Raw genomic sequence first — 121,896 nt, 5'->3', positions numbered from 1 at the left:
GGTTTGTTTCCCTTCTTGCCATCCTGCAGACTTTGCCCATTGGTCACAAGTGGATCCAAACACAGCATACACTCCTAAGGGAGAAGCAGGACTATATTTGTTGATATAATAGGGATATGCTGTAGTGATTTAACAGTGACACAGCAGGATCGGAGGTGGCTGGATACACTTGGTTATTTACTGCATGGAGGGTAGGGTTACGCACACACCTACAGGAGGCCCTCCCATTGAGTCACGAGGCTCAGAGTAGTTCCCCTTTTTTTCTCATGTCTTCAGACCACAGAGGTAAGGAGCTAGGATGTGGCTGGATCCTCTCCTAGTCCCAAGCTTGGTCAAGGCTTTGTGTGGAAGGAATCATACGTGCACAGTCCCTCTAAGACAGAACCTTAGAGAATACATGAAAGCTCCAAAGTAACCATGGGTGTCTTACAGAAGATCTGTATTGAGAAGGAGTCTTGATGTCAAGCTGCAAGGGATCTCTGTGCAGGTGTGAGCTGCAGAAACAGCCCTGCTCGAGGGCAGGTCCTGTGGTGCAGCCCGCTGCTGTGCAGCAGAGCTGGAGGGGCACTTGGGCTGCTCCCTCTTTTGGGGTAAGATGACTGCCTCCTTGCCGTGCTTTGTCTTAAGTCCCCTCTCAGTCTCAGCTGTTGAACTAAGTGTCAGCTACCAGTTGTTTCAGCCTCCCAGTCTGAGACAGCTTTGTGACGGTTCATCTCTTTGAGCCAGACTGTTTCCTGTGCTGCAGCTCATTGTCTTCCTCTGCAAGGCTGGGCAGTGCCCTGCAGAAGGGCTGAGCTGGAACTGGACTGCTGCATTCCCTCACAGCTCCCCTGCCATTTCTCTTCTCCCTGCAGGCTCCAGTTCAACTTCTGCCTTCCAGCCGTGATCATCCCAGCCTGCAGGAGAGCAGCAAATGGCCGCAGCACATCCAGTTGAGGTAGGGGTTGGGGAAGCAGGCAGGAGAGGCCAAGGGGCCAGGGATGTGAATGCAGGGGTAGAGGGAGGTGCCCTCAGCCAGCGTGTGTGTGCTGGGGACAGAAAAGCAGCTGGGGTGTGAGGTTCTGTCCTGTGCGAGCTGCTTGCCTGGGCCTTGGCTGTTCCCAGCAAGGAGCCTCTTTGCTTGCAGGAGCCCGTGAGCTTTGAGGAGGTGGCCGTGTATTTCAGCAGGGAGGAGTGGGCGCTGCTGGACCCTGTGCAACGAGAGCTCTACCGGGATGTGATGTTGGAGACATACCAGTGTGTGGCCTCGCTGGGTGAGAGCTTGTCTGCCTTTCCTCCTCGTTAGGGCACCTTTGGCTGTGCAGAATGAGCCTCTGCAAGCCGGGCCTTGAATAAACACCATGCAGCTACATATTGACTCACACCACAGTGCCAGCAAGAAAGGAGATACTGAAAAGCATGAGTTTCAGAAGGGATTAGTATGCACGGCACTCTGATCAAAGCCACAGAGTCAGTGCTGGCAAGCAGGCATCAGCCAGGAGGGAGAAAACCAGCCCTTGTGTTGTGTGTTGCTTAGTGCCACCAGCTCCAACTCACAGATGAATCCCTGGTTACTGCTATGGAATTGAGGATTTTCCATGCAATTGCCATCAACATTTTGATGCCTTGACCACTGGTAGACTGTAAGAAAACAAATAAGCTGTTGTAAAGTTAATTTGAAAGAAAAAATATCCCTTCACAATGTTCAGAGATGTCAAAACATTCTTTGCTCCAAGGGAAGCTGTAGGCACGGTGTCATTTAGACCTAAATGGTGGTTTCTCCTTGGGGAGGGGCACAGAGTGGAACTGTTGAACAGGCACTGTGCCAGCATGAGGGAAATGCTCTCTTGTTCCCTGTTTCTCTCCCTGAAGCTCCACTTCCAGCCCCCAAGCCCATGCTGATCTCCCTGCTTGAAGGAGGGGAAGACCCCTGGATCCCAGATGTGCGTAGCCCTGAGGCCATGCCAGGAGACCTCAGCCCAGGTGAGGTGGTGGAGGGAAGGGGAATGTTGGGGCTGTAAGAGCCTTCTCTGCCTGTGTTTTATTTTGGGCACCGTGTGCTATTGCTGCATTTCCTCTGTCATCCAGCAGCTGATGGGATCAAAAATACAAAGGAGGTTCCGCAGAGAAATTGTGTAGCGGAAATGCAGCAGAATCGCATCTCTGTGGAAGAAATCAGAAGGGATGTCCAGGAAGTCCTGCAGCAAGGTCAGGGTGAGCACATCAAGAAGCCCCTGGGAAAGCGTCTGGGAATGACACTGAGGAACCCAGTGGACTCCAACATAGGTCCAAAGCAGCCTGAGGAAACCAGGAGCAAGGATGTGTGCCAGATGAAAAAGCAGAATCCATGCACTGAGTGTGAGAAAAGCTTTAAACTGGATTCCAGCATCACTAGCCACCAGTGCACGCACTCAGCAAAGAGGCATTATGAGATCTGTGATTCTGCAGAGAGCATGAAATGGAGACTCCACCCCACTGGCCAGCAGTGCATGTACACAGGAGAGAGAACATCTGAGTGCTCTGACTGTGGAAAGACTTTTAGGGACAGTGGGAGCCTCACTTCCCACCAGTGTATCCACAGAAGAGAGAGACTGTACAAGTGCCTTGAGTGTGGGAAGAGCTTCAAAGAGAGAACCCACCTCACCATCCACCAGCGTGTCCACACAGGAGAGAGACCATATAAGTGCTCTGAGTGTGAGAAGAGCTTCATAAGCAGTTCTGATTTGAAGCTCCACCAGCGCATCCATACAGGAGAGAAACCCTATAAGTGTCCTGAGTGTGGGAAGAGCTTCAAAAGCAGCTCTGAAATGAAGATGCACCAGCGTGTCCACACAGGAGAGAGACCATATAAGTGCTCTGAGTGTGAGAAGAGCTTCATAAGCAGTTCTGATTTGAAGCTCCACCAGCGTATCCATACAGGAGAGAAACCCTATAAGTGTCCTGAGTGTGGGAAGAGCTTCATAAGCAGCTCTGAACTGAAGATGCAGCAGCGTGTCCACACAGGAGAGAGACCATATAAGTGCTCTGAGTGTGAGAAGAGCTTCATAAGCAGTTCTAATTTGAAGCACCACCAGCGCATCCATACAGGAGAGAGACCCTGCAAGTGCTCTGATTGTGGGAAGAGCTTCATAAGCAGCTCTGAACTGAAGGTGCACCAGCGTGTCCATACAGGAGAGAGACCATATAAGTGCTCTGAGTGTGAGAAGAGCTTCATAAGCAGTTCTGATTTGAAGCACCACCAGCGCATCCGTACAGGAGAGAGACCATATAAGTGCTCTGAGTGTGAGAAGAGCTTCAAAAGGCGTTCTGAATTGAAGATGCACCAGTGCCTGCACACAGGAGAGCGACCCTATAAGTGTCCTGAGTGTGGGATGAGCTTTAAAAGGCGTTCTGAGCTGACGCTGCATCAGAGCATCCATCAGGAAAAAGAGACCCTGTGAGTGTCCTGAGTGTGGTAAGAGCTTCAAAGGGAGTTCTGAATTGAAGCTGCACCAGCATATGCACACAGGAGAGAGACCATAGCTTCTGTCGGACATTTTAGAACATTTTGGCCAGGCCTGCATGCAGGGAGATGCCTGGGAACTTGTCTTTTCTCTCCCTCAGAGAATCCCATCTGCTGTGTTACCAGAATGTCTGCACCAGTGAGCTGAAATGGCAGGAAGCCTTGAGTGTGAGAAGGGCTTTGTGCCTAGCAGAGAGCTCCTCACACTCCCAGAAGAACTTCATGCAAAGCTCAGTCCTCATTAAACATTGCAGTCCACAGGACAGGTAGCTACTAGGACTGCATCTCCTGCAGGAAGAGTTTCTCTCAGGGCTGGTGCCTCATTTCTCATGGGAAAACCCCCAGCAGGAGAGACCCTCAAAATGCTGGAGAGCCCAGGGATGAGGGAGACCAATGCTTCTCTCCATGCAGGAAGAGTTTGCAAAGGAGACGGCATCACCGACACCCTCTGCAGAAGGGACTTAACCCAGGAGCTTCAGATGGCCTTTCCTTGCTGCCCAAAACACTTCTCTCACCATGCCCGCTTGCCACTTCTACTCTTCCCACCAGCTGCTTTTTGATGCTGTTTCCTAGTGGAGAAGTGGTTGTGTAGGGATCTGCTGTGTGTCTGTGTGTATGTGTTGCTCTCAGTCATTTCTGGGCGCACTGATGCATCCCAGAGAAGGGTCAGCAGAGCAGTAACGTGGCTCTTGGAGGTTTTCTGAGAATCTTCTGTAGTGGAAAGAGAAGGGGGTGAATAAAGTAGCTGAGTTGTTCTGGAGCTTTCTTCACTGTAGTCTTGTTTTTGCTCTTAAAATAAATGTCAGCATGTGGAATGAGGAGAGGGAAAGGTGCAAGCAGGGTTTCGTTTTGGTGCCCTCTCCAGCCCACTGCTTGCTTCTGGACAAGGCATTTCCTTTCTTAATAGGGGAGATGCTCCAGGCCCTTCACCATCTTCGTGGCCCTCCGCTGGACTCTCTCCAAGAGATCCCTGTCTTTTTTGTACTGGGGAGCTCAGCACTGGACACAATATTCCAGATGAGGCATTAATAGGGCAGAGTAGAGGGGGAGGATCACCTCCTTCGACCTGCTGGACACGCTCTTTTTAATGCACCCCAGGATGTCATTGGCCTTTTTGGCTACAAGGGCACACTGCTGGCTCATGGCCAATCTGTTGTCCACCAGGACGCCCAGGTCCCTCTCAGCAGAGCTCCTCTCCAGCAGGTCTTCCGCCAGCCTGTACCGGTGCATGTAATTATTCCTCCCTAGGTGCAAGACTCTACACTTGCTTTTGCTAAACCTCATCCGGTTTCTTACTGCCCAGCTCTCCAGCCTGTCCAGGTCTCGCTGAATGGCAGCACAGCCTTCAGGCATGTCAGCCAATCCTCCCAACTTCGTGTCATCAGCAGACTTGCTGAGGGTGGTCACTATCCCCTCATCAAGGTCGCTGATGATGTTTAACAAGACCAGACCCAGTACAGACCCCAGGGGGACACTGCTAGTTACACGCCTCCAGCCAGACACCACACCGGCAATGACAACCCTCTGCACTCTGCCAGTCAGCCAATTCTCAACCCACTTCACTGTCCACTCATCTATCCCATACTTCCTCAGCTTTATAAGGATGTCATGGGGGACAGTATCAAAAGCCTTATTGAAATCAAGGTAGACTACATCTACCGCCCTCCCCCTGTCCACCCAGCTAGTGACATCTTCATAAAAGGCAACCAGGTTGGTCGAGCACGACCTCCCCTTGGTGAACCCATGCTGAGTACTCCTGATAGCCTCCATATCACCCAGTTGTCTGGAGATGGCATCTAGAACAAGCTGTTCCATCACCTTCCCTGGGACAGAGGTGAGGCTGACTTGCCTGTAATTACCCGGGTCTTCCTTCTTGCCCTTTTTGAAGACTGGAGTCTTTTTTGCTTTTATAAACAAAGCTCTTCTTGTGGGTTGCTGAGCACTCTGAGGTTCTTTGAAGTCAATTGACTACAAACCTCCTGAGTGGCCCTCTGTATCTCATAGGACTGGCACTGCCAGATTTTCTCTTGTATCCTAGGCATAGCCAAAGGCCATGTAAAAGGTGACTGCTTTTTTCATCATGGCCTTATTAAAGCTAACAAATATTGGCACTAATGGATTTCTGTCACTGAATACCAGTGTAGTCTCCTCTGTTTACTGAAGGCTGTGCAAAAGCTCTTGGACAGACCTAAAGCTGAATACTGAACAGCAAAAGATCAGCTATGAGCACAGGTGTAAGAGGTGGTGGAAATCCATATTGTCATTTGGAGCTGCTAGGCATCCACAATGATGCACGTGGGAATGGCAGCTGGTGAGTAATAAATGCAAAGAAGGACCCAATCAGCGTCTAACAAATACACTGCAGGAAGATAAAGGAAATCCGTTGAGGGTTTGTATCCTTATAGTGCATGAGGAACTACTTGGAAACAGGTTGGGAAAGCAGAGGGGCCAGGAGGTGACCATAGTGGCCTGACGAATGAAAGCAGCCTCAAATAGATTCATCAGACCACCTGCTGTTGGAGCCAGACTCATGCTGAGCCTGCAGTTGCACAAACCCAATGACTTGCAGCATCCAGGCTGTAGGTGCAGGAGAAATACCATGTACCATTGCCTGCTGGTGGGATGTGCATCTGGCTGCTTCCTTGCAGCTTCAGCTCTGCTCTGCAGCTCCCTGTGTCCATGAGGAAAGCATGTCTTTGCTCAGGGGTGCTGTTTGTATGAAGAAGAGCAACTTATGAACTCCTTCTCTTATGTGAGTATAACCTTTCTCCCCTGCAGTCGGAGGGGATTTGCACCAAGAGCCAGTGGAGAGCAGACTTCCTTGTGCACAGCATAGCCAGGACAAAAGAAATTGTGCTACAGACTGTCAGTTCAGACTGTGTGTTTAGGAAAAGTCACTAATTTTGTGTCTTTCCCTCTGGAGTTTAATACAGGGAAAACCAGATAATGAAACAATCAGGCTGTTTATTGTTGGTGCATGAAAAACAAAACTGGAAAAACTACAATTAGTGCCTGCCCTGAGATTCTCCTAGTTGTATGGCCAGATTAATGGATGAAAGTGTTTCCTTTGTGTGTATGGGAGATTAGTTCTGCTTGTCTCTCATTTCATGGCCAGTGGAGCTAAGGATAGCTCAAGGTGTCTGATATATAGCAGAATCAGAACTGAACCCCGGTGTCCTGCTGCCACATCCAGGAGCTGTGAACCCTCCTTTGCTGTCCAGCAGACCCCCAGTGCTGGGCATCCCTGAGAGCTGGCTGCGAGGGATGGAGGAGTTGCAGGATTCCTGCGTTTCTTGCTACCAGCTGCCTCTTCCTGAAGGAGAAACAAGTAAACAGTGAGTACAAGCAGCTGAGCGTGGAAAGGGATAGAAGATGGTATGGGACTTACCACTTTGTCAGTGTGAAAAGGGCTGTTCCCAAGGCAGTATATGTCCCAGAGGCTGGAATGGACTACAGATGGCTGAGATGCTGCATGCAATTGTTTTTCAATCTTTGCTGTGATAACGCTAAAGGCAGGGCAGCTTGATGAATAGACTGCTGAGCTGGCACCTGTGAGCTTTCAGTGGAGTCTGCCTTCATCAGGACATTTTTTTCCCCTCTTTTGCCCATCTCTGAAGAGGAAATAGTGTCATCTGCACAGTGAAACACCCTGAGACCTACAGCACTAAGAACCTGCTACCAGTACCACCAGGGAGAAAATGTTTGCCAAGCAGCCATCAAGTGCTTTTTCAAAGTTCTGCCACACCACATCCATCTTTCTTCCAGCTGCAGAGACCTCCCACCTTCTCACTCCATGAAGGGGATGGAAGATCCAGCCCCAGGCAAGTGGATGGGGTTAACCTGTGGATTCTTCTAGTGCCAGGTTTTAATCAAAGAGCTGGAGTTATGCCAGAGCCAGTCAGCTGTGGTGGTGGGTGTGTGAGAGTCTAGCACATCTTGATTATTAGGGGCATTAAGAAAGCCATTCAGAATTTAGCGATCTCAAACAGCACTAAGTAGGGTGTTAGAAGATGAGCTAATGTTCCCTTTAATACCCATCTTGGTTCTCCTTTTCTTAATTTCTTTTTATTTTCTTCTTCTTTTTTTTTCTTTTTTTTTTTTTTTTTTTTCTCAGACTTTACAAACCTGTGTGAACAATAAAACTAGGTATTGTTTTAATAAGGGACTGCCTCTAAGACACGAGTTGCATTCTTAAAATGCTTTAAATGGCTATGGAGGGAGATGAAGGCCAAGCAGGAAGGACAGAGAATACAAGTGTCCCAGGGATTGGACATGTGCTTGTGGGTCAGCATTGCCTGGAGCACCTCAGTGTCCATTTCCTCTGTCTTCAACCTACACAAACTGGTGCAGCTGGTCAGCTGGGAGTCAGGGCACAGTGCCTGACCTCGCAGTATCAAATACAACTTGGAATCTCAAGGGGGAAATAGTTGGAAAGGAATTCAAGAGGTCACTTAGGCTCTCTCTGTACTGACAACCTGAATAGTTAAATGATTCCTGGTTTTCAAAGTAATGTATATCCTTCCTTGGCACTCGCTGTTAATCAGTGCTTGGTTACAAAAGACTGCAAGTCTTGTTCTGGAGCCAGCTTCCAATTTTTGCAGTGATTCTGTGATGTTCCCATCCTGAGAGCCTAGAAAAGAGTTTGCATTTATGGTTGTATTTGTTTGCACTGGGTTTTCTTCATTCTGTGTTTTGCTGAACATTTCCCCTAAGTGAAGATAAATATCCTAATTTTTATGTGCTGTAACGGTCTCTTTAAAAGTCCTTTGAAAGGGAAAGCCCTTTCCTGATGTGTTTCCCCTCCCTCCAGTCTTGTAACAGAAGCCACAAGCATTTCCAAACAAAGCTTTTTACAATTCTCTTTCTATCTTTTCATCTCTATTTCATTTATATATTATATAAAAATAAACAGGTAATAGAGCATTACCTTAACACAGTGTTTCATCAAGTGAGTTGACACTATCTACAAGTAGTGCAATTCTCAGCAATAAGCCAGATTCAGTAGTCCAAAAATTAAATGTGCAATTAAACTGTACGCTGAGTTACACTGCATTTCTTGCTATTACTGTCTTGAAAAAATAACGATCTGCCTGTTTTTTCCAACTTTTCTCAAGGCAATGAAGACAACATAACTAAAATGGATACACCACCTCAGACGCCTTCCGTTTCATTTCCTTGCATAACACATCACACTCCAGTGAAACTTGGCCTTCTTGTATCTTGCTGCACTGTACTTCCTGTTAAGTATAAATTGAATTGTTTGTAATTCATTTCCCTATATAAAAATTTAATTATAACGTTCATTTTGTTGGGAAAATGTAAAACAATTTTATTCGGTATATTTACAGAATGAAGCTAATAAATAAATATTATTTGAAACTGTAACTGTATTCAAGCATCCTTTTCTATTTTCCTTCTTTCTGATAAGCTAAACTGAAACAAGGATAAATCAAATGGTTCAGTTTAATTTTTCTTGTCTTTTTTTTTTCACTTATTTATTTAAGACAAAGCAATATAACCTTGTGAACTGTTACAAAAGATACCATGCAAAGTAACTAATAAGTAACTCTTCTGAAACTTCGTATCAATTCTCTAAACTGGCTGAAACTACAGGGCAAGGTCTGGTCATGGGAAGATCTCCCCTACTTCCTTCTCCTTCCTCCCCCTTACATTGAAGGCCAAAACAAACAAACAAACAAACAACAACAACAGAAAAAAAAAACAAAACAAAAAAAACCATCAACAAAACAAAAACAGAATACCAGCACAGAGAGAAAGTTATAATCTTATAATCTATACTACTAGCCTATGAAGAATTTTGTCAGGAAAGCACAGTAACATAGCCAGAAGCTATTCTGGTTTTCATGCTTTCTGACAATATGCAGAACAATTTTCATAGCATACAGCAAAATCCAAAAACTAACTTCTTCAGAGCAATTCCAGCATGCTAAGATAAACCACCTGCCTAGATGGTTAAGAATATGGTCCACTACAAGTTGTGGGTTACAAATTCAAGTGGTTTATACGACCTTGCATGTTTACATGCATAGCCTCATGATGCAACAGTTAACTTCAACACCAGAAAAGGAAGAAAAAATCCTCCTGTTTTGCACTCAAATTATGAGCTACTACATTTGATATTAATTGTGATGGTTCAGATGAGGCATATTTACAGAGCAGCTTGGAATACGTGTCCTGTCAACCCCCAACTTCACCAGTAGTATACACAGACTGAAGACTGGTAGAGGAGAATTCAACTGCAAATATTAGGTACTCAATTCTGTTTCTCCTTATCTTCAAGATCGCAGGCTGCAGGCACAAAAGACTAAATATACAGGTACACTATCCAATCCAAGCTAAGAAAGAAGTACACTATCTGCTGTAAGTATGCAGCTCCAAGCAAATATGCATAAGGACCTTCTGGAATCAAAGATACCCTAATTACGGTCTCAGACAAGGGCAGATGCATAAAGCAAACGTTAAAAGACATCATCTTTCACACTACAGAAACGAGTCATATTTCTGCAGTCAGATTAGCTGCAACTAATACACAGTCCAATTATCAATGGCTTATTGGTTCTACCATCATTTACCCTCTACACTGTAGCTCTCTGTACAAAAGAGAGCATGGATTTGGGGCTTGACCTAGAAAACAGTGAGATGATATTTAAGGTGGGGATAGTGTTTTCTTCTCTTTCTGAAGAGAGACACCATTTCACTAGGAATCAGAAGGACCACTTCGTGGCTATTTAAATAAGTGGGCTGTCATCATATAAGAATTAATTTTTATTAATTATATAATTAACTCATAACAACCTTTCCACCTTATTAAAATCAAATTTACAAGATTGAGGGGGGGAAAAAAAGTAACCGTCATCATATTTAAGGACCATAAAACTTTCAGAATAGCAGATCTGGAATGTTCCATTTCAGGCCACTGTAAAAGTGAAAAGTGAGCATCCTAAACATTAATTTCATTGCTTCTTACTACCACATTTCAGTTGGACATCCACATAATCACTGAAGACATCCCGGCACTCTGGGACAATAAAATCTGAACTGGTCTGAAATAGCTATACAGCGTCAGAACTCAGCAGAAGATGATGACACATTTCAGTTTTCCAAAAACAGTATGAAAATTAGGGACAGCAACAACTAGATGTAACAGAGCTATCATGGAAATACCCATCTTCCTTATTCAATTAAGTCTGGCATAAGAAACAAGACCTCAAAGATCATCAAGTCCAACTGTAAACCTATATCTTAAGGAACAAGAAGCAGAAGTATACACGCAACCAATGATATTATTGATTTTACTGAACACAGTAGAGTAAGATAAACTGAAATTAGTAAGAGCACTTAGTCACAACAAAATAATTTATCCTCAGCAGAAGTCAACATTTCAACTTACAAATAAACAAAGTAGTTATTTATAAGCAGAGACTGCTCAATTTGAAGCACGTACTCTGGGCATTACCATCCTTTCATGCGCCCTGCAAGATCTGAGATTTCTGAAGACATTTCTTGGAGAAGCTAAGAACTCTGGGGAAACTGCATCTGTGTGGAAAGCTCAGAAGTTAACCGGGTCTTGAAAATAATTTAAGCATGCTTTGTTCAAGCCAGATAGTGAATTTTTCATTAAGTTAACACTTGTCAAGAGGTCAAAGCAGCCTCTGGTTTTCCCCTCATCATACTTGATAGCTATAAGCTTTGTCCTTTATCTCTGCTGAAAGCTAAGGATGCTGATGCCTCTGTTTGCTTTAAGGGCCTCAGACAACCATCAATTAGGAATTCAAAACATCTGTGACTGTTCCAATCTATGTAATTATAAACTTCTCAGTTCCTAATGAGGAAAATGTGCTTTGACTTCTTAAATCGCTCCAGATCATCTGATTATTTTCCTAATGGAACTACAAAAATTGAAGTGTGCTTGAAGAGAAAGGTATTGCAAATCTGAGAGCTAACATTTTCTACAATGAATTTTATGTTCCTTAGTGAATATTTTGATTGTTCCACCCAGACTTTCAGCTGCTGTTGCTGCTCTGCTCAAGTAACTGATTCTTTTCCAGTCTTGACCAGAGACAATCCATGTACACAAGCCTAGGAACATACAAAGAAAATGTGTCACTCTCAGAACTGCAACTTCAAAACTTACCTTTTTCAGTCGCTTACAAGGACACTTGAGTTTAACCTTCTGGCTGCAGTTCAGAGGACAATCACCTGAATGGCAAATCTCTTCACACCGGTGACCACAAGGCAACTACAAGCAAAACAAGAAATACCCCACCAATGAATAACTGAAATTGCATGCAGTCTATGAACTAGTTTTATTTCAGACACAGCAGCTAAACAGAAAACTCATTCAGCTCATCAGGTTTGTCTTCCTACCTGCAAAACTGGAAAGAAAAAGGTCAACTTATTTCACTAGTTACTCAGAGTTTTTTGGTTCACATAGAATTATTTATCTTTTACTGGGAACGCTTGATCAAAAAACAATTTTTTCTTTCAAATGTTACAGGAACAGTCATCTCCACAATGATTCATATATCGACTGCCCTAACTACATGTATGATGGAGGAATAAAAGTAGATGAAGTAAGAAGAAACTGAAAACTGAAATGAAGTGTGATGTGACCCAGCCTGACCCACAAATTGCTAACAAGAGGGTAGAATTAGAAGCAAAAATACCACAAAACTAGGTTTTATGTGCAAGAACCTTGCAAACTATGCAGGAGTCAAATACAGGCCACCAATATTCTTACACCTGAATTAATTTCACTAAATCCTAAATTTCTACATTTGGTAAATTATCCTGTTTTTGACATCTGATAAATAGCATTTCCTTTTTTTAACCTATCAGTGAAAATTTTAACACTTATAATGAAACTATTATTATTCCTTACTGTATATTATTATTCATTACTGGGATAATTTATATATGCTGCTGCCTTTTAGGGATGTAACAGTGTTCCCAGAACGACATTAGAGATTAAAAAAATAATTCACAAGAATAAAAACAAGTTTTCTTCCACAGCGTGTTGGGAGCTCAACTGACCTTGCTCAGGTCCCAAACAAAATCTTCATAACGATGATTTTTCATTTCCAATTACATAAATCAATACTGTCCAATACTGTTTATAAACAAAGGCAATAACTCATGTAAGATACCCAACTGATTCATTTATAAAGGTAGGTTTAAACAATATCACTCCCTGTACAGAAAGAGTTGGGGGAAAACACACTGGACAAATGACCACAGAGTCTCTTCCAGGATCCCACCTTAAGAGGCAAGAGCTTTTCCATTCATTTACATTTATTTTATCCAGCCATTAGTTCTTATCCACAGACTGAAAAACTTCTCTACTGTCCTTTCATAACACGCTCTTTATTCCCATAATATTCCCTTCATTGAATTCCAACAGCTTCAATCAATGTTTCTTGAATATAGTAGCCAGAACTGCAAGTAATATTCCAGCTGGAAGAACATTGTACAATGCCTTAATTGCAGCTTATTCTCCACAGAATATCTTTCCCTATACATCTTCCACTCTCATGTTCACTTCTCTCCAGTTATCCATGCTGCAACAGTAAGGATTTCTACTGTCTCCCAGGAGGGTTGTTATTGGCCTTGACATGCCCAGTCTCACTGGTTTTTCTGTATCTGTATCATGTCCCAAACGCATGTGTTCTGCTGCACATGCGTTTCCTCAGTTGTCACCTACTGACAACACACCACAAATTCTCATAAGAAAATCCCAACGAGTTTTTGGTGCCAAGGTCATTACTGCAAACAGTGCAAGACTAGCCCTCAATTTGAGCCCTTGGAAAATCCCCTTATTGCCAACATTTCTCGTTCCAATCACTCCTGCAGGAATTTTTGTTGTTGCTTATGGCTTTTGAGGTGGTTGCCCTAAATAAAAAAAAGAACCACAAGCAGTTGTTTCCTTCAGCAAACACCAACTCTCGCAACGATCATCTCTTTTACATGAATTAGCTGTTTACTGTCTGGCACAGCCTCAAGAGCACAAGTGAAGTATGACATATGGGACTACATCTCTTCTCTTTGTCTGGAGGAAAAAAGGAATTGGTCGTTCTATCAAAGAAGGAATTCAGTTTTGTCTTGCACAACTGATCACCTGCAAATCTACTTGAACTCTGCCTCATTGTTAAAAGATGGGTTAGATGCTCATGATTAAGCCTTGCACATGCTGAAGTCAGGCATGCTTCCATTAATAATGTCAAAGCCTGAACAGCTACATACCACCAGAGCACAGCACAGGAATATACTTAATGCAATACCAAAAATCGTATTTGCTCATTGAGTTCATACACAGCTCACATTCAGTGGGATGCAGGACAAGAATGAAGCTGACAGTTTCAGCTGCTTCTCAACCCCTGCAGTGCAAACACAACATAAACTCATGGGAAGCAGTTCTATGAGTGGCAAAACAACAGCCCCAAGAGCTAAGAGAACAGAAGCAATCCAACCAGTTCTGCCAGATAAGTGCTGTAGTGGGAAGGGAGGTGGTTTTGTCCATTTATTTTTTGCAAATGTTGAGGTGCTAAAATATAATGTGTTTATCCCCTTAGATCTTTTTCACTGTAAATATTCTGTTGTTAATAGCTAGTAAACTAAAGGCTGAAAAGAACAGGCTTTATATTTGTCATAGCAAGCCCATTAAAAGAAAGCAGTATAACCCACAACTCTGAAAACAATCAAACAGAAATCTTCATGAGCGTTTTCCACTTTGGGAATGCATTTAAATCCTAACATTATGCCTGGTGATGACAAAAACCGTCAACATTTATGGATGCTTAATCATTGATTAATTAACCATTAATCAAAAAGACAAACATCTCAAAGCTTCAGGAGAATACTGTATTCCATTGAACCTAAACTGCACCATGCCGAACGTGGTGGAGTTACAGAATACACTGATTTTTAATAAACATTAGTTTTCCTGAGCTCTTCTGGTAAACCAAGCTCAGATTCTGACACTGAAAAGGAAATTCTCATAAAAACTAACCTGGTATTTACTTGTGGGCTGCTAAGATAACACAAAAACATTTCAGATTTGGTGATGAGGAGACAATTCTATTTAGGCATGAAGAAATTAAGAAGAACAGAGAGTACTTCTGAGGTTATCAGAACAGGACTAGGGAAAGCAGGAGGAACAGAAAAACAAGGACAGGAACTACATGAAGCAGGACTGTGCTAACACATTTCAAGAAAATTACTAAGACAAAACTAGAAACACAGGAAGAGAAGAGAATGTATTTTTATGTAACTGATTACACTACAAAGTTTTGCATGTAGATGAAACAAGATAAATCCATATCTACAGGAATGAGAAGAGTTAACCAAAAGCCTTATCCAACTAAAACAGACCCTGCTGTACTGAGTCTTCTGTTCACATCCCACTGAATTCAATTCTAAAAAGGCCCTGCTCTACAAACGATGCAATTCTGAATTGCAGACTTGAATTCAGTAGTACTACTGGATGGATTTTAAACCTCAGACTGAGTCTTGGGAATACATCCAGAAAAATCTCAACAGTTAACATTAATCAAAGTCAAAGAAGAGATATGGAAAAAATCTTTGAAGAGAACCTGAAGTACAGGAACACACAGTTCATGTTAAGAGATTAGAAGTACTCCTGAAAATAAAGAGGAGGAATGTCACGGGTTACTTAGATTTACCTATGCCCGTGACAGGGGAAGCCACCCCGTGGGCCCCCCTCCCGGGGCCCGGAAAGGAGGGGAAAAAAGGGAGTGGGATAAAACAGCGACAATCTAAGGAGGAAAAACTTATTTTTCTAAATATGATACCGAAATACAAGATAACACAATATAATATAATTGAGGCTAACAAATTGAACGAAACAGAGAGAGAGAGTCCCCGAAAACCGAGAGGCCTACTGTGAACTCTAGGCGACACGGCTGGAACACTTCCCCCTCTCCGAGAAGTTCAAGAGAAGAAGGAGGGCACTCCAGCCTGGGAACGAGATTATACAGCGTCCTGGTCTTATCAGCGTCCGTGACTTATCATTAACCCTGTTGTTCTCTGGGATATGTAGTCTTCTTCTGTGGACTGCACATTCAATAGAAGTATCCATACTTTACATGATGTTATGATGTGGAATACTGATACTGATTACAAAACCATGACATTCCACCCCTTATTCTACATTATTACATCATGGTAAATATATATATACATATATATACACGTATGTAAAATTATGATAGCTAAACAGTAGAATTACATGTAACATAACTAAATGTACAACTATAATAACTAAAATACACTACACATGCAAACATATATACATATAAATACATAAAATTATTGACTGCACTCCCCCAGCATCAAATTCCCTTGTGGTACACATTGAACATCCCCATCCTTCTGCATTACCCACCAAGTGCACCCAGGTCCCTGGGCAAAGACAGTTCCACGGATAGGTTTGCCCTTTCCAGAAGCTGGAAGGACCCAAACAGCTTTTCCCAACATGTTCTTTACATGTACAACAGGGACCTTATCTCCTTCTACAGTGTGTAGGGGGCTAGATTGACTAGGACCATCACGATTGACAGATCCTCTAGTATTCACCAACCAAGTGGCTTCTGCCAGATTCTTCTCCCAGTGCTTAAATGTTCCGCCACCCATTGCTTTCAACATAGTTTTCAACAACCCATTATATCGTTCAATTTTACCAGAAGCTGGTGCATGGTAGGGAATATGATAAATCCACTCAATGCCATGATCTTTGGCCCAAGTATTTATAAGGGAATTTTTAAAATGTGTCCCATTATCAGATTCAATTCTTTCTGGGGTGCCATGTCGCCAAAGGACTTGTTTCTCAAGACCTAATATGGTGTTTCGAGCAGTTGCATGGGGTACTGCGTATGTTTCAAGCCACCCAGTGGTTGCCTCTACCATGGTGAGTACATAACACTTACCACTGCGAGATCGTGGCAAGGTGATATAATCAACCTGCCACGCCTCCCCATATTTATACTTTTGCCACCGCCCTTCCTCCCAGAGAGGTTTCATCCTTTTGGCTTGTTTAATTATGGCACATGTTTCACAATCATGAATAATCTGCGCAATAGCGTCCATGGTTAAGTCCACCCCTCGGTCTCTGGCCCACTTATATGTCGCGTCTCTTCTTTGATGACCTGAGGTCTCATGAGCCCATCGAGCTAGAAATAATTCACCCTTATTCTGCCAGTCCAAGTCAATTTGAGCCACCTCAATTTTGGCAGCTTTATCTACCTGATGGTTGTTTTGTTGTTCTTCAGTAGCCCGACTTTTGGGCACATGTGCATCCACATGACGCACCTTTATAACCATATTCTTTGTTCGGGCAGCAATGTCCTTCCATAATTCAGCGGCCCAAACAGATTTACCCTTCCGTTGCCAGTTGTTTTGTTCCCACCTCTGTAACCACCCCCATAAGGCATTTGCCACCATCCATGAGTCAGTATAAAGATACAGCATTGGCCACCTCTCCCGTTCAGCAACATCTAAGGCCAGCTGGACAGCTTTTACCTCTGCAAACTGACTTGATTCTCCCTTACCTTCGGTGGCCTCTGCAACCTGTCGTGTGGGGCTCCACACAGCAGCTTTCCATTTGCGATGCTTCCCTACAATGCGACATGATCCGTCTGTGAATAGGGCATATTTCTTTTCATTTTCTGGTAATTCGTTGTATGGTGGGGCCTCTTTAGCACGTGATACCTCTTCTGCTGGTGATGTTCCAAACCTTTTATCTTCAGGCCAGTCCATGATTACCTCTAGGATTCCTGGACGATTGAGGTTTCCCATTCGCGCTCGCTGTGTAATCAGCGTAATCCACTTGCTCCAGGTGACATCGGTAGCATGATGAGTGGAGGGAACCTGTCCTTTGAACATCCAGTTCAGCACTGGCAGTCGAGGTGCCAAAAGGAGCTGTGTTTCAGTCCCGACTACTTCGGAAGCAGCCCGAACCCCCTCATACGCGGCTAAGATCTCCTTCTCAGTTGGAGTGTAGCACTCTTCAGACCCCTTATATGATCGACTCCAGAATCCCAGGGGTCGGCCTCGGGTCTCTCCTGAGGCTCTTTGCCACAAACTCCAAGTGGGGCCTTTCTCTCCAGCAGCAGTATAGAGGATGTTCTTTACATCCTGTCCAGTCCGTACTGGCCCCAGAGCTACAGCTCGGGCTATCTCTTGTTTAATCTGTTCAAAAGCCTGCTGCTGCTCAGGGCCCCATGCAAAATCGTTCTTCTTCCGCGTCACCTGATAAAGGGGGCTTACAATGAGGCTGTAGTTTGGAATGTGCATCCTCCAAAAGCCTACTGCACCCAGGAAAGATTGTGTCTCTTTCTTGCTAGTTGGTGGAGACATGGCAGTGATTTTGTCGATCACATCTGTTGGGATGTGACGACGTCCATCCTGCCACTTTATACCTAAGAACTGAATTTCCTGGGCAGGTCCTTTTACTTTGCTTCGCTTAATAGCAAAGCCGGCTTGTAGAAGAATTTGGATGATCTGCTCTCCTTTTGTGAAAACCTCTTCTGCTGTATCACCCCACACAACAATGTCATCAATGTACTGCAGGTGTTCAGGAGCACCACCTTGTTCCAGTGCAGTTTGGACCAACCCATGGCAAATGGTTGGGCTGTGTTTCCACCCCTGGGGCAAGCGGTTCCAAGTATACTGAATGCCCCTCCAGGTGAAGGCAAACTGTGGCTTACATTCTGCAGCCAAAGGAATAGAGAAGAAGGCATTGGCAATGTCAATGGTGGCATACCATTTGGCTGCTTTTGACTCCAGCTCGTACTGGAGTTCCAACATGTCCGGCACAGCAGCGCTCAATGGGGGTGTGACCTCATTCAGGCCACGGTAGTCTACTGTCAGCCTCCATTCTCCACTGGCTTTACGCACTGGCCATATGGGACTGTTAAAAGGTGAGTGAGTTTTACTGATCACTCCCTGATTCTCCAACTGGCGAATCAAATCATGAATGGGGAGCAAGGAATCCCTGTTGGTGCGATACTGCCGTCTGTGCACTGTCTTTGTAGCAATTGGTACCTGCTGCTCTTTTACTCGTAGCAGCCCCACAACAGACGGGTCCTCTGACAGGCCAGGCAAAACAGACAGCTGCTTAATGTTGTCCATGTCTACAGCAGCTATCCCAAAGGCCCATCGATACCCCTTAGGATCCTTGAAATGCCCCCTTCTGAGGTAATCAATACCCAGTATACATGGAGCCCCTGGGCCAGTCACAATAGGATGTTTTTGCCAGTCTTTGCCAGTGAGGCTTATTTCAGCCTCCAGCACAGTCAATTCTTGAGAGCCCCCAGTCACTCCAGAAATATGGATTGATTCTGTCCCTTCATGACTGGAGGGCATTAGGGTGCACTGTGCACCGGTATCCACCAGCGCCTTATATTCCTGTGGTTCTGATGTGCCAGGCCATCGAATCCACACAGTCCAATAAACTCTATTATCCCTTTCCCTCCCCTGACTGAGGGCAGGGCCCCTCTATTGGTTACCTGTGATGACTGGAGCAACTCCACTGGTGGTTGGTATGTCTAGTAGTTCTTTCACCCGTGCTCGTAGTGCAGAAGTGGGCTGATCATGCCACTTCCTCATGTCTTCTCCACGGTCACATAGGTAGCGCCACATGGAAACACGCGGTGCAATCGTACTGTTGTTCTTTGCTCGAGCTGGGAAGTGTGTGCGTTTAACAGCTGAGACTTTTGATGATGCAGGTGAGGAGTAGGACTGGAATACTTTGATCAGATCCTTCATTAGACCTGGTGGCCCGTACGAGGATTGACCTTCATCAGTTGCTTCTGATACTATTACGGGATCATCATTATGATTAGTTGATGGAAACAATTTCTTGCACATTTCATCTACTCGGTTTTCTAGCCGTGAGATGGCAGAAACTGCGGCATGCAGTTGAGGGAGCTGCTGATCGGTGGTTTGAAGCATTATAATCAGCTCAACAACTCGGGGCCATCTGTCCACGAACCCTTTAGAACCTGTTACCAATGACTGTGCCATTCTCTCTGGTGCTGTACTTGTGATTTTCTGCCACATGTCAGGATCGGCCCTCACTCTCTCAGGGTCAAGTTCGCTTGGATCAGGGCTGTACAACATTTTCGCCATGGCCAATTCCCTCAGGCGCTGAATACCTTTTTGGACGGTATTCCAACTATCAAATTTAGGCTTCAAAGCATCCTTATAGGGGTACCTTTCTCTCACGGCTTCTAACAGCCGCAGCCAGAGAGTGGCAGCTCCATCCGAACATCTGCTAATCCCTCTGTCGATACCTGCATCTTGGGCAATGTTTCCTAGTTGGCGAGCTTCATTACCATCTAGAGACAAGCTGTTGGCCCCGTTGTCCCAGCAGCGAAGCAACCAAGCAAGGATACCTTCATCTTGACGCCGTGTGAACTCCTTTCTTGAGCCTTGGATTTCAGTCAGCTTCAGAGGTCGACAGTAGGTGATTTCCTCCTCATCATCAGTCTCTTCTTCATGCCTCTTGGTTTTTGCCTTTGCTTTTTTCGGTACTGCTCCATGCCCGGCACCTGGGTTTTCTGCACCCCCCCCCTGTGCTTCTCCTTCTTTTCGTTCTAGACGCGTGGACACCCGTTTCCATTTCTTGCCTTCCACAGGGGCAACTGATATTGCTACTGATGCCTCCTGTGACTGATCAGAATTAACTTGGGCTTGAATCTCAGAACGGAAACTCTCTCTCTCCAGAATAGTATGATACAAAGCACGGTATGCATAAGCCAAACCCCACATAAGGTTTACCTCCTTAGATCTCTGACCCAAATACTCACTTAATTTCTTAGGGTCCTTTAGGTGTTCAAGAGTGAAATCCCATGACACTGCGGGTCCCCATGCTTCTAAGACTTTTCCTAAACCTTTCCATATTCCCTGCCAGTCATCATTCTCTGGTTCTGGAGGAGACTTCCGCATAGAACGAATGCATAGGAACATATATGCATTCATTAATAGTGATAACATGGATGCAAGTATGAACCCTATCTCAGTTATTGAAAGGCGTGTGGAAATCTGAGAGTACAACCTAAATAAAAAGGGTTTTTTTAGCCTGTACAATGAATTAAACATGGTGGTGTTTGTAAAATTGCCTGTTCCATCTGGGATGCAAGTACTTGTAAGATTCGCAATTCCATCTGGGATGCAAGTGTTTGTAAGATTCACAATTCCATCTGGGATGTAGGTGCCAAAATTCTGACCATACCACATCTCATAAAAGTACCAGGCAGGTGTCTCCATCAGTATCCACCTTATTAGGCTATATACCTGCACAATTCCACAACACCAAATTATGGTGTTAATAGTTGACCAATACTTTAAGAAGATCATAATTGCTTTCAATCCCTTAAACAGAGCAACTGGGATGAAGAGTGGATTCATAGCTGGCAGGCTCTGTAAAAGTCAGAGCTAGCTAGCTTTGCTCTAAGGGAGAAAGAAATCCCTTTGTTTTCTACACAAAAGTTAGATAGCAGTGCTGAGAATGTACAGCAGCCCTTAATGTTGACAATTTGTCTGGTATTTCAAGGTCACGTTCTCAGTGAGCAGCTACGAAAAGATAACACTCCCCTAACGAAGCTCTTTAAGAGTAAAGAGAGAGTTGTTCTAAAAGCTAAAAAGCTCTATGCCCGCATCCTCCACCAAAAATCTGTCACGGGTTACTTAGATTTACCTATGCCCGTGACAGGGGAAGCCACCCCGTGGGCCCCCCTCCCGGGGCCCGGAAAGGAGGGGAAAAAAGGGAGTGGGATAAAACAGTGACAATCTAAGGAGGAAAAACTTATTTTACTAAATATGATACCGAAATACAAGATAACACAATATAATATAATTGAGGCTAACAAATTGAACGAAACAGAGAGAGAGAGTCCCCGAAAACCGAGAGGCCTACTGTGAACTCTAGGCGACACGGCTGGAACACTTCCCCCTCTCCGAGAAGTTCAAGAGAAGAAGGAGGGCACTCCAGCCTGGGAACGAGATTATACAGCGTCCTGGTCTTATCAGCGTCCGTGACTTATCATTAACCCTGTTGTTCTCTGGGATATGTAGTCTTCTTCTGTGGACTGCACATTCAATAGAAGTATCCATACTTTACATGATGTTATGATGTGGAATACTGATACTGATTACAAAACCATGACAAGGAAGCGTTGCAGCAAATAAAACCAAAGGAACAGAGAAGGAAATGGAAGGACAAAAGTTAAGAGGTAAACAGTGAAATAAATCCCCTGCCGGGAAGAGAACTTTCAGACATCCAGGTGAGAAGATTGTGACAGATGGATTCATTTACTCAAGTAAGACAAATAAAGAGGATGTGCAAAACGAAGACATCACAAAGACAAGGGCAGAAAGCAGAAGATGCAAGTAGACACACAGCAAAGAGTCCGGAATTTCTATTGGGGTTTCATGGATTTGTTAACATAACCTTGTCTGAAAAACAGAGACTCTTGGGAAGCAGGCAGGAATACTATCAGTTTTGCAAGTTACTCAAAACCAGGAAAGTCTATCTAGTAAAAGACTGGACACTTCTGAAACCAGAAAATAATGCAACACAGGTTTTGAATCTATGTCTATTCAGTTGAGGCAGAATTCAGGCAAGGTGAGACAACAGATCTCAGACTAGAGGACTCCACAGGCAAAGCAGCACAACGGAACAGAAAGCAAACAGTGCAGAAGGACAAGCTGAATCAAATTACTTCTGAGTGCCAACTACATACTACTGGAGACAAAGTACAAGGCCAAAACAGAGTAAAAAAACAATAAACAATTTCAGGATTAAGTATTCTCAACCCTTTGAAATTATGCACAAGCCTTTTCTTTACAGCTGGGAAGCAGAATTTCTGAGAAATTCTGAAGTGTTTAACAGTGGAAACACTTTCCAAAATATTCCTGACTATTCACGTTTTTCCTCTTTGTAAATTTCCTAATTCTACAGTAAGGAAACAGAGTGAAGAAAGGGCTGTCACCCCTGCCACAACTAATGACAACTAAAGAACAAAGGCACAATAGTAAGTAATACATAGATTTCTGAAAACACACAAGCAGCACAGAATAACAGCACTGGGAGGGACTAGGAACAAGTCATTTTGCCCGTCCCTCATGTCTTACAGCAATAAAATCCATAACTAGACTAACCCCAATATATGTCTAAGCTGTTACTGATGAAAATTCTGTAGCTTTTCCAACCTATTCTTCCCAAGCTCTACAAGCTTTACTACTCAAAGGCAGTAACTAACACGAATCTTCCTAACTGATACAACCACTAGTTCATAGCCTGTTTGCCATATAACAAGTTTACTATTCTTCTTTACAGCAACCCTTCATATAGTCACATACAACAAAGCAATTAACTCCTTTGTCTTAAGCTTCAAGCTACTCAATATGTTTCACTAGCACAGTCAGTCATTAAGAATTCATTTTACTTAGGTCCCGTGCAGTTTTTTTTGTTTCTCTTTTCTTGTTTCCTAAAACTGTTGTGCAGACAGTGATCACTGACCCTGCGCAAGAAAAATCACAAATACACTCCTCTGTATTTGTCCCAACCAAAGAGTATCCTGTTGAGAAAGTCTGTTCAAGATCAGTTTTCAATCAGTTTTTCAGATCAAAGGACATACTCTTCCTCATTCAACCTCAGCAGCTTCAAGCTTCAGCTTTCAAGCCATGAATGAAGTATTCACTGATACTGTCCTGGAGTCCTTAACCCTCATAGAATAAAAAAATCATTACGGATGGAAATACCTCTAAGAACAAGTCCAACCATCAACCTATCACCACCACATTTGCAGCGTTTGAGGCACGGACTCAGATGTGAACGATCCAAATCATTTATTACAAGTTCTCACATCCCTTATAGACCTTCACAAGTTGTTATTTTCTAACTTTCCCGTCCGCCCTTACAACTTTCCCAACCACCTTTACATGTCAACAAAGCATTCTACAGAACCCTTTTCAACTGTCCATGCAGGCACGTATCCAATCAGAGCTGTGAGACCCTTCTTCTCCTTGCAGAGGTGTCCTTGGTTCTCATGCTGTTTATCTTGCTCCACAGCTGCTGCTCTGAACAGCTTTTCTTGTATTCCCACAAGTACCAGTGCAGCCACCGCCCTCAGGCACCCTGGCCATCCCTTACTCACTTCCTTGGCAATTTGCAGCTCAGGGGTTTGGCAGATGACTTTTTTCCTGGCAGTTCTTAAGGTTCAAAGTCCAGCTGTAATCTCATTTCCCAAATATGTCACTTCCTGTTGAGTTATTTGTGCTTTCTGTAAACCAAGAAACTCAGCAAAATCTCAGTCTATTGTACACAGTCCTTTTGTTGCTGTGGCAGCCACGTGCTGCAGTAAAGTTCCACCCTAGAATGGAGGATCCCAGATCTCAGGCTCATGAGTTGACCATCATTCAGCTGTTCTCACAACCCTGGGTAACACTGTCCAGGTTAACTGAGACTCTTCTCCCCATATCAGGGCTTTCCTATTCAAAGGCAAATAACCTTGGGCTTCCTTTGGCCAAACCAGGCAGAAGAGACATCCCTCAAATCCAGAAGGTAAACTCCATCTTTTCGTTCCTTAACTTGGTTAATAAAGTGCACGGATTTGCCACCACTGAGTGTATCCATTCAACTATTCTAGTACTTGCCCTCAAGTCTTGTACCAAACTACAGCACTTGCTATCAAAATTGGAATCCAAACTCCAAAAAGTTACCTATTATTTCTTTTATCCTCCTACAGTCCCATAGCCTCAAAGGGCACCGCTTTATCCTGACTAGGCAAGCTCTTGCTTTTAACTTCTATTTAGGGCTTCATTTTTGGCCCTGATGACCACACGACTAAGTGTATCATATTTGAGATTGCTGTAACTCCTGGGGGTACAACATTGTTTTGCCCAGTTTGTGTTAAAGCCAGAGTTACAGTTTTTAATCAGTCAATATCGTTGCACTCTTAGCTCCAGTTTTATTCAATTTCTTGCCAGAGTAACCCAGCAGGTACAAGAATTTCTGTATTCCTGCTTGTTTTCTTAGCTTATGTTTAATTAATCCAAAAAAGGAAAACTTTTCCCGTTGGGCAGTAGCATCTACTACTGTTACAAAACCATCTATGGGTAGTAAGAAGCACCCATATCCACCAGAAAACGAACCTCAATATCCTGCTTTCCTAAATGCAATTTCCCACTGCAGTTTGCACACTGCTTTCCTTCCAGTGAGGTGACCCCCAGGTACATTGCCCAGTGCAACTCAAGGGTAGGTATGGCCAGCCATAAGGACCACAAACCCACAGAGAACCACAAGGTATCGCTGCACAGAAGACTTATTAGGACCCTTAGACAAGGATCTGGGGAAAGTCGTATTCTTACAGCAGCTTCTGGGTAAAGCTCCTACCCACAGCTCGGTTCCATTGCAAGAGTTCTGTTCAACACACAATGTCCTCTGGTGCTGTACCGGAGATTGCCTCTTGCTGGGACATACTCGTGGGGGAGAGCAGTAACAGGAACGCCAGGACAGCAAGGGAGGGATGCCTGATGACAAGGGTGTGCGAATGTCCCCACCGAAGGAAGCAAAGAGAGCCGGCAGAAAGCGATGCTTCATTAGCGTAACAAAACACAGCCCTCATTCCTCCCTCCCTCCTCCCCCGCACCCCTTCCCATCGCCATCCCCCGGGGGCAGATGTGACATGAAAACGAGCTCTGGGCGTGATCGTTGTGGGAATTCCTGCCTTCCTGAGCCTGTGCGGAAGAGGCGAGAGCCTGGCTGGAAGCCATCCGGGCAGCACCGCGGTGGCAGGAGGTGCACCAAGGCCGTCCTGCGGCCAGCTCCGGGCTGAGGGCACTCGGCGTCCTCTGCTCTACGCGACTCCGAGGAGCCCGGCTACCTGCACCAGAGCTGGGAGCAGCCTGCTCCGCACCCAAGGTAGGTGCCCTTCGTGGCTCGTGCAGAGGAGCGCACGCTTCCTGCCCCCTGCCAGCAGCACCGGGAGAGGAGCGGGGAGCGGCCCCGGACGGGGCGGAACCCGCACTGCCGTACCCCAGGCGGGACCCTGGTCCCGGCTCCAGCTCCCGCTCAGCGCAGCAGGTTTGCTGGCCCAGACGGGCTGCAACCAGGGCGGCAGTTCATGCAGCCCGGGCTGGGCTCCGAGGGGCACGGGAACGGGCTGGGAGCTGGGACAGTGAGGAAGGGAGCAGAGGAGGTCAGCGTGCTCTGCTGCCCGGTTGGATCTCTGTAACACAGCGCAGCTGGGGCTGCAGTTCTTCCTCTGGGCCACGGGAGACACGAGACGGCCTCGCTCTGCAGCTGTGCACGCGTGGAATGATGGAAGCTTTAAACCCCCCGATGCCTCCTTTGGAGTGTCTTAATGTGAAGCCTCCAAGTGGAAATTTGCACTCGCCCTGCTCCTCCTCCCCGGCAGCCCCCAGCTTCTCTTCGGGGACCCTGCGGGCAACACGTGCCTCTGGCGACCCTTGAAATGGCGTTACCTTTTGTTTGCTGAGCGCTTGCCTGATGGCTCAGCTGGGGTTGTGCAAAGCCCTGGCAAGGCTTTTGTTCAGGCTGTCCCGGCAGCTGCAGATGCCTTGAGCACACAGCTGCGGGCCCTGAGCACATTCAGCATCTGCAGCAGCTCCGGCACTGGGCTCTGGAACAGACGATGAGAAGCTGGCAGCCTGTGGGCTGACTGGAGCACGCGTTGAGAACACGGCCGAGCAGCAGCAGGTCAGTAAAGCACAGCCCAGGTGCCTTCTGCAAAGGGCACGCGCTGCTGAGAGCGTCCCCTGGCAGTGAGCGCAGTCTGCGTGCTCGGCTGAAGAGGGATGGAGGAATGAATTTATTGATATCATGCAGGTGTCCTGGAGTGCTCTAACAACTGCTTAACAAGGCTGTTGTAACCACGTGGTTGTTTATTGCCTTAATTGTTCTGTTTAGCACTGCTGCTATTCGATAAGTTGCCTTCACGGTTCAGTTAAAATTCCCAGCACAGCATCGGCTGGTGGTGGCTGTGACCGTCACAGGCTGGTTTGGCTGCAGTGCTGTCAGATACTCTCTCTTCTCAGGAGATGGAAAAATAATCTCCATGTGGTTGGATGTTTTGTTGATTTATTGTTGTGTTTAAGTAAGCCATCCTATTTATTTGAGAAGTGTGAACCATCCAGTTGACTCCTCGCCGTTTTGCACTTCCTTACCCGAGGAATGTGAGCCATCACCACTTTTAGGTAACATCAGCAGTAGGTGGTTTTGAGAACTACATCAGTCACCTTTACAGAGTACTTTTCCCAACCCTTTTCTGAGGGCTTGCTTGATTTCAGCAAGCCCAGGGCTACTTCCACTCCTGAGAGGATGTACGGACATCTGCCAGAGGATTTAATCCATTTGCCACCAGGTGTTCCCTCACGGATCTGTGGAGGTGGTGCTCCAGCAGGCTTGCTGTGTTTGAGTGTTGGGGGCTGCATTCACGGTGTTCTTCCATGAACCAGGTGCTTTTCTGCACCTCCTGCTGGATGGTTGGATGGCCATACCATTTTCTAACAGTATTTCTGCATCTCTTTCCTGGGTAGCCGTCCCCTTTGGGCGTGCTTGCAGTCAATCAAAAGATCCCCCAGTTGGCACAGGCTGTCCTTGTTGTATGTCCTCAACTTCCTTCACCACTCAGACCTCCAATAAAACTCCCCTTTCCCATTCCTCGTGTATCACTCTTCAGTTTCCTTAACTGCAGCTAGGGCAGGCAATAAGCCGTCATTCTGCTGCCTCTGTTTGCCTTAACTGTGTAGAGGCAGTGCCTTTAATTAGTGCTATGGGTGCAGTTTTGCATCTGTTTGGAGCCAAACCCTACAGGTGGAGGATGTGTGGCCTAAAGGATTGTAGGCGACTCGGGGAGGTCTTCGTTTATTGTGTGAATAAGCATTACCTGCACAACTTGCACCACGTAGTGCAGCAGAAATATTGTGGAATATCAGTCGCTTTTGATTCTGGGAGGACCGGTGCAGTTCTCTTTTGCTTCATATGTCACTTCCAAACCCGACACGATGCTGATAACACCTTTCCCATTTTGCATCCTATTACTGCCCCCAGTGACCTCTGCTTTCTGCTCAACTACAGCAGTTGCCACGAGAACATTCACAGAAGAATTTGGGACGTGCTTCATGTCTCTTGTCATCGGTTTGTTTCCCTTCTTGCCATCCTGCAGACTTTGCCCATTGGTCACAAGTGGATCCAAACACAGCATACACTCCTAAAGGAGAAGCAGGACTATATTTGTTGATATAATAGGGATATGCTGTAGTGATTTAACAGTGACACAGCAGGATCGGAGGTGGCTGGATACACTTGGTTATTTACTGCATGGAGGGTAGGGTTACGCACACACCTACAGGAGGCCCTCCCATTGAGTCACGAGGCTCAGAGTAGTTCCCCTTTTTTTCTCATGTCTTCAGACCACAGAGGTAAGGAGCTAGGATGTGGCTGGATCCTCTCCTAGTCCCAAGCTTGGTCAAGGCTTTGTGTGGAAGGAATCATACGTGCACAGTCCCTCTAAGACAGAACCTTAGAGAATACATGAAAGCTCCAAAGTAACCATGGGTGTCTTACAGAAGATCTGTATTGAGAAGGAGTCTTGATGTCAAGCTGCAAGGGATCTCTGTGCAGGTGTGAGCTGCAGAAACAGCCCTGCTCGAGGGCAGGTCCTGTGGTGCAGCCCGCTGCTGTGCAGCAGAGCTGGAGGGGCACTTGGGCTGCTCCTTCTTTTGGGGTAAGATGACTGCCTCCTTGCCGTGCTTTGTCTTAAGTCCCCTCTCAGTCTCAGCTGTTGAACTAAGTGTCAGCTACCAGTTGTTTCAGCCTCCCAGTCTGAGACAGCTTTGTGACGGTTCATCTCTTTGAGCCAGACTGTTTCCTGTGCTGCAGCTCATTGTCTTCCTCTGCAAGGCTGGGCAGTGCCCTGCAGAAGGGCTGAGCTGGGACTGGGACTGCTGCATTCCCTCACAGCTCCCCTGCCATTTCTCTTCTCTCTGCAGGCTCCAGTTCAACTTCTGCCTTCCAGCCGTGATCATCCCAGCCTGCAGGAGAGCAGCAAATGGCCGCAGCACATCCAGTTGAGGTAGGGGTTGGGGAAGCAGGCAGGAGAGGCCAAGGGGCCAGGGATGTGAATGCAGGGGAAGAGGGAGGTGCCCTCAGCCAGCGTGTGTGTGCTGGGGACAGAAAAGCAGCTGGGGTGTGAGGTTCTGTCCTGTGCGAGCTGCTTGCCTGGGCCTTGGCTGTTCCCAGCAAGGAGCCTCTTTGCTTGCAGGAGCCCGTGAGCTTTGAGGAGGTGGCCGTGTATTTCAGCAGGGAGGAGTGGGCGCTGCTGGACCCTGTGCAACGAGAGCTCTACCGGGACGTGATGTTGGAGACATACCAGTGTGTGGCCTCGCTGGGTGAGAGCTTGTTTGCCTTTCCTCCTCGTTAGGGCACCTTTGGCTGTGCAGAATGAGCCTCTGCAAGCCGGGCCTTGAATAAACACCATGCAGCTACATATTGACTCACACCACAGTGCCAGCAAGAAAGGAGATACTGAAAAGCATGAGTTTCAGTAGGGATTAGTATGCACGGCACTCTGATCAAAGCCACAGAGTCAGTGCTGGCAAGCAGGCATCAGCCAGGAGGGAGAAAACCAGCCCTTGTGTTGTGTGTTGCTTAGTGCCACCAGCTCCAACTCACAGATGAATCCCTGGTTACTGCTATGGAATTGAGGATTTTCCATGCAATTGCCATCAACATTTTGATGCCTTGACCACTGGTAGACTGTAAGAAAACAAATAAGCTGTTGTAAAGTTAATTTGAAAGAAAAAATATCCCTTCACAATGTTCAGAGATGTCAAAACATTCTTTGCTCCAAGGGAAGCTGTAGGCACAGTGTCATTTAGACCTAAATGGTGGTTTCTCCTTGGGGAGGGGCACAGAGTGGAACTGTTGAACAGGCACTGTGCCAGCATGAGGGAAATGCTCTCTTGTTCCCTGTTTCTCTCCCTGAAGCTCCACTTCCAGCCCCCAAGCCCATGCTGATCTCCCTGCTTGAACGAGGGGAAGAGCCCTGGATCCCAGATGTGCGTAGCCCTGAGGCCATGCCAGGAGACCTCAGCCCAGGTGAGGTGGTGGAGGGAAGGGGAATGTTGGGGCTGTAAGAGCCTTCTCTGCCTGTGTTTTATTTTGGGCACCGTGTGCTATTGCTGCATTTCCTCTGTCATCCAGCAGCTGATGGGATCAAAAATACAAAGGAGGTTCCGCAGAGAAATTGTGTAGCGGAAATGCAGCTGAATCGCATCTCTGTGGAAGAAATCAGAAGGGATGTCCAGGAAGTCCTGCAGCAAGGTCAGGGTGAGCACATCAAGAAGCCCCTGGGAAAGCGTCTGGGAATGACACTGAGGAACCCAGTGGACTCCAACATAGGTCCAAAGCAGCCTGAGGAAACCAGGAGCAAGGATGTGTGCCAGATGAAAAAGCAGAATCCATGCACTGAGTGTGAGAAAAGCTTTAAACTGGATTCCAGCATCACTAGCCACCAGTGCACGCACTCAGCAAAGAGGCATTACGAGTTCTGTGATTCTGCAGAGAGCATGAAATGGAGACTCCACCCCACTGGCCAGCAGTGCATGTACACAGGAGAGAGAGCCTTTGAGTGCTCTGACTGTGGAAAGACTTTTAGGGACAGTGGGAGCCTCACTTCCCACCAGTGTATCCACAGAAGAGAGAGACTGTACAAGTGCCTTGAGCGTGGGAAGAGCTTGAAAGTTATTTCTAAACTCAAAATACACCAACGTGTCCACACAGGAGAGCGACCGTATAAGTGCCTTGAGTGTGGGAAGAGCTTTAAGGATAGTTCTAAACTCAAAATACACCAACGTGTCCACACAGGAGAGCGACCGTATAAGTGCCTTGTGTGTGGGAAGAGCTTTAAGGATAGTTCTAAACTCAAAATACACCAACGTGTCCACACAGGAGAGCGACCGTATAAGTGCCTTGTGTGTGGGAAGAGCTTTAAGGATAGTTCTAACCTCAAAATACATCAACGTGTCCACACAGGAGAGCGACCGTATAAGTGCCTTGAGTGTGGGAAGAGCTTCAAAAACAGTTCCAGCCTCACCATCCACCATCACATTCACACAGGAGAGAGACCCTGCAAGTGCACTGAGTGTGGGAAGAGCTTCAAAGGGAGAACCCACCTCACCATCCACCAGCGTGTCCACACAGGAGAGAGACCATATAAGTGCTCTGAGTGTGAGAAGAGCTTCATAAGCAGTTCTGATTTGAAGCGCCACCAGAGCATCCACACAGGAGAGAGACCCTGCAAGTGCTCTGATTGTGGGAAGAGCTTCATAAGCAGTTCTGATTTGAAGCTCCACCAGCGCATCCACACAGGAGAGAGACCCTGCAAGTGTCCTGAGTGTGAGAAGAGCTTCAAAAGGCGTGCTGAATTGAAGATGCACCACCGTGTCCACACAGGAGAGAGACCATATAAGTGCTCTGAGTGTGAGAAGAGCTTCATAAGCAGTTCTGATTTGAAGCTCCACCAGCGCATCCACACAGGAGAGAGACCCTGCAAGTGTCCTGAGTGTGAGAAGAGCTTCAAAAGGCGTGCTGAATTGAAGATGCACCAGCGTGTCCACACAGGAGAGAGACCATATAAGTGCTCTGAGTGTGAGAAGAGCTTCATAAGCAGTTCTAATCTGAAGCACCACCAGCGCATCCATACAGGAGAGAGACCATATAAGTGCTCTGAGTGTGGGAAGAGCTTCAAAAGCAGCTCTGAACTGAAGATGCACCAGCGTGTCCACACAGGAGAGAGACCATATAAGTGCTCTGAGTGTGAGAAGAGCTTCAAAAGGCGTTCTGAATTGAAGATGCACCAGTGCATGCACACAGGAGAGCGACCCTATAAGTGTCCTGAGTGTGGGAAGAGCATTAAAAGGTGTTCTGAGCTGACACTGCATCAGAGCATCCATCAGGAAAAAGAGACCCTGTGAGTGTCCTGAGTGTGGTAAGAGCTTCAAAGGGAGTTCTGAATTGAAGCTGCACCAGCATATGCACACAGGAGAGAGACCATAGCTTCTGTCGGACATTTTAGAACATTTTGGCCAGGCCTGCATGCAGGGAGATGCCTGGGAACTTGTCTTTTCTCTCCCTCAGAGAATCCCATCTGCTGTGTTACCAGAATGTCTGCACCAGTGAGCTGAAATGGCAGGAAGCCTTGAGTGTGAGAAGGGCTTTGTGCCTAGCAGAGAGCTCCTCACACTCCCAGAAGAACTTCATGCAAAGCTCAGTCCTCATTAAACATTGCAGTCCACAGGACAGGTAGCTACTAGGACTGCATCTCCTGCAGGAAGAGTTTCTCTCAGGGCTGGTGCCTCATTTCTCATGGGAAAACCCCCAGCAGGAGAGACCCTCAAAATGCTGGAGAGCCCAGGGATGAGGGAGACCAATGCTTCTCTCCATGCAGGAAGAGTTTGCAAAGGAGACGGCATCACCGACACCCTCTGCAGAAGGGACTTAACCCAGGAGCTTCAGATGGCCTTTCCTTGCTGCCCAAAACACTTCTCTCACCATGCCCGCTTGCCACTTCTACTCTTCCCACCAGCTGCTTTTTGATGCTGTTTCCTAGTGGAGAAGTGGTTGTGTAGGGATCTGCTGTGTGTCTGTGTGTATGTGTTGCTCTCAGTCATTTCTGGGCGCACTGATGCATCCCAGAGAAGGGTCAGCAGAGCAGTAACGTGGCTCTTGGAGGTTTTCTGAGAATCTTCTGTAGTGGAAAGAGAAGGGGGTGAATAAAGTAGCTGAGTTGTTCTGGAGCTTTCTTCACTGTAGTCTTGTTTTTGCTCTTAAAATAAATGTCAGCATGTGGAATGAGGAGAGGGAAAGGTGCAAGCAGGGTTTCGTTTTGGTGCCCTCTCCAGCCCACTGCTTGCTTCTGGACAAGGCATTTCCTTTCTTAATAGGGGAGATGCTCCAGGCCCTTCACCATCTTCGTGGCCCTCCGCTGGACTCTCTCCAAGAGATCCCTGTCTTTTTTGTACTGGGGAGCCCAGAACTGGACACAATATTCCAGATGAGGCATTAATAGGGCAGAGTAGAGGGGGAGGATCACCTCCTTCGACCTGCTGGACACACTCTTTTTAATGCACCCCAGGATGTCATTGGCCTTTTTGGCTACAAGGGCACACTGCTGGCTCATGGTCAATCTGTCATCCATCAGGACGCCCAGGTCCCTCTCAGCAGAGCTCCTCTCCAGCAGGTCTTCCGCCAGCCTGTACCGGTGCATGTAATTATTCCTCCCTAGGTGCAAGATTCTACACTTGCTTTTGCTAAACCTCATCCGGTTTCTTACTGCCCAGCTCTCCAGCCTGTCCAGGTCTCGCTGAATGGCAGCACAGCCTTCAGGCGTGTCAGCCAATCCTCCCAACTTCGTGTAATCAGCAAACTTGCTGAGGGTGGTCACTATCCCCTCATCAAGGTCGCTGATGATGTTTAACAAGACCAGACCCAGTACAGACCCCAGGGGGACGCTGCTAGTTACACGCCTCCAGCCAGACACCGCACCGGCAATGACAACCCTCTGCACTCTGCCAGTCAGCCAATTCTCAACCCACTTCACTGTCCACTCATCTATCCCATACTTCCTCAGCTTTATAAGGATGTCATGGGGGACAGTATCAAAAGCCTTACTGAAATCAAGGTAGACTACATCTACCGCCCTCCCCCTGTCCACCCAGCTAGTGACATCTTCATAAAAGGCAACCAGGTTGGTCGAGCACGACCTCCCCTTGGTGAACCCATGCTGAGTACTCCTGATAGCCTCCATATCACCCAGTTGTCTGGAGATGGCATCTAGAACAAGCTGTTCCATCACCTTCCCTGGGACAGAGGTGAGGCTGACTTGCCTGTAATTACCCGGGTCTTCCTTCTTGCCCTTTTTGAAGACTGGAGTCTTTTTTGCTTTTATAAACAAAGCTCTTCTTGTGGGTTGCTGAGCACTCTGAGGTTCTTTGAAGTCAATTGACTACAAACCTCCTGAGTGGCCCTCTGTATCTCATAGGACTGGCACTGCCAGATTTTCTCTTGTATCCTAGGCATAGCCAAAGGCCATGTAAAAGGTGACTGCTTTTTTCATCATGGCCTTATTAAAGCTAACAAATATTGGCACTAATGGATTTCTGTCACTGAATACCAGTGTAGTCTCCTCTGTTTACTGAAGGCTGTGCAAAAGCTCTTGGACAGACCTAAAGCTGAATACTGAACAGCAAAAGATCAGCTATGAGCACAGGTGTAAGAGGTGGTGGAAATCCATATTGTCATTTGGAGCTGCTAGGCATCCACAATGATGCACGTGGGAATGGCAGCTGGTGAGTAATAAATGCAAAGAAGGACCCAATCAGCGTCTAACAAATACACTGCAGGAAGATAAAGGAAATCCGTTGAGGGTTTGTATCCTTATAGTGCATGAGGAACTACTTGGAAACAGGTTGGGAAAGCAGAGGGGCCAGGAGGTGACCATAGTGGCCTGACGAATGAAAGCAGCCTCAAATAGATTCATCAGACCACCTGCTGTTGGAGCCAGACTCATGCTGAGCCTGCAGTTGCACAAACCCAATGACTTGCAGCATCCAGGCTGTAGGTGCAGGAGAAATACCATGTACCATTGCCTGCTGGTGGGATGTGCATCTGGCTGCTTCCTTGCAGCTTCAGCTCTGCTCTGCAGCTCCCTGTGTCCATGAGGAAAGCATGTCTTTGCTCAGGAGTGCTGTTTGTATGAAGAAGAGCAACTTATGAACTCCTTCTCTTATGTGAGTATAACCTTTCTCCCCTGCAGTCGGAGGGGATTTGCACCAAGAGCCAGTGGAGAGCAGACTTCCTTGTGCACAGCATAGCCAGGACAAAAGAAATTGTGCTACAGACTGTCAGTTCAGACTGTGTGTTTAGGAAAAGTCACTAATTTTGTGTCTTTCCCTCTGGAGTTTAATACAGGGAAAACCCACTCAGCTGCTCTTCCTGCTGGAGTTGCTGGCTTTCCCCATCCGACAAAGTGATCCCTGTGGTCACTGCAGAGGGAGGCAGAAAAGAATGGATGGCACCACAAGCTCATTATAAAAATGTGGGGAACCAGAGTTAATGAATCTTGGATGAGCCCCTGATCAGCCTGGCCCTGGGTGTGGCAATGGAGGGAGCTGGTCCAGGAGGATCTGATTAAAATCTCATAGCAATGACAGTCCCTAGAATGCAGGAGGCTGTGATGTGTCTATCTGTGCTTGCATCTGGTAGGGGCCACTGATGTAGAGCTGGGATCTCTCTGGATTAGATCAGTAGGATTTCTACCAGGACAGATATTATAGGGATTTACATGTTCCCTGACCTGGCAGCTTGCCCTAATGAAACACTGATTATGCAACAGCAATCTAACTTAAGCTCTAGCCAAAAAAATCCTCTGTGCTGAGAGATGGTGAGAGTACTCTCTCTGCAATGGCAAGGATTTGAAATTGTGCAGTGCATTAAGTTTGCAGATAATGAAACAATCAGGCTGTTTATTGTTGGTGCATGAAAAACAAAACTGGAAAAACTACAATTAGTGCCTGCCCTGAGATTCTCCTAGTTGTATGGCCAGATTAATGGATGAAAGTGTTTCCTTTGTGTGTATGGGAGATTAGTTCTGCTTGTCTCTCATTTCATGGCCAGTGGAGCTAAGGATAGCTCAAGGTGTCTGATATATAGCAGAATCAGAACTGAACCCCGGTGTCCTGCTGCCACATCCAGGAGCTGTGAACCCTCCTTTGCTGTCCAGCAGACCCCCAGTGCTGGGCATCCCTGAGAGCTGGCTGCGAGGGATGGAGGAGTTGCAGGATTCCTGCGTTTCTTGCTACCAGCTGCCTCTTCCTGAAGGAGAAACAAGTAAACAGTGAGTACAAGCAGCTGAGCGTGGAAAGGGATAGAAGATGGTATGGGACTTACCACTTTGTCAGTGTGAAAAGGGCTGTTCCCAAGGCAGTATATGTCCCAGAGGCTGGAATGGACTACAGATGGCTGAGATGCTGCATGCAATTGTTTTTCAATCTTTGCTGTGATAACGCTAAAGGCAGGGCAGCTTGATGAATAGACTGCTGAGCTGGCACCTGTGAGCTTTCAGTGGAGTCTGCCTTCATCAGGACATTTTTTTCCCCTCTTTTGCCCATCTCTGAAGAGGAAATAGTGTCATCTGCACAGTGAAACACCCTGAGACCTACAGCACTAAGAACCTGCTACCAGTACCACCAGGGAGAAAATGTTTGCCAAGCAGCCATCAAGTGCTTTTTCAAAGTTCTGCCACACCACATCCATCTTTCTTCCAGCTGCAGAGACCTCCCACCTTCTCACTCCATGAAGGGGATGGAAGATCCAGCCCCAGGCAAGTGGATGGGGTTAACCTGTGGATTCTTCTAGTGCCAGGTTTTAATCAAAGAGCTGGAGTTATGCCAGAGCCAGTCAGCTGTGGTGGTGGGTGTGTGAGAGTCTAGCACATCTTGATTATTAGGGGCATTAAGAAAGCCATTCAGAATTTAGCGATCTCAAACAGCACTAAGTAGGGTGTTAGAAGATGAGCTAATGTTCCCTTTAATACCCATCTTGGTTCTCCTTTTCTTAATTTCTTTTTATTTTCTTCTTCTTTTTTTTTCTTTTTCTCAGACTTTACAAACCTGTATGAACAATAAAACTAGGTATTGTTTTAATAAGGGACTGCCTCTAAGACACGAGTTGCATTCTTAAAATGCTTTAAATGGCTATGGAGGGAGATGAAGGCCAAGCAGGAAGGACAGAGAATACAAATGTCCCAGGGATTGGACATGTGCTTGTGGGTCAGCATTGCCTGGAGCACCTCAGTGTCCATTTCCTCTGTCTTCAACCTACACAAACTGGTGCAGCTGGTCAGCTGGGAGTCAGGGCACAGTGCCTGACCTCGCAGTATCAAATACAACTTGGAATCTCAAGGGGGAAATAGTTGGAAAGGAATTCAAGAGGTCACTTAGGCTCTCTCTGTACTGACAACCTGAATAGTTAAATGATTCCTGGTTTTCAAAGTAATGTATATCCTTCCTTGGCACTCGCTGTTAATCAGTGCTTGGTTACAAAAGACTGCAAGTCTTGTTCTGGAGCCAGCTTCCAATTTTTGCAGTGATTCTGTGATGTTCCCATCCTGAGAGCCTAGAAATGAGTTTACATTTATGGTTGTATTTGTTTGCACTGGGTTTTCTTCATTCTGTGTTTTGCTGAACATTTCCCCTAAGTGAAGATAAATATCCTAATTTTTATGTGCTGTAACAGTCTCTTTAAAAGTCCTTTGAAAGGGAAAGCCCTTTCCTGATGTGTTTCCCCTCCCTCCAGTCTTGTAACAGAAGCCACAAGCATTTCCAAACAAAGCTTTTTACAATTCTCTTTCTATCTTTTCATCTCTATTTCATTATATGGCCTATAGTGCTCATTCCTCCTTTCTGCTTGTTGAGTAAGTAGTGAATAAATCACTATTTATTGGCGACCAAAGGACTGCTGCTGTGAAGTGAAACATTAACAGGGTGAGAGAGAGCCAGGACTGCTCAACAAGGTTCACCTTCAAGCACTACATAGCTGTGCTCACCTGGTGCACCCAGAGCAGAAGGAATGGCAGAGAAGGACCGTGAGCTGCAAACTGCAAAGGAAGCCCAAGCTGGTGAGAGAATTTCTTAAAACTCCTTTTGCTAAACTGAAGGCAAAAAGGCACCAGGAGTGATGAGAAGTTTCCCTGATGTGCACAGGCTGACTAGTGACCCGCTAACAGGCACTTAAAGACAGTTTAGGTGCTTGATATTGTTAGTGTTGTTGACTGACATACCTTTACAAGTTTGAGTCCCTAAGGACTAGTGAGTAGAACAGGGAGGCAGGACTGAAGACTTGTGGCATATTTTCTTGGTTGATCAAGTGAAACATTTGTGTTTATTTTTTTAAATTACTCTGGGATGAGTCTGCAGGTGACTGGGAGCCAGTCTTGGTCTGTCTAAATAAGTTAAGGTGTGATCTTTTCTATAATGGAAGAACTGTGTGCCCCGGTGGCGCAGTGGTTAAAGACGCCGCCTTGCAACACTGGGGCCCGGAGTTCGAATCCCCCCTGTGGCGCAAGTGGTAGAAGTGCTGCTCTGCTACACAGAGGCTCGAATCTTCCGGGGGCTGGACTCGATGATCTCTAAGGTCCCTTCCAACCCGCACGAAACTATGAAACTGGAGAAAGGAATCTGGAGAGATCATCTTGTCCATCTGAAGACAGACCACAGCCTGAAGTGCTCCTGGCACAGCTGTAACTTTTTCTTAGGAAAAGAGGAGAGAAACAAAGATATGGTGAAAATACTATTAAAGGATGACCAGTGTGTGTGAATTCAAAATGAGACTCATTAGAAAGAGACCAGTGTGGCTGAGCTGAAAATCAAGAAGGAATTGAACAAGATGAATGCAGACATAAATGAATTGATGAGCTGAGTATAAACAGATTAATGTGTACAGCACTGCAGGATAAAGTACTGAGGATCTAAGAATTGTAAATGCAAAAGGAAAATGCAGATTGTCCTCCTGTGGATTTAGGGATCTGAAAAATGTAGAAGATTGACTCGAAGTTGTAAACTAATATATTCATGGAAACTTACAGCTATGCAAGGCATCTGGTAGCCAAGTTTTACATTGAAGCGTGGATCATCTTACAGGTTGTCCGCTTGCAGGAAGAACAATGCAGAAAAAATCTTACATAAAGCAAAGCAGTCCTTGCTTGCCAGTTGAAGTTGTTTAGAACAGGCTTTTCATGGAAATTCAGAAGAGTGAACATCAGAGGGGCACCTGATTCGTCTGCCAGCTCTGGAACAGGGCCTGACATATTCAGCCAGTCCCTAAGATGATCTTAAATATCCAACATCAAGGACTGCCTCAACTGCACCACCTTTCTGCCAGTGCTCCCACATCCTTGCAAGAGGGAAATTTGGACAAAAGAGGCCCCAGATCTTCTTTACTGAAGTCAGTTATTTTCCTCATCTTATTAATGAAGGTAGAGAATAGTTGATCTCTGTGTCATTTTTCCTGGGGGTAGCATTTGGCAGCCATTCCTGAATTTCATCTTATTCATTCCAGAGCCACAAGATGTTATCTCCCACATAAAAATTTTGAGTTAATGCCCTATTCTCCATCCCAGTTTTGGGCACAAGTGCAAGCAGCCTGCTGGCTGTGCTTTTGTTCTCTTTGCTCATGGAGAAGTTGGGAACCTGCATGTTTTCTACCTTCCCAGTTTGGTGAGAAAGTATTGTGAGAGGGATTTCCTGTTTGCCCACTGGATGGATATTTCACATGAAGCCTCACTTGCCTTTTTAAAGATAATGGTGAAGCTTGTGCTACCTCGGACTCTTACAAGGAAGTTGGTTCAAAAACAATATCCACACCTTGAAGTGAATTTGATCAGGCTGTAGCAATTTGAGCACAACTGAAGCATCTGAATATTGTATATTGTGGCTTCTTCTTTCTTTTGTTGAAGACATACAAAAAGAACACAGCTTCCCTGGCTTCTCTCGATCAGCCTTTGTTTGCTCGTTTTCTAGTTTCAATAAGACTTTCATTTTCCTTCCTCTTTCTCCAGTATTTACAGCATTTCTAACACCTTTTCTTATTGCCTTTTGTGTCCCCTGCTAGCTATAATTCATTTTGTGCCTTAGCTTTTCAGCCTCTATTGCTCCATACTCGATCTGTTTGTTTAGACTCATCTTCAGAAGTGTCACCTTATTTCCATTTGTGGTACAATTCCTTTCCAATTCTCATCCCAGCCACACAGGTCTCCTATCAAGTTCTATTCAACTTGCATCTGAGTTGCTTGCACGTATATTCTCCTTAACTCATTCTCACTGCTTGCTTTGACTTAACTATTTATTACTACACATTTTTATTCTTTTTTCCCCCCTTTCTGTCTGAGAAAACCTTCCAGAAGATAATGGCCTAAACATCTCTGCACTGTATTTGACAAGCAGCATGTTAATTCTACTGACTGATACATATATTTTTATTCATGCTAGTATTAGAAAAATCATTTAGCTGGTGTAAAGCACAGGTCTGTGTACTCACAAAGGAAGCATAGCTGCAGGATTCTGAAGATAATATTAAGGCATCACATTGCATCAGCATGGGAGCCCTGCATGAGGGATGCTGAAACCTCTCCTGTCTTGCTTTTGTGTAATCCTTTAATAAACTTCACTGTGTTTGTCCTGCTCATCTGTGCATAGCAGAACACAGCAGGCTCCTACTGAGGCTTGGCTGGAGATGCTTTGGCAAGTAAGAGAGACCAACAGCTGGCTTGGAAATATTTCTGCTGCCTTCAGTAAGGGGTCAGATTGACAGGACTCAAGAGTATATGCTGGCCTGGTGTGCAGGAGACAGGACCAACTTGCACATGATCTGTTATTTGTGTTGCTCTTAGCCTTGAATATACTTTAAAGTCATTCTTGCCTGTGAAATGGGCTTAACAGAGATGTTCTCTGTGTCTTGTTAGCAAGAACTGAAGACAGGCTAAGGATCTGTGGTATGAGCAGATGCCTCTTTCCTGGTTTGTCAACTGCAAACCTGGCTCCATTATACCCAGCACTAGCAGCAACTTGGTGCTGGAGCTAGGGGTGAGTTTATGGAGACACTGGTGCCAACTGCAGATCCTGGGTATGATCTGTGCTTTTTCTGATAAGAAACAGGAGGAATATTTGGGAAATTGCTTTGAATATTTGCCTTTTAAAGAAGCCAAATGGAAGGGGAAGAAAAAGCCCTGCACTGCACCCAAAATGCCACAGAGCTGCAGCCACTCAGGGTGGTTTATGGGAAGGCTGTGAATTTTGTTGTAACTGCAGGCATTGCTGGGGAGTACTGATAAGGAGCTCCCTGGATTCCCGTGGGAAGGGCAAATGAGGAGGGACACCAGGGTGGGTGCCTGCTGGGAGCCGGGGGCTCCCTACCCAGCATAGAAAGCATTTGCATCATAGGGATCCCAGAGGTGGCCTTTTGTATATAAGGAGATGTTACAGCGGATTTGAAGCTGCTTCTGGGTGCTGTCTGTGCCCTCAGGATTAAACTGCCCCATAGGGGAAGTCAAGGATGTTCCAGGGAGTTGGTGTGGAAATGTACCCTGGTCCTGGAACAGCAAAGAAATGACTTAATACCGTGCAGGCACCTATGACATCCAGTGTCTAAGGGTGATGAGTGTTTCAGTGGTTATGACTTGGAGTAACATGATTTTTCAGTGGAGCGGGACCCCTGTGGAATGAACCCGACATTACCACAATGGAGGACAGATTGATGCTTTTCTCCTAAATCAGCAGGCTCTAGAGGTCTCTGGGACCCTGGATTTTTATTCGTCTCACATCTGTGCAGCATACGGGGCTGTGCTGGGTTGATGTGTGTAAGACAGCTGGGAGCATGCCAAGCAAACTGGAGGTCTGTGCTACAAAGTGCTCACAGCCCCAACCTGCAGAAGGTTTAAGCTGCACTCCCCAGCTCTTCCTGAGCTCTGCTGTTGTCTTTCTTTATGGCATCTCCCTCCCCTTTCTGCCCTGGCCGCAGAAATGTGCTCAATTAGGGTTAACTCAAACTGAATCAAACTTCATGCCTGAGGTTGGAAATCTTCCCAGTCAACTCACCACGGCCACAGAGCATGGTGGGAGACGAGGCGAGAGGGGAGATGAACACTTTTCAGAGAAACGAATCCAAGGAAAGTTTGTTCACTTTTATTTCTGCAGGAGATGATCCCCCTAAAGGAGATTTCCCTGTTCAGAAAAAATCTCCGGTGAGTGTTACAGCTCATTTACTTTGCTATGCTTTCTGCTCAGCTTGCTCTAAACATTGCAAGATCTCTCTGTTCTTTCCTCCTTTGTGCTCTGGCTAGAGACAAACACCCTTTCTTGCAGAGGGTTGAAGTAAGCGTTAACAACTCCATGCAAAAATTCCCTCCACTAACCTGATTAAGTTGACAAAGGGCAGCTTAAAGTGTAAAAATGAACTGCATCCTTGGGGAAAAATAAAAGTGAGGGTTTGCATTGCTGCCTTTTTCCTGAATGCTCCTTTCCTTGTGGGAAAGGACTTCCTTCTGTCAATTGCAGGGAGCTGTCATGCATGGGTAGGAGGGAGCTGGGTTGTGCGTTTGCTTCCTTTGGTGAGACCATTGAGACAGGTTTCCAGGTGCTGCTAAGCAGGAGGAGGGATGGGGACTTTGGACAGGCCACTGATGTGTGTCCCAGAGCCTCAGCTTTACGTCTTTGGCTGTGAGTTAAGCCAGATTCATTGTTTGCTTACCTTGCAGCTCTTGCGTTTGTGTAGGTTTTCAGGCTAGTTCCAGCTGAGGGCTTGACACTAAATACCGTACACTATATTGGCTTTGGTAAGAAAGAGGCTTGTTTTGCACGTGCTTTGATTCACAGGACAGTGTGGTAGTAATTGCTCTTGCAGCCAGTTATGTCATAAGCAAGCTAGATATTTAGCTGACTGTTTTAAGTACTGTGCAGGCATTAATTATTGGATATTCAGAGCTCATGTGAAATACTAATCTTAGTCCTATTTTGCAGCTGATCAGCAAGAGAGAGAAGTGAAAGCAAACAACTCTGCCACTGGCACTTTAAGGGATCCCTTATTTTCTCTCTCTCTCTCTCTCTCTCTTTTTTTTTTTTTTTTTCTTCTTGAAAACACAGATCTATCAACTTCCACAATATTTCTAAGAGCTCCATAATCCTGCACATCCCAGGCTTACAGTGGTTAGCTAAGCACAGCAGTGTAGCTGTGTGATCGTCAATCCAGGTTTAGCCTCTTTGCTTTTGCTGGGGCTATCTGCTGAGCAAGGTCCTCCTCTGCAAAAGTGAGCAAACTGCAGCTGGCTCTTCCCATGGATGAAGGTTGCCCACTTTTGGATGTCCAGGCAGGCCCCATGCAGGTCAGTGATGTAGCAGAGAGAGCACCTGAGTGTTTCTGTGTGCGCTGATGCTGTCTCACAGCGTCCAGGCCAGACGAAAGTGTCCCTGCTTGTAAGTCCCTTGCTCAGCATTTGTAAGCAGTTACTTAAGGTGCTAGCTCAGGCACTGGGGCAGGTTTAGCTGTACAGTCTCTCTTCTTGCTCCCCTTTTCCTGCTTGCAGACACTGATGTGTTGGAGGTGCCCATCCCAGAGCAGGAGCCACTGCCAGGGTTTCTGTCACTACAGGTCACAGCATGGCACGTTGTACCTCCTACTGATGCACACAGATCCTGCAGGGTTTGTGCACGGAGCAGTGATTTCAGGCAGCAGCTTTCCCTACACCTGGCTGCCTTGGCTTTGTGGAGTCCCACTCTGTATCTGCATCAAATGCTATTAATTATCAGAGTACTGACAACGAGGTCTGGGAAAGAGTGGAAGAAAGATATCCCTGTTATGTCATTTTATTTCCAAGTTCAAAAAATGCCACAAAGTAACCAGAGGAAGCATTATTTCCTCCTTATGGCTTTTCCTCTATAATATTAAGAACGTGTTGCGGGAGAGCATTGTGCATTTGTGCATTTGCAGCTTCTATATGCTGCCATTTTTCAGGCTGGTCTAAAAGCAGGAGCCCTGGGTCCAGTTTCCAAGGGAGCACCCTCTGTGCACTCTGTCTTGGTAGCCATATGCTGAGCATGACAGCTTCAGCACAAACGATAAATGAAATGGATAATTACATCTTTATTCAAGTGAACCCAAGAGTCCAAGGGTTTCTTAATAACAAGGCATTCCATGAATAGTGAGAGGAAAGTATTTCAAAAATCACAAAAATATCACAGATACTGGGTTAGGGAATGGAAATGGGTTTAGTTACAGTGTTGTGTTGTTTTTGTTTTTATTTTATTTAGCAAACAGTTTCTTCTCTTCTGTGGTCCTTGTATAATCTTGAGTGAGACACCATGATTAGCTAGTCATCTAACCTAGGAGGCATTGCTTTGGGAATCCAAATAAGCTCAAGTCTCGTGGTGGAATAAACCTCAAGAAACACATCTATCTTCTTATCTGTGTTTGCATTTGAGACTCTGGGAAGTAATAGAGGAATTCATTACTTCTGACACAAGGTACAGAAATGCATACGAAGAGTTCATCTCACCATACCACGGTTGTTTAAAACTTTGGATGTAAATGCAGATGACAGTATTACACCCCCGTCCCTCACCCCATGTATGGCCAGCCTGTCTCTCCCACTAATTGGCAGAGCTGTGAAATCTTGCTGTCGTTGGTGGGAGGCAGTGGAGATAAGCAGCTTCCAGCAGCTCCCAGCTGCTTAGCTGGGACCACCGTGGGTAGTAGAGGGATGGGGGCCTGCACAAGGTCACGCTAAGACCTGGCTGTTCAGGTGCCTTGCACTTCATTTGGAAACAGCAGATTTTAGCTTGAGTGAAGTTGATGTCAATAAAAAAGTAGCCAATTTCAGACAGGTTTGAGAAGTGCATAGCTCTTTTGTTTGATTTTTGTTTAATGAATTGAATTGTCCATAGCTCTGCCAGCATTCTTGGGATATGAAATAGCTGCCGTGGCTGAAGCTCTGCTGCAGTAAATGCAGTGATGCAGTTTGGTGTAACTGAGGTGCAGAGACTGAGGGCAGTTGACACTGAGGAAGAAGCAGCTCTCTGGGTGCTGGGGGAGGCAGCAGTTTCAGGGGAGAGCAGTAACTCTGTGTGAAGTATAGATAAAAATGCATCTGAAGGTGTATTTTGCGTCTCAGTGGGATGTTATGTTGCAGCAGAGAGGCAGTACAATCTTTCCAAAGAAGTTTCTAGAGCTTAGGGCATAGAAGATGTTGGCTGCTGGCAGTTCTGGAGTCCCTTTGCTGTTCCTTATGGGGTCCACACCTGCCAGGAGGGTTCATAGGGAACCCTAACCAAAGCAAGATGGATGTGTGGCCTCCTTACTCCTTTGAGTCCAACCTGCAGGTTAGCCAGGCAGCACTGAGCACCTGGGTTTCAGACTGGACTCCTCTCTGCTGCCCAGGTGCTGTGTGGATGTGTTGCTGGGGTGAAAACTGTCAATAAGCTGATATGTTCTACTTTAATTCCTGTAGAAACTCTGTGGCTCCAACTACCCCCTGAGCATCGCCTTCATTGTGGTGAATGAGTTCTGTGAGCGCTTCTCCTACTATGGCATGAGAGGTATGTGGCCCATGGGAAGAGACTATCCGATCCTTGTGTTTCTGTATATGATGGCCTGGCGTTCCAGAGTTCTGCTGTATATGGTCTCAGTTGTCTTTCAAAATAAACTGGTATTCTGGGATATAAACATGAACAGCACACCCTGATGTTGAAGCTAGACCTGTTTTAAACACGAATTGGGACTAGAGACCTCCAGTGTTGCTTCCAGTCTGAATTTTTTATATCTTTCTTGGTCTCAAACCAGTTTTTCCAGCATGTGATGCCTTTCAGTTGTGTGCATTCTGCGTGTCTTTGAATTGAATCATATAGGCACCTAATTTGCAAATAGAAAATATGCATAAACAGAACTACAGGTTCAGGTGTGATAAGCTAGAAAATATATTTTCCAGCTAAACACAAATGCTTATGAGCAGGGGAAGCCTGATACTCACATACCTCATTTGAGCTTCTCCTGTGTCAGGGATTATGAGGAATAGATCTGAAAGCACAGATCTTTCCACAGCAGTGCTCATAGCTGGTACGCAAGTCCTTGTTTTCCTTGTCACTGTGATGTAGCTTCCTGCTTACCCACAGAGACGCACATCAATTATCTGATGTGGTTTGCTTGCTTCCTTTTAGCTGTCCTGACGCTGTATTTCATAAGCTTCTTCCACTGGGATGAGAATCTCTCCACTGCTGTGTACCATGCCTTTTCTGCTCTCTGTTATTTCACACCTGTCATTGGAGCCATCGTGGCAGACTCATGGCTGGGGAAATACAAGTAAGTAGACATTTCTCTAATTCAGACAGGATCTGTCTGCAATGTACAGCCTGCATGAGATTCAGTGCTGCCCGCGCTTCTGATTTTGAGCTAGTTCACGGTGCAGCAAAGACACACTTTTGACATATTAACAGCTTCTCTATGATAACTGGTGAACAACTAATGTGTTTGCTCATGCTGTTACACGCTCCCCTTTCACCCAATGACCAATAGGCAATGCAATTCAAATCAATAAATTAAATCATAGATCACAATATTCCTCCCCTCTCCTTCCCCATGAACCTTGAGGAAACTAAGATACAGGGTGGTTAACCCTCAGCTTGCCAAGTTCTGTTGCTGAGATAGATTCAAAGTGGTAAGGAAGCAGTATTGTCCTCTTGATCTAGTAGTTTCAGATGAAATGTCACTAGCTGTACTCACATATGCTTTCTCAGTTTAGGGAATGCATTAACACAACCATTTTTATCCCAGAGTAACCTGGACTCAGACAAATCATCTCCCTTAATACAAAACCAGCTAAACTCTCCCTGAGAAAATTAGGGACTCTTCCCTTAGGCTGATAATTTGCAGGCAGGGCCACCATCTGACCCAGAGTGGTGGTGAGCAGCTGTACACAGGCCATTCTTTCCTTGGCACTGTCTGCTCTCTGCCTGAAGAGTCTTGCTGTTAGTGATGAAGTGCAGCTGAACCCTTCCCTATAGGTCTAAGCACATCTGGCAGTGTGAGTCTCTACATGGACAAAAATGGCTGCAATATGCCTTTGTAGCAGAAAGCTCTTAAAGAGATATCACTATTCCTTTTTTTCTTTGTGCTTTATTTTAGTCATTTTCTTGAGTGAAACAAACCTACACACACACACATACACAAAGTTGGCTTGTTTTTTAACTTCATTAGTTGTCTGTGAATACTCATTGCTGTTTGAGGATGGATATCCATCTTGCAGCGTAATGTTGTGAAAAAATAAACCATTAGGCAAACTTTTGTGCACTAGGCAAGAGGTTTTTCCCGGAGTAATCCCCTGGTCTTTATAAATGGTAGTTTTTGCTGCAATAGCTAAACCAATACTAAGAACAAGATAACAGATTAGAGGAGCTCATGGGGCTTCTTCTAGATTCTCTTTCCTAACAAGTCCTTCCATTCTCGCTTTGAGCATTTTGTCTGCACATAAATAAATAAATGTGTTGATCTCGAAGACAATGAAGCAATGTAATGTACTCAAAAGCCTGACCCTTCTGGTCAGATTTCCTGCTCACACTCACCAAGATGTGGGAAGCAGATAGATGAGCTCAGTCCTCCAGAGGTGCTTGAGATTCAGTTCAGTCTTGTAACAGGAAAACCACACTCCTAATTTGGTTGTAGTAATCAGGTGGGTTGAAAGCGTGCAGCAGTCCCTATGGATTCCTTCCAGCACAGTTAAGTGCATTCTACAATCTGCCAGTTATTAGTAGTCTGGAAACTGAGTTGGACCTGAAGAGTACTCATCTATTTGCAGTGTAGAACATTTAGCTTATTCTACCCAGCAATCTCCCCAAAGAAAGTAGCATCTATGCTTCCCTAATCTCAGCCCATTTGCCTATCTCCTTTTTCCAGCATGCAAAATGTTGACGTGAAAGTTATAGCTGTCTGGAGTACTGGGGATATGGACAAAACTATTCCTTGTGCATCAGCCAAATAGACCTTTCATATCAGGAAACACAGGCACACTCTGTTTAGAGACTGTACATCACACAGCACCTTCAGTCACTGCTGTTCGCTTTGCTCGTAGGACTATCATCTACCTCTCCATTGTGTATGTGGTTGGCCATCTGATAAAGTCAGTCGGTGCAATTCCATCCCTTGGCAACCAGGCAGTTCACGTGTAAGTAGCAGCTGAAGCTGAATGTTCTCGTAGGTTGCAATGGTAGGTGGTTTACCCACTCCTGTCACTTGTTTCACCTCCATCGGGCCAGCAGTTTGGAGGGGAAGTGTGAATTCACCAGGAAAAGCTTGGAACAGTCACCAGGACTGAGCCCTTTGATACAGGGACTTCTGATCATGCCTCTCTGCTACATTATGCTACTGGAGTTTGGTCTCTTCCATTCAATTGCTCATACAAACTCCTTTCTTCCTCATTTTCTCATTGCTATATCTGTCCAGCTCAGCAAGTCCCTTTGTGTACATGGGAAGACTAAATCCTAAATACACTTTATTTATTTATTTATTTATTTATTTATTTATTTATTTTATGTGTGACAGAGGAATTATCTGTGTTACTTAGAATCAGAGGATTGCTCAGGTTGGAAAAGACCTTAAAGATCATTGAGTCCAACTGCAACCTAACCATACTGCCCTCACTAACAACACTCTGCTAAATCATGTCCCTGAGCACCACGTCCAAATGGTTTTTAAACACATCCAGGGATGGTGAGTCAACCACCTCCCTGGGGGGCCTATTCCAGTGCTTAACTACCCTTCCAGTAAAAAAGTTTTTCCTGATATCCAACCTAACTTGTAGGATACTACTCTTCTTGCCCTCTAGACTCTGAACTGATAGGAATGTCAAAGTAGTTTTCCAGCTGGCATTTCTGAAGCCACTGTGCTGTTTTTACCAAGGTGGACCTGGCACTGAAAATACATGCATGCAGGCAGGAGTACATCTGGTTGATGGAGCAGCTTTCTTTTGTCCTAGATCTGGACAGTCCTGATACTCCTGTTCCACCCAGAAATAATCAGTAATCCTTTGGACCAGCAATGGGATTTTGAGGAGCGCTGGGAGGTAGAAAGCACCCAAGAGCCTATTTCAAACAGAATTGCTTTGCTTATCCAGACTGGAAGCCTTATATGCAAAGGGTCTTTTTGTTTTGTTTTAATTTTCCTTTTCACAATTGATTTCTGCAGCCTTTTGTTCTCAGATGAATGAAAAATAGTCCCTTGGATCTTTGATGTCTGGTATATTCAGTGGGCCTCCGAAAAGCAAGAAAATGACAAACACTGTTTGTTCAGTTGACTGATTCTGAATGCAGAAATGAGGATAAATATATATATATGTGTATATATTTGCAGTTAGCTGGCTCATCATCATTGGCAATGTGCAAGAGACAGTGATACGAGAGGAATTATAGTTGGGTGACACTAAAATGTTCCCATAAGCAGTGGAAGGGTTCTGCAATGGTGTTGTTTTTGTTCTTGCATGAAGGGTCCTGTTTATGGTGGGTCTGTTTTTGATCGCCCTTGGAACGGGAGGTATCAAGCCCTGTATCTCTGCATTTGGTGGGGACCAGTTTGAAGAGGAACATGTAAGATTTATTTTCTTTTCTAAACTCTGCAGTGTCTGGGTATCTTATGAGGGTGTTCATGTTTTTAGATTCTGTTGTAGTAGAGCCTGTTTGCTAGGAAAATATATAGGAATGATTTGCTAGGACAAGATGTGAGGTAGGATGGTTTGCACAAGACCTGAAAGAATCAATATGCTTCAGAGAAGGAGAATGACAAAAGAACACTATTGATATCAAAAAGGATAAATTATAATACATACAATAATAAATGATACAAATATTGGGTGTTGGAAGAGTTGGAAGGTCCTCTGTAGTACAGCGTAGAAAGATTGCTGTTTTTGAGCCAGCATAACGACCATGATTATAACACACCGCAACACAATGCAGCAAACAAAAAGGAAGACTGTACTGCTAGCCTCTCTGCTTGGGTATTTTCCCTCAAAATAGGGACCGGTCTGTTGTAAGAACTATAGAAAATTATTGACTTCTGAAGGTAATTCTAATACCCAGCGTGGTCAGAATGTTTTATAGATATTCCAGAATAGGAAGTTCTGGAGAGCTGGAAAAATGATTATTTTTAGTTCTATATTGCATCCTGCAAATTTCTATCCAATTTCTTCATGTTCTCATTCTCCATCACAAGGACTTTAGCACTGGCCTTCATGTTGTGTAATGCACCAATCTCAAATCCCCATTATGCAAACCAGAGGCTAAATCAGGGATAAGGTAGCACCCGAAGAAGTGAAATGGGTCTGAATGTACTACCTTCAGCAATTACTGTGTATATCATAAGTCATAGGAGGCCACAGGCAGGCTTAAATCCAATAAGAATTATTTAGGATTGTGTGTTAGACAAAAATATGCAGAAATATACTGAAAATATATATACTACTGAAGAAGACTGGGACCTTTGGAAGATGGAAATCCCTGTCAGTGGAGGTGTTGAGCAAGGACATTCAACAAGTGGTCTGTCAGAAAAGCCACTGATAGATTCAGATTACAGATAGTTGCTCAGCCTCAGTGAAGGTAGCTCCGTAGGGCAGTTTTATGTTTGCCTTTTGCAACGTTTCACTATGTAGTTAGCATTCAATGAATTAAAATCCTTGTTTTCAAATGTGGAGAAGGCTCGGTCTTTCTGCACGTCGGTTATACGATACTAATGTGATGAGTCTTATGATTCATTACTTAAAAGCAGATCCTTCTGCAGGTGTGTGCATCCTGGGCTGCCAGTCAGACCGGCTGCTCTAGAGGATGCTGCAGTCAAAGGCAGTAACCACAACTCTGGCTGGCAGTGCAGCACACTGCTCTGGGGATGTGCTGTGCGTGTACCAGCATTTGGGCATCTCAGGTCGCAGTGCCAATAGTTCCCCCACAAGAATTGTAACAGGTGCTACAGCAGCATTTGCAGAAGTGCTACTTCTATGAATATTAATGATTAATAATGTTTATCCAGCATCTTTCAATTACTACCTAATTACAGGATGATAACATGTCTGACATGCCCAATTGCTTCAGCAGCCATGCAGCCCTAAAAAGGGTACTTGCTATCTGGAGCAGACTTGGAAGGAGACCTCGCTTAGCGTTAACGAGTCCAAGCTCATTTAGTTATGCAAGAGGGGACAGTTTCTTTGCCATGAAAGGAAGAAGACAGAACTAACAGAACTGCCATTATTGTTAATGGCAGGATACAGTTACAGGTCATGATAAGCAAGGTCTGCTCCATGCAGGAACAAAGCTACAATATAGAAGATATCAGAAAAGAAGCACAGTCCCTCCACCCCCAGAACATATTCTCCCTGCAAGGCCATTTCATTCTGCTGTTTGCATGGAGGCTCTGCAGAGAGAAGATATGGTTGTCCACATCTTCAGAGTGTTTTATAGACTTCAGCTAATGAATCTCAGCATCCCAGTCAGGCACATGATATTATTATCCCAAACTTACCATCACAACTCAGTTACAGAGAAAAACCTGAACTGCTCATGGCTATGTGAGCCTGTGCCTGTTCTCCAACAGTCAGACTATGCCTCTCCAATAGATTTATCAAATGCTAAGGCTCAGACATTCCCTTGTGCTGCCTTCAAGGGAAACTAATTTAGAAAAAGAAACTGTAAAAAGCCTTCTGATAAGGACAATATGTTCTGTTCTATTCAATCTTTTCAGAATAGAAACTTTGTATTTTACCATTTTGAAATGACTTTTCCCTTCAGAAGAAAAAAAAAAGAAAGAAAGGTTTTACGTATGTGATAGGAAATTTAAGTCTTCAAAACTGGGATGAGAAGTTTTGATTTTGTAAGGGATGAAAGATTTAGAGCCAACCAGAACTTATTTTTTGTTCTCTCAGGAGTGTTGTTTGGGAAGGCTTCCTGTGTTTTTTGTCTTTCACTCTAGCTAGAGTGAAGTAAGCTTTAGAAATTCCAAATGAGATGAAGAACTTGATTTCCCCCTCAATTTTTAAGGCATCAATAAACTTCAGCTGAACCCGTAAGTGCACGGGTTTAGCTGTTCCGCCTGTAAACGAGGGATGTGGTAGCCTGTATATAAAGTGAGTAAATAGTTTTCTCCTGTGGTTTCCACGTGGAGATAAAGCTAAGTTTTGAGGCATAGGCACACTGTTGGCCTGGTTTTCTTTAGAGTACTTTGTAAAATCTTGGCTCTGCCACTTTCAGAACAGCAGTACTACAAGCAGTGATGGATTCTGATTCAGCAGGAGCTCAGATAGAGAAAATAGATTTATCTGCAGATCTCCAAGTACCCTTGTCAATGGAATTAGCAGTCCAGGCTAAAAATGCCTGAACAAAATGATATTTACAATATGTTACATGAATGCACAGGCTGCTGTGCATGTTAATTAAGGACCAAAGCTGCTTTCAAACAGTTTGGTATGGTTGTTAAGGTACTAAATAGCTTTCTCTTTGTTTCTTTGTTTTGCTGTTGCCAAGGAGATCAGGATTATCATGTACAGTACCTTTTCTCTAATTAGTTAATCCAAATCATGTTATTAATGCACGTCTGCTCCGAAGATTAAGAAAGAAAGGAGGGAAATCTTTTTTTCCCAATCAGTGTAAATTGCAAGCTGTTGGTCATTATTTTTATATTCACTTCTGCTTCTCTGACCATTTTTTTCCATCACTTGAATCTATAAATGTGTATAATAAGGAAGTTTTAATACACCTTGAGATCCCAGGCTTGATTCGTTAAAAGTTGTCCTTTTACACATCTGCAGTTTTTCACTTTTTAGTCCTGTTTTTCAGCCTTGTGAATATTGTTGTCACAGAATCACAGAATCACAGAATCACCCGGGTTGGAAGGGACCTCAAGGATCATGTAGTTCCAACCCCCCTGCCTAGCAGGGCCACCAAACATACACCTTTACTAGATCAGGTTGCCCAGGGCCCCGTCCAACCTGGCCTTGAACACCTCCAAGGACGGGGCATCCACAACCTCACTGGGCAGCCTGTTCCAGGACCTAACCACCCTTCTAGTAAAGAACTTTCCCCTAACATCCAACCTAAATCTTCCCTCCTTCAACTTAAAACCATTTCCCCTAGTCCTGCTATTATCAGCCCTTTCGAAGAGTTTACTCCCCTCCTGGGAGTAAGTTCCCTTCAGGTACTGAAAGGCTGCAATGAGGTCGCCCCGCAACCTTCTCTTCTCCAGGCTGAACAAACCCAACTCCCTCAGCCTGTCCTCATAGGGGAGGTGCTCCAGCCCCCTGATCATCTTCCTGTCCCTCCTCTGGACCCTTTCCAAAATCTCCATATCTTTTTTGTACTGAGGGCTCCACACCTGGACACAGTACTCCAGATGGGGCCTCACAAGAGCAGAGTAGAGAGGGACGATCACCTCCCTATCGCTGCTGACCACCCCTCTCCTGATGGAGCCCAGGATCCCATTTGCTTTCCGGGCTGCCAGAGCGCACTGCTGGCTCATGTTAAGTTTCTCATCTATCAGGACACCTAGGTCTTTTTCAGCCGAGCTGCTCTCAAGAACAACTCCTCCCAGCCTGTACAGGTGCCTGGGGTTCTTCCGGCCCAAGTGCAAAACCCCATAGTTGGACCCCATAGGGGTCAACGGGGACCCCAGCCCCATAAGTGGGAACACAGACCGATAAGTGTGACCCCAAACCCCATAAGTACGATTCTAGCCCCATAAGTGATACCCCAAACCCCATAAGTGCCTCCGCAGCCCCATAAGTGTGACCCATAAGAGAGGCTCCAAAACCATAAGTGTGACCCCATAGGGGCCAATGGGGACCCTAGCCCCATAAGTGTCACCCAAAGCCCCCTAACTGAGACCCTATGAAACTTTGAGATGTCCCCAGCCTCATAAATGTGACCCATAAGTGTGGCTCCAGCCCCATAACTTCATCCCCAGCCCCATAAGTGTGACCCCAAAAAGGCCAGTGGGGACCCCAGCCCCATAAGTGGGAACACAGACCCATAAGTGTGACCCCATAGGGTCCACTGGGGACCCCAGCCCCAGAAGTGGGAACACAGACCCATAAGTATGACCCAAAACACCATAACTATAGACTTGGAGATGGCCCCAGCCCCATAAGTGGGTGTCCAGACCCATAAGTGGGACCCAAAACCCCATAACTGAGTTCCTAAGTGTGAATCCAGCCCCATAAGTGAAGCTCCAGACCCATAAGTGAGGCTCCAGACCCATAAGTGAGGCTCCAGACCCATAAGTGAGACCCCATAGGGGCCAATGGGGACCCCAGCCCCATAACTGTAACCCCAACACCATAACTGAGACCCTAAAGACTTGGAGATGTCCCCAGCCTCATAAGTGGGACCCCATAGGGGTCAATGGGGACCCCAGCCCCATAACTGGGAACACAGACCCATAAGTGTGACCCATAAGTGCCTCCCCAGCCCCATAAGTGCGTCCCCAACCCCATCAGTGTGACCTCATAGAAGCCAATGGAGACCCCAGCCCCATAAGTCCATCCCTAGCCGCATAAGTGTGACCCAAAACCCCATAACTGAATCTTCAGCGTGATAACTGTGTCCCCAGCCCCATAACTATAGACTTAGAGATGTTCCCAGCCCCATAAGTGTGACCCATAAGTGCATCCCCAGGCCCATAAGTGGGTCCCCAGCCCCATAAGTGTGACCCACAAGTGAGGCTCCAGCCCCATAAGTGTGACCCATAACTACATCCCCATCCCCATAACTGAGTCCCCAGCCCCATAAGTGGGTCCCCAGCCCCATAAGTGTGACCCATAAGTGTGACCCCATAGGGGCCAAATAGGGACCCGAGCCCCATAAGTGGTTCCCCAGCCCCATAAATGTGTCCCCAGCCCCGTAAGTGTGACCCCATAACTACATCCCCAGCCCCATAAGTGGAAACACAGCCCCATAAGTGCCTCCCCAGCCCCATAAGTGTATCACCAGCCCCATAAGTGTGTTCCATAAGTGAGGCTCCAGCCCCATAAGTGTGACCCCAACCCCATAACTGTGTTCCTAAGTGCCTCCCCAGCCCCATAAGTGTTACCCATAACTGAGTCCCCAGCCACATAAGTGGGAACACAGCCCCATAAGTGTGACCAATAACTGCATCCCTAGCCCCATATCTGAGTCCCCAGCCCCATAAGTGTGACCCCGGCCCCATAAGTGTGACCCATAAGTGAGTCCTGCTCAGAGTGAAGAAGGTAATGACAAGTCCAGACCATTCTCAGAGACACTCCTCCTGCTATAGTATGAAATATTTTCATTCTCCTACAACAGTGTACATTTAGCACCATTACTTGCCTTTAATTTCATATATTTCAGCATTCCTTAAGCAGAAGCAGCATATGGAGCTCTAACCTTCCTCTTCTTTTGTTATCCCTCCTCCCTGGATATTTTCATGTGCTTCATGTCTCATATCTTTAACCCAACTGCTCTTAGAGCACCAAAAACAGCCTCTGTGCCATTCAGTGTGAATCCTAAAAATCTGCCTGTTTGCAGATTGAGTGAATTATCCATGTCTACTGAAAATACTCCTTCCCCCCACACGTCTCCCCGCAGCGCCCTGGGCAGCTCCCCGGGCAGGCTGAGTGCTGAGCCTGGCAGGCGGCAGAGTCCCATACCCGGCACACAGCCCCTGGGGCACAGCAGGGACCCTGCTCTGCAGGACAGCCCTGGGCACCCGCCTGCAGCCCCGGCTGCACAGCCTGCAGCCGTGCTGGGACATGCAGCCCCCCCCCACACACACACCCCGTAGCTCTTATGCTGCAGCACAGAAGCCCTCAGCTGGACCAGAAGGCTTTTCCCACAGTAAAGAAACATGCATTACCTGCAGCCAATCTGCTATGGAATGTCGTGTATTTTGTTAACCCTCTATTAAAAGCAACTGCATTGCCTACTGCATGAGACTTACCGTGTTGTGGTCTGTGAGCAATGCTCCTTCATAGAGCTCACAGCCGGCTCACACAGTACATATCTTGTAAGCTCACTCCAATTTCTCTCCTCTCTTTCTGTCACCTGCAGGCTGTGCTGTGCACAAGAGCTGCTCCTGGGCACAGCTGTCTCTCTACATCTCTGCCCACTTTTATGAGCTCCCTGTGTTTTAGGAGCCCAACCCAGCTGAGCAGTAGAGGATGTCATTTTTATCCTTCCCACTTGTCTCCCCTGAGATTTCCCTGCATCATCATGGCCAACAGTTCCTGAAAGTCAACAGCATCATGACTGTGCTTTGGAATATGTTGAATTTAACAACAGATTTCAGGTGGTCAGTGACTAATTCCTGACATGTGGTGAGGCCTGTCAGAGAGTGTTTGCTCAAAGAGGGCACTCATACAAGTACAGGATATCATAGAATCACCAAGGTTGGAAAAGACCTAAAAGATCATTCAGTCCAGCTGTTCACCTATCACCAATAGCTCCCACTAAACCATGTCCGTCAACACAACATCCAATCATTCCTTGAACGCCTCCAGGGTCGGTGAATCCACCCCCACCCTTGGCAGTCCATGCCAGGTCCCAAAGTTCAGGACTTGGCATTTGGTCTTGGTGAACCTCATCCCATTGGCTTCAGCCCAGATCTCCAGCCTGTCCAGATCCCTCAGTATGGCCTTGGTAACTTCAGGCAGATCTACACTCCCAGCTAATCTGTTGTAGTTTGCAAACCTACATAGGATGCACTCAGCGCCCTCATCCAGGTCATCAATAAAAATATTGAAGAGGACAGGCCCCAGCACAGACCCCTGGGGAACACCAGGTAGGCACACAGGTGGGCGTCCAGGCAGGTCTTGAATATCTCCAGTGAAGGATACAACACAACCCCCTCGGGTAGCCTGTTCCAGTGCTCCATCACCCTCACCATAAGGAAGTTCTTGCACAAATTCGTGCAGAACTTCCTATGCTCCAGTTTCTGTTCAGTTCCCCTACTCATATTTCCACACACTGACATCACGACACTCAGGTCCCTCTCTACAGAGCTCCTCTCCAGCAGCTCATTCCCCAAACTGTCCTGGTGTGTGCAATTATTCCTTCCTAAGTGCAACACTCTACACTTGCTTTCATTGAACCTCGTCTGGTTTCTTGCTGCACATCTATCCAGCCTGTCCAGGTCTCGCTGAATGGCAGCACAGCCTTCAGGCGTGTCAGCCAATCATTAGCAAACTTGCTGAGGGTGGCCACTATCCCCTTGTCAAGGTCACTTATGAAGAAGCTGAACAAGACCAGGCTCAGCACCAACACCTGGGGAACACCGCTACTTACAGGTCTCCAAATGGACTCTGCTTTGACAACGACCACCCTCTGTGCTCTGTCAGTCAGACAGTCCTCAACCCACCTCACTGTTCACTCATCTTTCCCACATTTCCTTATCTTTGTGATAAGGATATTGTGGGAGACAGTATCAAAAGCCTTGCTGAAATCAAGGTAGACAACATCTACCGCTCTCTCCCCATCCACCCAGCCAGCAACAGTGTTATAGAAGGCTACCAGGTTGGTCACACATGACCTCCACTTGGTAAACCCATGCTGACAACTCCTGATAACCTCCTTTTCTTCCAACTGTCTGAAGATGGCATTCAGCACAAGCTGTTCCATCGCCTTTCCAGGGACAGAGGTGAGGCTCTCTGGCCTGTAGTTACCCAGATCTTCCTTCATACACATTTTTGAAGACAGGATTGACACTGGCTATCCTCCAGTCTTCAGGCACCTCCCCCATTCTCCAAGACCTCTCAAAGATGATAGAGAGTGGTTCTGCAGTCATCTCTGCCAGCTCCCTCAGCACACATGGATTTCTGAATATTGTTGTGGCCTAGGCGCTCATGGGCCAACTCTACCTTGACTAAAGGCAAGTCCTCCATTCCCCATACCCTCTCTCTAAGCTCCAGGGTCTGGGATTCCTGAAGGAGAGCTTTTACACTGAAGACAGAAGCAAAGTAGGCCTTCAGTATCTCCACCTTCTCAACAACCCCCATTACCAGAACACCTCCCTCACTTAGTAGGGACTCACAGTCTCACTAGTCTTCATATTATTCTTAACGTAATTTCAAAAGCCTTTTTTATTATCCTATTTAATGAGTGTCAACCCATTTACGTAATACAATGTTCTGCCTGTGAGGAAGCGTGAGAGGGAGGAGGGCCAGTCAGTGCTGGTTCTGTGGCAAGGTATTTATCGCTGAAGAATACTAACTGTTAATGGAAAGATATATGGTATTAACGGTGTTTATGGGAACTGAAGAACTGTATTGTTTGACAAACTGTTCTTATGGTATAAGAAAGCATAATTGTTAATGGCATATGGATGTGTTGTTGAGGGAATGTGGAAGTGTATCTGAGGGTACAAATAGTGGAATAGTTCACAGAGGAAAAAGGGTTAAAGAGAAAGTGAGTTTATCTGCAGTGACATGAGAGCAACCCCCCGCTCCATTCCCCTGCAAGCAGAGCAAAGCAGAGCAGAGCAGAGTAGAGCAACTGTCCCCATGTAGCATGTAGTGTTATTCTGCTTACTAAATGGATGAGCTCACTACAGAAGAGGCAAATCTTCTGTTCTGCTCCATCTCTGGCATACTCTGGAGTCCAAGGCATTTCAAAGCTATGGAACACCTACGTTCTTTCAATGATGACACCTTAGTATGCTCTGGGCTCTCATTTCAATTGCATCTAAGTAAGTTAAGAGTCATGACAGCTGACTGGAAGGCCAATGGTCCCATAAAGTGCATCAAGTAAGTAATTGCCATCTGGGTGAGGGAAAGGGTCGTCCCTGTCTGCTCTGCACTGCTGCAGCCTCACCTGGAGCACTGGGTGCACTTCTGGGCACCGCAGAAGATAAAGTGCATCAAACTATGGGGGAGTGTGCACAGGAGGGCACTGGAACTGAGAGATCAGAGATTCAGAGTTACATTGGGATTGAGTGCTTGTTCAGACGGGGCCCTTCTCACATCCCACATCCTGTGATGAGACACAGGGCACATGTGGGTTATGAACTTGACAGCATTTCTGCAACACATGCAGAGCCTGGGATCTTCCCTTCCCATGTCTTTCACTTAATATCACATAGATTTCAAACTCACTGCCACAGGAAGTGCCCTGAGCCAACACGAGAGACAGGATCTCCATGCCAAGTGTCTGGGAATCAGGTCTTGTCCTGTTTGCTTTTTAAGACAAAGGAGGATTTTCTTAGCATCAGAGCCACCATGCCAGTGCCTTTGCCTGACTGGAGTCATGGCTTCCAATTATCTGCTCTAACTAGTGCCTTGGGAAGCTTGCTTACTAATGGCCCTCAGTGGGCCCATTAATACTCCAAGAAACTTCACTGTTACTTCTGACTTTGTCGTGCTGAGTTCTTTGTGCAAACTTCTCTCTGCACTGGAGATTGATGGACTCAGCACCAAATGCGCCCTGGGGCCCATTATTAACTAAAGAGTCTCTTGTGCCTTGTGCCTTCCTGTTGTCTTCTTCAGGTTTTCAGAACGTGTTCAGCAAAATGGAGAGAGCTTAAAGAGCAAGAATCCAAAATGCATTTAATGTCTGTTTATTTATAGTTTGTTTTATACAAGAAGCACTTTGCAACTGATGTCAATGCAGGATGTCCCCAATGAGTTCTAATCTGTTGCTGTGTGGACAAAGTTCCTCCTCAACCTCTCCACCCCTCTTCTACTCTCATTGGCCCCATGGGACTTGCATCACTTTTCCTCAAATCACTCTTCTCTGTTGTCACCCGCTCAGTGTTAAACCTCCTTTGTACCAACTCCCACTGGCTTTCCACAGAGAACCAGCTGCACACAGAAAAAGAAAGATTTCTCTTTATTTATGGCCAACAAACAGAAGGAAAGGTGATGCAATTGAATGAACAGAAAAACACAGTTATCAATTGCATGCCACGTCCAAGCCGCTTCTATTGAGGTTTACCTTTCTTAGGGAATATTTGCACAAGAAATGAGTTATACACAGATAGGATGGGATAGATAAAATCATGGTGAAGGACTTGACAACAGATTTTTGAGGAATGGAGAAAATTCCAGTAATCTCCCTGGGATAGATCAGCCAGGGAGTTGGGAGGTATCAACGTAAAATTGAACAGGACTTGTGAGTATTTCACACACTGAGCATGAAAAATTAAAAAGAGAGAAAGAGAAAGAGAAAAAGAATAAAAAAAAGAAAGATAAAGAATGAAAGGAAAAGGAAAATTATAGGAAAAGGAGAAGGAGAAGAAAACGACATAGCAAAAGAAAAAGAAAGAGAAAATGAAAAGATAGGAAGGGATAGAATCACGGTGAAGGAGTTGACAACACAGTCCATCAGACTTTGGTGAGATGGAGCAAACTTGAGTCATCCCCCTAAAAGTCAGAAATCAGACCGATAATTGGGAGGTATCTGACTGAACAAAGACAAGGGATGGGGAAATCTGGCAGGCTGTGACAGGAGCGTGTGTCTAAATGGCCTGCTGAAAACATGCCCTTAACCACGGCCATTTATTGAGGAGAACTGGAGACACCTGGAGGATGAGGGACATCAAAAAGGCAGCAGGGAAAATCAGCGGCAGGCGCCAGGCTATAGTCACAGGTCATTGGCACTGGCACCGCTGTCTGTGTCTCTGAACCTGAAGGCATTTGTGCCCAGCAAAAACAATTCTGGAAAACATCGTAGTTTCAGAAAAAGAAAAAGAAAAAAAAAAAGAAAAAAAAGGACATCAAATCACCTCAAAGATTCATATTTACAACTTAAAATGGAAGAAGACTCATGAGAATTTCTCATGTTGAGAAGGGTTAACACATTCTCATTGATTTTGATCTTTGTCTTCAATCCTTTGTCTCAATTTTATTGACATTTATGAACATCTTCTAAGCTTACACCCTCAAAATAAATAAATAAATAAATAAAAAGAGATACATTAGCATCTTGCACTTGGCCTGATGCCCCTTTGACCTTTATAATTCCCACCAGACCTTCCATGCTGGAGAGCATGAGATCCAGCAGAGAATCTCTCCACTTTGGTTCCTCCACAGCTTGGTCAAGAATCTCCCATCTGTGCTCTCCGGGGATCTGCTGGATGGCACATGCCCTGCTGTGCGGTCCCTGCAGCAGATACTGGAGTGAAAAAGGCTCCCAAAGAGGACAATGGCCTGACAACATGTTAAACCCATCTGTCTGCAGAGGGCACCTTCCAATTGCTCTCTATGATCAAGAAGCCAGGAACAGACACTGATGGTCTCCTCTGTTGGCCATTTCCATTAGCTCTGACCTGGCTGCTCTTCCATCCCCTGGCAGAGCTCAGTGCACTCTCACAGAGGGCAGTCGCCCTTCCTTGACTCCTCTTCCATCCATCCTAAAGACTCTGTATCCCCCTTGCGCTACAGTGCAGTTGTTGTTGGAAATATCCTCAATAATTTTTGGTCAGGGCGGTATCTCTGATAAAAAGCAGTTTTTATTCGTGATTGCAATGGCGGGCGCCCTGATGGCAGAAGCGCACCTATGGACATGATGTTACAGTTTTTATACCTTTTCTCCCATATGTTTTCCCCTCCCCTCTCCCCTTCGGTTGGGTATTACAGGTTACAATTTTACCTGAGGTTTGCATTACATTCTGAAATTTGTTAGTTCACTTGCTATCTTGTCAGTCGCCGTCCTGCTGTTTCTGTTTCCAAGATGTCTCGGTACTCTTATCATATTGATATGTTGATTCCCTTCAAAGCTTCTTCAATTCTGTCCTAGAGGCCTTTGTTAAACAGAGAGCCCGGGGGGGGGGGGTGATTCCAGTCCTTCCCGATATCTCTTCAGGCACATCCTTAGGTATTTTTACAATGCGTACAACAAAACACTAAAACATACATTGTTGCTAGTTTATACAGGCATATTGTTAATTATTTTAACTTCTCCTCTTTGGATCCTTTATTACTCAGGTCTTATTTGTCCAGCATCAAAAACCAGTAGTTCTATTTCTGACAGCTGGGCAGACAGGAGCTGCAGTCTTTGTACCTGTGACTTCTACATAATAACTACAAATTGCTTCACATATATAATGAGACATTGAAATAAAATATTTCTATCTTATTCTAAATGCAGAAACAAGATTTGATTCCCACATTGTGGAAGCCATTAAACTGTGTTCCCATGGTCAAAACAGTAGCTCAGGCCTGCAGCTCTACCAAGATTTCTAGCTTATTGTGTGTTGGTGTTTGCATTAGTGCAAAACCGCAGAAGTAAATATCCTAATTGAAAATCATCACTGGACATAGCTGGACTGGATAGCTCATCTATGGTATCAGTGTGCAGAAGGTGGCACACAGACATTAGAGCGATCGTGGGTCTTGGAGGTGACGTAGCAGAACAGACACACCATGGGCATGGCTTTGCTGAAGGCCCTGTGCTGCTCTTGCAGCTGCATGTGAATTCACCAGACAGCCGGTGCTATCCCCTGTCTGGCCCTCAACTGATGCCCAGGAAAGAGGTGTCTATCACAGGGACTTCCCACACGGTTTACAAGCACTGGCACACATCAGGAGCAGCCCAGGTATGGTGGGCATCACCCAGTGTCTGTGTGTGAGCAGCTGCGTCCCTGCTGAAGGGCCGAGGAGTCAGAGCAGGAGCTCACATGCAGGCAACTCCTTGTGCACTTCTGAACGGAACCAGAGGAATCCCAGGTCCTGTGGTTCTGTGGGGAGCTGAATCCCATTTCAGCTCCAGGATTTCTGTCAAGGGATGAGACTCCTGCACTGCCTCAGCTGGATCACTGTCCTGCACAGGGAAAGTCCAAACCTCGCCTTCCTTGTCTGGGTGCCCTTTGTGCTTCATCAAACAAACTCTGGTAGCACTTCCCATATGTCTCCAGTCACTCACTGACCACTGGACATGTGGTGGTTAATTGAGCAAATTTCAACGCACAGTCACGATGCTGTTGTCTTTCAGGAGCTGTTGGCCGTGAGGACCCAGGGACATGTCAGGGGAGATGAGTGGGAAGGATAAAAATGACATCATCTGTTGCTGAGCTGGGCCGGGCTCCTGGGACACAGGGAGCTCATAAATGTGGGCAGAGCTGCAGAGAGACAGCTGTGCCCAGGAGCAGCTCTTGTGCACAGCACAGCCTGCAGGTGACAGAAGGAGAGGAGAGAAACTGGAGAGAGCTTCCAGGATGTGTGTGGTGTGAGCGGGCTGCATGCTATCCGCAAGAGCATTGCTCACAGACCATGACAAGGTAAGTCTCACTGCAGACCGTGAGCTGCTTTTCATAGAGGGTTAACTTAATTTGGGATATCCCATAGCAGATCCGTCTGCAGGCACTGCATGTTTCTTTACTGTGGGAAAAGTCTTCTGCTCCAGCTGAGGGCATCTGTACTGCAGTGTCAGAGCACAGCCCTGAGGGCTGCGTGTCCCAGCCCGGCTGCAGGCTGTGCAGCCGGGGCTGCAGGCGGGTGCCCAGGGCTGTCCTGCAGAGCAGGGTCCCTGCTGTGCCCCAGGGGCTGTGTGCCGGGTATGGGACTCTGCCGCCTGCCAGGCTCAGCACTCAGCCTGCCCGGGGAGCTGCCCAGGGTGCAGCGGGGAGACGTGTGGGGGGAAGGAGCCCCCGGCAGGGCTTGTGCTGCCACAGCTGCTGCCTGTGGCAGGGGATCACAGCTCCACTGCACAACTGAATGTTTCTGAGGGCCCTTTTCAAGAGGAGAGCCAAGGCAGGGGGTTTCCATTTCCTGTTCTGAGGCAATGAGATTTTGAGTCAAAAATCTAAAAGGGGCAATAAGAGTTCTTAGAATTTTTTGTCGATCAATTGCTTGTTTTGTGAAAAGTCACACATGATGCGCCTTCATTCTCCACTTTCTCGAAGGATGGAATTATCATCATTTTCTGTAGGCATGAATAATTCACTTATCCTACAGACAGGCAGCATTTTCTAACTGAAACTGAATGCCCCAGAAGCTGGGGTAGGGGGCTCTAAGAGCACTTGGGTTAAATATACGAGACATGAAACAGATGAAAATATCCAGGGAGAAGGGATAAGAAAATAAGAGGAAGGTCAGAGCTCCATATGCTGCTTCTGCTTAAGGAATGCTGAACGACATGTAATTAAATGCAAGTAATGGTGCTAAATGTACACTGTTGTAGGAGAATAAAAACATTTCATAGTATAGAAAGAGGAATGCCTCAGAGAGTGGTCTGGACTTGTAATTATCATCTGCACTCTGAGCAGGACTCCAAGCCTAGGAACAGCAGATGTCCAACAGCAGCTCCATCAGCGAGTTCCTCCTGCTGCCGTTGGCAGACACGCGGCAGCTGCAGCTCCTGCACTTCTGGCTCTTGCTGGGCATCTACCTGGCTGCCCTCCAGGGCAACGGCCTCATCAGCACAGCCGTAGCCTGCGACCGCCGCCTGCACACCCCCATGTACTTCTTCCTCCTCAACCTGGCCCTCCTCGACCTGGGCTGCATCTCCACCACTCTCCCCAAAGCCATGGCCAACGCCCTCTGGGACACCAGGGCCATCTCCTACACAGGATGTGCTGCACAGCTCTTTTTCATTTTCTTCTTCCTCTCAGCAGAGTATTCCCTTCTCACCATCATGTCCTATGACCGCTACGTTGCCATCTGCAAGCCCCTGCACTACGGGACCTTGATGGACAGCAGAGCTTGTGCCACCATGGCAGCAGCTGCCTGGGGCACTGGGGTTCTCAATTCCCTGCTGCACACTGCCAGTACGTTTTCACTGCCTCTCTGCCAAGGCAATGTTGTCAACCAGTTTTTCTGTGAAATCCCCCAGATCCTCAAACTCCCCTGCCCAGAATCAAATCTCAGGGAAGTTGTGTTTCTCTTTTTTGGTGTGAGTTTAGGCATTGGCTGCTTTGTTTTCATAGTGGTGTCCTATGTGCAGATCTTTGTGGCTGTGCTGAGAATGCCCTGTGAGCAGGGACGGCACAAAGCCTTTTCCACATGCCTTCCTCACCTGGCCGTGGTCTCCCTAGTTGTCAGCACTGGCGCTTTTGCCTACCTGAAGCCCCCGACCATTTCCTCCCCACTCCTGGATCTGACAGTGGCACTTCTGTACTCAGTGGTTCCTCCAACACTGAACCCTGTTATCTACAGCATGAGGAACAGGGAGATCAAGCACGCTCTCAGGAAGGTGTTGCAATACACACTATTCCAGCTTCCTTAAAATGCACAACTTCCTCATAGGATTCCCAGTGATGGTTCTTTATGTTCTATGCATCTTTGGTTGTTTGATTACGTGAGATATAGCAACGTAAAAAAAAAAAAATAAATAAAAATTGTACTCATACATAAAAATGTATTACAATTCTTTCCTACCTAATTTCCATTTTTTCACTCCAAGAGCTCATGTAAACATGTATCCAGATTCCCTGAATACATTTGAAGATACCTGAAATGTTTTCAAAAAAGACATTTGCTTAGGTTTTCTCTCTTCATACTTTGTCTGGATTTGGGGAGGTACAGCCACAGACAGCAGCTCAACGTGCTCTTTTCATTTCTGATCTCTTTACACTGACACAGTGCTCTCGAGCCCCCTCATTTGTGCAGTCCTGAAGGTCTTGTGTGTCTCACGACTGTCCTGTTGCCTCTACAGCAGAAATTGAGGGCTGCTGTCAGTAGCCAGCAATATGAACAGATCTGTCAGAGCTGGTCTCCTTGCTGGCACTGCCATAACAAGAGGGCCCCTTTAGAGCAGGGCCAGAGAACTGGAGGCCTCTTCCAAAGCTGGTGAAAGGAATATACCTCAGGAGCTGCTCCCTGAGAAATCCTCAAGATATTCTGGTGCTCTTCAGTGCGTGACCGGATAAACTGAACATTCCCAAGGAGGTCACTAAGAGACTCGGGGCAGTGCTGTGGTTTAAATTTTATGGGTTGAGATAAAGAGAAAAAGAAAAAGATAATAATTATGAGAAATGTATTTATACATATATAATATATTTAGTGTATTTTCACACATATACAACATATGCTGTTGCAATCATATATGAACTAATCCCTATGTTTATCTGTTTGCAAGTCCAGGACTAGTTGCAGGGGTTTTAACAGCCATAGGGTTCACTGTAGGAGCTGTACTGACTTTCAGGCTGTTGCTGGAGTTGAAGTGACCCCAGAGTTCATTGCCAGAGCTGGAACCACCACAGGACATGTGACGAAGTTGGAGCAGCCACTGGGCTCATTGGAGGGGTTGGAGTGACCACAGGGCTGAACCTCCTGGCACAGTGCACCTCCCTTGGGAGGAATTTGTTTCATTTTCTTATAGCAACACATGGAACAGCTACAGGACCTGTAGCAGGAGTGACTGCAGAGCTCATTATGAGGGGTGGAGTGACAGCGGGATCTGTCCAGAGTGTGGAGTAAGTGCAGAACGTGTAGCAAAACCTTGGAGCTGCTGCAGGGTCTGTGCCAAGAGTTGCAGAGGCTGCAGCACTGTCAGCAGATCCAGCTCTCTTCCCCTTGAGGATGCTGACGACACACTTATGGGGCTGGGGATGCAGTTATGGGGCTGGGGACTCAGATATGGGTCTGTGTTCCCACTTATGGGGCTGGGGATGCAGTTATGGGATTGGGGATGCAGGTATGGGGCTGGGAGTGCACTTATGGGGCTGGAGATGAACCTATGGGGCTGGGGAACCACTTATGGGTCACACTTATGGGGCTGGGTACAGGTATGTCAACCAGGGACCCCCATAGTGTCCCCATTGTGGTGACACTTATGGGGCTGGAGATGCAGTTATGAAGATTGGGGTCTCACTTGTGGGGCTGGGGATGCACTTATGGGGCTGGGGAGGCACTTATGGGTCACACTTATGGGGCTGAGGATGCACATATGGGGCTGGGGACACACTTATGGGGCTGGGGACTCAGTTATGAGGCTGGAGATGCAGTTACGGGTCACACTTATGGGGCTGGGAATGCAGATATGGGTCACACTTAAGGGGCTGGGGATGTAGTTATGGGCCACACTTATGGGGCTGAAGACGCACTTATGCGTCTGGGGTCCCACTTATGGGTCTGAGGACCCACTTATGGGGCTGGAGCCTCACTTATGGGTCACACTTATGGGGCCGGATCACACTTATGGGGCTGGGGAGGCACTTATGGGTCTGTGTTCCCACTTATGGGGCTGGGGACTCAGTTATGGGTAACACTTATGGGGCTGGGGACCCAATTATGGGCCTGGGGATGCACTTATGGGTCACACTTATGGGGCTGGGAACATCTCTAAGTCTATAGTTATGGGGCTGGGGACACAGTTATCAGGCTGAAGATTCAGTTATGGGGTTTTGGGTCACACTTATGCGGCTAGGGATGGACTTATGGGGCTGGGGTCCCCATTGGCTTCTATGAGGTCAAACTGATGGGGTTGGGGACGCACTTATGGGGCTGGGGAGGCACTTATGGGTCACACTTATGGGGCTGGTGATACACTTATGGGGCTGGGGAGGCACTTATGGGGCTGTGTTCCCACTTATGGGGCTGGGGATGTAGTTATGGGGTCACACTTACGGGGCTGGGGACACAATTATGGGGCTGGGGAACCACTTATGGGGCTGGGGTCCCCATTAGGCCCCTATGGGGTCAAACTGATGGGATTGGGGACGCACTTATGGGGCTGGGGAGGCACTTATGGGTCACACTTATGGGTCTGTGTTCCCAGTTATGGGGCTGGGGTCCCCACTGGCCCCTATGGTGTCCAACTTATGAGGCTGGGGACATCTCCAAGTCTTTAGGGTCTCAGTTATGGGGTTGGGGTTACAGTTATGGGGCTGGGGATGCAGTTATGGGGCTGGGGTCCCCATTGGCCCCTATGGGGTCACACTTATGGGTCTGGAGCCTCACTTATGGGTCTGGAGCCTCACTTATGGGGCTGGAGTCCCACTTATGGGGCTGGATTCACAATTAGGAACTCAGTTATGGGGTTTTGGGTCCCACTTATGGGTCTAGACACCCACTTATGGGGCTGGGGCCACCTCCAAGTCTATAGTTATGGTGTTTTGGGTCATATATATGGGTCTGTGTTCCCACTTATGGGGCTAGGGTCCCCATTGGCCCCTATGGGGTCACACTTATGGGTTTGGAGCCTCTCTTATGGGTCAAACTTATGGGGCTGTGGAGGCACTTATGGGGTCTGGGGTGTCACTTATGGGGCTAGAATCATACTTATGGGGTTTGGGGCCACACTTACGGGTCTGTGTTCCCACTAATGGGGCTGGGGTCCCCATTGGCCACTATGGGGTCACACTTACGGGGCTAGAATCATAGTTATGGGGTTTTGGGTCACACTTATGGGTCTGGGGGCCCACTTATGGGTCTGGATCCTCACTTATTGGTCCCACTTATGGGTCTGTGTTCCCACTTATGGGGCTGGGGTCCCCATTGGCCCCTATGGGGTCACACTTATGGGTCGCACTTACCTTGTTGCTTGCCGGCCTTCCCGTTGTCATCGGGATGAATGAGGTCCCATATAAAGGCCTTGATGGACTCATCACCCCGATAATGGAGCAGGCAATAGAGCAGGATGGCCCTAGAGATGGTGACTTGCGGAATTAAACCCCATAACCACCAAGTAGTTATAAAGCAGGTATGTTTAATGAGTGATGCACACACACCCTGGTGCAAGGGGGGTAGCTCCACCTCACTTGCACACCGTCAGGAGAAAGCGTGCAACAGATACAGGCTGAACTAATACATCATCAGTAGTTGGCAAGAATTGGGATACATATTCATTACATTCGTCAGACCCCATTAGCATGCAGTCCCTCCCCCCTTGCGCATGTGTAGTGAGTTGTGGGGGTGGTCATGGGATGAAGGCTCATCATCTTCCTCATCGTAAACTTTCGACCCTTCAGAAGGGGCACCCCCCAACCTGGTTCCAGTTGCTCTGTGGACATCTAATCACCACGCTGTTCTTGGGCTGTTCCACCCTGATCTTCATGGCCTTCATCCCCTTGTTTTCTCAAGCTTAGCGTCTGCTATTCCCCCTCTCTCAGCTCCCCTTAACATAAACTATCTATCTGTAACTACCCTTTGCCTTAGTGAGGCCCCCTTTCCCTTTCCGTAGCAAAGTGTTCTCTTTTCATCTACTATGGGGTCCCTTTTCACTATTCACTGACACTTCATGATGGATGGGCAAGGAAGATGAGGAAAGGCTGCTGCCCTTTGTGAGAGTGCACTGAGCTCTGCCTGGGGATGGCAGAGGAGCCAGCTGAGAACTGATGGAAAAGGCACAAAGAGGAGAGCGGCAGATTCTGTTCCTTGCTTCCTGATCAGGAAGAACAAGAGGAGGAGGACAGGCAGGAATCTGAGTTACAGCTCAGATGGAATTGTCTTCAGACTGCCTGCTATGGTGCAGTGTTTTGGTTCTAGGAGAAAACCACTGATAACACTCTGATGTTTACAGCTGCTGCTAAGCAGTGTTGTACGGAGCCAAGGCCATGATCAGTGGAGGGCACATGGAGCTGGGAGGGAACAGAGTGAGGACAGCTGACTGAAAGTGGCCAAAGGGACGTTCTCTATCAGCTGACAGCAAGCAGAAATTGGATTGAAAGGGGTGGGAGTTCATCTCAGTCTCTTCACTGCCCAGAGCCCAGCTGAGCATCAGTCTGGTGGTGCTGAGCAAGTGCTTGTGCATCAGTTGTTACATACAATTCCATATCAACGGATATATAGTGATAACTATTACTCCTCTCCTTTATCTCTCTTAGTAAATTGCTTTGTTACAACCCACACGATGTACTTTTTTTTCCCAGTTCTCATCCTTATCCCACTGGGAATGGGGCAGTGCACTGAGCACTGTGTGCTGCTGATCCACATGTTGGGTTCAACAACCACCGTCATTTTGGTGCCTGATGTGAGGCTCCAAGGGTTGAGATAACAGCACAACTGTCCAGAGTGAGATAACACAGGGCTTTGTGGGAGCTGGAGAACTGCTGGCCATTATGCTGATTGTTTCCCTATGTGTGGAGCTTGCTGAGTCTTCTCACGAAGTTGCATTGCACAGCTCCTTGCTTTTGCTTGTTTTCCCTGCTGCATTATTTGTCAACTCTGGATGCTGGATTAGGGTATTTATTTTGCTATGCTTTTTGACACTGGTTTATATCACGATAAAATTGGCAGCTGACAAAGTGAAGTTTTGTGCACAGTCAGCTCTGTGGTCATCTTTGCGTTTTGGAAGTCATATTGTCGATATGATTTGGAATTACACATTTTACATTGTCTTCTCCGGGAGCCCAGGGCTATTCAAGGAATGACTGGATGTTGTGTTGAGGGACATGGTTTAGTGGGAGCTATTGGTGATAGGTGAACAGTTGGACTGGATGATCTTTTAGGCCTTTTCTAACCTTGGTGGTTCTAGGATTCTAGGATTGAGGTTAAACAATTATTCAGGAATATCAGTGAGAGATCTGCCCCAAGGTGAGAAGGCTCTGCATGGCAGGGGGTGTGGGACCGTCTTGGCAGCTGCCTGGAGTGGTGGGCACCCCCAGGTCTTTGGAACTTCATCTCTGAGCAACTGCAGGATCCTGAGAACCTGGTAGAATATTGGAGGCAGGTCTGCTGTGGTTCTGGTAATCCCCAAGAAAGACAGATGACTGCAGTGTGCCAGATCCAGAGAGCTGGACATGCTGACAGTGCTGCAGCCTCTGCAACTCCAGCACAGACCCTGCAACAGTTCGAAGTTTTTGCCACATGTCCTTCAGTTGCTCCAAGCTGTAGGACAGATCCTGCTGTCACTCCACCCCTCATAATGAGCTCTGCAGTCACTCCTGCTACAGGTCCTATAGCTGTTCCAAGTATGGTAATAAGAAAATCCTACAAATTCCTCCCAGGTGAGGTGCACTGTGCCAGGAGGTTCAGCCCTGTGGTCACTCCAACCCCTCCAATGAGCCCATTGGCTGCTAAAACTTCAATCACATGTCCTGTGGTGATTCCAGCTCTGTAAATGAACTCTGCGGTCACTTCGACTCCTGCAACAGCCAGACAGCCACTTCAGCTCCTACAGTGAACCTTCTGGCTGTTAAAACCCCTGCAACTAGTCCTGGACTTGCAAACAGGTATGCATGTGTATTAGTATCTGTGCATATATGTTTGCAACTGAATATGTTGTATATGTGTGAAAATATACTAATTATATATTTATAAATACATTTCTCATAATTATTATCCTTTTCTTTTTCTCTTTGTCTCAACCCATAAACTTTAAACCACAGCACTGCCCTGAGATGCTTACGGGTCTCCTTGGGACTATTCAATTTGATCTGGTCACACACTGAAGAGCACCAGAAGATCTCGAGGTATTCTCATGGAGTAGCTCCTGAGGTAGATTCCTTACACCAGCTTTGGAAGAGGCCTCCCTCCAGTTCTCTGGACCTGCTCTAAAGGGGCCCTCTTGTTATGGCAGTGCCAGCAAGGAGACCAGCTCTGACAGACCTGTTCATATTGCCAGCTACTGACTGCAGCACTGGATTGCTGCTGTAGAGGCAACAGGACTGTCGTGAGACACACAAGACCTTCAGGACTGCACAAATGAGAGGGCTCGAGAGCACTGTGGAGGTGTAAAGAGATCAGAAATGAAAAGAGCACGTTGAGCTGCTGTCTGTGGCTGTACCTACCCGAATCCAGACAAAGTAGGATAAAAGAAAAGCTAAGTAAAAGTCTATTTTGAAACCTTTTTAGGTATCTTTTAACATATTCGTGGAATCTGGATACATGTTTACATGAGCTCTTGGAGTGAAAAAATGGAAATTAGGTAGGAAAGAAGTGTAATACATTTTTATTTATAAGTTCAATAACATTTTTTTTTGCACGTTCCTATATCTCACACAATCAAACAACCAAAGATGCATAAAACATGAAGAACCATCACTGGGAATCCTATGAGGAAGCTGTACATTTTATGGAAGCTGGAATAGTGTGCATTGCAACATCTTCCTGAGAGCGTGCTTGATCTCCCTGTTCCTCATGCTGTAGATGAGGGGGTTCACTGCTGGAGGAACCACTGAGTACAGAATTGCCACTGTCAGATCCAGGAGTGGGAAGGAAATGGACGGGGGCTTCAGGTAGGCAAAAGCGCCAGTGCTGACAACTAGGGAGACCACGGCAAGGTGAGGAAGGCATGTGGAAAAGGCTTTGTGCCGTCCCTGCTCAGAGGGCATCCTCAGCACAGCCATGAAGATCTGCACGTAGGACACCACTATGAAAACAAAGCAGCCAATGCCTAAACTCACACCAAAAAAGAGAAACACAACTTCCCTGAGATTTGATTCTGAGCAGGAGAGTTTGACGATCTGGGGGATTTCACAGAAAAACTGGTTGACAACATTGCCTTGGCAGAGAGGCAGTGAAAATGTACTGGCAGTGTGCAGCAGGGAATAGAGAACCCCAGCGCCCCAGGCAGCTGCTGCCATGGTGGAACAAGCTCTGCTGTCCATCAAGGTCCCGTAGTGCAGGGGCTTGCAGATAGCAACATAGCGGTCATAGGACATGATGGTGAGAAGGGACAACTCTGCTGAGATGAAGAAGAAAATGAAAAAGAGCTGTGCAGCACATCCTGTGTAGGAGATGGCCCTGGTGTCCCAGAGGGCGTTGGCCATGGCTTTGGGGAGAGTGGTGGAGATGCTGCCCAGGTCGAGGAGGGCCAGGTTGAGGAGGAAGAAGTACATGGGGGTGTGCAGGCGGCGGTCGCAGGCTACGGCTGTGCTGATGAGGCCGTTGCCCAGGAGGGCAGCCAGGTAGATGCCCAGGAAGAGCCAGAAGTGCAGGAGCTGCAGCTGCCGCGTGTCTGCCAACGGCAGCAGGAGGAACTCGCTGATGGAGCTGCTGTTGGGCATCTGCTGTTGTTGGGCTTGGAGTCCTGTTCAGAGTGCAGAAGATAATGACAAGTCACGACCATTCTCTGAGGCATTCCTCTTGCTATACTATGAAATGTTTTTATTCTCCTACAACATTGTACATTTAGCACCATTACTTGCATTTAATTTCATGTCGTTCAGCATTCCTTAAGCAGAAGCAGCATATGGAGCTCTGACCTTCCTCTTATTTTCTTATCCCTTCTCCCTATATATTTTCATCTGTTTCATGTCTCATATATTTACCCCAAGTGCTCTTAGAGCCCCATACCCCAGCTTCTGTGGCATTCAGTTTCAGTTAGAAAATGCTGCCTGTTTGTAGGATAGGTGAATTATTCATGCCTACAGAAAATGATGATAATTCCATCCTTTGAGAAAGGGGAGACTGAAAGCGCATCATGTGTGACTGTTCACAAAACAAGCAATTGATCGACAAAAAATTCTCAGAACTCCTATTGCCCCTTTTAGATTTCTGACTCCAAACCTCTTTGCCTCAGAACAGGAAATGGAAACCCCCTGCCTTGGCTCTCCTCTTGAAAAGGGCCCTCAGAAACATTCAGTTGTGCAGTGGAGCTGTGATCCCCTGCCACAGGCAGCAGCTTTGGCAGCACAAGCCCTGCCGGGGGGTTCCTTCCCCCCACACGTCTCCCTGCAGCGCCCTGGGCAGCTCCCCGGGCAGGCTGAGTGCTGAGCCTGGCAGGCGGCAGAGTCCCATACCCGGCACACAGCCCCTGGGGCACAGCAGGGACCCTGCTCTGCAGGACAGCCCCGGGCACCCGCCTACAGCCCCGGCTGCACAGCCTGCAGCCGTGCTGGGACACGCAGCCCTCAGGGCTGTGCTCTGACACTGCAGTACAGATGCCCTCAGCTGGAGCAGAAGACTTTTCCCACAGTAAAGAAACATGCAGTGCCTGCAGACGCATCTGCTATGGGTTATCCCAAATTAAGTTAACCTTTGAAGAGTGAGCAAAGCCTCAAAATGGTGGTAAGGTAACACTTTGCTATAGAAAGGGAAAGGGGAACTTCACAGAAACCAAGACAAAGGGTAACTGTAGATAGTTTACATTTAAAAGGGCAGGGAAAAGGGGAATTACAGACACTTAGTCAAAAGAAAACCAGAGAAGAGACCTCTGACAAGAAGAAGGATTAGATACCCCCGGGCAAGACGATGCTTACCTGGGAGAATGGTACCAGCAGATAACACCAAGAAGAAAACAGAAGAAGAATTTCACCCCAAAACAACGGCAAGGGTCGCGGGGAATGGGGTCAGGGGGAATGAGGGAATGGGGTTGCGGGGAACGGGGCCATAGGGAATGTAATGAATATGTAATCAAACTGAGGAGGAGACTATTGATTATGTATTAGCTTGACCTATAACTGTAACACACTTTTCTCCTTACGGTGTGCAAGTTTGGTGGAGCTATCCCCCTTGCACCCGGCGCTGCGCAATAAACATACCTGCTTTATAACCCATCTCTGGATTATAGAGTTTGATTCCGCAAGTCAATTTGGCACCCCAGATGGGACTACCTCTGTTTGGCTGCGGGACCAGCTGAGAAGGGGGACGCCTTTGGCGCGCCCCGAGATTTCTCGGAAGGACTCCCCTCCCTCATCTGATCACTGCAGGAGCAGACAAGAACCATCTGTCGGCGGAAAGGTATGTGAAACTGGGAAACGGGGGTCCCGTAAGTCGTGAGGAGACGTCCTACGCAGGGCACAGTGGAGTCGGCGTGCTCCCACCCTAGGGACGTGAGCTCACGGGTTAGGTTAGGTTGCCGGCTGGGTTAGGACTCCCTAGGGAGTGCCTACAAAGGGGCCAGTAAGTCGTACGCATGGTAAAAGAGCTATTGCTCACATTCAGGTGATTGCTAATTGGGCAGAGCTTGTCTGCTTTCTCTGGTACAGGGTGATTTGTGTAATCCTGGGATAATTGGTATCGTACAGCGCTGTCTATATAGGTGGCCTAAGTCAACAACTAGCACCGGTGTTCTTAACATCTTTGGTTAAGCTTAACAAATGATATATTGTAATTCTGTTTGAATTGTCGTGTGAGTGTGGTGTGAGTGAGACGCAGCGCAGCTGCGGGGCGAGTGCGGAGTCCCGACCCGCGGTTCCGTCCTCCCACGAGGGAAACGGCCGGGGACGGACGAAGCGAAAGTTGTCTCCAATACTTGTTTATCTTTGTTTTAATACGTGTTTATTTTGTATTATTAGTTACCGGTTGTTGTAAAGTACGTGGTCATAAGTCATAACGATACTGTTGTGTCAGAAGTGGTTTTACTTATAAAAGAATACGATTGTTTATATTAAGTTACGATGGGGAAATCACAGAGCAAAGAGGTCCCTGAGCGCACACCCCTGGGTTGTATACTGGCACACTGGCGAGATATTGCTGGGAAATCAAGAGGAACCCTGAGTCGGAAAAACTTGATTAAATATTGTAATCAATGGTGGTTGGTGTATAAGCTGGAGGAAGGGGAGAAATGGCCTCTAAATGGAACAGTAAAATATAATACAATCTTGCAGCTTATGTTGTTTCTGAGGAGAGAAAATAAGTGGGAGGAGGTAGCATATGCAGATATGTTCTTCACCCTCCGCAACCACCCGGAATGGCAGAAAGAGTGTGGAATGGGACCGCCACAAGATCCTTTTGTACTAACTATAGAAAAAGTACGGCGGGAGGCAAAAGAAAGTAAAATAAAACGCTGCTGCTCATCCTGTAGTATCGGACAGCAGTGCACAAAGACAGGCAAGGTTAGGGAGCCTGAAGAATTGTCGGAATATCTCCAGGTTCAGCGGGCAATAAGGGTGAGAAATGAGGAAATCCCACTAGATCCAGAAATGCCTTCTCTTGAGGATTCTAATCCTCCTTCACCCCCTTCACCCCCGGCCCTCCCTTCTCCCCCTGAGCCTCCTGCCTCCCCAGTAGCCTCACGTACCCGAAGCCAGCAGCCGTTAACAATAGCTCTGTTGAGGGAAGTGGTACGTCCAGAGGGGGGTACAATGTTAGTTAAAGTTCCGTTCTCTTCATTTGACTTAGAATCTTGGAAGGAGGTTTGTAAAAACTACCGAGATGACCCATCAAAGGTAGCAAGACAAATGCAGTTTTTAGTTAGACAATTTGAACCAGACTGGAATGATATTCAGTTGCTGTTAGATCAACTGACCGAAACAGAAAAACAACTGGTTCTAAGAACAGCACAAACCCTGCTTGAGGATAATTTGCGAGGAACAGATGAAGATATTAAAGACTATTTCCCATTACAAAACCCTCGCTGGGACCCAAATACAGATCATGGGAGGGAGCTTTTGGAGAGATACCGAGAATGGGTAATAAAGGGAGTAGAAAGAGCTATCCCTAGAACAGTGAACTGGTCTAAATTATTTGAAGTGAAACAGGGTCCCCAGGAGACTCCCTCGGAATTCCTTGAAAGGCTGAGGAATGTAATGAGAAAACATACCTCCCTGGATCCAAATTCAGAGGAAGGTATTCATCAGTTGGTGTCACTATTCACAGGGCAGTCTGCAGGGGATATAAGAAAGAAGCTACAAAAATTACCAGCACCGGCCAATAGAAATTTGGAAAGTTTGCTAGAAGTAGCTTGGAGAGTGTTTAGCAATCGGGAGGAGGAAGATAGGAAAAAGGACAGACAGATACTGATTGCAGCTTTGCAAGGGACAGGGAGGGGTGAAATGTGCAGAACAAGAAAGCCCCTGGAAAAGGACCAATGTGCCATCTGCCGGAAAAAAGGACACTGGAAAAATGAATGCCCACTGAGAAAACAGAAAAGGGGGGCATGGACTAAGTTCCAAGCCCCCGTAAAGGAGGATTGACTGGAACCGGGCGAGTCTACCCTGGCGGATTCACTGGTTAAGATAAAGCTAGGGAAGAAACAGAAGAGTGTAGAATTTTTAATAGATACTGGTGCGGCTTGTTCAGTACTAAATGAAGAATTAACTCCATTAAGTAAAGAATTTATGACTGTAAAAGGGGCCACTGGTCAACCCGAAAAGGCTTACTTCCTTAAACCTCTGAAATATAAATTGGGGAAGCAGGTAGGGATACATCGATTTTTATACCTACCTGACTCACCACATCACCTCTTAGGACGGGATCTCTTAGAATTATTAGGGGCAGAAATAAAATTTAAGGCAGGAAAGATGCGGTTTAAAGTAAGGGATGATTCTTTAATTGAGGTACTGAGCCTAGCATTGATCACAACAAATTCAACTCCCGAAAACACAGGGATGCCCGAAGAAATCAGTAATCAGGTCTATCCAGGGGTATGGGCAACGGAAACCCCAGGGCGTGCAAAAAACGCCCCTCCTGTGGTAATTAATATAAAGCAAGGAGCTCAACCCCCACGAATTAAACAATACCCCCTAAGGATAGAAGATAGAGAGGGAACACAACCATTAATTGATAAATTCATGAGACATGGGTTATTAGTGGAATGTGACTCTAAATACAATACCCCGATACTCCCAATTAGGAAACCAGACGGGAACTACCGTATAGTACAGGATCTGAGAGCAATCAATAAAATAGTAGAAGATTTATATCCCCTGGTAGCAAACCCATATACACTGCTTACAAAACTATCTAGTGAATTGGCTTGGTTTACCGTACTGGATCTAAAGGATGCATTCTTCTGCTTACCCCTAAGTCCAGAGAGTCAGCTATTATTTGCATTTGAGTGGGAGAACCTTAAATCCGGCAGAAAAACACAACTGACATGGACAGTGCTTCCCCAAGGGTTCAAGAATAGCCCAACTATTTTTGGGAATCAGCTAGCCAAGGATTTGGAACAATGGGAACGCCCCTCTGAGAAAGGAGTTCTGTTACAGTATGTAGATGATCTATTAATAGCTACTGAAACGGAAGAAGAGTGTGTAACATGGACTATCAGTCTACTGAATTTTCTGGGGCTTAATGGGTATCGAGTCTCCCCACAGAAGGCCCAGGTGGCAAAACGACAAGTAGTCTATTTGGGCTACGAAATCACAGCAGGACTAAGGATGCTGGGAACAGCGAGGAAGGAAGCCATTTGTCAGACCCCCGAGCCCCGGACTGCAAAGGAGCTGCGCACATTCCTGGGAATGACAGGCTGGTGTCGACTCTGGATCCATAACTATGGACTTCTGGTAAAACCACTCTTTGCACTTTTAAAAACTAACCCCAATACTCTCACTTGGGATGGGGAAAGCAGAAGAGCCTTTAAACAGTTAAAGCGTGAGCTCATGCAGGCTCCTGCCTTAGGGTTGCCAGACACAACAAAACCATTCTGGCTATTCTCATATGAAAAACAAGGAATAGCCTTGGGAGTCCTGGCTCAGAACTTGGGGCCTTATCGAAGAGCAGTAGCATACTTTTCTAAACAACTGGATGAAGTAAGCAGGGGGTGGCCGAGCTGCTTGAGAGCAATAGCTGCACTGGTATTAAACGTTCAGGAAGCACGTAAATTTACTTTAGGGCAGAAAATCACAGTCTTGACATCTCACACTGTTTCAACTGTGTTAGAAGTGAAGGGTGGGCACTGGCTCTCACCGCAGAGACTCCTTAAGTATCAAGCTATCCTGATGGAACAAGATGATGTGGAAATAAAAGTAACTAATATTGTTAACCCAGCATCCTTCCTTAGTGGGACCTCGGGAGAACCAGTACTGCATGATTGCCTGGAAACCATTGATGCGGTATGTTCCAGCCGACCAGACCTGAAAGAAGAACCACTAGAAGATGCTGAGGACTCTTGGTATACTGACGGTAGCAGCTTTGTGCTGCAGGGGGTACGCAAAGCAGGCTATGCTGTGACAACTACAAACAAGGTAATAGAATCAAAAGCCTTGACCCCAAATACCTCTGCACAAAAGGCAGAAATCATAGCTCTAACTCGAGCATTAGAGCTGGCAGAGGGAAAGAGAATCAACATATGGACAGATTCAAAGTATGCTTTTAGTGTGATACATGCCCATGGAGCAATATGGAAGGAGAGAGGACTATTATCAACACGAGGAAAGGGCATTAAGCATGCCGAGGAAATTTTAAAGCTCCTGGAAGCAGTTCATCGACCAAGAAAGGTGGCTATTATGCATTGCAGAGCACACCAGAAAGGAAAGATGCCGGAAGAAGTAGGAAATGCTTTTGCAGATCGAGAGGCAAAACGAGCAGCAAGGGAAGACCCGGTGGAAATGCATTCTTTAATTCCAGACGGTAAAATCCAAATTGATAGTGAACCCAGATACTCAAAGGAAGATAAAATTCTCATAGAAGATCTAGGAGGGCAAGTGGGAGAGGGAGGATGGGCCACTACCCCACAAGGTAAAATCATTATTCCCACGGCTATACTGTGGGCAGTGATAATGGCTGAACACAGAAAAACTCATTGGGGAGTGGAGGCACTGCATAAATATTTAGCCCAAAGAATAATTGCCCGGAACTTGTATTCCACAATTAGGCAGGTGACACGACAATGCGAGATATGTTTACAGAATAACCCCAAGTCAGGTCATAAAGTCACCCTAGGGCAGATAGGGAAAGGGAATTACCCGGGACAACAGTGGCAAATTGATTTCTCAGAACTCCCAAGAAAAGGGGGGTTCAGATATTTATTGGTATTAACAGACACCTTTTCGGGATGGCCAGAAGCGTACCCCTGTAGGACTAACAAGGCTCGAGAGGTAACAAAGGCTCTGTTACATGAGATTATTCCGAGGTTTGGGGTCCCTGCAGCAATTTCATCAGATCGTGGCCCACACTTTAATGCTAAAGTGGTCCAACAAGTAAGTTCACTATTGGGAATTGATTGGCAGCTACATACACCATACAGGCCGCAGTCCAGCGGTCAGGTGGAAAAAAATGAATCACCTAATCAAATTACAGATAGTGAAATTGGGCCAAGAGGCTGGGATACCCTGGCCTCAGGCATTACCACTGGCACTCTTACGAGTTCGTACCAAACCCCGAACCAAGGAAGGACTGAGCCCATTCGAAATCCTTTATGGGAGGCCTTACCCTGTACAAAAGGGAATCTCTATGCAAACTGGGGAAGAAGTATTGAATGAATACATGGTAAATCTGACAAAGCAACTAAAGAAAATTGAAAAAACAGTACTTGGGGCCAGGGCACGGGGCCTAGATAGCCCAGTGCATAATATACTACCAGGCGACTATGTTTATGTTAAATCCCTCTCAGATTCACCTCTGGAACCAAAGTGGAGTGGGCCCTACCAAGTGCTCCTGACCACCCACACGGCAGCAAAGGTGAAAGGACTGACGCCTTGGATACACCACACCTGCCTGAAGAAAGCTCCCAGACAACAGTGGACAGTGAAAGAGGAAGGACCACTGAAGATCAAAATCCAAAAACATGTATAACAGCTTGGTAATTTTTAGCATGACCGTGACAACAGTCGTAGCCTGGCATGGGAACAGCTACCTGAAAATGACTGAGAAAATTGGCCAGGCTTTCAATAAATCTTGCTGGATATGCACGGCCCTCCCTAGAGGAGAGGGAAGAGTGCCTATGTATGGGGTGGCAACACTAAACTGGACAATTCCAAGCTGGGTGGAATATGGGAAATGTAAGTTTGGTCTAGAAGACAAACAAGACAAACCACAGAAAGGTCCTAGGTTTGAGTTGCTAATCTTAGATTCTACTAGGTCAATCTTTGTAGATAGAAAATTTGATAAGGGGGTGGGGGTGGGATGGCGAAACTTAACGGGCATAGGGTGTAGTTGGGAATATGGGAATTCAGGAATAGTAACAGGGATTGTTAGAATTGGGAAATGGGCACAAGGCACGGGATGCGACCCTAGAACAGATGAGGCATCATACTGGGTCTCAGATAAGAATATTCTCGGAATTGCAAGGATGGCTACATCATTTGCCTATCAAGAAAAGATGCCCAAGCCATGTAAATTACCAAATGGGTATTGGTGGCTGTGTGGGGATGGGCATGCTCGAAAAGCATTACCTATAAATTGGACAGGGACATGTACTGTAGGATATTTGGTACCTCAAACTACAGTACATGAAGACACCCCACGAGGACTTTTAAGAACTCCCTGGATTCGAACTAGGCGCACATACAATCCCTTAGTGCACAGCACAGGCTTTCATAGCTTATTAATAATTCTCATTCCATCTCTAGGGGTGACACAACTAGAACAGGCAATTGTGAATATCTCAGCTACTTTAGAATTAGTAGAAAATGCCACAACAGATGCATTGCGAGCAATCCAAGAAGAGGTATCCTCCTTATCCAAGGTGGTGATTCAAAACAGGATGGCACTGGATATATTAACAGCCAAAGAAGGGGGGGTATGCACAATAATAAATCAGAGCTGCTGTGTGTACCTAAACAAAGATCTAAGAATTGAAACCGACTTGAGGAAAATTTGGGAACAAACAAAGGTGTTGCACAAGGCAAGTCAGGATAACATAGGTTGGGAAAAAAGATTGTGGGATACACTCACTACCTGGTTACCAAATTTAGGATGGGTAAAGCAGCTCTTTTTGGTCGGAATCATTATAGCCATCTTGGTGCTGTTAATAAGTTTTACCTGTATAGTAGTAAAGTGCTCTATGTGCTTGTACCAAGGTACCGGAAGGGAATACGAGGTTTGGAAGAGACATGAGCTGAGACAAAAGGTAGAGAGCGGAGCCTATTTTGAGACCCATTAAGAATCTAGCAGGTAAAAGCCTGCTAGATTAAAGAAAAGGGGGGAATTGAAGAGTGAGCAAAGCCTCAAAATGGTGGTAAGGTAACACTTTGCTATAGAAAGGGAAAGACGATGCTTACGTGGGAGAATGGTACCAGCAGATAACACCAAGAAGAAAACAGAAGAAGAATTTCACCCCAAAACAACGGCAAGGGTCGCGGGGAATGGGGTCAGGGGGAATGAGGGAATGGGGTTGCGGGGAACGGGGCCATAGGGAATGTAATGAATATGTAATCAAACTGAGGAGGAGACTATTGATTATGTATTAGCTTGACCTATAACTGTAACACACTTTTCTCCTTACGGTGTGCAAGTTTGGTGGAGCTATCCCCCTTGCACCCGGCGCTGCGCAATAAACATACCTGCTTTATAACCCATCTCTGGATTATAGAGTTTGATTCCGCAAGTCACCTTCTATGAAAAGCAACTCACGGCATGCAGTGAGACTTACCTTGTCATGGTCTGTAAGCAATGCTCCTGCGGAGAGCACGCAGCCCGCTCACACCACACACATCCTGCAAGCTCTCTCCAGTTTCTCTCCTCTCCTTCTGTCACCTGCAGGCTGTGCTGTGCACAAGAGCTGCTCCTGGGCACAGCTGTCTCTCTGCATCTCTGCCCACTTTTATGAGCTCCCTGTGCCCCAGGATCCCGGCCCAGCTCAGCAACAGATTATGTCATTTTTATCCTTCCCACTCATCTCCCCTGACACGTCCCTGGGTCCTCACGGCCAACAGCTCCTGAAAGACAACAGCATCATGACTGTGCGATGAAATTCTCTCAATTAACCACCACATGTCCAGTGGTCAGTGACTGATTGGAGACATATGGGGAGTGCTCCCACAGATCGTTTGATGAGAGCACCCAGACAAGGGAGGTGAGGTTTGGACTTTCCCTGTGCAGGACAGTGATCCAGCTGAGGCAGTGCAGGAGTCTCATCCCTTGACAGAAATCCTGGAGCTGAAATGGGATTCAGCTCCCTACACACCCACAGGAGCTGGGATTCCTCAGGTTCAGTTCAGAAGTGCACAAGGAGTTGCCTGCATGTGAGCTCCTGCTCTGACTCCTCGGTCCTTCAGCCGGGAAGCAGCTGCTTACACACAGACACTGGGTGATGCCCACCATGCCTGGGCTGCTCCTGATGTGTGCCAGTGCTTGTAAACCGTGTGGGAAATCCCTGAGATAGACACCTCTTTCCTGGGCATCAGCTGAGGGCCAGAGAGGCGATAGCACCGGCTGTCTGGTGAATTCACATGCAGCTGCAAAAGCAGCACAGGGCCTTCAGCAAAGCCATGCCTATGGTGTGTCCGTGCTGCTACAACACCTCCAAGACCCACGATCGGTCTAATGTCTGTGTGCCACCTTCTGCACACTGATACCATAGATGAGCTATCCAGTCCAGCTATGTCCAGTGATGATTTTCAATTAGGATGTTTACTTCTGCGGTTTTGCACCAATGCAAACACCAAAGCACAATAAGCTAGACATCTTGGTAGAGCTGCAGGCCTGAGCTCCTGTTTGGACCATGGGCACACAGTTTAATGGCTTCCACACCTGCAGTGTAGCGCAGTGTAGCGCAAGGGGGATACAGAGTCTTTAGGATGGATGGGAGAGGAGTCAAGGAAGGGCGACTGCCCTCTGTGAGAGTGCACTGAGCTCTGCCTGGGGATGGAAGAGCAGCCAGGTCAGAGCTAATGGAAATGGCCAACAGAGGAGACCATCAGTGTCTGTTCCTAGCTTCTTGATCATAGAGAGCAATTGGAAGGTGCCCTCTGCAGACAGATGGGTTTAACATGTTGTCAGGCCATTGTCCTCTTTGGGAGCCTTTTTCACTCCAGTATCTGCTGCAGGGACCGCACAGCAGGGCATGTGCCATCCAGCAGATCCGTGGAGAGCACAGATGGGAGATTCTTGACCAAGCTGTGGAGGAACCAAAGTGGAGAGATTCTCTGCTGGATCTCATACTCTCCAGCATGGAAGGTCTGGTGGGAATTATAAAGGTCAAAGGGGCATCAGGCCAAGTGCAAGATGCTAATGTATCTCTTTTTATTTATTTATTTATTTATTTTGAGGGTGTAAGCTTAGAAGATGTTCATAAATGTCAATAAAATTGAGACAAAGGATTGAAGACAAAGATCAAAATCAATGAGAACATGTTAACCCTTCTCAACATGAGAAATTCTCATGAGTCTTGTTCCATTTTAAGTTGTAAATATGAATCTTTGGGGTGATTTGATGTCCTTTTTTTTCTTTTTTTTTTTTTCTTTTTCTTTTTCTGATACTACGATGTTTTCCAGAATTGTTTTTGCTGGGCACAAATGCCTTCAGGTTCAGAGACACAGACAGCGGTGCCAGTGCCAATGACCTGTGTCTATAGCCTGGCACCTGCCGCTGATTTTCCCTGCTGCCTATTTGATGTCCCTCATCCTCGAGGTGTCTCCAGCTCTCCTCAATAAATGGCCGTGGTTAAGGGCATGTTTTCAGCAGGCCATTTAGACACACGCTCCTGTCACAGCCTGCCAGATTTCCCCATCCCTTGTCTTTGTTCAGTCAGATACCTCCCAATTATCGGTCTGATTTCTGACTTTTAGGGGGATGACTCAAGTTTGCTCCATCTCACCAAAGTCTGATGGACTGTGTTGTCAACTCCTTCACCGTGATTCTATCCCTTCCTATCTTTTCATTTTCTATTTCTTTTTCTTTTGCTATGCCGTTTTCTTCTCCTTTTCATTTAATTTTCCTTTTCCTTTTCCTTTCATCCTTTATCTTTTTTTTTTTTTCTTTTTCTCTTTCTCTTTCTCTCTTTTTAATTTTTCATGCTCAGTCAGTGAAATACTCACATGTCCTGTTCAATTTTACGTTGATTACGTTGTCAGTTTTACGTCCCAACTCCCTGGCTGATCTATCCCAGGGAGATTACTGGAATTTTCTCCATTCCTCAAAAATCTGTTGTCAAGTCCTTCACTGTGATTCTCTCTATCCCATCCTATCAGTGTCTAACTCATTTCTTGTGGAAATAGTCCCTGTGAAACATAAACCTCAATAGAAGCAGCTTGGACATGGCATGCAGTTGATCACTGTGTTTTACTGTTCCTTCAATTGCATCACCTTTCCTTCTGTTTGTTGGCCATAAATAAAGAGAAATATTTCTTTTTCTGTGTGCAGCTGGTTCTCTGTGGAAAGCCAGTGGGAGCTGGTACAAAGGAGGTTTAACACTGAGCGGGTGACAACAGAGAAGAGTGATGTGAGGAAAAGTGATGCAAGTCCCATGGGGCCAATGAGAGTAGAAGAGGGGTGGAGAGGTTGAGGAGGAACTTTGTCCACACAGCAACAGATTAGAACTCATTGGGGACATCCTGCATTGACATCAGTTGCAAAGTGCTTCTTTAACTTCTTCTATAAAACAAACTATAAATAAACAGACGTTAAATGCATTTTGGATTCTTGCTCTTTAAGCTCTCTCCATTTTGCTGAACACGTTCTGAAAACCTGAAGAAGACAACAGGAAGGCACAATGCACAAGAGGCTCTTTAGTTTATAATGGGCCCCAGGGTGCATTTGGTGCTGAGTCCATCAACCTCCAGTGCAGAGAGAAGTTTGCATAAAGTACTTGGCAAGACAAAGTCAGAAGTAACAGTGAAGTTTCTTGGAGTATTAATGGGCCCACTGAGGGCCATTAGCAAGCAAGCTTCCCAAGGGACTGGTTAGAGCAGATAATTGGAAGCCATGACTCCAGTCAGGCAAAGGCACTGGTATGGTGGCTCTGATGCTAAGAAAATCCTCCTTTGTCTTAAAAGGCAAACAGGACAAGACCTGATTCCCAGACCCTTGGCATGGAGATCCTGTCTCTCATGTTGGCTCAGGTCACTTCCTGTGGCAGTGATTTGTAAATTTATATGATGTTAAGTGAAAGACATGGGAACGGAAGATCCCAGGCTCTGCATGTGTTGCAGAAATGCTGTCAAGTTCATAACCCACATGTGCCCTGTGTCTCATCGCAGAATGTAGGATGTGAGAAGGGCCCCGTCTGAACAAGCAGTCAATCCCAATGTAACTCTGAATCTCTGATCTCTCAGTTCCAGTGCCCTCCTGTGCACACTCCCCCATAGTTTGATGCACTTGATCTTCTGCGGTGCCCAGAAGTGCACCCAGTGCTCCAGGTGAGGCTGCAGCAGTGCAGAGCAGACAGGGACGACCCTTTCCCTCACCCAGATGGCAATAACTTACTTGATGCACTTTATGGGACCATTGGCCTTCCAGTCAGCTGTCATGACTCTTAACTTACTTAGATGCAATTGAAATGAGAGCCCAGAGCATACTGAGGTGTCATCATTGAAAGAACGTAGGTGTTCCATAGCTTTGAAATGCCTTGGACTCCAGAGTATGCCAGAGATGGAGCAGAACAGAAGATTTGCCTCTTCTGTAGTGAGCTCATCCATTTAGTAAGCAGAATAACACTACATGCTACATGGGGACAGTTGCTCTCCTCTGCTCTGCTCTGCTTTGCTCTGCTTGCAGGGGAATGGAGCGGAAGGTTGCTCTCATGTCAGTGCAGATAAACTCACTTTCTCTTTAACCCTTTTTCCTCTGTGAACTATTCCACTATTTGTACCCTCAGATACACTTCCACATTCCCTCAACAACACTTCCATATGCCATTAACAATTATGCTTTCTTATACCATAAGAACAGTTTGTCAAACAATACAGTTCTTCAGTTCCCATAAACACCGTTAATACCATATATCTTTCCATTAACAGTTAGTATTCTTCAGTGATAAACACCTTGCCACAGAACCAGCACTGACTGGCCCTCCTCCCTCTCACGCTTCCTCACAGGCAGAACATTGTATTACGTAAATGGGTTGACACTCATTAAATAGGATAATAAAAAAGGCTTTTGAAATTACGTTAAGAATAATATGAAGACTAGTGAGACGGTGGGTCCCTACTAAGTGAGGGAGGTGTTCTGGTAATGGGGGTTGTTGAGAAGGTGGAGATAGTGAAGGCCTACTTTGCTTCTGTCTTCAGTGTAAAAGCTCTCCTTCAGGAATCCCAGACCCTGGAGCTTAGTGAGAGGGTATGGGGAATGGAGGACTTGCCTTTAGTCAAGGTAGAGTTGGCCCGTGAGCGCCTAGGCCACAACAATACTCATAAATCCATGTGTGCTGAGGGAGCTGGCAGAGATGACTGCAGAACCACTCCCTATCATCTTTGAGAGGTCTTGGAGAATGGGGGAGGTGCCTGAAGACTGGAGGATAGCCAGTGTCAATCCTGTCTTCAAAAATGTGTATGAAGGAAGATCTGGGTAACTACAGGTCAGAGAGCCTCACCTCTGGCCACTTTCAGTCAGCTGTCCTCACTCTGTTCCCTCCCAGCTCCATGTGCCTTCCAATGACCATGGCCTTGGCTCCGTACAACACTGCTTAGCAGCAGCTGTAAACATCAGAGTGTTATCAATGGTTTTCTCCTAGAACCAAAACACTGCACCATAGCAGGCAGTCTGAAGACAATTCCATCTGAGCTGTAACTCAGATTCCTGCCTGTCCTCCTCCTCTTGTTCTTCCTGATCAGGAAGCAAGGAACAGAATCTGCCGCTCTCCTCTTTGTGCCTTTCCATCAGTTCTCAGCTGGCTCCTCTGCCATCCCCAGGCAGAGCTCAGTGCACTCTCACAAAGGGCAGCAGCCTTTCCTCATCTTCCTTGCCCATCCATCATGAAGTGTCAGTGAATAGTGAAAAGGGACCCCATAGTAGATGAAAAGAGAACACTTTGCTACGGAAAGGGAAAGGGGGCCTCACTAAGGCAAAGGGTAGTTACAGATAGATAGTTTATGTTAAGGGGGATCAGAGAGGGTGAATAGCAGACGCTAATCTTGAGAAAACAAGGGGATTAAGGCCATGAAGATCAGGGTGGAACAGCCCAAGAACAGCGTGGTGATTAGATGTCCACAGAGCAACTGGAACCAGGTTGGGGGGTGCCCCTCCTGAAGGGTCGAAAGTTTACGGTGAGGAAGATGATGAGCCTTCATCCCACCACCACCCCCACAACTCACTACACATGCATAAGGGGGGAGGGACTGCATGCTAATGGGGTCTGACGAATGTAATGAATATGTATCCCAATTCTTGCCAACTACTGATGATGTATTAGTCAGCCTGTATCTGTTGCACGCTTTCTCCTGACGGTGTGCAAGTGAGGTGGAGCTACCCCCCTTGCACCAGGGTGTGTGTGCATCACTCATTAAACACACCTGCTTTATAACTACTTGGTGGTTATGGGGTTTGATTCCGCAAGTCACCATCTCTAGGGCCATCCTGCTCTATTGCCTGCTCCATTATCGGGGTGATGAGTCCATCAAGGCCTTTATATGGGACCTCATTCATCCCAATGACAACAGGAAGGCCGGCCAGCAACAAGGTAAGTGCGACCCATAAGTGTGACCCCATAGGGGCCAATGGGGACCCCAGCCCCATAAGTGGGAACACAGACCCATAAGTGAGGATCCAGACCCATAAGTGGGTCCCCAGAATCATAAGTGTGACCCAAAACGACATAACTATGATTCTAGCCCTGTAAGTGTGACCCCATAGGGGCCAATGTGGGCCCCAGACCCATAAGTGTGACCCGTAAGTGAGGCTCCAGCCCCATAAGTGGGTCCTCAGACCCATAAGTGTGGCCACAGCCCCATAACTATAGACTTGGAGATGTCCCCAGCCCCATAAGTGGGTATCCAGCCCAATAAGTGTGAACACAGACCCATAAGTGTGGCCCCAACCCCATAACTATAGATTTGGAGAGGTCTCCAGATCCATAAGTGAGGCTCCAGACCCATAAGTGGGTCCCTAGACCCATAAGTGTGAACACAGACCCATAAGTGTGACCACAAACCCCATTTATATGGGGCCTCATTCACCCCAATGACAACGGGAAGGCTGGCAAGCAACAAGGTGAGTGTGACCCATAAGTGGGACCCCATAGGGGTCAACGGGAACCCCAGCCCCATAAGTGGGAACACAGACCCATAAGTGCGACCCCAAACCCCATAAGTACGATTCTAGCCCCATAAGTGACACCCCAAACCCCATAAGTGCCTCCGCAGCCCCATAAGTGTGACCCATAAGAGAGGCTCCAAACACATAAGTGTGACCCCATAGGGGCCAATGGGGACCCTAGCCCCATAAGTGTCATCCAAAGCCCCCTAACCGAGACCCTATGAAACTTTGAGATGTCCCCAGCCTCATAAATGTTACCCATAAGTGTTGCTCCAGCCCCATAACTTCATCCCCAGCCCCATAAGTGTGACACCATAAAGGCCAGTGGGGACCCCAGCCCCATAAGTGGGAACACAGACCCGTAAGTGTGACCCAAAACCCCATAACTATAGACTTGGAGATGTCCCCAGCCCCATAAGTGGGTCTCCAGACCAATAAGTGTGACGCATAGGGGCCAATGGGGACCCCAGCCCCGTAAGTGGGAACACAGACCCATAAGTATGACCCAAAACACCATAACTATAGACTTGGAGATGGCCCCAGCCCCATAAGTGGGTGTCCAGACCCATAAGTGGGACCCAAAACCCCATAACTGAGTTCCTAGGTGTGAATCCAGCCCCATAAGTGGGACTCCAGCCACATAAGTGAGGCTCCAGACCCATAAGCGAGGCTCCAGACCCATAAGTGTGACCCCATAGGGGCCAATGGGGACCCCAGCCCCATAACTGCATCCCCAGTCCCATAACTGTAACCCCAACCCCATAACTGAGACCCTAAAGACTTGGAGATGTCCCCAGCCTCATAAGTGGGACCCCATAGGGGCCAATGGGGACCCCAGCCCCATAACTGGGAACACAGACCCATAAGAGTGACAAATAAGTGAGGCTCCAGCCCCATAAGTGTGACCCATAACTACATCCCCATCCCCATAACTGAGTCCCCAGCCCCATAAGTGGGAACACAGCCCCATAACTGTGTCCCCAGCCCCATAAGTTGGTCTCCAGCCCCATAAGTGTGACCTATAACTGCATCCCTAGCCCCATATCTGAGTCCCCAGCCCCATAAATGTGACCCCAGCCCCATAAGTGTGACCCATAAGTGAGGCTCCTGCCCCATAAGTGGGTCCTCAGACCCATAAGTGGGACCCCAGACCCATAACTGCGTCTTCAGCCCCATAAGTGTTATCCAAAACTACATCCCCAGCCCCATAACTGATTCCCCAGTCCCATAAGTGTGTCCCCAGCCCCATAAGTGCATCCTCAGCCCCATAAGTGTGACCAAGAAGTGTAACCCCATAGGGACCAATGAGGACCCCAGCCCCATAAGTGTGACCCCAGCCCCAAAAGTGTGACCCATATGTGCCTCCCCAGCCTCATAAGTGCATCCCCAGCCCCACAATTGAGACCCCAAACTTCATAACTGCATCTCCAGCCCCACAAGTGTGACCCCAATGGGAACACTATGGGGGTCCCTGGTTGACATACCTGTACCCAGCCCCGTAAGTGTGACCCATAAGTGGTTCCCCAGCCCCATAGGTTCATCTCCAGCCCCATAAGTGCACCCACAGCCCCATACCTGCATCCCCAATCCCATAACTGCCTCTCCAGCCCCATAAGTGGGAACACAGACCCATATCTGAGTCCCCAGCCCCATAACTGCATCCCCAGCCCCATAAGTGTGTCTTCAGCATCCTCAAGGGGAAGAGAGCTGGATCTGCTGACAGTGCTGCAGCCTCTGCAACTCTTGACACAGACCCTGCAGCAGCTCCAAGGTTTTGCTACACGTTCTGCACTTACTCCACACTCTGGACAGATCCCGCTGTCACTCCACCCCTCATAATGAGCTCTGCAGTCACTCCTGCTACAGGTCCTGTAGCTGTTCCATGTATTGCTATAAGAAAATGAAACAAATTCCTCCCAAGGGAGGTGCACTGTGCCAGGAGGTTCAGCCCTGCGGTCACTCCAACCCCTCCAATGAGCCCAGTGGCTGCTCCAACTTCGTCACATGTCCTGTGGTGGTTCCAGCTCTGGCAATGAACTCTGAGGTCGCTACAACTCCGGCAACAGCCTGAAAGTCAGTACAGCTCCTACAGTGAACCCTCTGGCTGTTAAAACCCCTGCAACTAGTCCTGGACTTGCAAACAGATAAGCATAGTTCATATATGTTTGCAACTGCATGTTTTATATGTGTGAAAATATACTAAAGATAATATATATATAAATAAATTAATCATAAATATATTCCTTTTCTTTTTCTCTTGATCTCAACCCATACAATTTAAACCACGGCACTGCCCTTAGACCCTTACCGATCTCCTTGTGACTAGTCAATCTCTCCCAGTCATGCAGTGAAGAGCAACAAAAGATCTCAAAGACTTCTCAGGGAGCAGCTCCTGAGGTAGATTCCTTACATCAGCATTGGAAGAGGCCTCCAGTTCTCTGGTCCTGCTCTAAAGGGGCCCTCTTGTTATGGCAGTGCCAGCAAGGAGACCAGCTCTGACACAGCTATTCATATTGCCGGCTACTGACTGCAGCCCCGGAGTGCTGCTGTAGAGGCAACGGGTCTGCTGTGAGACACACAAGACCTTCAGGCCTGTACAAATAAGAGGACTCAAATCCTCTGTGCATTGTGGCAGTGTAAAGAGGGGAGGAATGAAAAGAGCACGTTGTGCTCCTATCTGTGCCTGTACCTCCCTCAGATCCAGGCAAAGTTGGATAAGAGAAGAGCTAAGGAAAAGTGTATTTTGAATGCTTATTATTTTTCACTTGGCCTATTTGGGGAATTCGGTTCCATGTTTACATGAGCTCTCGGAGTGAGAAAATGGAAAGTAGGTGGGAAAGACATGAACTAAATTTTTATTTATTTATATGTTCATTAACATTTTTTTGTGGGTTACTATATCACACACAATCAATCAAAGATGCAGAAAACATAAAGAACCATAACTGGGAATCCTGTGAGGAAGATGTGCAGTTTATGGAAGGTAGAATAGTGCATAATGCAATACCTTCATGAGAGGGTTCTTGATCTCCCTGTTCCTCATGCTGTAGATAATAGGGTTCAGTGTTGGAGGAACCACTGCATACAGAAGTGCCACTGTCAGATCCAGGAGTGGGGAAGAAATGGAGGGGGGCTTCAGGTAGGCAAAAAAGCCAGTGCTGAGAAAGAGGGAGACCACAGCCAGGTGAGGGAGGCATGTGGAGAAGGCTTTGTGCCATCCCTGCTCACAGGGTATCCTCAGCACAGCCATGAAGATCTGCACATAGGACACCACTATGAAAACAATGCACCCAAGCTCCAAAGGCACACAAAATACAATAAGCCCAACTTCCCTGAGATAGGAGGCTGAGCAGGAGAGCTTGAGGATCTGGGGTATTTCACAGAAAAACTGGTTCATAATGTTGCCTTGGCAGAGAGGTAGTGAAAACGTAATGGCAGTGTGCAGCAGAGAATTGAGAACCCCAGTGCCCCAGGCAGCTGCTGCCATGGTGGCACAAGCTCTGCTGTCCATCAAGGTCCCGTAGTGCAAGGGCTTGCAGATGGCAATGTAGCAGTCATAGGACATGATGGTGAGAAGGGAATACTCTGCTGAGAGGAAGAAGAGAAAGAAAAAGATCTGTGCAGCACATCCTGTGTAGGAGATGGCCCTGGTGTCCCAGAGGGCGTTGGCCATGGCTTTGGGGAGAGTGGTGGAGATGCAGCCCAGGTCGAGGAGGGCCAGGTTGAGGAGGAAGAAGTACATGGGGGTGTGCAGGCGGCGGTCGCAGGCTACGGCTGTGCTGATGAGGCCGTTGCCCAGGAGGGCAGCCAGGTAGATGCCCAGCAAGAGCCAGAAGTGCAGGAGCTGCAGCTGCCGCGTGTCTGCCAACGGCAGCAGGATGAACTCACTGATTGAGCTGCTGTTGGGCATCTGCTGTTGTTGGGCTTGGAGTCCTGTTCAGAGCGCAGAAGATAATGACAAGTCCAGACCATTCTCAGAGACACTCCTTATGCTATACTATAATATGTAATGTTTTCATTCTCCTACAACAGTGTACATTTAGCACAATTACTTGCATTTAATTTCATTTCGTTCAGCATTCCTTCCAAAATTCCAGAAGCAGCATATGGAGCTCTAACCATTCCTCTTACTTCCTTACCTCATCCCGTCTCCCTGGATGTTTTCATCTGTTTTCTGCCTCATGTCTTTACCCCAACTGCTCTTAGCACCCTAAAGTAGCCTCTGTGCCATTCAATTTCAGTTAGAATAAGCTGCCTGCTTGCAGCTAAAGTAAATTATTCATGCCTACATAAAATGATGATAATTAAAATTGTTTCCATCCATCAAAAAATGGGAGACTGGAAGCACATCACGTGTGAGTTTTACAAAACAAGCAACTGACTGATGAAAAATTCTCAAAAGTGTGACTGCCACTTTCTGCCTCCAATTTGTTTTGCCTCAGAACAGGAAATGGAAACCCCCTGCCTTGGATCTCCTCTTCCATGGGCCCTAAAAACAGAGTTGCGCAATGCATCTGTGATCCCCCTACCCCAGGCAGCAGCTGTGGCAGCACAAGCCCTGCCGGGGGGCTCCTTCCCCCCACACCACACGTCCCGCCGCAGCGTTCTGGGCAGCTCCCTGGGCAGGCTGAGTGCTGAGCCTGGCAGGCGGCAGAGTCCCATACCCGGCACACAGCCCCTGGGGCACAGCAGGGACCCTGCTCTGCAGGACAGCCCTGGGCACCCGCCTGCAGCCCCGGCTGCACAGCCTGCAGCCGTGCTGGGACATGCAGCCCCCCCCCCTACACACACCCCGTAGCTCTTATGCTGCAGCACAGAAGCCCTCAGGTGGAGCAGAAGTCTTTTATCCACAGTAAAGAAACATGCATTACCTGCAGCTAATATGCTATGGAATGTCCCAGATTTAGTTAACCCTCAGTTAAAATCATCTGCATTGCCTACTGCATGAGACTTACCGTGTCATGGTCTGTGAGCAATGCTCCTTCAGAGAGTTTGCAGTCTGCTAACACAGTACATAACTTGTAAGCTCAATCCAATTTCTCTCCTCTCCTTCTGTCACCTGCAGGCTGTGTTGTGCACAAGAGCTGCTCCTGGGCACAGCTGTCTCTCTGCAGCTCTGCTCACTTTTATGAGCTCTCTGTGTCCCAGGAGCCCGGACAAGCAAGCAGCAGATGATGACACTTTTGACCTTCTCAGTCATCTCCCATGACAAGTCTCCGGGTCCTCATGGCCAACAGATCCTGAAAGACAACAGCATCATGACTGTGCGTTGAAATTCGCTCAATTAACCACCACATGTCCAGTGGTCTGTGACTGATTGGAGACATATAGGGAGTGCTACCAGAGTTTGTTTGATGAAGCACAAACGGCACCCAGACAAGGATGGGGAGGTTCAGACTTTCCCTGTGCAAGACAGTGATCCAGCTGAGGCAGTGCAGGAGTCTCATCCCTTGACAGAAATCCTGGAGCTGAAATGGGATTCAGCTCCCTACACAGGAGCTGTGATTCCTCAGGTTCAGTTCAGAAGTGCACAAGGAGTTGCCTGCATGTGAGCTCCTACTCTGACTCCTCGGTCCTTCAGCGGGGAGGCAGCTGCTCACACACAGACACTGTGTGATGCCCAAGTGCCTGGGCTGCTCCTGCTGTGTGCCAGTGCTTGTAAACCATGTGGGAAGTCCCTGAGATAGACACCTCTTTCCTGGGCATCAGCTGAGGGCCAGAGAGGGGATAGCACCGGCTGTCTGGTGAATTCACATGCAGCTGCATGAGCAGCACAGGGCCTTCAGCAAAGCCATGCCTATGGTTTGTCCGTGCTGATACGTAACCTCCAAGACCCACGATCGGTCTAATGTCTGTGTGCCACCTTCAGAGTCTTTAGGATGGATGGGCGAGGAGTCAAGGAAGGGCGACTGCCCTCTGTGAGAGTGCACTGAGCTCTGCCTGGGGATGGAAGAGCAGCCAGGTCAGAGCTAATGGAAATGGCAAACAGAGGAGACCATCAGTGTCTGTTCCTGGCTTCTTGATCATAGAGAGCAATTGGAAGGTGCCCTCTGCAGACAGATGGGTTTAACATGTTGTCAGGCCATTGTCCTCTTTGGGAGCCTTTTTCACTCCAGTATCTGCTGCAGGGACCGCACAGCAGGGCATGTGCCATCCAGCAGATCCGTGGAGAGCACAGATGGGAGATTCTTGACCAAGCTGTGGAGGAACCAAAGTGGAGAGATTCTCTGCTGGATCTCATACTCTCCAGCATGGAAGGTCTGGTGGGAATTATAAAGGTCAAAGGGGCATCAGGCCAAGTGCAAGATGCTAATGTATCTCTTTTTATTTATTTATTTATTTATTTTGAGGGTGTAAGCTTAGAAGATGTTCATAAATGTCAATAAAATTGAGACAAAGGATTGAAGACAAAGATCAAAATCAATGAGAACGTGTTAACCCTTCTCAACATGAGAAATTCTCATGAGTCTTCTTCCATTTTAAGTTGTAAATATGAATCTTTGAGGTGATTTGATGTCCTTTTTTTTCTTTTTTTTTTTTTTCTTTTTCTTTTTCTGAAACTACGATGTTTTCCAGAATTGTTTTTGCTGGGCACAAATGCCTTCAGGTTCAGAGACACAGACAGCGGTGCCAGTGCCAATGACCTGTGACTATAGCCCGGCGCCTGCCGCTGATTTTCCCTGCTGCCTATTTGATGTCCCTCATCCTCGAGGTGTCTCCAGTTCTCCTCAATAAATGGCCGTGGTTAAGGGCATGTTTTCAGCAGGCCATTTAGACACACGCTCCTGTCACAGCCTGCCAGATTTCCCCATCCCTTGTCTTTGTTCAGTCAGAAACCTCCCAATTATCGGTCTGATTTCTGACTTTTAGGGGGATGACTCAAGTTTGCTCCATCTCACCAAAGTCTGATGGACTGTGTTGTCAACTCCTTCACCGTGATTCTATCCCTTCCTATCTTTTCATTTTCTCTTTCTTTTCCTTTTGCTATGTCGTTTTTTCTCCTTTTCCTTTTAATTTCCCTTTTCCTTTCATTCTTTATCTTTCTTCTTTTTTTTTTTCTTTTTCTCTTTCTCTTTCTCTCTTTTTAATTTTTCATGCTCAGTGTGTGAAATACTCACAAGTCCTGTTCAATTTTACGTTGATACCTCCCAACTCCCTGGCTGATCTATCCCAGGGAGATTACTGGAATTTTCTCCATTCCTCAAAAATCTGTTGTCAAGTCCTTCACTGTGATTCTATCTATCCCATCATATCTGTGTCTAACTCATTTCTTGTGCAAATATTCCCTAAGAAAGATAAACCTCAATAGAAGCAGCTTGGACGTGGCATGCAATTGATCACTGTGTTTTTCTGTTCATTCAATTGCATCACCTTTCCTTCTGTTTGTTGGCCATAAATAAAGAGAAATCTTTCTTTTTCTGTGTGCAGCTGGTTCTCTGTGGAAAGCCAGTGGGAGTTTGTACAAAGGAGGTTTAACACTGAGCGGGTGACAACAGAGAAGAGTGATGTGAGGAAAAGTGATGCAAGTCCCATGGGGCCAATGAGAGTAGAAGAGGGGTGGGGAGGTTGAGGAGCAACTTTGTCCACACAGCAACAGATTAGAACTCATTGGGGACATCCTGGATTGGCATCAGTTGCAAAGTGCTTCTTTAACTTCTTGTATAAAACAAACTATAAATAAACAGACAATAACTGCATTTTGGATTCTTGCTCTTTAAGCTCTCTCCATTTTGCTGAACACGTTCTGAAAACCTGAAGAAGACAACAGGAAGGCACAATGCACAAGAGGCTCTTTAGTTTATAATGGGCCCCAGGGTGCATTTGGTGCTGAGTCCATCAACCTCCAGTGCAGAGAGAAGTTTGCAAAAAGTACTTGGCAAGACAAAGTCAGAAGTAACAGTGAAGTTTCTTGGAGTATTAATGGGCCCACTGAGGGCCATTAGCAAGCAGGCTTCCCAAGGGACTAGTTAGAGCAGATAATTGGAAGCCATGACTCCAGTCAGGCAAAGGCACTGGCATGGTGGCTCTGATGCTAAGAAAATCCTCCTTTGTCTTAAAAAGCAAACAGGACAAGACCTGATTCCCAGACCCTTGGCATGGAGATCCTGTCTCTCGTGTTGGCTCAGGGCTCTTCCTGGGGCAGTGGGATGGAGGTCTGTTTGATGTTAAATGAAAGACATGGGGACAGAAGACCCCAGGCTCTGCATGGGGTGCAAGGACGGTGTGAAGTTCATGTCCCACTAGTGCCCTGTGTCACATCACAGGATTTGGGATGTGAGAAGGGCCCCGTCTGAACAAGCAGTCAATCCCAATGTAACTCTGAACTTCAGATCTCTCAGTTCCAGTGCCCTCCTGTGCACACTCCCCCATAGTTTGATGCACTTGATCTTCTGCGGTGCCCAGAAGTGCACCCAGTGCTCCAGGTGAGGCTGCAGCAGTGCAGAGCAGACAGGGACGACCCTTTCCCTCACCCAGATGGCAATAACTTACTTGATGCACTTTATGGGACCATTGGCCTTCCAGTCAGCTGTCATGACTCTTAACTTACTTAGATGCAATTGAAATGAGAGCCCAGAGCATACTAAGGTGTCATCATTGAAAGAACGTAGGTGTTCCATAGCTTTGAAATGCCTTGGACTCCAGAGTATGCCAGAGATGGAGCAGAACAGAAGATTTGCCTCTTCTGTAGTGAGCTCATCCATTTAGTAAGCAGAATAACACTACATGCTACATGGGGACAGTTGCTCTACTCTGCTCTGCTCTGCTTTGCTCTGCTTGCAGGGGAATGGAGCGGGGGGTTGCTCTCATGTCAGTGCAGATAAACTCACTTTCTCTTTAACCCTTTTTCCTCTGTGAACTATTCCACTATTTGTACCCTCAGATACACTTCCACATTCCCTCAACAACACTTCCATATGCCATTAACAATTATGCTTTCTTATACCATAAGAACAGTTTGTCAAACAATACAGTTCTTCAGTTCCCATAAACACCGTTAATACCATATATCTTTCCATTAACAGTTAGTATTCTTCAGTGATAAACACCTTGCCACAGAACCAGCACTGACTGGCCCTCCTCCCTCTCACGCTTCCTCACAGGCAGAACATTGTATTACGTAAATGGGTTGACACTCATTAAATAGGATAATAAAAAAGGCTTTTGAAATTACGTTAAGAATAATATGAAGACTAGTGAGACGGTGGGTCCCTACTAAGTGAGGGAGGTGTTCTGGTAATGGGGGTTGTTGAGAAGGTGGAGATAGTGAAGGCCTACTTTGCTTCTGTCTTCAGTGTAAAAGCTCTCCTTCAGGAATCCCAGACCCTGGAGCTTAGTGAGAGGGTATGGGGAATGGAGGACTTGCCTTTAGTCAAGGTAGAGTTGGCCCATGAGTGCCTAGGCCACAACAATATTCAGAAATCCATGTGTGCTGAGGGAGCTGGCAGAGATGACTGCAGAACCACTCTCTATCATCTTTGAGAGGTCTTGGAGAATGGGGGAGGTGCCTGAAGACTGGAGGATAGCCAGTGTCAATCCTGTCTTCAAAAATGTGTATGAAGGAAGATCTGGGTAACTACAGGCCAGAGAGCCTCACCTCTGTCCCTGGAAAGGCGATGGAACAGCTTGTGCTGAATGCCATCTTCAGACAGTTGGAAGAAAAGGAGGTTATCAGGAGTTGTCAGCATGGGTTTACCAAGTGGAGGTCATGTGTGACCAACCTGGTAGCCTTCTATAACACTGTTGCTGGCTGGGTGGATGGGGAGAGAGCGGTAGATGTTGTCTACCTTGATTTCAGCAAGGCTTTTGATACTGTCTCCCACAATATCCTTATCACAAAGATAAGGAAATGTGGGAAAGATGAGTGAACAGTGAGGTGGGTTGAGGACTGTCTGACTGACAGAGCACAGAGGGTGGTCGTTGTCAAAGCAGAGTCCATTTGGAGACCTGTAAGTAGCGGTGTTCCCCAGGTGTTGGTGCTGAGCCTGGTCTTGTTCAGCTTCTTCATAAGTGACCTTGACAAGGGGATAGTGGCCACCCTCAGCAAGTTTGCTGATGATTGGCTGACACGCCTGAAGGCTGTGCTGCCATTCAGCGAGACCTGGACAGGCTGGATAGATGTGCAGCAAGAAACCAGACGAGGTTCAATGAAAGCAAGTGTAGAGTGTTGCACTTAGGAAGGAATAATTGCACACACCAGGACAGTTTGGGGAATGAGCTGCTGGAGAGGAGCTCTGTAGAGAGGGACCTGGGTGTCGTGATGTCAGTGTGTGGAAATATGAGTAGGGGAACTGAACAGAAACTGGAGCATAGGAAGTTCTGCACGAATTTGTGCAAGAACTTCCTTATGGTGAGGGTGATGGAGCACTGGAACAGGCTACCCGAGGGGGTTGTGTTGTATCCTTCACTGGAGATATTCAAGACCTGCCTGGACGCCCACCTGTGTGCCTACCTGGTGTTCCCCAGGGGTCTGTGCTGGGGCCTGTCCTCTTCAATATTTTTATTGATGACCTGGATGAGGGCACTGAGTGCATTTTATGTAGGTTTGCTGATTTCACCAAATTGGCTGCGAGTGTGGACCTGTCCGTCATTACCAAGGACCTACTGAAGGATCTGGACAGGCTGGAGATCTGGGCTGAAGCCAATGGGATGAGGTTCACCAAGACCAAATGCCACGTCCTGAACTTTGGGACCTGGCATGGACTGCCAAGAGTGGGGGTGGATTCACTGACCCTGGAGGTGTTCCAGGAATCATTGGACGTTGTGTTGAGGGCCATGGATTTGTGGGAGCTATTGATGATAGGTGAATAGTTGGACTGGATGATCTTTTAGGTCATTTCCAAAATTGGTGGTTCTATGATTCTATGGTATCCTGTCCCTGTCTGTGTGCTCCTTTTTGCTTTAGCAAACACTCTCTGAGAGGCCTCACCACATGTCAGGAATTTGTCACTGACCACCTGAAATCTGGTGTTAAATTCAACACATTTCAAAGCACAGTCATGATGCTGTTGACTTTCAGGAACTGTTGGCCATGATGATGCAGGGAAATCTCAGAGGAGACATGTGGGAAGGATAAAAATGACATCCTCTACTGCTCAGCTGGGTTGGGCTCCTAAAACACAGGGAGCTCATAAAAGTGGGCAGAGATGTAGAGAGACAGCTGTGCCCAGGAGCAGCTCTTGTGCACAGCACAGCCTGCAGGTGACAGAAAGAGAGGAGAGAAATTGCACTGAGCTTACAAGATATGTACTGTGTGAGCGGGCTGTGAGCTCTATGAAGGAGCATCGCTCACAAACCACAACACGGTAAGTCTCATGCAGTAGGCAATGCAGCTGCTTTTAATAGAGGGTTAACAAAATATGCGACATTACATAGCAGATTGGCTGCAGGTAATGCATGTTTCTTTACTGTGGGAAAAGCCTTCTGGTCCAGCTGAGGGCTTCTGTGCTGCAGCATAAGAGCTACGGGGTGTGTGTACGGGGAGGAGCTGCATGTCCCAGCACGGCTGCAGGCTGTGCAGCCGGGGCTGCAGGCGGGTGCCCAGGGCTGTCCTGCAGAGCAGGGTCCCTGCTGTGCCCCAGGGGCTGTGTGCCGGGTATGGGACTCTGCTGCCTGCCAGGCTCAGCACTCAGCCTGCCCGGGGAGCTGCCCAGGGCGCTGTGGGGAGATGTGTGGGGGGAAGATGCCCCCCGGCAGGGCTTGTGCTGCCACAGCTGCTGCCTGGGGCAGGGGAACACAGCTCCACTGCACAACAGTATCTTTGTGATGGTGTTTCGTTTGAGGATAGCCAAGGCAGGGGGTTTCCTTTTCCTGTTCTGAGGGAATCTTAATTTTCAGTAGACATGGATAATTCACTCAATCTGCAAACATGCAGATTTTTAGGATTCACACTGAATGGCACAGAGGCTGTTTTTGAGGCTCTAAGAGCAGTTGGGTTAAGGATATGAGACATGAAGCACATGAAAATATCCAGGGAGGAGGGATATGAAAAGAAGAGGAAGGTTTGAGCTCCATATGCTGCTTCTGCTTAAGGAATGCTGAAATATATGAAATTAAAGGCAAGTAATGGTGCTAAATGTACACTGTTGTAGGAGAATGAAAACATTTCATATTATAGCAGGAGGAGTGTCTCTGAGAATGGTCTGGACTTGTCATTACCTTCTGCACTCTGAACAGGACTCCAAGCCCAACAACAGCAGATGTCCAACAGCAGCTCCATCAGCGAGTTCCTCCTGCTGCCGTTGGCAGACACGCGGCAGCTGCAGCTCCTGCACTTCTGGCTCTTGCTGGGCATCTACCTGGCTGCCCTCCTGGGCAACGGCCTCATCAGCACAGCCGTAGCCTGCGACCGCCGCCTGCACACCCCCATGTACTTCTTCCTCCTCAACCTGGCCCTCCTCGACCTGGGCTGCATCTCCACCACTCTCCCCAAAGCCATGGCCAACGCCCTCTGGGACACCAGGGCCATCTCCTACACAGGATGTGCTGCACAGATCTTTTTCTTTCTCTTCTTCCTCTCAGCAGAGTATTCCCTTCTCACCATCATGTCCTATGACCGCTACGTTGCCATCTGCAAGCCCCTGCACTACGGGACCTTGATGGACAGCAGAGCTTGTGCCACCATGGCAGCAGCTGCCTGGGGCACTGGGGTTCTCAATTCCCTGCTGCACACTGCCAGTACGTTTTCACTGCCTCTCTGCCAAGGCAATGTAGTGAAACAGTTTTTCTGTGAAATCCCCCAGATCCTCATACTGTCCTGCTCAGAATCAAATCTTAGGGAAACTCTGTTTCTCAATTTTAGTATCAGTTTAGTATTTGGCTGCTTTGTTTTCATAGTGGTGTCGTATGTGCAGATCTTCATGGCCGTGCTGAGGATGCCCTGTGAGCAGGGATGGCACAAAGCCTTCTCCACATGCCTCCCTCACCTGGCCGTGGTCTCCCTCTTTCTCAGCACTTGCTTTTTGCCTACCTGAAGCCCCCGTCCATTTCCTCCCCACTCCTGGATCTGACAGTGGCACTTTTGTACGCAGTGGTTCCTCCAACACTGAACCCTGTTATCTACAGCATGAGGAACAGGGAGATCAAGCACGCTCTCAGGAAGGTGTTGCAATACACACTATTCCATCTTCCATAAAATGCACAATTTCCTCATAGGATTCCCAGTGATGGTTCTTTATGTTCTATGCATCTTTGATTGTTTGATTATGTGAGATATAGCAACGTAAAAATAAATAAATAAATAAATAAATAAATAAATAAAATTGAAGTCATAAATAAAAATGTATTATAATTCTTTCCTACCTAATTTCCATTTTTTCACTCCAAGAGCTCATGTAAACATGTAACCGGATTCCCTGAATACGTTTGAAGATACCTAAACTGTTTCCATAAAAAACATTTGCTTAGGTTTTCTATTTTCCTACTTTGTCTGGATTTGGGGAGGTACAGCCACAGACAGCAGCTCAACGTGCTCTTTTCATTTCTGATCTCTTTACACCTCCACAGTGCTCACGAGTCCTCTCATTTGTGCAGGCCTGAAGGTCTTGTGGGTCTCACGACTGTCCTGTTGCCTCTACAGCAGAAATCGAGGGCTGCAGTCAGTAGCCGGCAATATGAACAGGTCTGTCAGAGCTGGTCTCCTTGCTGGCACTGCCATAACAAGAGGGCCCCTTTAGAGCAGGTCCAGAGAACTGGAGGCCTCTTCCAAAGCTGGTGTAAGGAATATACCTCAGGAGCTTCTCCCTGTGAAAACTTCAAGATCTTATTTTGCTCTTCAGTGTGTGAGCGGATCAGATTGAATAGTCCCAAGAAGATCACTAAGTGACTTAGGGCAGTGCTGTGGTTTAAAGTTTATGGGTTGAGATAAAGAGAAAAAGAAAAGGATAATAATTATGACAAATGTATTTATAGATATATAATATATTTATTATATTTTCACACATATACAACATACGCAGTTGCAAACATATATGCACAGATACTAATACACATGCATATCTGTTTGCAAGTCCAGGACTAGTTGCAGGGGTTTTAACAGCCTCAGGGTTCACTGTAGGAGTTGAAGTGGCTGTCGGGCTGTTGCAGGAGTTGAAGTGACCTCAGAGTTCATTGCGAGAGCTGGATTCACCACCGGACCTGTGACTAAGTTGGAGCAGCCACTGGGCTCATTGGAAAGGTTGGAGCCACTGCAGGGCTGTACTTCCTCCCTTGGGAGGAATTTGTTTCATTTTCTTATAGCAATACATGGAACAGCTACAGGACCCGTAGCAGGAGTGACTGCTGAGCTCATTATGAGGGGTGGAGTGACAGCGGGATCTGTCCAGAGCATGGAACAACTGCAGGATGTGTAGCAAAACCTTGTACTGCTGCAGGGTCTGTGACTGGAGTTGCAGAGGCTGCAGCACTGTCAGCATGTCCAGCTCTCTGGATCTGGCACACTGCAGTCATCTGTGTTTCTTGGGGATTACCAGAACCACAGCAGACCTGCCCCCAATATTCTACCAGTTTCTCAGGATCCTGCAGTTGCTCGGAGATGAAGTTCCAAAGCCCTGGGGGTTCCCACCTCTCCAGGCATCTGCCGAGACCGTCCCACACCCCCTGCCATGCAGAGCCTTCTCACCTTGGCGCAGATCTCTCACTGATATTCCTGAATAATGTTTAACCTCAATCATAGATTCATAGAATCACCAAGGTTGGAAAAGGCCTAAAAGATCATCCAGTCCAACCGTTCACCTATTACCTATAGCTCCCACTAAACCATGTCCCTCAACACAACATCCAGTCACTCCTTGAACACCCCCAGACTCACAGAGGCGACAATGTAAATTGTGTAATTCATAATCATATCGACAATATTACTTCTAAAACCCAAAGATGACCACAGAGCTGAATGTGCACAAAACTTCACTTTGTCAGCTGCCAATTTTATCGTGGTACAAACTGAGGTCAAACAGCATAGCAAAATAAATACCCTAATCCAGCATCCAAGCACCAAGTAAGGAGCTGTGCAGTGAAGCTTCATGAGAAGACTCAACAAGCTCCACACATAGGGAAACAATCAGCATCATGGCCAGCAATTCTCCAGCTCCCACAAAGCCCTGTGTTATCTCGATCTGGACAGATGTGCTGTTATCTCAACCCTTGGAGCCTCACATCAGGCACCAAATTGATAGTGGTTGTTGAACCCAACATGTGGCTCAGCAGAACTGGGAAAAAAAGTACAACTTGTGGGTTGTAACAAAGCAATTTACTAAGAGAGATAAAAGGAGAGGAGTAATAGTTATCACTATATATCCGTTGATATGGAATTGTATGTAACAACTGATGCACAAGCACTTGCTCAGCACAACCAGACTGATGCTCAGCTGGGCTCTGGGCAGTGAAGAGACTGAGATGAACTCCCACCCCTTTCAATACAATTTCTGCTTGCTGTCAGCTGATAGAGAACGTCCCTTTGGCCACTTTCAGTCAGCTGCCCTCACTCTGTTCCCTCCCAGCTCCATGTGCCCGCCACTGACCATGGCCTTGGCTCCATACAACACTGCTTAGCAGCAGCTGTAAACATCAGAGTGTTATCAATGGTTTTCTCTTAGAACCAAAACACTGCGCCATAGCAGGCAGTCTGAAGACAATTCCATCTGAGCTGTAACTCAGATTCCTGCCTGTCCTCCTCCTCTTGTTCTTCCTGATCAGGAAGCAAGGAACAGAATCTGCCGCTCTCCTCTTTGTGCCTTTTCCATCAGTTCTCAGCTGGCTCCTCTGCCATCCCCAGGCAGAGCTCAGTGCACTCTCACAAAGGGCAGCAGCCTTTCCTCATCTTCCTTGCCCATCCATCATGAAGTGTCAGTGAATAGGGAAAAGGGACCCCATAGTAGATGAAAAGAGAACACTTTGCTACGGAAAGGGAAAGGGGGCCTCACTAAGGCAAAGGGTAGTTACAGATAGATAGTTTATGTTAAGGGGGTCAGAGAGAGGGGGAATAGCAGACGCTAAGCTTGAGAAAACAAGGGGATGAAAGCCATGAAGATCAGGGTGGAACAGTCCGAGAACAGTGTGGTGATTAGATGTCCACAGAGCAGCTGGAACCAGGTTGGGGGGTGCCCCTCCTGAAGGGTCGAAAGTTTACGGTGAGGAAGATGATGAGCCTTCATATGTTTTCATATGTATCCCAATTCTTGCCAACTACTGATGATGTATTAGTCAGCCTGTATCTGTTGCACGCTTTCTCCTGACGGTGTGCAAGTGAGGTGGAGCTACCCCCCTTGCACCAGGGTGTGTGTGCATCACTCATTAAACACACCTGCTTTATAACTACTTGGTGGTTATGGGGTTTGATTCCACAAGTCACCATCTCTAGGGCCATCCTGCTCTATTGCCTGCTCCATTATCGGGGTGATGAGTCCATCAAGGCCTTTATATGGGACCTCATTCATCCCAATGACAACAGGAAGGCCGGCAAGCAACAAGGTATGTGCGACCCATAAGTGTGACCCCATAGGGCCAATGTGGGTCCCAGACCCATAAGTGTGACCCGTAAGTGAGGCTCCAGCCCCATAAGTGGGTCCTCAGACCCATAAGTGTGGCCACAGCCCCATAACTATAGACTTGGAGATGTCCCCAGCCCCATAAGTGGATCTCCAGCCCCATAACTGTGAACACAGACCCATAAGTGTGGCCCCAACCCCATAACTATAGATTTTGAGATGTCTCCAGACCCATAAGTGAGGCACCAGAACCATAAGTGGGTCCCTAGACCCATAAGTGTGAACACAGACCCATAAGTGTGACCACAAACCCCATTTATATGGGGCCTCATTCATCCCAATGACAACGGGAAGGCTGGCAAGCAACAAGGTGAGTCCGACCCATAAGTTGGACCCCATAGGGGTCAACGGGAACCCCAGCCCCATAAGTGGGAACACAGAGCCATAAGTGTGACCCCAAACACCATAAGTACGATTCTAGCCCCATAAGTGATACCCCAAACCCCATAAGTGCCTTCGCAGCACCATAAGTGTGAGCCATAAGAGAGGCTCCAAACCCATAAGTGTGACCCCATAGGGGCCAATGGTGACCCTAGCCCCATAAGTGTCACCCAAAGCCCCCTAACCGAGACCCTATAAAAATTCTGAGATGTCCCAAGCCTCATAAATGTGACCCATAACTGTGGGTCCAGCCCCATAACTTCATTCCCAGCCCCATAAGTGTGACCCCATAAAGGCTAGTGGGGACCCCAGCCCAATAAGTGGGAATACAGACCCATAAGTCTGACCCCATTTTGGCCAATGGGGACCCCAACCACATAAGTGGGAACACAGGCCCATAAGTATGACCCAAAACACCATAACTATAGACTTGGAGATGGCCCCAGCCCCATAAGTGGGTGTCCAGACCCATAAGTGGGACCCAAAACCCCATAACTGAGTTCCTAAGTGTGAATCCAGCCCCATAAGTGGGACTCCAGCACCATAAGTGGGACTCCAGACCCATAAGTGAGGCTCCAAACCCATAAGTGAGGCTCCAGACCCATAAGTGTGACCCCATAGGGGCCAATGGGGACCCCAGCCCCATAACTGCATCCCCAGCCCCATAACTGTAACCCCAACCCCATAACTGAGACCCTAAAGACTTGGAGATGTCCCCAGCCTCATAAGTGGGACCCCATAGGGGCCAATGGGGACCCCAGCCCCATAACTGGGAACACAGACCCATAAGTGCCTCCCCAGCCCCATAAGTGCGTCCCCAACCCCATCACTGTGACCTCATAGAAGCCAATGGGGACCCCAGCCCCATAAGTCCATCCCTAGCCGCATAAGTGTGACCCAAAACCCCATAACTGAATCTTCAGCCTGATAATTGTGTCCCCAGCCTCATAACTATAGACTATAACTATACTCATAACTATAGACTTAGAGATGTTCCCAGCCCCATAAGTGTGACCCATAATTGCATCCCCAGGCCCATAAGTGGGTCCCCAGCCCCGTAAGTGTTACCCATAACTGAGTCCCCAGCCCCATAAGTGGGAACACAGCCCCATAACTGTGTCCCCAGCCCAATATGTGGGTCTCCAGCCCCATAAGTGTGACCTATAACTGCATCCCTATCCCCATATCTGAGTCCCCAGCCCCATAAGTGTGACCCGGGCCCCATAAGTGTGACCCGTAAGTGAGGCTCCAGCCCCATAAGTGGGTCCTCAGACCCATAAGTGGGACCCCAGACCCATAACTGCGTCTTCAGGCCCATAAGTGTGGCCCATTACTACATCCCCAGCCCCTTAAGTGTGACCCATATCTGCATTCCCAGCCTCATAAGTGTGACCCGTAACTGCATCTCCAGCCCCATAACTGAGTCCCCAGCCCCAAAAGTGTGTCCCAGGCCTCATAAGTGCATCCTCAGCCCCATAAGTGTGACCAATAAGTGTAACACCATAGGGACCAATGAGGACCCCAGCCCCATAAGTGTGAACCCAGCCCCTAAAGTGTGACCCATAAGTGCCTCCCCACCCCATAAGTGCATCCCCAGCCCCACAAGTGAGACCCCAAACTTCATAACTGCATCTCCAGCCCCATAAGTGTGACCCCAATGGGGACACTATGGGGGTCCCTGGTTGACATACCTGAACCCAGCCCCGTAAGTGTGACCCATAAGTGGTTCCCCAGCCCCATAGGTTCATCTCCAGCCCCATAAGTGCACCCACAGACCCATACCTGCATCCCCAATCCCATAACTGCCTCTCCAGCCCCATAAGTGGGAACACAGACCCATATCTGAGTCCCCAGCCCCATAACTGCATCCCCAGCCCCATAAGTGTGTCTTCAGCATCCTCAAGGGGAAGAGAGCTGGATCTGCTGACAGTGCTGCAGCCTCTGCAACTCTTGGCACAGACCCTGCAGCAGCTCCAAGGTTTTGCTACACGTTCTGCACTTACTCCACACTCTGGACAGATCCCGCTGTCACTCCACCCCTCATAATGAGCTCTGCAGTCACTCCTGCTACAGGTCCTGTAGCTGTTCCATGTATTGCTATAAGAAAATGAAACAAATTCCTCCCAAGGGAGGTGCACTGTGCCAGGAGGTTCAGCCCTGTGGTCACTCCAACCCCTCCAATGAGTCCAGTGGCTGCTCCAACTTCGTCACATGTCCTGTGGTGGTTCCAGCTCTGGCAATGAACTCTGAGGTCACTTCAACTCCAGCAACAGCCTGAAAGTCAGTACAGCTCCTACAGTGAACCCTCTGGCTGTTAAAACCCCTGCAACTAGTCCTGGACTTGCAAACAGATAAACATAGGGATTAGTTCATGTATGATTGGAACTGCATATGTTGTATACGTGTGAAAATACACTAAATATATTATATATGTATAAATACATTTGTCATAATTATTTTCTTTTTCTTTTTATCTCAACCCATAAAATTTAAACCACAGCACTGCCCCAAGTCTCTTACTGATCTCCTTGGGACTATTCAGTTTATCCGGTCACGCACTGAAGAGCACAAGAAGATCTTGAGGATTTCTCAGGGAGCAGCTCCTGAGGTATATTCCTTACACCAGCTTTGGAAGAGGCCTCCAGTTCTCTGGACCTGCTCTAAAGGGGCCCTCTTGTTATGGCACTGCCAGCAAGGAGACCAGCTCTGACAGACCTGTTCATATTGCAGGCTTGCAATAAAATGCATATTGCATTTTAGGTATCTTCAAACGTATTCAGAGAATCTGGATACATGTTTATATGAGCTCTTGGAGTGAAAAAATGGAAATTAGGTAGGAAAGAAGTGTAATACATTTTCATTTATGAGTTCAATATTCTTTTTTTTTTTTTTTTTTTTTTTTTTTTTCCGTTGCTGTATCTCACATAATCAAACAACCAAAGATGCATAGAACATAAAGAACCATCACTGGGAATCCTAGGAGGAAATTGTGCATTTTATGGAAGCTGGAATAGTGTGTATTGCAACACCTTCCTGAGAGCGTGCTTGATCTCCCTGTTCCTCATGCTGTAGATAATAGGGTTCAGTGTTGGAGGAACCACTGCGTACAGAAGTGCCACTGTCAGATCCAGGAGTAGGGAGGAAATGGACAGGGGCTTCAGGTAGGCAAAAAAGCCAGTGCTGACAAATAGGGAGACAACGGCCAGGTGAGGGAGGCACGTGGAGAAGGCTTTGTGCCGTCCCTGCTCACAGGGCATCCTCAGCACAGCCACGAACATCTGCACATAGGACACCACTATGAAAATAAAGCACCCAAAGGCTAAAATAGAACCAAAAAAGAGAAACACAATTTCCCTGAGATAGGAGGCTGAGCAGGAGAGCTTGAGGATCTGGGGGATTTCACAGAAAAACTGGTTGACAGCATTGCCTTGGCAGAGAGTCAGTGAAAATGTACTGGCAGTGTGCAGCAGGGAATAGAGAACCCCAGCGCCCCAGGCAGCTGCTGCCATGGTGGCACAAGCTCTGCTGTCCATCAAGGTCCCGTAGTGCAGGGGCTTGCAGATGGCAACGTAACGGTCATAGGACATGATGGTGAGAAGGGACAACTCTGCTGAGATGAAGAAGAAAATGAAAAAGAGCTGTGCAGCACGTCCTGGTGTCGGCCATGGCTTTGGGGAGAGTGGTGGAGATGCAGCCCAGGTCGAGGAGGGCCAGGTTGAGGAGGAAGAAGTACATGGGGGTGTGCAGGCGGCGGTCGCAGGCTACGGCTGTGCTGATGAGGCCGTTGCCCTGGAGGGCAGCCAGGTAGATGCCCAGCAAGAGCCAGAAGTGCAGGAGCTGCAGCTGCCGCGTGTCTGCCAACGGCAGCAGGAGGAACTGCACAACTGAATGTTTCTGTGGGTACTTTGCAAGAGGAGAGCCAAGGCAGGGGGTTTCCATTTCCTGTTCTGAGGCGAAGAGGTTTGGAGTCAGAAATCTAAAAGGGGCAATAGGAGTTCTGAGAATTTTTCGTCAATCAATTGCTTGTTTTGTGAACAGTCACACATTATTTGCTTTCAGTCTCCCCTTTCTCGAAGGATGGAATTATCATCATTTTCTGTAGGCATGAATAATTCACTTATCCGACAAACAGTCAGCATTTTCTAACTGAAACTGAATGACACAGAAGCTGGGGTAGGGGGCTCTAAGAGCACTTGGGGTAAAGGTATCAGACATGAAACAGATGAAAATATCCAGGGAGCAACGATAAGAAAATAAGAGGAAGTTTAGAGCTCCATACGCTGCTTCTGCTTAAGGAATGCTGAAATACATGAAATTAAATGCAAGTAATGGTGCTAAATGTACACTGTTGTAGGAGAATAAAAACATTTCATAGTATAGCCAGAGGAATGCCTCAGAGAGTGGTCTGGACTTGTCATTATCTTCTGCACTCTGAACAGGACTCCAAGCCCAACAACAGCAGATGCCCAACAGCAGCTCCATCAGCGAGTTCCTCCTGCTGCCGCTCCTGCACTTCTGGCTCTTCCTGGGCATCTACCTGGCTGCCCTCCTGGGCAACGGCCTCATCAGCACAGCCGTAGCCTGCGACCGCCGCCTGCACACCCCCATGTACTTCTTCCTCCTCAACCTGGCCCTCCTCGACCTGGGCTGCATCTCCACCACTCTCCCCAAAGCCATGGCTAACGTCCTCTGGGACACCAGGGCCATCTCCTACACAGGATGTGCTGCGCAGGTGTTCTTCATTTTATTCTTCCTCTCAGCAGAGTATTCCCTTCTCACCATCATGTCCTATGACCGCTACGTTGCCATCTGCAAGCCCCTGCACTACGGGACCTTGATGGACAGCAGAGCTTGTGCCACCATGGCAGCAGCTGCCTGGGTGCTCTGCGCTTCTCTATTCTCTGCTGCACACTGCCAGTACATTTTCACTGCCTCTCTGCCAAGGCAATGTTGTCAACCAGTTTTTCTGTGAAATCCCCCAGATCCTCAAGCACTCCTGCCCAGAATCAAATCTCAGGGAAACTGTGTTTCTCAATTTTAGTGCCAGTTTAGCCTTTGGCTGCTTTGTTTTCATAGTGGTGTCCTATGTGCAGATCTTCATGGCCGTGCTGAGGATGCCCTGTGAGCAGGGACGGCACAAAGCCTTCTCCACATGCCTCCCTCACCTGGCTGTGGTCTCCCTATTTCTCAGCACTGGCTTTTTTGCCTACCTGAAGGCCCCGACCATTTCCTCCCCACTCCTGGATCTGACAGTGGCACTTCTGTATGCAGTGGTTCCTCCAACACTGAACCCTATTATCTACAGCATGAGGAACAGGGAGATCAAGCACCCTCTCATGAAGGTATTGCATTATGCACTATTCTACCTTCCATAAACTGCACATCTTCCTCTCAGGATTCCCAGTTATGGTTCTTTATGTTTTATTCATCTTTGATTGTTTGATTGTGTGTGATATAGTAACCCACAAAAAAATGTTAATGAACATATAAATAAATAAAAATTTAGTTCATGTCTTTCCCACCTACTTTCCATTTTCTCACTCCGAGAGCTCATGTAAACATGGAACCGAATTCCCCAAATAGGCCAAGTGAAAAATAATAAGCATTCAAAATACACTTTTCCTTAGCTCTTCTCTTTTCCAACTTTGTCTGGATCTGGGGGAGGTACAGCCACAGATAGGAGCACAACGTGCTCTTTTCATTCCTCCCCTCTTTACACTGCCACAATGCACAGAGGATTTGAGTCCTCTTATTTGTACAGGCCTGAAGGTCTTGTGTGTCTCACAGCAGACCCGTTGCCTCTACAGCAGCACTCCGGGGCTGCAGTCAGTAGCCGGCAATATGAATAGCTGTGTCAGAGCTGGTCTCCTTGCTGGCACTGCCATAACAAGAGGGCCCCTTTAGAGCAGGACCAGAGAACTGGAGGCCTCTTCCAAAGCTGGTGTAAGGAATATACCTCAGGAGCTGCTCCCTGAGAAAACCTCAAGATCTTATTTTGCTCTTCAGTGTGTGACCGGATCAGATTGAATAGTCCCAAGGAGATCACTAAGTGACTCGGGGCAGTGCTGTGGTTTAAAGTTTATGGGTTGAGACAAAGAGAAAAAGAAAAGGATAATAATTATGACAAATGTATTTATACATATATAATATATTTAGTGTATTTTCACACGTATACAACATATGCAGTTCCAATCATACATGAACTAATCCCTATGTTCATCTGTTTGCAAGTCCAGGACTAGTTGCAGGGGTTTTAACAGCCAGAGGGTTCACTGTAGGAGCTGTACTGACTTTCAGGCTGTTGCCGGAGTTGTAGCGACCTCAGAGTTCATTGCCAGAGCTGGAACCACCACAGGACATGTGACGAAGTTGGAGCAGCCACTGGGCTCATTGGAGGGGTTGGAGTGACCACAGGGCTGAACCTCCTGGCACAGTGCACCTCCCTTGGGAGGAATTTGTTTCATTTTCTTATAGCAATACATGGAACAGCTACAGGACCTGTAGCAGGAGTGACTGCAGAGCTCATTATGAGGGGTGGAGTGACAGCGGGATCTGTCCAGAGTGTGGAGTAAGTGCAGAACGTGTAGCAAAACCTTGGAGCTGCTGCAGGGTCTGTGCCAAGAGTTGCAGAGGCTGCAGCACTGTCAGCAGATCCAGCTCTCTTCCCCTTGAGGATGCTGAAGACACACTTATGGGGCTGGGGATGCAGTTATGGGGCTGGGGACTCAGATATGGGTCTGTGTTCCCACTTATGGGGCTGGGGATGCAGGTATGGGGCTGTGGGTGCACTTATGGGGCTGGTGATTAACCTATGGGGCTGGGGAACCACTTATGGGTCACACTTACGGGGCTGGGTACAAGTATGTCAACCAGGGACCCCCATAGTGTCCCCACTGGGGTCACACTTTTGGGGCTGGAGATGCAGTTATGAAGTTTGGGGTCTCACTTGTGGGGCTGGGGAGGCACTTATGGGTCACACTTTAGGGGCTGGGGTCACACTTATGGGGCTCGGGTCCTCATTGGTCCCTATGGGGTTACATTTCTTGGTCACACTTATGGGGCTGAGGATGCACTTATGGGGCTGGGGACACACTTATGGGGCTGGGGACGCAGTTATGGGGCTGGAGATGCAGTTATGGGTCACGCTTATGGGGCTGGGAATGCAGATATGGGTCACACTTAAGGGGCTGGGGATGTAGTTATGGGCCACACTTATGGGGCTGAAGACGCAGTTATGGGTCTGGGGTCCCAATTATGGGTCTGAGGACCCACTTATGGGGCTGGAGCCTCACTTACGGGTCACACTTATGGGGCCCGGGTCACACTTATGGGGCTGGGGACTCAGATATGGGGCTAGGGATGCAGTTATAGGTCACACTTATGGGGCTGGTGATACACTTATGGGGCTGGGGACACAGTTAAGGGGCTGTGTTCCCACTTATGGGGCTGGGGACTCAGTTATGGGTAACACTTATGGGGCTGGGGAGGCACTTAGGAACGCAGTTATGGGGTTGGGGTCACACTTATGGGGCTGGGGAGGCACTTATGGGTCACACTTATGGGGCTGGTGATACACATATGGGGCTGGGGAGGCACTTATGGGGCTGTGTTCCCACTTATGGGGCTGGCGATGTAGTTATGGGGTCACACTTATGGGGCTGGGGACACAATTATGGGTCTGTGTTCCCACTTATGGGGCTGGGGTCCCCATTTGGCCCCTATGGGGTCACACTTATGGGTCACACTTATGGGGCTGGGGACCCACTTATGGGGCTGGGGACTCAGTTATGGGGATGTAGTTATGGGTCACACTTATGGGGCTGGAGCCTCACTTATGGGTCACACTTATGGGGCTGGGGAGGCACTTATGGGGCTGTGTTCCCACTTATGGGGCTGGGGACTCAGTTATGGGTAACACTTATGGGGCTGGGGACCCACAAATGGGTCTGGGGATGCACTTATGGGTCACACTTATGGGGCTGGGAACATCTCTAAGTCTATAGATAGGGCTGGGGACACAGTTATCAGGCTGAAGATTCAGTTATGGGGTTTTGGGTCACACTTATGCGGCTAGGGATGGACTTATGGGGCTGGGGTCCATATTGACTTCTATGAGGTCACAGTGATGGGGTTGGAGACGCACTTATGGGGCTGGGGAGGCACTTATGGGTCACACTTATGGGTCTGTGTTCCCAGTTATGGGGCTGGGGTCCCCATTGGCCCCTATGGGGTCACACTTATGAGGCTGGGGACATCTCCAAGTCTATAGTTATGGCGTTTTGGGTCACACTTATGGGTCTGTGTTCCCACTTATGGGCCTGGGGTCCCCACTGACCTTTATGGGGTCACACTTATGGGGCTGGGGATGAAGTTATGGGGCTGGAGCCATGTGGAGAGTGTTTATGCAGAATGGCTTCATGAGAAAGGACATGAAGAGATTCCACTAGTTAAATTGTAAAAGAATGAACGTGATTAAAGGCAAAGACGGTCTATCCTAGGGCCGATCACGGGCTAAGCAGCTGAGAAGAAATCAGGATGTGAAAAGACAGGGTATGTAGCTAAAGACGAAATATGTATCTAGAGGCAAGGACGGCCTGAGGGAAAAGCAAGATGTGTAGCAAGGTGTAGACAGAGCTGCAAAGAAAAAGTATCCATAAGACTAACCACAAAGGTCAGATGAACTAATGTGTAACCCACCAATCCTGAGCTTTACTTTTGCAATATGCATGAACTTATTACTGACTGTATAAATGAGATGCTGTAACACCTAATAAACGAGGCTTGTTGACCATGATAGCATGAGAATTGTCTCCTGCGGTTACTTCCAACAGAGCCACACTTATGGGTCACATTTATGAGGCTGGGGACATCTCAAAGTTTAATAGGGTCTCGGTTAGGGGGCTTTGGGTGACACTTATGGGGCTAGGGTCCCCATTGGCCCCTATAGGGTCACACTTATGGGTTTGGAGCCTCTCTTATGGGTCACACTTATGGGGCTGTGGAGGCACTTATGGGGCTTGGGGTGTCACTTATGGGGCTAGAATCATACTTATGGGGTTTGGGTTCAAACTTATGGGGCTGGGGTCCCCATTGACCCCTATGGGCTCCCACCTATGGGTCGCACTCACCTTGTTGCTTGCCAGCCTTCCCGTTGTCATTGGGATGAATGAGGCCCCATATAAATGGGGTTTGTGGTCACACTTATGGGTCTGTGTTCACACTTATGGGTCTAGGGACCCACTTATGGTTCTGGTGCCTCACTTATGGGTCTGGAGACCTCTCCAAATCTATAGTTATGGGGTTGGGGCCAAACATATGGGTCTGTGTTCACACTTATGGGGCTGGAGACCCACTTATGGGGCTGGGGACATCTCCAAGTCTATAGTTATGGGGCTGTGGCCACACTTATGGGTCTGAGGACCCACTTATGGGGCTGGAGCCTCACTTACGGGTCACACGTATGGGTCTGAGGCCCACATTGGCCCCTATGGGATCACACTTACGGGGCTAGAATCACAGTTATGTGGTTTTGGGTCACACTTATGATTCTGGGGACCCACTTATGGGTCTGGACCCTCACTTATGGGTCTGTGTTCCCACTTATGGGGCTGGGGTCCCCATTGGACCCTATGGGGTCACATTTATGGGTCGCACATACCTTGTTGCTTGTCGGCCTTCCCGTTGTCATTGGGATGAATGAGGTCCCATATAAAGGCCTTGATGGACTCATCACCCCGATAATGGAGCAGGCAATAGAGCAGTATGGCCCTAGAGATGGTGACTTGCGGAATCAAACCCCATAACCACCAAGTAGTTATAAAGCAGGTATGTTTAATGAGTGATGCACACACACCCTGGTGCCAGGGGGGTAGCTCCACCTCACTTGCACACCGTCAGGAGAAAGCGTGCAACAGATACAGGCTGAACTAATACATCATTAGTAGTTGGCAGGAATTGGGATACATATTCATTACATTCCTCAGACCCCATTAGCATGCAGTCCCTCCCGCCTTGTGCATGTGTAGTGAGTTGTGGGGGTGGTGGTGGGATGAATGCTCATCATCTTCCTCGTCGTATACTTTCGACCCTTCAGGAGGGGCACCCCCCAACCTGGTTCCAGTTGCTCTGTGGACATCTAATCACCACGCTGTTCTCAGGCTGTTCCACCCTGATCTTCATGGCCTTCATCCCCTTGTTTTCTCAAGCTTAGCATCTGCTATTCCCCCTCTCTCTGCTCCCCCTTAACATAAACTATCTATCTGTAACTACCCTTTGCCTTAGTGAGGCCCCCTTTCCCTTTCCGTAGCAAAGTGTTCTCTTTTCATCTACTATGGGGTCCCTTTTCACTATTCACTGACACTTCATGACGGATGGGCAAGGAAGATGAGGAAAGGCTGCTGCCCTTTGTGAGAGTGCACTGAGCTCTGCCTGGGGATGGCAGAGGAGCCAGCTGAGAACTGATGGAAAAGGCACAAAGAGGAGAGCGGCAGATTCTGTTCCTTGCTTCCTGATCAGGAAGAACAAGAGGAGGAGGACAGGCAGGAATCTGAGTTACAGCTCAGATGGAATTGTCTTCAGACTGCCTGCTATGGTGCAGTGTTTTGGTTCTAGGAGAAAACCATTGATATCACTCTGATGTTTACAGCTGCTGCTAAGCAGTGTTGTACGGAGCCAAGGCCATGGTCAGTGGAGGGCACATGGAGCTGGGAGGGAACAGAATGAGGACAGCTGACTGAAAGTGGCCAAAGGGACGTTCTCTATCAGCTGACAGCAAGCAGAAATTGTATTGAAAGGGGTGGGAATTCATCTCAGACTCTTCACTGCCCAGAGCCCAGCTGTGCTTCAGTCTGGTGGTGCTGAGCAAGTGCTTGTGCATCAGTTGTTACATACGATTCCGTATCAACGGATATATAGTGATAACTATTACTCCTCTCATTTTATCTCTCCTAGTAAATTGCTTTGTTACAACCCACACGATGTACTTTTTTTCCCAGTTCTCATCCCCATCCCACTGGGAATGGGGCAGTGCACAAAGCAGTGAGTGCTGCTGATCCACATGTTGGGTTCAACAACCACCGTCATTTTGGTGCCTGATGTGAGGCTCCAAGGGTTGAGATAACAGCACAACTGTCCAGAGTGAGAAGGCTCTGCATGGCAGGGGGTGTGGGACCGTCTTGGCAGCTGCCTGGAGTGGTGGGCACCCCAAGGGCTTTGGAACTTCATCTCCGAGCAACTTCAGGATCCTGAGAAACTGGTAGAATTTGGGGACAGGTCTGCTGTGGTTCTGGTAATCCCCAAGAAACACAGATGACTGCAGTGTGCCAGATCCAGAGTGCTGGACATGCTGACAGTGCTGCAGCCTCTGCAACTCCTGGCACAGACCCTGCAGCAGTTTGAAGTTTTTGCCACGTGTCCTGCAGTTGTTCCAAGCTGTAGGACAGATCCCGCTGTCACTCCACCCCTCATAATTAGCTCTGCAGTCACTCCTGCTACAGGTCCTGTAGCTGTTCCAGGTATGGTAATAAGAAAATCCTACAAATTCCTCCCAAGGGAGGTGCACTGTGCCAGGAGGTTCAGCCCTGTGGTCACTCCAACCCCTCCAATGAGCCCATTGGCTGCTTCAGCTTAGTCACATGTCCTGTGGTGATTCCAGCTCTGGCAATGAACTCTGAGGTCACTTCGACTCCTGCAACAGCCAGACAGCCACTTCAGCTCCTACAGTGAACCTTCTGGCTGTTAAAACCCCTGCAACTAGTCCTGGACTTGCAAACAGGTATGCATGTGTATTAGTATCTGTGCATATATGTTTGCCACTGAATATGTTGTATATGTGTGAAAATATACTAATTATATATTTATAAATACATTTCTCATAATTATTATCCTTTTCTTTTTCTCTTTGTCTCAACCCATAAACTTTAAACCACAGCACTGCCCTGAGATGCTTACGGGTCTCCTTGGGACTATTCAATTTGATCTGGTCACACACTGAAGAGCACCAGAAGATCTCGAGGTTTTCTCAGGGAGTAGCTCCTGAGGTATATTCCTTACACCAGCTTTGGAAGAGGCCTCCTTCCAGTTCTCTGGTCCTGCTCTGAAGGGGCCCTCTTGTTATGGCAGTGCCAGCATGGAGACCAGCTCTGACAGACCTGTTCATATTGCCGGCTACTGACTGCAGCACTGGATTGCTGCTGTAGAGGCAACAGGACAGTCGTGAGACACACAAGACCTTCAGGACTGTACAAATGAGAGGACTCGAGAGCACTTTGGTGGTGTAAAGTGATCAGAAATCAAAAGAGCACGTTGAGCTGCTGTCTGTGGCTGTACCTCCCCAAATCCAGACAAAGTAGGAAAAAAAAAAGCTAAGTAAAAGTCTATTTTGAAACCTTTTTAGGTAACTTTTAACGTATTTGGGGAATCTGGATACATGTAGAGGTTTGCCCTTTCCAGACGCTGGAAGGACCCAAACTGTTTTCCCCAACACACTCTTTATGTGTATTACAGGAACCTTATCTCCCTCCACGGTACGTAGGGAGCTGGATTGCTTAGGACCATTACGATTACTAGATCCTCGAGTGTTGACCAACCAGGTAGCTTCTGCTAAATGGTTCTCCCAATTTTTATACGTTCCACCACCCATTGCTTTCAACGTAGTTTTCAACAACCTATTGAATCGTTCAATCTTACCAGAAGCCGGTGCATGATAGGGAATATGGTAAATCCACTCAATGCCATGATTTTTGGCCCAAGTTGTTACAAGAGAATTTTTGAAATTAGTCCCATTATCTGATTCAATTCTTTCTGGAGTGCCATGCCGCCACAGGATTTGCTTTTCCAACCCTAATATGGTGCTTCAGGCGGTAGCATGGGGTACTGCGTATGTTTCGAGCCACCCAGTGGTTGCTTCCACCATGGTGAGTACATAACGCTTACCATTGTGAGATCGTGGCAAGGTGATATAATCAACCTGCCATGCTTCTCCATATTTATACTTTTGCCATCGCCCTTCCCCCCAAAAAGGTTTCATCCTCTTGGCTTGTTTAATTATGGCGCATGTTTCACAGTCATGAATAACTTGAGCAATAGCGTCCATAGTTAAGTCCACCCCTCGGTCTCTGGCCCACTTGTATGTCGCATCCCTTCCTTGATGACCTGAAGTCTCGTGGGCCCACCGAGCTAGGAATAATTCACCCTTGTTCTGCCAGTCCAAGTCTATTTGAGCCACCTCAATTTTGGCAGCTCGATCAACCTGATGGTTATTTTTATGTTCTTCAGTAGCCTTACTTTTAGGCACATGAGCATCTACATGGCACACCTTTACAACAATGTTCCTTATTCGGGCAGCAATGTCTTTCCACAGTTCAGCAGCCCAAACAGGTTTACCCTTTCGTTGCCAATTATCATCTTCCCACTGTTGCAACCACCCCCATAAGGCATTTGCCACCATCCATGAATCAGTATAAAGATGAAGCATTGGCCACCTCTCCCGTTCAGCCACATCTAAAGCCAGCTGAACAGCCTTTACCTCTGCGAATTGACTTGATTCTCCTTTACCTTCAGTGGCCTCTGCAACTTGTCGTGTGGGGCTCCATACAGCAGCTTTCCATCTGAGATGCTTCCCTACAATACGACATGATCCGTCTGTGAATAGGGCAAATTTCTTTTCGTTTTCTGGTAGCTCATTGTATGGTGGTGCCTCTTTAGCACGTGATACCTCTTCTGTAGGTGGTTTTTTTCAATTTTTTTACTCTCAGGCCAGTCCATGATCACTTCTAGAATTCCAGGACGGCTGAGTTTTCCCATTCAAGCTCGTTGAGTAATTAATGAAATCCACTTACTCCAAGTGGCATCAGTAGCATGATGGGTGGAGGGAACCTGTCCTTTAAACATCCAGTTTATTACTGGCAAGCGAGGTGCTAGAAGAAGCTGAACCTCTGTCCCAACTACTTCAGAAGCAGCCCGAACCCCCTCATACACGGCTAAGATCTCCTTCTCAGTCGGAGTGTAGCGCTCCTCAGACCCTTTATATGCTCGACTCCAAAATCCTAGGGGTCGGCCTCGGGTCTCTCCTGAGGCTCTTTGCCACAAACTCCAAGAGGGACCTTTCTCTCGAGCAGCAGTGTAGAGGATGTTCTTCACATCCTGTCCCGTCCGTACTGGCCCCAAGGCCACGGCACGGGCTATTTCTTGTTTTATCTGCTCAAAAGCCTGCTGCTGCTCAGGACCCCATGAGAAATTATTCTTCTTCCGTGTTACCTGATAGAGGGGGCTCACTATGTGGCTGTAGTTTGGGACATGCATTCTCCAAAAGCCCACTACTCCCAGAAAAGATTGGGTCTCTGTTTTATTTGTGGGCGGAGACATAGCAGTGATTTTGTCAATCACATCTGCTGGGATGTGACGACGTCCATCTTGCCATTTTATGCCTAAGAACTGGATTTCCTGGGCAGGCCCCTTCACCTTGCTGCGCTTAATGGCAAAACCAGCTTTCAAAAGAATTTGGATTATCTGTTTCCCTTTCTTGGAAACCTCTGCTGCTGTATGGCCCCACACTACAATGTCATCAATATACTGCAAGTGTTCAGGAGCATTACCCTGTTCCAAAACAGCCTGGATCAATCCATGGCAAATTGTTGGGCTGTGCTTCCACCCCTGAGGTAAACGGTCCCAAGTATACTGAATACCTCTCCAGGTAAAAGCAAACTGTGGCCTGCATTTTGTAGCCAATGGAATGGAAAAGAAGGCATTAGCAATATCAATGGTGGCATACCACCTAGCTTCTTTTGACTCCAGTTCATACTGGAGTTCTAGCATGTCTGGTACAGCAGCACTTAATGGAGGTGTAACTTCATTCAGGCCACGGTAATCTACCGTCAGCCTCCATTCCCCACTGGTTTTACGCACTGGCCATATGGGGCTGTTAAAAGGCGAGTGCGTTTTGCTAATCACTCCCTGATTTTCTAATTGGCCAATTAGCTTGTGAATGGGGAGCAATGAGTCCCTATTGGTGCGGTACTGCCGTCTGTGAACCACTTTGGTGGCAATTGGTACCTCTTGGTCTTTTACCTGGAGCAACCCCACAGCAGAAGGATCATCTGACAGACCAGGTAAAGTTGACAGCTGCTTAACACCATTTGTGTTTACAGCAGCTATCCCAAAGGCCCATCGATACCCCTTGGGATCCTTGAAATATCCCATCCTAAGGTAATCGATTCCCAGTATACATGGAGCCTCTGGACCAGTCACAATAGGGTGCATTCACCAGTTTTTACCAGTGAGGCTTATTTCGGCCTCCAACATAGTCAATTCTTGGGAACCCCCAGTCACTCCATGGACATATATTGGTTGTGTCCCTTGGTGACTTGAGGGCATTAGGGTGCATTGTGCACCAGTGTCCACCAAGGCTTTATATTTCTGTGGTTGAGATGTGCCAGGCCACTTAATCCACACAGTCCAGTATACTCTGTTGTCCCTTTCCCCCCCCCCCTGGCTGGGGGCAGGGCCCCTCTATTGTTTACCTCGTTGACTTGCAGCAACTGGAACTCTCCCCTTCTTGGAAGAGTTCACCTTGGTAGTTGTTTCACCTTGTAATTCTTCCACTCGTGCCTGAAGTGCAGAAGTGGATGAATTACACCACTTCTTCATGTCCTCCCCATGACTACAGAGGAAAACCAACAAGGCAAGACGTGTAGTCTCATCGTTGATTCGAGGTGACTTATCATCATCATTTGCTTGAATACGAGGACGTCTCTTTTTAATGGTTGAGATTTTTGATGATACAGGTCGAGAGGAACTCATGTTGTTTAGCTTCCTCAATAGGCGACTGTGGAAATCCTGGTTTCCATCATCTTGTACCACCGTGGATTCATCTACATCAGGCACATTAGCCAATTTGTCAATAATATCATTTTGTGTTCCTTCCACTTCGTTTAACCTTTCCACAATTTTGACAATGGCTGAAGTATACAGATTAACTTCTGTGGCGCTTATAAATAATTCAAGTTCCTGAAGTCTGCCAATTAGTTCATTCACAGAGGGTTTCCTGTCCCCTTTGCCATATACTAATGCAAGTGCACTGGCATGCTTTTCTGGAGCTGCTTTTGTAAAGTCACGCCACATTTGTCGTGGAACGCGGACTGCTTCAGGATCATGTAATTGGTCTGGATCATTACGATTGAACTCGCGGCTGTATAGCATTTCCACCAGAGCATTTTCTCTCAAAAATTGGATACCTTTCTCAATATCAGTCCATTTCTTTCTCTCAGGCTCCAAGTCCCGTTTAAAGGGGAATCTATCTCTTACCGCTATCAACATCCGCTTCCAGAGGGTGTAGGACCGATTTTGGCATTTGCCAATACCTCTGTCCACACATGAGTCCCTGGAAATGCTACCCAGTTGGCGAGCTTCACTGCCATCGAGCCATGCACTGTTGGCACCATTGTCCCAGCAGCGAAGTAACCAAGTGACCATATTTTCTTTTGGCTGACGTGTGTAATCCTTTCTTAGATCTCGAATTTCACTCAGTTTAAAAGATCGATCAATAATGGTCGTAATACTTTGCTCACCTTTTGCTCTATCAAGAGTCCCAGGTGTTGATGGTGGCAACTGTGTTGATGAGGCTGCCCCATCTATAAGTTTGGACTTGAGAAATTCTCGTAAAGAAAAACTAGCTTTTGGCTCCTCTTCTGACTCTGACCCTGACCCTGATGCTTGTGTTATTTCCTCCAGGTAACCCTCCTTCTTTTTCCTCTCTCCTGACTTTCTCTGCTCCTCTAACTTCTTCTGCTCCTCTAACATCTTCTGCTCCTCTATCATCTTCTTATACCCCTCTAACATCCTCTGCTCCTCCAACTTCTTCTGGTCTTCTGACTCCCCCTGCTCTCCCGAGTCCCCTGAGTCTCCTGAGTCCTGCTCTCCTAACTCCCTCCGCCCTTCTAACTCCTTCTGCATTTTCTCTGAGTTGAAACTTGTTTTGTCTTTCGCCCTCTTACAGGGGCAACTAACATTGTATCTGGTGTCCCCGATGGTTGGTCCAATTGGACTACATGTGCCCCCAGTGGCTGGTCCAATTGGACTACATGTGCCCCTGGTAGTTGGTTAAATACATTCAACTCACCCTGGAGGGCACATAGCTGGTCTCGGAGAGCGTTCCGCTCAAACTGGACAGCACCAAGCTCAGTCTGGAGGCTGTTGTAGTTGGACTGGAGAGTGTTGTACCCGAACCGGAGGACGTTATGCTCGGCCTGGAGGGCAGTGTGCTCAGTCTGGAGAGTGTTGAGCTCGGTCCGAAGGGCATTGT

The 121,896-nt window shown here is 47.1% G+C and overlaps 1 protein-coding gene, 3 long non-coding RNA genes and 1 pseudogene across 5 annotated transcripts; 3 read left to right on the top strand and 2 right to left on the bottom strand.

The window, feature by feature from the left end:
- The first annotated feature begins 1,537 nt into the window (after positions 1–1,537).
- On the top strand, positions 1,538–32,341 carry LOC146756874 (uncharacterized; annotated as a pseudogene).
- Positions 6,426–7,103, bottom strand: LOC146756875 (uncharacterized). The gene is made up of 2 exons (XR_014937187.1): positions 6,870–7,103; positions 6,426–6,794 (listed from the first exon to the last, which is right to left on the bottom strand). It is a non-coding gene; the product is annotated as an uncharacterized LOC146756875 (long non-coding RNA).
- A 2,699-nt stretch (positions 32,342–35,040) lies between the features above and the next one.
- Positions 35,041–35,726, bottom strand: LOC146756873 (uncharacterized). Its single transcript, XR_014937186.1, has 2 exons — positions 35,493–35,726; positions 35,041–35,417 (listed from the first exon to the last, which is right to left on the bottom strand). It is a non-coding gene; the product is annotated as an uncharacterized LOC146756873 (long non-coding RNA).
- A 5,200-nt stretch (positions 35,727–40,926) lies between these two features.
- On the top strand, positions 40,927–49,818 carry LOC146756872 (solute carrier family 15 member 2-like). Of its 2 annotated transcripts, none has more exons than XM_085523847.1 (5): positions 40,927–41,340; positions 44,599–44,686; positions 45,305–45,446; positions 47,212–47,304; positions 48,622–49,818. In XM_085523847.1, the coding sequence occupies exons 1-5, from the start codon at positions 41,209–41,211 to the stop codon at positions 48,842–48,844; spliced, it is 678 nt and encodes a 225-aa protein (XP_085379973.1). In that variant the 5' UTR covers positions 40,927–41,208; the 3' UTR covers positions 48,845–49,818. The 2 variants fall into 2 exon arrangements, with proteins under 2 accessions (XP_085379973.1, XP_085379974.1); XM_085523848.1 differs by lacking the exon at positions 40,927–41,340 and adding an exon at positions 42,322–42,477.
- A 23,273-nt stretch (positions 49,819–73,091) lies between these two features.
- Positions 73,092–80,753, top strand: LOC146756871 (uncharacterized). Its single transcript, XR_014937177.1, has 2 exons — positions 73,092–73,620; positions 79,157–80,753. It is a non-coding gene; the product is annotated as an uncharacterized LOC146756871 (long non-coding RNA).
- The last annotated feature ends 41,143 nt before the right edge of the window (positions 80,754–121,896 follow it).

This window comes from Coturnix japonica, chromosome 25 (genome assembly GCF_054131305.1).
Source record: "Coturnix japonica strain WE chromosome 25, WE-NBRP24, whole genome shotgun sequence".
Taxonomy (NCBI): Eukaryota; Metazoa; Chordata; class Aves; order Galliformes; family Phasianidae; genus Coturnix; species Coturnix japonica.
The sequence above is the reverse complement of the archived record's forward strand: the minus strand, read 5'-3'. Positions and strand labels throughout refer to the sequence as shown.

Coding starts and splice junctions, on each gene's coding strand:
- LOC146756872 (XM_085523847.1), top strand. CDS start 41,209: ATGGTGGGAGACGAGGCGAGAGGGGAGATGAACACTTTTCAGAGAAAC. Junction 44,687..45,304: donor CTCCTACTATGGCATGAGAG/GTATGTGGCCCA, acceptor GCTTCCTTTTAG/CTGTCCTGACGCTGTATTTC. Junction 47,305..48,621: donor GGCAACCAGGCAGTTCACGT/GTAAGTAGCAGC, acceptor TCTTGCATGAAG/GGTCCTGTTTATGGTGGGTC.